Genomic DNA, 136,350 nt, shown 5'->3' on the forward strand with positions numbered 1-136,350 from the left:
ATGGGAAAACCCCCACTGGCCATAGGTTCCTTTATCGCCTTGGCCCTGAAAAGGGACAGCATTTTTTTCCCTTGGGAGCTTGTTCCAGGGGTTAGGACAGTGTCACACTCCACTCTTACAGCCCAACTCCACCGATACGCTCCATCTCCGCCCCGCCTAAAGACCCCTGCCCAGAGAAGGAAAAGCACCCTTTTCCCAAGCCTGAGCATATCCTTCCCACACAGCTTAAGACAGGGACTCCTGCTACAGGAGGCCCCCCTTCTCAGATGCCAGGCTGCATCAGGCCCAGGAAACAGCAGAGCAGGTCGCTGACACTGCCGTACCCTCGGCTCTGAACCAGCCTGGTACACGTCAACCAGCAGTGGATCTCCTCTCGCGGAAGAGCTTACATTCTAATCCATTCAACAAATATCCAAGTGGGAGCGTTTCCATCCTGGTTCAGCAGTAACAAACCCAACTAGTATCCATGAGGATGCGGGTTCAATCCCTGGCCCTGCTCAGTGGGTTAAGGTTCTGGTGTCGCCATGAGCTATGGTATAGGTTGCAGACGTGGCTGAGATCCAGCATTGCTCTGCCTGTGGCTGTGGCATAGGCTGGCAGTTACAGCTCCAACTGGACCTTTAGTCTGGGAACTTCCACATGCCATGGGTACAACCCTAAAAAGACACACACACACACACACACACACACACACACAAAGTCCAAATGGGCCTAAACTTCCCTGAAGGAATTTCAGAAAAATTTACATGAGCAATGCTTTTAATGCCTCCTAAGTCTGTAACACTTAGGAATTTTCAAAGCATTTAACCATTAACACCTCACTTAAATATGACACAGTTCTGGGAGGTGGTAAGGACCAATATTATGATCCCTAAATGAAACTGCGGCTTAGAGACTGTTAATCCCGGGTCTCACAACAAGTCAACTGCAAAACTAGGCCTAGGAGGAAAACTTGATGGGAATGATATAATGTATACACATGAAACACCTGTAAGAAGAGGTTGGGTGAGACTGGGAGGGGGTGACACAGACCAGGAGGGCTCCATCTCACAGACTGACCAGCAGAGGAGGTCAGAGTTTCCTCCTTATTGGGACTCCTAGGGTCTAGGAAGTTGAATCACTGTGCACATACCATTCCGCCTTAGAGAAACATTGTCTATACATGAGTGGAAGCTGGCCATTTATGAGGCCCCTGAGGGCAGGGGAACCTTGGCACCGTATTTGGCACAGTAAGGTGTTCAGTGTTTTTGAATTAAAAGTCTTCCAGCTGTCCTGAAGGTTAAAGCAGGACATGACTGTGCTACAGCTCACTCACGCCATCTAGTGGCCAGTTCTAAGAGGAACCAGATCACTGACGGAGTTGAGCTTCCCAAGCCAATCAGGCAGCACAGCCACACCTAGCTACAGCCCATTCCTCCAGTGAAGAACTCAGAGATTTTCCATGACACTCTTTAAAAATATGTGTACATCTCATGTTAGCACTGTGCCTGGCTCCAAAACAAAAGTTAAATAAATGGCCAACTATTGGGCATCGATTTTGTGGACAAGTACTATGCAGGAGACTGTGAAGATACAAGAAAAGCATATTTCACAGTTTCTGAACTTGAAGAGCCCACAGGTTAATTTGAAGTAACAACACTCCATACCCAGCACACTCACATATTTAGAAAAATGGAAGTGTTTGAACTACACATAACATTTGTCCCTATCAGCAAAGCAGAATTTTTCTGGAGAAAATAAGTTTGAAAAAAACCAATGGGATATTTTTTTTTCACTGTTGCAACTCAGATAAGCAGAAAACCCTCTTGCTATAAAATACTAGTATTTTATACAAAAAAATGTTTTGCTTAATATGTAGTTGAGTACATAAGAAAATATTTTTTTAATGTACAGGGGCCACAAATAGAAGTTGAAAACATAAGGATAAGACACTGTAGAAAATGAACAAGCAGATTTGTAATAATATGAAATCATTTCTCTAAAAGCTAAAAATTTGGCCAATGAAATTAAAACTCAGTGGATAAGTTTTAGACAGCAGGTTGAACATGGCTAAAGAGCCAATAAATGAAATGAAAATAGATTAGATAAATTTTGCAAAAGTATAAATTAAAAAAAGGAAAAATGGGAATTCTCACTGTGGCACAATGGGATTGGCAGCATCTCTGGAGCACTGAGGATGCAGGTTTGATCCTCAGCCCAGCACAGTGGTTTAGGGATCCAGCATCGCCACAGCTGTGGCACAGGTCACAACTGCAGCTCAGATGTGAGCCCTGACCCGGAAACTCCATATACTATGGGGCAGCCAAAAAAAGCGGAAAAATAGAATGAGAGTAAGAGGCTTAGTGGAAAGAATAAAGGGTCTTAATACATGTAACTACAGATCCATAGAGAGAAAAATGAGGCAGCACCCAGGAAAAGATAAGAACTATGAACTTTTCAGGAGTTCCCATTGTGGCTCAGCAGAAATGAATCCAACTAGTATCCATGAGGACACAGGTTCAATCCCTGGCCTCATTCAGTAGGTTTAGGATCTGGCGTTGCCTTGAACTGTTGGCGTAGGCTGGCAGCTGTAGCTCCAATTCAACTCCTGGCCTGGGAACCTCCATATGCCTTGGGTGCGGCCCTAAAAAGACACACAAAAAAAAAAAAAAAGAAAGAAAGAAAAAAGAAAAGAACTACCAACTTTCCAGACTATATGACACATGGAGGTCTTGCCAATCAGGAAGCACAAGTATGAAAAGTAAAAATAGATCCGCATCTCAACACCTCATGGCAAACTGCAGAACATCAAAGACAATGAGAAGGTTTTTTTTAAAAAAAAAGGCAATAGAAAAATGTTCAAAATTTTAAAAGGATATATATGGCTAAATTCACTTCCCAGAGCAAAAGTAAAATAGACATTTTCCAACAAAAAATATACCACTAACACCCTCTGTAAAATATCACTAAAAGGAGTGATTTAGGGAAAAAATTAAATGTAGAACCAAGAAGAACAATGTAAAATGAAATAGTGAACAAAGGCATTAATAAAAGTCTGGGTAAATATAAAACAAGCACTTGCACCATAAACAATTTTTTAAAAACCACAGTGATAATGAACTTAGAGAATATAAAAACAAGGTGGATAAAATAGAAAAAATGTATGTATAGTCTAAGCACTTTGCAGTACATCTGGAAACATTTTAAGTCACCCACTTCAATAAAATAAATCTTTTTTAATTTAAAAATTTTTTAAGAAGCAAAGTGGAAATAAAACTCTTAGCAATGCTAAAATATGCTGGACTGCGTGATCAGAGTTAAATCTTCCTGAAGTTTTTGTATTGTTCAGTAGGAGATTAGAGATATTTTCAAGTCAAGCATGCATGTTAATTTTAAAAGTTAATCACTAACATAAGAAAAATATAATGCATAATTTTCAAACCTGTAGAGAGAATGAAATTCAATGCAGAAATCTTCAAGAACTCTTCATTAAATATGGTATATTGAACCATGGTTTTATCTCTGCTCCCTCCCAAAACTACTCTAAAAATAGTATTAACACTAATAAGTGTGTTTAGCAAGGTTGCAAGATAAGAGACCAGTATACAAAAACCAATTGTTGGAGTTCCCTGGTGGCCTAAAGGTTAAGAACCTGGTGTTATCACTGCTGTGGCACAGAACGAATCCCTCACCCGGGAATGTCCACATGTCAATTGTGGAGTTTCTGTAGTGGCTCAGCTGAAATGAATCTGACTAGGAAATAATGAGGTTGCAGTTTTGATCCCTGGCCTTGCTCAGTGGGTTAAGGATCTGGCGTTGCCGTGAGCTGTGGTATAGGTTGCAGATTCGGCTTGGATCCCTTGTTGCTGTGGCTCTGGTGTAGGCAGGCGGCTGTAGCTCCAATTAGACCCCTAGCCTGGGAACCTCCATATGCCACGGGTGCAGCCCTAAAAAGACCAAAAAAAAAAATTAAAAATCTGTTGTATTTCTTTCTTTTTTTTTTTTTCTCCTCTTTTTTTGGCCACACCCTCAGCATATAGACGTTTCCAGGCCAGGGATCAAATCCAAGCTGCAACTTTGATATATGCCACAGCTGCAGCAACAGTGGATCCTTAACCCACTGTGCTGGGCCAGGTACTGAACTCACGCTCTACAGAGACAATGCTGGATCTTAATCCATTGTGCCATGGCAGGAACTCCATCAACTGTATTTCTATATGCTAGCAACAAACAATAAGAAATTGAAACTTTTAAAAATATCGTTTACAATAGCAGCAAAAATTATGAAATACATAGGAAAAAAATCTGATTAAAAATGTACAAAATATGATTTTAAATGTACAAAATATGATTTAAAATGTAAAAAATCCCTAAAAATGTACAAAATCTGATTTTAAAGAGATACAAAATCTGCAAACATTGCTGAGAGAAATGAAAGATCAAAATAAATGGAGAGATATAATTTATAGGTCATGATGACATATTTAAGATCATTTAAAAATAAAAATGGATGTAAATCAAATTACATCAATTAACAATAAAAGTTAAAAATAAAATAAAAATTAAAAAGGAGTAATGGAGGCTTAGGCATTCAAAATGGAGCCAAGTGGATGTGGTTTCAGACATGTTCCTGCATCACTAAGAACTTGAATTTTCTTAACTGTATCAAATTCAAGGATACCACTATTCCTTTTCAAAACAGTATCTGCTAGCAGTTTCCAGCTGCAACCTTATGGTTCCAAAATCTCCCCTTGTCACTACGTGACAATTTCAGATACCAACCAGTCCTTGCTTAAAAGCACCTTTAGGAGTTCCCGTTGTGGTGCAGCAGAAACAAATCCGACTAGTAACCATGAGATTGCAGGTTCGATCCCTGGCCTCCCTCAGCGGGTTAAGGATCCGGCTTTGCCGTGAGCTCTGGTGTGGGTCACAGAGGCAGCGTACATCCTGCATTGCTGTAACCACGGTGTAGGCCAGCAGCTGTAACTGCAATTCGACTCCTAGCCTGGGAACCTCCATGTGCTGCAGATTCGGCCCTAAAAAGCAAAATAAAAATTAAATTAAAAAATAAAAATAAAAGCACCTTTACTTCTTAGCTTCAATCCTAATTCTTGACAAACAATTCACATTACTTTGTGGTGTTTGCCTAGATAAGCCTCCCACATATTGTAGTCTGCAGAACACAATTCAAGTGCTCCTCGAAACTGTGTAGCCCAGGCTGTAGTCCTCGGCTTAGCACATTACTTTGTGGTGTTTGCCTAGATAAGCCTCCCACATATTGTAGTCTGCAGAACACAATTCAAGTGCTCCTCGAAACTGTGTAGCCCAGGCTGTAGTCCTCGGCTTAGCTCAGGTAAAACTTTTTTCCATTTCTATTCTAGGTTGTTTATTGATTATTTGCGTTGACAGTCAAAAGACACAACCTTGTTAAGGTGTCAGTTCTCCCCAAATTAATATTAGTCTTCAACACCATCCCAGTTAAAGTCCCAGCAGGACATTTGCAGAAGCTGGCAAACTGATTATAAAGTTTATATGGAAATCCAAAGGGCCTAGAATAGCCAAAACTATTTTGAAAAAGAAAAAGTTGGAGGGAACTTCAGGGAATGATGGATATACTTACTGTCCTAATTGTGGTAATGGCTTCATGACTGCATACAGAGGTCAAATTTTATCTAAGTGTAAACTGTAAGTATGTACAGTTTACTATAGGTCAATTATAACTTCATAAACCTTGTTTTAAAAATTATATTAATAGCTATCATTTGTTGAGAACTTGCCATGCTTGTTTTTCAGCTTATATTATCTTTGTACGTGTCTATTTTACTCAGAGTAGGAACGGCAGCTAAGAGACTACATTTCCCAATCTCCCTAGCATATAGATATAAACTTAGACTAAGTTCTGTCCAATGAGATATCAGCAGAAATGGGTACTACTTCTGAAAATCTTTCTTAACAGGAAGAAGCCACGTCCTTCTCTTTCTACCTCTGTATGGAATGCAAACCTATTGTCTGGAGCTTCAGCAGCCTTTTTGGAACACAAATCAATACTGAAAATACAAACCAAATGTTGACAATAGAAACATAGAGTCTCTGGCAACATAATGAAACCACATTTACCCTGGATTTCCTATCCCTAGACTTCATTTTTTTGTTTGTTTGTTTGTTTTTTGATTTTAGGGCCACACCCAAGGCATATGGGGATTCCCAGTCTAGGGGTCCATTCGGAGCTGTAGCTGCCAGCCTACACCACAACCACAGCAAGAGGGGATCCAAGCCACGTCTGCGACCTACACTGCAGCTCACGGCAATGCCAGATCCTTAACCCACTGAACGAGGCCGGGGATCGAACCCACAACTTCATGGTTCCTAGTCGGATTGTTTCTGCTGCGCCATCGCAGGAACTCCTCCCTAGACTTTTTTTATGAGAAAAATTAACTACCTCACTTAAAGTCAGTTATTCAGGGTGTTTTGTAAATTTTATTGCTGTTATATGCAACTGAACCTAGTCCTAACAGATAGAGCCTGTTTAAATGATGCTTGGTGTGGTGGAGTTACTTCTCAGACTTTGAGGTTAAATCCTCTAACAAATTAACACTTTGTTTCGGGGGTTTGTTTGGTTTTTTTTTTTTTTTTTTTTTTTTTTTTGCTTTTTAGGGCCGCACCCTTGGCATATGGAAGTTCCCAGGCTAGGGGTCAAATCAGAGCTGAAGCTGCCAGCCCACACCACAGCCACAGCAATGCTGGATCTGAGCTACATCTGTGACCTACACCACAGCTCACAATGATGCCAGATGCTTAACAGACTGCGCGAGGCCAGGGATCAAACCCACGTCCTCATGGATACCAGTTGGGTTCATTACTGCTGAGCCACAATGGGAACTCCAAACTTAATCATTCTTCATACCACTTTGGCCCAGTTATACTTTCCTCTGAAAATAAATAACACTTTTTATGTTTGGCTGACAGCTTTTACTGTTTCTGATTCATGGCATAGCTATTTTTTCACATGATCTACTAAACCACTGAGTTGAGGAAGGATGTTCTCATTCCTCTGATGGAGAGGCCTGGTGGGAGAAGTGATGTGATCTGCCAACATCCCAAGAAAAGAATGGACACTCAGACCAGACGGGGTTCCCTGACCCTGTGCCCATCCTGCCCTGCACGTGGAGCTCTTCCTCCCTCCTTCCTTTATTCCTCTTTGTTTTTCAAAAGGCTGCTCTGCTCAGTCATGCCAAGAACTGGGGATACTAAGAGGAGCCAGACACACTCTCTGCTCTCAGGGGCTCCTGGTGCAGAAGAGACAACTAATAAAGCATGCCAGCAGGAGTGTGCCATCTCTGCATAGTGATGGAGCTGCAATGAAGATAATTCTGTAGTGTCTTCCCTTAACTGTTTTCAGGAAAGAACCAGAGGATTCTGGGAGGTCCCCCTCATTTCCTTTCCTTACCAGTCATTTCCACCTTCCATTTCATAACCGTCTCCTTTGGACCTCTGTGGGATAAATGGACTTTTAATGGATCCCCATCCATTCAATATCACCTCAAAAGATTTTGCCTTCCCACAATCCTTATCGACATTTCCTTATATCCCCTCCACCCTGAATAGTCATTTCATCCTCACGCATTGCTTAACCAATGTATGTTCTTCCTGCAGTGAGGTGACCCCCTTCTGCCATCGCTGAATCTTCCTTGAGCTCCAGGATTTTCTCTTTAGCTGTTTTCCTGGCATCACTCTTCACTGGACTTTCAGAGCAGACACCCCCAACACTTGGGCTTCTTCTGAAGGACTCAAGGCCTTCAGAAACCAGGGCCGAAAAAATGTGATCTTTTCCTGAAGCTCAGCAGGATGTCAGAAGCCCCACTAGACCAAGGCCTAACTAAGACCTAGCTCTCTAGCTAACTAGCCATGGACTTGGTCAAGTCACGTCCTCTCTGGGCCCCAGTAACCTCTTTGGCAAAAGGAGTATATTTAATGGAGCCCTTGCCTGGCCCAGACACCATATAATGCTTTTTTTTTTTTCTTTTTACCGCCGCACCTGCAGCATATGGGAGGTCCCAGACTAGGGTTTGAATCAGACAGAGATGCAGCTGCAATCCATGCTACCGCTCGCAGCAACACTGGATACTTAACCCACTGAGCAAAGTCTGAAGATTGAACCTGCATCCTCACAGACATTAAGTCAGGTTCCCGCTCAGCTGCAACAGGAACACCCACAATATAATTCTATACTGACCTACGCTGTCCAGTCAGGTAGCCACTAGCCATGTAGCCATTGAACCCTTGAAATGTGTCCAGTTCAAGTCAAGATGTGTGGTGACTTTATAATAGACATCAGATAATAAACACTTTATGCAAAAAAGAAAATACAAAATATCTTCTTAGTAATTTTACACAGATTACATGCTGAAATAATAGTATTTTGGATAGACTGAGTCAAATAAAATATAGTGTGAAAATTAACTTCGCCTTTTTATTCTTGTGAATGTGGATCCAAGAACATTTTCAATGATATTGGGGTTGCTCCTTGTGTGTCCATGGGCCAGCTCCCAGACAGCTGTCACAGAGAAGCCCAGTGCTGTGGCTGGGGCCTGACTCACTCAAGACACGTGGTAAAGGGGGACACTTTTGTCTACCTTAGTCACCGGGTGACCTGGAAGATTTGGATCTAGACCAGGGTTTCTTGATCTGAGAATGAAGGATGGAAGCCTTGGGCTGGTGATCTATGAACCTTAAAATTTGCATCTTTGTTTTCACTAGCCTCTAACTGAAATTTTTGCATTTCCTTCCATTATGAACAGAGACAACAAACCACAGGAATATTAGTTTTACTTATCTTTGTTTGTTGGCCATAGACATCAGAGTTATTTTCATAACATGTGACAGTTGTTGCAGAACTTCAAAACACCGCTTGGCTCATCCCTATGACACAGATGGGGTTATAGACCTGACACTGGATCTTGTTATTTGATGTGTGAATAAAGAACCACATATATTGGAGTTCCCTGGTGGCTCAGTGGGTTAAGGATCCAGCAGTGTCACTGCTGTGGCTCAAGTCACTGCTGTGGCACAGATTCGATCCCTGGCCCCAGGAACTTACAAGTGCCACTGGTGCAGCCAAAAAAAAAGCAGCAGCAGCACAACTATTACTCTGTCTTAGATTTGTTTTTATATTTTGGTAAATGTATTTCAGTATAATTTATTTTCTTAGATTTGGGGGATATTACTTCATACATGTAAAAGCATTCTGAGAAAAGGTTTCTTAGATGGCTAGAGGGATCCATGGAACACACAAAAAAAATTAAAAACTCTAAACAAGAAAGCAAGGCAGAGTTCCCATTATGGCTCAGCAAGTTAAGAACCCAACTTAATGTTTGTGAGAATTCAGGTTCAATCCCTGGCCTTGCTTAGTGGGTCAAGGATCCAGTATTACTGCAAGCTACCGCTCTGATTCGACTCCTAGCCTGGGAAATTCCATAAGCCACAGGTGCAATCCTAAACAAAAAGAGAGAGAGAGAGAGAGAGAGAAAGAGAGAAAGAAGAAAGACAAGGCAGTTTCATCAGCTGGAGTACCAGCACACCCAAACTTAGTGTCAGGGATACCTTCCCTGAAGAGGGTACCAGCCACAATGTAGGTTGTCCCACCGGAGATGCCCACTGCTCCCTTTTTGCCCCACAGACAAGCTCTTCAGCTACAGAACAAGAGAACATAATATCTGACTCCTTTGTTTTGGTGCCAGGACTTTTTTTTTTTTTTTTTTTGGTCTTTTTAGGTCCACAGTCTAGGGGTCGAATCAGAGCTGTAGCTGCCAGCCTACACCACAGCCCAGCAATGCAGGATCCGAGCCATGTCTGCAACCTACACTGCAACTCACAGCAACACCGGATCCTTAACCCACTGAGCGAGACCAGGGATCGAACTTGCAACCTCATGGATACTAATCGGGTTCATTACTGCTGAGCCAGAGCAGCAACTCCAGGACTTTTTGATATTCACCATTTTGAGATCCTAAAAAGCACACCATCAAGTATTTGAAGCCATTTAAAATGACTAAACAGTAAATACAATGTGGGAGTTCTCATCGTGGCTCAGTGGTTAACAAACCTGACTAGTATCCATGAAGATACGGGTTTGATCCCTGGCCTTGCTCAGTGGGTTAAGGATCCAGCGTTGCCGTGAGCTGTGGTGTAGGTCGAAGACTCCACTCAGATCCTGAGCTGCTGTGACTATGGAGTAGGCTGGCAGCTACATCTCTGATTCGACCCCTAGCCTGGGAACCTCAATATGCCACAGGTGCTGCCTTCAAAAGACCAAAAAACAAACAAACAAACAAAAAAAATACATACAATACGTACCCTTCCTTACTCCATCCCTGAATCCAGCTCCCTTCTCAGAGGTGTCAGAGTTGACAAGAGGCCCAGGAAATTGGTCAGTCTCAGCCTGGGAGGCTCCTAGCCCTGCAGGTGGGCTAAAGCTCTGAACATAATTGGGTATGTCTCTGCATCAAAATATTCTATTTTGGTTTTGCTAAACTTTCCTCTGGCAACAGATGAGATTAGCCCTGGGGGCAGCGCTCCATAGTAGCTACAGAGAAATCTAGCCTGTCCCATATGTCCTGAGCTACTAAGAAAAGGCTTTCCAGGAACCCAATCTCACCCATGCAGCCCCATTACTAAGAGCACAAAGACAGCCATCATCCCCTTGGGATCTAACACCCAGGTGGTCCTGCCTCTCTGCCTATAGGCTCTCATTCAACACTCTGGGCAAAGCAGGGGTCCTCATCCTTAGGGTACAGCCTGCCCAAGACCACACAAATTGTTACATGAAAGACCCAGCGTCTGAACTAGGTCTATCATCTTCAGAGAGACCGCCCCCAACAGGCAGCCCATCCCCTTTTAGTTAAAGGCAGACAACACTGAAATCATTGAGCAGAAGGTGGAACCTCTTTTACAGAACTCAGCTGACCCTCAATTGACCAGTTGTGATTTTGTTCCTTTCTCTTTCTTCATTCGCCTGCTTTCCACCAAGTGTGTATTATTACCCCCGGTGCTCCTTCAAATAGCTGCCAAAAAGAATCAAGCCAATGGCAGCAGCCCACCCCAACTTCTGCCACCAATGCCTACCTGGAGAAGCACCGATGGGTGACAGGTGGAGGGACTCTTGTTTTCAACCCCTAATTGAGTCCACTGCAGACATACAACCCAGTAGTAGAATCTTGACCCAGTCGCTCTGCCCCTGGGCCCTAGTTTCCTCATCAATAAAATGAAGGGCTTGGACTTCAATGGCTTCAAAGACAATCCTGAAAATCCTCAAGGGAGAAGCTGCTTTTTGTGCTTTCTACATTGAGACTCCAAGGAAGACTTCATGAAGGGCTCCATGACCAAAACAAGCTGGAAGGCACTGGACTAGGACTTCTAAAAGCTTGCCCTGCTCCCAGGACATTCTAGGAACTTTCCCTGTGTAGACAAGTTTAGTGTCTCCTGGTTGGTGCTGGGTAGGGAGGGGGCCGGGGAGTAGGGAGGAGGGGTCTTACAACCTAAGAAGGCAGTGCCGGAATTAAATGAGCTTATGCACAGCCTTTTTTTTTTTTTTTTTTTTCCTCTTTTCTTTTTAGGGCAGCACCTGTGGCATATGGAAGTTTCCAGGCTAGGGGTTGAATCAGAGCTGCAGCTGCAGGCCTACACCACAGCCATAGGAATGCAGGATCCAAGCCACATCTGTGACTATGCTGCCTTTATGGCAAAGCTGGATCCTCAACCAGTGAGGCCAGGGATCAAACCTGCACCCTCATGGATATTAGCTGGGTTCTTAACTCACTAAGCCACAATGGGAACTCCCTATGAGCAGCTTTTAACCTCCCTTTCCAGTCCCCTTACAGGCAGCAAAAGGCTTTAAAAAGCACAGATGACCTTTTTGGATGAAATGGACGCCCCAGCGCTGTGAACACTACAGGTTTAAGTAGTTTACGTGATTAAGTACACAAGGCCCCTGGTTTTCAACTCTGTATACGCATCTGATTCATCTGTCGTTTGTTAGGCAAGAAAATGCGATTAGTCCAGCAATCCAAGGCAACCCTCCTGTTGAGAAATGAATTCCACCACTAGATGGCAGACATGGACCAGATGTAGCCTCATCCTATAGCTCGTCCTATTTCCCAGTTCCCTCCTGAGGAAAACTGGAGCAGGAACATTCCCTACTTAATTTGCAGGACCCTTTGAAGGCTGGAAAAGTCTGATGTGCGTGTTAATCACAAAAGTTGGGAATTTCAGGAACTGAAAAGAAAGTACATGGCATTCACTGAAAAGAGGAATCTGGAAACACCCACACCTCTAATTCCCTAGATGGGAGCATCCTGGGCTTTTCAGATAAAACCCAAGTGACAGGGGTGTTTGTAAGGCAGAGGCCATGCTGGCTTCCCCTGGCCCAGGGCAGTCAGCTCTCAGCCACTACCCTGAACCCCAGGCCATTTCATCCTGGACAACACCTCATGGGCACCACTATCTAGTCCCAGCAAGTCCTCAGTGTAAAAGGAGATGCCAAGCTTGGATTGGGCTATACGAAAAATGAGCTTGTGGAAGGGACAAGTTCACGTTCACCTGTTCTTTACCTCCATCCATTCATTCAAGAAGGTATGTCTGGATTTAGTCCTAGCTCAAATTGATTCAGCTGGCTAGTTTGTTATTTTAGTTCATGATTTATTAAAAAAATATATAAACATATATGAAGGGATAGCCCAAGATTTAGCAGATGTTAACTTCATTCTGGGTTTTAGCATGATGTGTTCAAACTCTTCTTTCTTTTTTTTTTCTTTTTTCTTTTTTTTTTTTTTTGACTGCCCCACAGCATATGGAGTCCCTGGGCCAGGGATCCAATCCCAGCTGCAGTTGCGATCTAAGCTGCAGCAACACTGATCCTTAATCCACTGTGCCAGGCCAGGGATCAAACCAGAATCCCAGCACTCCCAAGACAACACTGATGCCATTGCACCACAGTGGCAACTCCGAAACTCTGCTTGAGGAGAGAAATTTAGGAGTTTCCTGGTGGCTCAGCAGATTAAGGATCTGCCTTTGTCACTGCTGTGGCTCAGGTTCAATCCCTGGCTTGGGAATTTCTGCAAGCTGCCAGGTGTAGCAAAAAAGGAAATAGGAAAAAAAGAAATCTAAACATGCCCCAGCATCAGATGATGACAGAAATGAACCCCTACGGTCTCATCCTCTCAAAGTGGACTTTCCCACATCCCAGTTCTCCTTCTCCAAAACCTTTAAATCATTTAAGTACGTCCTAACTGGTTGCTTTTCATTTGCGCCTCCAAGTGGTTTGACAGCACTCACTTGTCAAATGGATGCGTTCCAGCTGCAGAGCCAAAGGTGACTCAGAGTCTGCTGTGACAGAGCAGTTGGGAGGCTACACAAATCACTCAAGGGCTTCACTGGCCTGTGCCACTGTCCCTCCAATAACAAGGGAGCAGAACTGAGTTCTGAGAAGTGGGCAGAGTCCCAAGCAGAGCATCCAACTCTTCCACAGATAGGAGAAATGTGAAAACAATGCACAGAGGAAACTGGATCACAGCTAAACCAGCTTGCACAACCACTACCTGTGTGACACCAGGCAAGCCACTTACTCTTACTCACAATGTCTTTTGTCTGCCTGCGGGTAGTGATCAAGCTTGATAACATGCACATAAGTATTATGTAAAGACACAGCAGCCTTTTGAAGGTGGATTCCTCTTAAATCCAAGTTGCTGTCTTTTTGGCCACGCCTGCAGCATGCAGAAGTTCCCAGGCTAGGGACTGAACCCACACCACAGCAGTGACAATGCCAGATCCTTAACCTGTTGAGCCACCAGAGAACTCCTAAATCTAAGTCCTTTTGGATCTGAACTCCTTGATGTGTTTGCATCTGTCCTTCGAACAGGTGGCTGGAAATAGCATGATGGCTCTGCACATCAGCGATGGTCATTTGGTGCCTGGGAGGTAGTGGGTGAAAAGGAGGAAAGGGAAGCTGAGAAAGGGGGTGCGGGTGCTATTAAGAACACATTTTTTGGAGTTCCTATCATGGTGCAGCAGAAACGAATCTGACTGGGAGCCATGAAGGTTGCGGGTTCGATCCCTGGCCTCAATCAGTGGGTTTAGGATCTGGCGTTGCCATGAGTTGTGGTGTAGTTTGCAGACACTGCTCAGACCCCGCATTGCTGTGGCTGTGGTATAGGCCAGTGGCTATGGCTCTGATTAGACCCCTAGCCTGGGAACCTCCATATGCCGTGGGTGCGGCCCTAGAAAAGACAAAAAAAAAAAAAGGAACACAATTTTTTATCTGCTTTTCAGGGCCGCACTGGCGGCATATGGAAGTTCCCATGCTAAGGGTCAAATCAGAGCTACAGCTGCTGGCCTATACTACGGCCACAGCAACAAGAGATCTAAGAAGTATCTCTAACCTACACCACAGCTCAAGGCAAGGCCGAATCCCCAAGCCACTGAGAGAAGCCAGGCATTGAACCAGTATCCTCATGGATACCAATCGGATTTGTTCCTGCTGCACCACAATGGGCACTCCCAGGTTATTTTAACCATTTAAAATCCTCAGTGGAGGGTGACCTTTAACAATGAGGAGGTAGATAGGAGTTCCCCTAGCCTGGGAACTTCCATATGCCACAGGTGTGGCCCTAAAAAAGCCAAAAAAAAAAAAAAAAGCGAGGAGGCAGATGATGCTCTGCATTGATTGATCTGATTCATGTGTGACTATCAATTAAATAGATTCACTCAGGGTAATCACACACATATATGTGTGTGTATTCACCTTAAAATTGTTCACATTGTCATAATGTAAACTTTCCCCCACTCTCCCTCAATCAAGTTTTATTAGAATGTATATATATGTATGACTGGGTCATTTTGCTGTATAGCAGAAATTGTCAGAACATTGTAAATCAACTATACTTTTTTTTTAATTTTTAAATAAGAATCTTAAAAAAAATTTTTTTTCAAGTTCCCATCGTGGCTCGGTGGTAATGAACCTGACTAGGATCCATGAGGATGTGGGTTCAACCCTGGCCTCACTCAGTGGGTTAAGGATCTGGCACTGCCGTGAGCTGTGGTTTAGGTCTCAGACACAGCTCAGATCCCAAGGGGTATAAATAAGCATCTGCAGCTCCAATTTGACCCCTAAGCTGGGAACTTCCAAATGCTGCAGGTGTGACTCTAAAAAGACTTTTTAATTTTTTATTATTATTATTTTTACTTTTTAGGGCCACACCCGAGGCATACAGAGGTTCCCAGGCTAGGGGTCCAATCGGAGCTGCAGCTGCCGACTCACACCACAGCCACAGCAACTCGAGATCCGAGCAGCGTCTAAGACCTACACAACACATTCACAGCAATGCCAGATCCTTAACCCACTAAGCAAGGCCAGGGTTCAAACCCGCATCCTCATGGATCCTAGTTGGGTTCATTACTGCTGAGCCACGAAGGGAACTCCAATAAATAAAAATGTTTTAAATAAAGTTTTCTTTAGAAGATTCTGTTTTGGCTTTCACTGTGAAAGCTGGAGAAGGGATGGAGATGGGAGGGCAGGGGAGAAGGAGCCTGCGCAAACTAGATGACCTAGGCAGGAACAGAGTCAGCTCATCCCAGGGAACAGAAGCCTCCCAGAGACCCTGACGCACATGGAGGCCAGAGGAGCAGCCCAGGATGGGAAGCTTAGCAACAGCAGTCCATGTCCTTGTCCACCCAGCCAAAGCCTGGAGGCGCTACCCTCTCATCAGCCACTCACGGTTCCTCCTACTCAAGCACCACAAAGGCAAGAGTGGGTTCTTTTCCGCTCAGTCTTTATTTACAGCAAAGTACAGAGTATGTGGCCATTTTCATAACTGCTAACAATAAAGAGAGGGCAGTTGAAAATAAACGGGGAAAGCACAAGCATCTGAAAGAAGAAAAAAGCCTACGTGTTCATTTACCTACTCACCCTGTTGCTGAGGCAGGCACGCACAGCCTCTAAGGGTAACTGGGATGCTGATCGCTCACCAGCCACCTGCCCGAGGAGGGCCACAGAAGGCCCAGAGACCCAGATCAAAGAGAACTCGGCTCCAGACAGACCACACCAATGGTTTTCCCAGCCTGCTCGCCCCCTTATACACTGGGATACCAAGACTTTCCCTACCCCACCCCCAGGTGAGGATGAAGAGCAGGAGGGGCCACAAAGTCCAGTCTGCCCTTCCCAAAAGCCCAGCCCTGGGACCCAGAACCTCCCTAGCCTGCCTCACCCATGCAGTCCTTGGCAGGCAGGTGGGAGACTCCAGGGCAGAGGAAAACATCTCCCTGCAAGAGGCTACTACTTCCCTCTAGGGGTCTTGGGCCCTAGCGCAGGTCAAGGTTGCTGAATCAGGGAAGCGCACAAGGTCAGCCAAGGAGGTGATGCACAAACCAGCAGGGCTCCAGCCCCTCCTGCACAAGGCTTCAGCGTGATCTAGCAATTTCATCAGACTGGCAACCCACCCTGGACACAGAGACAAGGAGAGGAGGGATGCCAGCATCCTTGGCCGCTGAGCAGCCAAGACCCCAGGTTGCTGCAGAGACGGCTGGTTCTGAAGAGTGGTGAGACCTTTCCCTCCCATCCTCCCTGGCCTATTCTTCAGAGACCCATTGTCTGACCCCTACCTCTTCGAGGGCCCACTCTACACACGCCAAACCAAAGGACACCTGAGGTCACAACCCTGCCTCTTCCTTATACACACCCTCCCACCTCTCTGCTCCTCCTGATCTCAGGATGCCCAAAGACAAGAAACCCAGGGCCAAAAAAGTTCCATTAGCATGAAGGAATGTGGGACCAGGCCCTCCCAGTGTTTCCTCAACATGTGGCCCACGGACAACACGTGGGCAGCGGGAGAGAAGCAAGTACCCCCAGGTGGCCCTGAAACCTAGGGACTCCCATGCACACACCACGAACACTACCCCACTCTGTTCATCCACATCGCCTCCCTGGACAGCAAAGAGCACCCTGATAACTCATGGCATGATTTCTGGCCTAATGATTCTACCCGATCATCCAGGGGAATCAGAGATCCAGGGGCTCTGAAAATACCAAAGTCTGGGCTTTGCTGCATAGAAAGCTCAAGTTCAGATACTCAGTTGGTTAAATGTTGGGGTGGTCGCCTTTGAGAGGCAGAACTTCCTAACCCTTCCTGGCCCCAGACATAGTGTGTCACAGAACCAGAGGAGTGGGCGGCACAGCCCAGCGAGCTCCCAGCCAGGACACCAAGAATTGGTGACGGTTCTACTGAAAGGCAGGGCAGCCCTGGAGCTGTTTCCCAGCCAGGACTAGGCTGCTCAGAGATGCTGGAGGCTTGGTCCCAACACCACAAGGAAATGAGGAAGCGGCTAAGAAAGTCAAGGCTCAGAGATGAGAAGAATCCATTTCCAAGGCAGTGGGATAGACAGCCAAGGCACTAAACGGTTTGGCACCTGGGAGCTTCAAGTAAGGTTGAGCGTGCTACCCACTGAAGGGCTGAGGCTCTCCCGGACAGGGATGGGCTTCCCCTGAGCACAGACAGGCCCCAACAAGGCAGGGGGCCCTCAGGACCTCAGGATCCTAGCCCAGGCCTGCCATCTACCCTTCATCTCAGAACTGCACAAGGCATGACTAGGAAGATTATCAACACTGCTTCTGAAACACGCACTCCAGGACCTAGCCATTCTGCTGAGTACCAGCCTTCAGAACAGGCACCTCGGATGCCCACGCCTTGTTCCAACCAGGTGGCTGCTGCCGTCAGGTGCTCCCTGAGAGCCTGCAGCACAGTCTCCTGAATGTCTCAGGAGTGGCAAAGCCCTTTTGCGGATGAGGTTTGACTTTTTGACACAGCCCAACACAGGGTCAAATGGAGTGCAGCAAAGGGCAAGCAAACCAGATGGTGCTGAGGGACGATTCGGTGTGACTAGAACTAAAAACGTCGGATTTATCTGAAAGGCTCCAGTGGAAGCTATGGCTCCAACGTTGGCCATGGAAGCAACAGAAGGGGAAGAGTTCCCCAGAAACATTTCAGGCCGTGGCCACCACAAGGGAATAAAGGGCAGAGCCTACAAGCACGGAGATGGTCCCCGCTAAGAAGGTTCTGGCTCTTCTGCAGTAACAAGGTGAGGCTTTAGGACTCTGATCATACCTCCTCCACCTGACTTGTTCTCCCCGCTTCCTCTACTCCTCCACCAGGAATCTTCAGGAATCTGTACTTCTTCTAAAGGAAGCTTCCACCAAGAGGGAGCCCTTGAGGAAGCTGGAATTCTCCACCCCAAATGCTCCCAGTCTAAGACTCCAACTTTGAGTTTAAAATGCAAGGCCTCTTCCCTGCCCCTGGTGCCCGGCAACTGCCATGTGGCAGTATGGTAGGTAAACTACATGGGCACGGCTGAGATGCTGCTAGAGAGGGTCCGTGCTCTCCTCACCTCGCTGCTGACCCCCACGTCTTAGGGTGGGGAGCTACGATGCCCCACAGGGCAGAGCTCTCTCGCCACCCTGTATGGGATGGGCTGGCTGCAAAAGTCCCCATCCCAAGCCCAGGCTGCAAGTCCACTGTGTGCAGTACAAGCTGAGGGGAGGCCTGAGGACTCTCCACCAGTGACTTCCCTGGAGGCACCAGCCCCTCTGGTGACAGGCACAGTTCCATGCCCGCCTTTCCCGTTCTCTCAGGAAGAACCCCATCAAAGCCCTCCCCAGGAAGGAGGGAGAGGCAGCACTGGCTTTCAGAGAGACTGGGAAGCAGGTAAGGAAGGAATCATGGGGCTGCCCAAGCAGCTAGAGGTTGGGGGGGCGGGGGCAAGAAGAAAACGATCCCCTCAGTGGGCCTCTTCCCTGAGTTTGATATTTGAGTTGAGGTCTTGCCTAATTTCGACTTGAAAAAAAAAGGAAGAAAGAAAAAAAGAAGCCAATAAAAAGAAAGAAAAGAGTTTCTCTCGTTGACATATCCTAAAGCTCCAGCTCCAAGAAGGTGGCATTTGTCAGGGGAGGTGACCAGAGGTTCCAAATCCACTTCCAAGGCATCCACAGGCGCTCGAGGCCATGAGCTATGAGCCTCCCTCCAGCATGAGGCCTGAGCCTGCCTTGCCTGGGAAGGGACGGGCAACTCCCCCTCATGAACACTGCAGCCCCAGTCCCCAAAACACTCAAACACAGGCCCCCCCCTGCAGAATACTTACGGCAAACAGCTGTACAGTATTTGTACATTTACACAAAAATAGATCCTTTTATATATATATATATATCATGTATTTATAACTGGTTACACGTTGGAGTCATAATTAGGCATCACCAGTAGTAGTTGGCACAGTTTGTCATTTTTAAGCTTGGGGTCAAGTTCTGCTTCATTTCGCCGCTCCAAAGTACCAAAAAAAAGAAAAAAAAAAGAAAAAAAAAGGCATTTCATCTCCATGGTGTTTTCTTAAATATAGCAATGTCATAGGAAACCATATGTATAGATGAACAGTGCCTCCTGACCCTTCCCCTCCTGTTCCTTGGAGATAGGGCCGGGGGGTCTGCAGGAGACGGGCGGGGGTCAGTGCGGCCGGCTGCTGGACTCCGAGGCCTGCCTCTTGCGCGAAGGGGTATAGCCGTTGAGATAGCCGTTGGTCTGCCGTTTGGAAAGCCCCCCGTTCAGGATGTCCTGGATGTGTTGCACGATGAGGTTGATGGCCACTGTGGGACAGAGACCGGCAGAGCGTCAGGGATGCGGGGAAGGACGGGAGGGCGTGTGCAAGGCTGTGCGTCTGTTTGGGTGGAGGGCCCCCAGAAACCAGGGGTGAAGAACTGTGCCAGGAAGCTGGCCCCGCCCCTTACAGGCAAGTCACTCAACTTCCCCCAGCCCCCGTCGGGACTAACATGACCCCGGCAGGGGGGTTTTCAGAGTGAGATGGTTAAGGACACCATCAGCCCTTCGTGAATGGACATCTTATCAGGACATGATCAGGGGCGTGACTGGATGAAAGCAACTGACCCAAATTCTGTAGCCATGAGGACCAGCCTTCCTTCTGACACCAATGATTAACTGTGAGACCCTTCCCCTGGGGACCTAACCAGTTCCCCATCCCAAGGACAGGGAACCCCACAGAAGGCCCTCTCCTCCAAAGATAAGTTGGGACTCTTTTTCCTTAGCCTTAGAAATAAATCATACACCTCCAGCAAATAAGCGATGTCAACATCACCAAAAACGGGATAAACACCAAGTGCTTTGTGAGGTGATGCTCCAAGAATATGCCTCACCCGTGGTATTCCTCAGGTTGCATAAGCTGAAGCCAATCACGAGGCCACCAAGGCAAAACCCAAACTGTGACACCTGTTCTACAAAACAACAGGCCTGTACTCCTCAAAACTGTTGGTGTCGGGAGTTCCCATCATGGCTCAGCGGAAACGAATCCGACTAGTATCCATGAGGATGTGGGCTTGAACCCTGGCCTCATTTAGTGGGTTGGGGATCTGGCATTGCCATGAGCTGAAGTGTAGGTCTCAGATGTGGCTCAGATCCTGCATTGCTGTGGCTGTGGCTAGCAGCTTCAGCTCTGATTCGACCCCTAGCCTGGGAACCTCCATATGCTGAGGGTTTGGCCCTAAAAAGCAAAAAAAAAATGTTGGTGTCGTTCAAAACAAAGAAAGGCTCCAAGGTTAACGAACCCAACCAGAATCCATGAGGATGCGGGTTCAATCCCTGGCCCCGCTCAGTGAGTTAAGGATCTGGCGTTGCCGTGAGCTGTGATGTAGGTGGCAGATGCTGCTCGGATCCCACATTGCTGTGGCTGTAGTGTAGGCTGGCAGCTGCAGCTCCAATTCGACCCCTAGCCTGAGAATCTCCATATGTTGAGGGTTCGCCCTGCCACACACATACCCTGCCCCCCCACTCGCAAAAAAAGAAAGGCTGTGGAAAATTAAAGGAGATGAAGTCAATAGTAAGTTCCCTTGCGGTGTTGAGTGCGCTATGAATGAAAACAGCCTTGTCTTGAAGAAATACACAGTGCAGTTTTCATTGCTGTGACGAATTCCCAAATGGCTCGGTCAAAAGTCAAAAAAACAAACTTTCTCAACAGAGGAAAATGAAAATAAATTATAAAGAGAACCAGAAGACAGGGTCTTCTTACAAGTTCAATACTGTGCTTCCTGATGCCTAAACCCAGAAATATCCTTACTTCCTAGACAGGTCAAAGCTAAGACATAAATGCACCAGTGGCAACAATGAGCTCCATTTAGGAAGGGCGATCTTGACGGCAGATCACTGTAAATTAGATTAAGAAGGAAACCTTAGATTCGAGGTACCCAAAGGTCAGCACTGGGAACAATGTGAAGGTTGTCTACTGCCCCTTGCTGCTAGAGAAGCACAAGGTCACGTCTGTCCTTTTATAATTGACCAGGGATAGAGGTTACATCCCACAGAAGGACACCGCATGGGGACTCACCTAGATTATCTGCGCCTCTGGGAATTATCACATCAGCGTATTTCTTTGTCTGTGGAGAAAGATATTTACAGTGCATTACAATACATCCAAGAGAGAAGCTGGCCCAAGGCCCTTTTCCAAAGGAACATGGGGCGAGGACTAGCCTTCTCCTATCAGAGGTCAGCAGCTTGGGCTTCACACCTACTACACTTTATCTGCCTTATCTAAATTATAATAAGTAAGCTTTTTCTGGAGTTATCACTTTCACATTTAGCATTGTTTCAGTTTACAATCTGCACAGAGAACATGGTCTTTGAAACCAAATGTAGAACTGCCTGTTCACCACTAGGAAAAGTATCCATTTGTGAAACTCAGAAGGGGAGCAGTTCACCTTGGACTTCTACACACAGCTTATTGAGCACAAGGGTGAACCCAGAAAAAGCAATCCCCACTAATGGATGACCATTTTCACTGGCTCTGTTATGACATTATTCTTTAAAAAAAAAAAAAAAAAAAAGCCCACAGACATTTCTTTTAAATTTCCTGAGATTTTTGTGGATCGTTTTACAAATAAACAATGCCTTACGACATGGGCCTCGAACTCTGTGCAGCAACTGTTGAATTGCAATTGAGTGGGGTTCCAGACCCAACCTGAACTAGGCAGTCAATTTAACAGGTCCAAGCTCCTGGCTTACACAGGAATGAGCTTCTCTTCCCTGAGCAGAGTGGCCAGACAGTGGGAACTGGTAGAAACCACCTACAAAATCCTTATGCAAAATTCTGAGTTCCATTACAGCTCAGTTAACCAGCAGGAAAATGGCAGTCAACCCTACGTCCAATAATAAGTTTCCTTTGTACTCTTATGATTGAATTAAAATGAGCTGGTCCTCAGCTAGACAGACAGACGGATGGATAGAATTTCACAGCTCCATAGCCCCTCTTGCCCTCTTCCCTGAAACCTAATCCCGTAACCCAGTCCCCTCCAGGGGAATGAACAGGGCATCCGGGTTACTCAGGCTGACTCACAAAGTCCACCTGCTCCTGAGCTGAAACAAAAAGGCAAGTCTGGGTTGACGCAAAGCCTACTAACAGGCTTAAAGGAACAAAGACGGTCTGGGATCACGTTTTTCCAGGAGAGGAGAAAGAAAAGAGTTAATTATTCGGAGAAGCGGAGAAGTTCCCACAGCTCGTCAATCGCCACACGGATGCCTGTCTCTCTAAAGCGATCACCGCCTCCCCCCACCTCAGAACTTAATTTCTAAGTCCTTGGGGAGTTAGACTGTGATCCAGCCAACCTGGAGAAGATGTGGCAGAGGGCTAGGGGGTCTCCTGAGTTAAATACTTCTTCCAAAGCTGGGCTCTGTCCCACATCTTCCTCTCCTACACCCCACCACCGCGGCCACACCTCTTGTCCCGGGAGGCCCTCCCTCGGCACTGACCTGTTTTCCTCAGGAAGCTGGGGTGCCTCCTAGGCTAAGGGCTGCTTGGCTCAATCCCGCCCCTCCTTCTCTGAGAGCCACCTCTCTAGAGAGCTCCCCGGTTGCCTCGGGGAGGGCCCAGGCTGGGGCAGAGGAATGGAAGCCTGTGTTCCAACACGGCACACCTCCCATATGGGGACCTCCACGGGGGCCAATGGCAAGCTCGAAACAGGGTGCAGAGATGGTGGCAGAAGGGATTCAGAAGGAACACCCTGTAGCTGCAGACTCCCTGCACTGCCACCCTAACTGCAGACCTTCTGAAGATCCAAATGGCCGAGTCTGTTCTTGAATAAGACACACCCTCCATAAAGGGTCTCACGCCGTGAGCCCACCAAGCAAGACGGGTACAGCTTGTTGGAATCAGACAGCAGGATCCTGAAGGGCTACCCCGAGAAAAAGAGTGGTAGGTCAGTGCTCCTGGAGAACACACCGGCAGGACACCCAAGGCTGCCCTTTCTTGGGATGTGAGGACAGAGGAGCAGTCAGAGCGAGGAGGGAGGGAGATTCCAGCTGGGCAGCTCCACTTATATACCTTTATTTGTATGCTTAAAATTGTAAAGTCTAAATTCAATGAAAAAAAACAGGAACACAACTCACGGGCAAGCAGAATTCCTCAAAGGCAGGCTTGACGAACGTAATGTACTGAGATAAAATCTGCTCAAGGTCCCTCCCTCTTTCGCTGATGTCCCTTAATACTAGAAGAGAAGGAAAAACAAGAATCAAGAAAACAGTGCCTGAGTCAACACATGTCCGCCCTTCACGAGGCTCCACAATGACGCTCCATGATTCACAAGCCAGACTCCTGAGAGACTTGACCAAGAGCCGGTCGGCAGCAGCTTTGGGAAAAACAAGTGGCCTTTCCCCGTCTTGCTACAGTGAGATTCAGCTATGACAAAATGTTCTCCAAAGCAAAAGGTTGTCCAGGCAAGGCCAAGAGTCTTCTGGTTTCAAGCAACATTTGACCCAAATAAAACTTCATGGTGAACAACACCAGCAAAAATAAGTAAATAAAATAAAATAAAACAAAATGAAAGGCAGGACAGTCCTAGAAAGCTCAGAACAGAAAGGAGACTGGGCCCAGAAAGACGGTGGGGCTTCCTGGCAAAGAAGGCGTGTTGTCAGGAGACTCCTTTACCAGGAGATTTCTGCTTTGCCCACCTTGACCCTGTCTCCTTGTACTTAGCTGTGTTCAAGCCAGAGACTTTCTGCTGATGTGCCACCTTTTCCTGCCAGGCTCCCACCCACATTCAAGCCCCTATGGGGGCTGGAAGGTAGACAGAGGGATCCGGCTGTGGTCCATCATTCCTGTCCACCCAAGCACAGAGGTCTGCAAAGAGAACACCACTCAGGGAAAGATGAGAAAACCATGGTTTTATATGGTATAATGGTATAATACAGACACTGGGCCAGAGCTGTGAAGGAGCCCAGATGGACCCAAACTCACCCTCCTCTACAGTCTTCCTCCTGGGGGTTGTTCTTCAGGGACTTACATCAAACACTGCTTGGGGGAGGGGGGGAGACCCACATCTGAGGCATAAAGGAGTTCCTGGGGCCAGAGATCAAATCCAAGCCGCAGCCACGACCTATACCACAGCTCACAGCAGTGCTGGGTCCTGGACCCACCGAGCGAGGCCAGGGATCAAACCCGCATTCTCAGGGATACTAGCTGGATTCGTTTCCACTGCACCACAATAGGAACTCCAACACCAGATCCTTAACTCACTGTGCTGGGCCAGGAATCAAAACTGCGGCCGCTACAAAGACAATGCCAGATCCTTAACCCACTGCACCACAGTGGGAACTCCCATCAAGCACTGCTTTTAATAGGACCTTTTGTCAAAAATGGAAAAGGATCTGGATGTGTGTGTGTGTGTGTGTGTGTGTGTGTGTGTGTGGCCAAACACACAGTGGTTTGGCCACTGTTTACTAACTTTCCTGGGACTGAGTTTCCCCCAAACTCAGCAGTGAGTTTGACTTCTCCAATCAAAACAGCTCCTCCCTACAAATGTTTTTCACTCTTGGCTGTTAAATCTTTCCCTCCCACTCCCAGAGGGTATCAAATCCATCTACAATCACTTATGACGGCCCCTCTGCTCCTGTGTATCATTTCTCAGGTAAAAGTTTCCGTGTGGGATGAAATTTGCTGTAAACAAACATAATGAATACTTATGAGTGATTTCTGGAAAGCCACGTCTAAATAGCCCTGTGTTTGCATACAGGCACGCACAGAGGAACGCATGCACGTGGGCAGGGGCAGGAAAGAGGAAGAGTCTGCAGTTAGGATCCAAGCCAGCGTGAAGCCTGTAAGAGCAGATGGTTGGAAAACTGTCAGGAAGACCCCGCTGCCGAGAGAGAGCTGGCTAATACACTGCCGCCGCCACCAGACTTCTCAACCAGCTCCTCAATTCATAGGGAGTTTTTCCCCCGTGAGCCCTGGCAATAAAGTGGTTGGTTGGTCCCTAATTCGTCAGGATTTGCCTCAAACCCTGCCGGCTGCGCACCCAGGCCAGCGAGGAAATGGTCTTCTCGGGCATTTGGACACGGGGCCCTGTTGCTGCGGCCGCCGCTGTCTGCCAGGGATGCTCGGCCAAGGAGGAGCCCTGAGAGCTGCCACGTGGCTCAACCCAACAAGCCTCGGAGCACGGGCACACGGGCCAACAAGCTCAGCTCGCCAAAACACACAGTCCGTGTAGCCTCCAGCTCTTCACACATTTCCAGATAAAGTCCAAAGAAAAAAGGAAGCCAGACCAAAAGGGTATCAGAGCTGGGGAAAAAGCAAACAAGCGCCTGTGCGCGCAGGCAGCTCTGACTCAAAAGCCCTGCAAAAAAAGCCTGGTGCCAGGTTCGTTTCACATATCTCACACACCTGCTGACAGCTTCAGCATCATGGGACCCTCCGCCCTTCCCCCAGGGGACACACACACACACACACACACACACACACACACATCTTTTGCACAGCTCTGCCACTACCCTCAGCCCAGGCCTGCAGCTCTCCTGTGCCTTGCAGATCCAAGTCACCTGTCACATGTCACATCACAGAAGCGGGGAACAGGCCAGGGAGAAAGCAGGTGGAGCAGGTAAGTCACACCTGCGTCTGCTCTGAAACCCAAAGCCCCTTCTGGCCCCACCATCTAGAGTGACGGGGGTAAAAAGGACCTGATTTGAATCCTGACCCCATTACCTACTACCTCTGTGGCCTGAGACAATTTACTTAACCTCTTTCAATCTCATTTTCCTTAACTGTAAAGCAGAGACCATAAGAGCAAGTTTCTCACAAAGCTGCCACTCAGGAAGAGAGATTTACATAAAACTCTTCAGCACTGTGGCTGGCACAGGGTGTGTTCAATAAAGCCGATTTTTCAGAACAGACCATCAGAAAGGAGGACAGGAAATGTGAACTCAGGTGAGCAGGCTGGACCTAGGTAGTGGGGGGAGGGGAAGAGTCTGACAGGACAGCTGGGAAGGGAGGGGTGGGGCAGGGTGGGGAGGGACAAACAGGGACGACAGGGAGGAGGCATCCTGCAGCTTCTACCCTGGAAAAGGAGCCGGAAGTGAGTCAGAATGTTGCCCAGATATTAGGAACATGCAAAACCAGAAGACATTGCCCGCCTCGGCTCCCAAGAGCCTTCCAGCGAGTTATCACCTTAAACAGATCAGGACCCCTCCCTGAGCCAAGGACAACTCGGGGCCAGCCAGTTCACTGCACTGAAATATCCTCCTGCTCAGTCAGAGTCAGGAAACAGGGCCAGCCAACGGCTGAGTCAGAACAAGGTCTTGGCACAAACCGGAAACTCCAGGGACGCAAAATCGGCTCCCTCATCATCACCCTGACCCCTGGCTGGGCCAGGACAGGCGCTCTCAGAGGGCCTTGCAGGGGTAAAGGTCAGGGGCCTTCAGGTCTACCCTTCCCTGCCCGGCTGCCACTAAGCCCTTCCAACAAAACAGCTAGTGCTGCTTCTGGCAGCCAAAGCCAAGAACCAAATGTAGAAGGACCCAGAATAAATGCAATTCCTCAGCGGTTGGCAATTCACTTTAAAAGTTACTTGAGGAGGGAGTTCCCTTCGTGGTTCAGTGGTTAACGAACTGGACTAGGAACCATGAGGATGCAGGTTCGATCCCTTACCTCGCTCAGTGGGTTAAGGATCCGGCACTGCCGTGAACTGTGGTGTAGGTCTCAGATTTGGCTCAGATTCTGCATTGCTGTGGCTGTGGCGTAGGCCAGTGGCTATAGCTCCAAATCGGTCCCTAGCCTAGGAACCTCCATATGTCGCAAGTACAGCCCTAAAATAGCAAAAAAGAAAAAAAAAATTACTTGAGGAGTTCCTGTTGTGGCTCAGCAGTAATGAACCCAACTAGTATCCATGAGGACACAGGTTCGATTCCTGGTCCGGCTCAGTGGGTTAAGGATCTGGTATTGCCATGAACTGCGGTATAGGTCACAGATGCGGCTTGGATCCCTTGTTGCTGTGGCTGGCAGCTGCATCTCTGATTCGACCCCTAGCCTGGGAACTTCCATATGCTTTTTACAGCCCCAAAAAGTGAAAAATAAAATAAAATAAAAAATAAAGTTACTTGAGGAGATGTGTTACTCTAGTACAAGAGCAGACTGACTATGTCAGGATCCCACTGCAGCCCTAATTCCACATGAACCAGGCACAGAGAGCCATGGTGGGCAAGAGGCCAGGAGTCAGCAGTCCCAGGGCCCCCGTTTCAGATCTTCTCTGTCCCTGAGTTCAAGGGTGGGTTAAATCCACACAGAGGGAAGGCAAAGGCAAGCTCTGCTGGAAGGAAACCAGTTCCCTAGAGATACCCTCTGGGAAGGAGGTAAGTCTTTCCAAGGTTATTCCAAGGCTATGAGACTCGATACAGACCTCCCTCCAACAGGAGGGTCAATTTGGAATGTGAGGGTCACATGCCCAGGCAGGCATGACACACAGTCAAACCATGGCACCCACTCAAGTCTCCAAGAATGCTCTATGGCCCACAGCTCCTGACCAGCCCTCCCTCCCTCTCCTGTGCCATGCCCCCTCCTACCCCACAAAGCACATGCCAGGCATGTTTTTTGTCCCACGTGGACAGAAAATGAATTTGTAGAAACAGCACATGGAAAAGTCCCACAGGTCCACTAGGCGAGTGACTCAGCAGTGGGTGACACATCCTGCCCCAGGGTGGCGGGGGTGGGGGGAACAGTGGGGAAGGTGGGGTGCAGAACTGACCTAGGAAACCCCCCAAGAGGGCCACCATCACCTCATCTCCCCCACCCTACACAAGGATCCCAGTACAAGAAAGGGAAGGAGAATTTTCTGTTTAATCTACCCTATGATGATCTGTTTCAATCAGAGTCCAAGACTCATTTGCTTTCCAAGGATGTCGCCACTACCCGGAATGTGGTTCTGATTTCCTGTGTTCTCCCTCCTCCCTCAAGGATAATTCCACCCTCTGGGGATCTAGTACCAGCTGCTGGACCAATGATGGCATCAGCCCAGGTCATCACCAGCTTCCGAGGACGTGACTGCTCAGAGGTAATGACAAGTCCTGACAAGTTCTGTTAAGGAAGAGAGAACATCCTCCACCACCCTGGGTGAAGCAGGTGTCATTTACACACTGAGGCTACCACCAGGCATTTTACCTGCATCACCTCTAATCATCACAACTAACCCAGCAGTGCTAACTCACCAATGTAAGATGTACCTGCATCACCTCCAATCCACGCAACTATGCCAGGAGTACTAACTAATCGTTAGATGGTCTATCAAGAGGAAAATAAAGTACAAAGAGGTTAAAACACAATCTACTGGGATTTAAACCAGGTGAAACCAGGATTTAAATAAAGTCCAGATCATCTGACTCCAATTTTTTCCCCCAGTGATGCTCCCAAATTTGGTAAGCTAATAGGCCATCCTAGCAGATCAATCATAGTAGGACCTGGCTTTGTGGATTTAGGTGATAAGCCAGGCCCGGAGATGGGAGCAGATGTTTAAGGGAATGTCAAACCCAAGCCTCAAATATTCATCCCAAAAGTCTCCTGCAACTCCAACCTGGCCCATGTCATAACCCTAAAAGTCAGGCCTGTCTCCTTCATGTTACACATTTTTAAAGCCCCAGGCCTAGGAGGTCACAAGAACCACCAAACTCACAAAGCTAGTAGGAGGCTCAGGCTAGGACTTGGGATTCCCCTTTTAAGCATCAGATTACCGCCCCCCCCCAACCAACACCATCTTAAAGGGGATGGACAGCTCTCCTAACTTAACAGATAGAGCATGGATCCTATCACTTCTTGGGAGGGCAAAACCCAGGGGCTCATTTTTGTAGATTTCTGTGGTTCTGCTGACAGCTCTAAGACAAGGGTACTAAATTGGATAAGCCTCAAATTTGTGTCATGCACAGAAAAGAGAAAACTTCATGACTTTGAAGTTGGAAGGCTCAGGTGCTTATGACATTCGGGTCTGGGAATGGTTCCCTGTGTGAGTGGAAGCTCACCCTGTGTCCTGTGAATAGGACAGGACAGGAACTCGAAGCCCACCTTTCATCCCTCTCTTCAGTCACCCCCATCCCACTGCCTTGGCCGGACCCTCTGGGTCCTAGCTCTGCTGGGCCCTCTCCCGTCTGTCCCCAGCTCTCCACTCCTCCCACACCACCCACCGATGACTGCCCTTCCTCTGGTCCAGAACAGTTCCAACAGGCCACAGTGTCTGTATTTGCCAAGGAAACTTTTTGGGGTTGCCTCTGTCATCACCCCACCGCAGCCAAGTCCAGACCTTGCTTCCCCCAGGAGGCCTCCTGATCTCTAGTGATAAGGCAGAATACTAACTCAGGCAGTCAGTGTAGGAGCATGGGCTTTGGTGCATTCTTTGATATGGCCATTGATTAACATTTTTGACTTAAGGGCTCCCGGGAGTCACATCCCCACAAGCCTTGTTTACTACAGGGAGTGTACCTACCCCCAGATGGACATTAATCCCTAATCCCCTGTGACTCAGTTTACATGAAGAAAAGGGCAAAGAAACTATGAGACTTACGGGACATTTCCACCCCTAGGACCTATTGGACAAGGACTGATACAGGTAATTGAACAAGGCCAATGGGAGAAAACCACATCTTTCGGTACCCCCCCATCTTTAAGGAATAAAAACCCCTATAGGACAATAGAAAAATGGAGGCGCTTCTCCACACTCCCAGCAGCCCTGGGAGCTATTTGCTTTCCTTTAATAAAGATTTTGCTTGCTTGCTGCCTGTGTGTTCGCAGAGTTCACTCTTCGACTGCCATGAACAAGAACCCAGATTCTGGTACCACTGTGTCCCACAAAACTGAATTCACAGGCTCAGCTCCCTGACCAGTGAGCAGTTGTGGCACATACGCTGAAGTCAGACCTGCAGAAGGAACAAGTGACTGCTCTCGAGCTCACTGGACAGCGTACCAAAACCTCCAGAGGCTTCTGGAAAGCCAAGGGTGAGAAAAGCAGGCTGGTGGGACCAGCTGCCCAGAGCTGCAGGCACAGGGTGTCCCAGCCCCCAGGGTAGCCTACAGTGACTTCCCACCTTGCCATCTTGATTGGGATGCCTGTGGGAAAATCATAAGCAACTGAGCATTTAACCAAACTTTTCCCTAGCAGCACCAGGACGTAAACTTATTTCATCTCTGTGACCTCACAGGCCTTTCGTTATCCAAAACAGTAAGTGACTAATCCCTTCTCAAATGTCACCAAGTGTCTGGACAGCAGGACATCCTGGGGCTGGACTGACTCAGCTGGGCTAGGCCACAAAGCTGCCTCAGGGAAAGCACGGGCTCCAGACTCAGGGAGGGTTAGGGCACGTCACAGGCCACCACCGGGCCACTGGATGCTTTCAGAACGCACCTCTGCGGGAGAGCCGGGTGTCTGCATCTGTGTCCACGAAGAGCTTCATCTGGAACAGGTCTCGCACCTCCTGGGAGTAGAAGGCCAGGATCCCTTCGAAGAGCACCACGTCTGCGGGGTAGACGGTAACCGTCTCCTCCTTCCTGTAAACCACAGGACAGATGATGGGCCAGGCCAGTGGGGTGGGTGGGAGGAGGGGAAGAGGAACCCTGAGCAGCTGTCTGGAAGTCTGGGGCCCTCAGACTCAAAGCAGGGCTGAAAGTTTAGCTAACACAGCCTACAAGAGCCCCTGGACCACCGCTGAAGGCTCAGGGCCAGGACGGCTGGGGCAAAGATGTCCTGTGACCAGTTCTTCTGAGCTTCTGCTATGAGCAGGAATAGAAGACAGACATCCTTCTCCTTGGAATAAAAAACCTGCTGTTGAATGAAGAATAGACTAGACTGATAAAAGCAGATGTGATCTTTTTTCTTTTTTTTTTCCCTACGAAGGCGTCTCCAGGAATGCGCTCATGCCTGGCATTTACAGAACCTAACACTCTGAGCTCTCAAAAACAGAAGCTCGGTTTTCTTCCAATAACCCCACCCCTCCCCTGAGTGCTGAGGCAAGTGGGAGGAAGGAGGACAGGGCAGAGGGAGGGATGGGGGAAGAAAGCTTCAGATAAGAGGAGGGAAAGGGGATCTAGGTGGAAGGAAAGACTTCCAGTCCTGCCTGGTCTGGCTCTGCCCCACTCCTACAACTGTGGGACACGCATTGCCTCACCCATTACCCACAGGGCTGGGAGTGAAACCAAACAGCCTGCTGGGGCCCAGCTCTTCCCAACCTCAAGCCTCACTGCATTCTTACCCTTTGCTTCAGTCCCCAAGCCACCTTGACCTTCACCTACTGCCTCTTCCACAAAACTCACTGAAAGGGAAGTAATGACATCACTTTGAGATTTACTCCTCAGCCCGAATGGCAGACCAGTAAAGGTGTGCGAATTAAACCAAACCATTCATTGAAAAGTTCCTTAAGTAGTTCCCGCTGTGGCGAGGCAGGTTAAGGATCTGGCGTTGTCTCTGTGGCAGCATGGGTTTGACCCTTGGGTTTAAAGAGCAATCCTGTGTTGCCGCAGCTGTGGCGTAGGTCTCACAGCTGCAGCTCGTATTGGATCCCTAGCCCGGGAACATCCATAAGCTTTGGATATGGCCAAAAAAAAAAAAAAAAAATTCCTTAAGATGATAGGTTTTATCTGTGCAAACACAGGGAAGTCAGCTGCAGCTGCCTACTAAGAAGGAACTTCCTTTCCATAAACATGCTTTGATTCTTTATTAGCTCAGTCCCTTGAAAATTCCTGTCTAAATTCTAAGACAACACTGTTGGAACAACCACCAAGGTGGCAGAATAGGGAGCAATTAGGAGACTCTGGGAGGGCGGTGTAACTCTGGATGCACAGAGAATCATCTGGGGAGCCTTTAAAAAATATTTATACCTGGACCCTACTCCCGGGGGACTCTGATTCCATTAGTCTGGGGTGGAGCTAGAACACTGACATTTTTTTAAAAGCTCCCCAGGTATTCTTTTTTTCTTTTTTCTTTTTAAGTCATGAAATTTGACTTACTTAAGAGCGGAGGTTTGAAAAGAGTGATATAAACATCAGGAGAACCTGCATCCACATTCGCAATGCAGAGACTTCTAACTTCTTTGTTTTAAAAAATGACAGATGGGGGAGTTCCCGTCGTGACGCAGTGGTTAATGAATCCGACTAGGAACCATGAGGTTGCGGGTTCGGTCCCTGCCCTTGCTCAGTGGGTTAATGATCCGGCGTTGCCGTGAGCTGTGGTGTAGGTTGCAGACGCAGCTCGGATCCCGCGTTGCTGTGGCTCTGGTGTAGGCCGGTGGCTACAGCTCCGATTCAACCCCTAGCCTGGGAACCTCCATATGCCGCGGGAGCGGCCCAAGAAATAGCAACAACAACAAAAATAAATAAATAAATAAAAATAAAAAATGACAGATGATGTAGCAATAAAGGACATAGAAAGTCTGAATAACACAATTAGCAAGCAGCTATGTGTTTATGCATGCATACAACTCTGTACAAAACTTTAAAAATACAACTGCAGCGAGCACAAAAAAGAACTGTTATCCCATAATGGAATCTTAACCAATTCCAAGTAAGTAGAACTCACTTGTTTTTTTACTGATCCTACTTGGGATTTGTAGGGCTTTTTGAATCTATGGATGCAGTGAGTTTCATTAATTCTGAAAAAATTGAGCTATTATCTCTTTAGATATTGCCTTTATTCTCTTTCCTTTCCTTCTGATTAGAAAAGTTTCAGGTCTTTTCACTGTCTTTTTTCTGGTTTTCCCTGTCTTTTTCTTTCCTTAACACACTAATGGATGATTTCTTCAGATCAATTCTCTAGTGTTTGAATTGCGTTTTTTAAGGTCCACTTTGCTGCTAAATATGTCTACTGAATCTACTGAGTTTTAAAAGTTTGCCATTGTGTGTTCCATTTTGAGAAGTAATCTTTGTTCTTTTTTTCATACCTGATATGTTCTCATTTTTTTCTTTTTAATTTATATTTTCTTCTTCCAGTTGTATTGAGATATAATTGACATACTGCACTGTATAAATCTAGGATGTACAACATTATTATCTGACTTACATCATAAAATGATCACAATAGGCTTAGTGAATATTCATCATTAATAAAGATAAAATACTTAAAGAAATATTAAAATAGAAAAGAATGTGTGATGAGACGTCTTAGGACTTAGTCTTTTAACTTTCATATGTAATGTACAGCAGTATTAATTTATTACGTTATACATTACATCTCTAGCACTTTTTTTTTGTCTTTTTGCCCTTTCTAGGGCTGCTCCCACAGCATATGGAGGTTCCCAGGCTAGGGGTCTAATAGGAGCTGTAGCCACCAGCCTACGCCACAGCCACAGCAACGCCAGATCTGAGCCGCATCTGTGACCTACAACACATCTCCCGGCAATGCCGGATCCTTAACCCACTGAGCAAGGCCAGGGATCGAACCCATAACCTCATGGTTCCTAGTCGGATTCGTTAACCACTGAGCCACAATGGGAACTCCCACTTATTTATCTTAAAACTAATATGTACCTTTTGACTATCTTCATCTAATTGCCCCTCCTCCCCACTCAACTTCCACCCTCCATGCCCCCACCACCACCAGCACCCCCAGCCCCCACCCCTGAACTAGAAGCTAAAAATTTGATCTCTTTTTCTATGAAGTTATTTGTTTTTTGAGGTATGACCCGACCTACAATACAATGTTACTTGCTGGTACAGAATGTCATGATTTGATGTTTCTGTATGTTTTAAAATCACTACCACGGTGACAGCTGCCGTCTGTCATTATACAAAGATATGATATTATTACTGACTATATTCTCCACACTCTACACTTCCTACGTGGAACTCATTTATTCTGTAGCTGCAAGTTTATACCTCTTAATCCCCCTCTCTATCTCTTCTCCACTTACCCCCTTCCCCTCTAGCAACCACCTGTTCATTCTCTGTATCTCTGACTATTTCTGTTTTGTTTGTTCATTTGCTTTGTTTTTAGATTCCAACACATCTGTGAAATCATACAGTATTTGTCTTTCTCTATCTGCCATATTTCACTTAGCATAATACCCTCTAGGTCCATCCATGTTGTCACACAAATATCTTTCTAAAAAGCTCCTCAGGGACTTCCGTGCAGCCAGGGTAGAGACAGGCCAGTCTAGAAGAATGTCAATCAGGGTGTCCGCTGTGGCTCAGGATAAGGAACCAAACTGGGCAGAGTTCAGAAGCAAGATGGATAGATAAAAGGATCAATGAGTGAAAACAATGAGCCATTCCAGGCAGCTGCCCTGGGCCAAGACAGGGCAGGCAGAAAGGCTCTGCTGGGACACAGAAAGTGTGTGTGCAGGATTCATAAGGTTCCATTTGGAAAACACAGAGTGCAATGACCGTGCTAGTTGACACTACAGACTGACACTCCATCAAGTGCTGATCAGCCTGCCTAACTGACAAGATATGAAAAAGGAGCAGGTGGTTTTCCAAGTCAACAGTCATGCCTCTTCAATCCTGGGACAGCAAGAACAGAACTGCTCTGTGGGTGGTCCCTCCAAGAAGCTGGAATCAATCACTTCCCCAAGTGCACATGTAGGTCTAGGTGGGAAAAGCTATTAAAACAGCTCAGAGCTTAAAACAATATTTATTGAACAACTACTAACCCAGAATGTGCCATGCGCCATATACGGTGCAATATTTCATTTAGGAGTTTAGAGATGGGCTGGGAGGTTCACATAAGAAACCTAGAATAGGGAGTTCCCATCGTGGCTCAGCGGAAATGAATCTGACTAGCATCCATGAGGATGCAGGTTCAATCCCTGCCTTCCTCGGTGGGTTAAGGATCTGCCATTGTCGTGGTTGTGGCATAGGCCAGCAGCTACAGCTCTGATTCAACCCCTGGCCTGGGAACTTCTATATGCTGAGGATGCAGCCTTTTTAAAAAAAGGAAAAAAGAAAAGAAAAGAAAGAAAAGAAAACCAGAGTATTAAAGCATTTAGGATAACTTAGCCCAAACTACTTTTTCTTTTTTTTTCAATTTCTTTTTAGGGCTGCACCTGTAGCATATGAAAGTTCCCAGGCTAGGGGCTGAATTGGAGTTGCAGCTGCCAGCCTACACCACAGCCACAGCAATGCTAGATCCTTAACTCATTAAGGCCAAGGATCAAACCTGCATCTTCATGGATACTAGTTGGGTTTGTAACCCCCTAACCCAATCTTCTAATTTGAGAAATATTCCTCACGATAAAGAAAGGGGAAGACCAGAGAAAGGTATTTGCAGAGAACAGGTGACTTCTCAGTCTTAGCCCATCATTTGTCTGTAGTCACCATGAAAGGCCCATGGGTGGGACAGGATCAGTTAACCCTGAACGTCTGGGTCCCTCACAAGTGGCTCTTGACAGCTGAGGGGATTGCTGTGATCTTCGACAGTCAGAGCTTCACAAGAGAAATGGGCTCTGGGCCACTAAAGAACAAGATTTTAAAACAAAAGGTGTGAGAGAAAAATCTGGAGAAAAAAGAGAGAAATCTGGAGAAAAAAGTGAAATATGTATTGACAGGGAACTCTGCAGGGTTTTGCTGTTGTTGCTAATACATGAACTTGATGGAGCTTGGGCCACACAAGGTACACATCTCTACCTCCCTGCCCCTGACCACCAACCCCCAGATTCTACAGTGATTGGGCCCTGACTCCCACCAACTGCCCTCACTCCCCTCCCTTCCATCAGGCCTTATCCACCTCGCACCCGGGCCTCTCCAAGGGCTCCATAAATAGCACCAGGAATCCTTGTTCCTGCCCCCACAATGATCCTCCACTCCTACATAAGGGCCATCTGTGGCTCCCTATTGCCAAGACACTTGTGCCCTGGTCCTGGGGTTCATGGCCCTTCTGGATCTGAAGGGCCTGCCCACTTCCAAGCCTCCTCCTCCTGCCGCTCTCCCCACACAATGAGCCCCATCCTTCCACACCCAACCAATTGCAACTCCCCACCAAGCTTGCCCCTAAAATGCCTCCCTACCCATCACCTTGGAAATCCCTTTCCCCAACAACTTCTTGGGTTTTCCAATGTACAGCTTAAATACCACTTCCTTTACACAACCTGCTCTAAACACTCTAGCCCTTCCTCTTTTACACTCCTCCACAGGCCTGTACTTTGCTCAAGCTGCATTTTATTTTTTTCTTTTTTGACCACCCCACAGCATATGGACTTCCCAGGCCAGGGTTCAGATCCCAGCCACGGTTGTGACCCAAGGTGCAGCAGTAGAGTGCCAGATCCTTAACCCATTGGGCCAGGTGGGGAATCGAACCTGCATCCCAGGGCTCCCAAGACACCGCCAATACTGTTGTGCCACAGCGGGAACTCCCAGGCTGCATTTTAATTCTGTATAGTGTCCCACCCTGGACTTGAGGTGGTGGGCTAGACTGTCTCTTGTCAACCTGACATCACCAATCATTCCCCCTAAGGCCAGAGAGAATTTGCAGAATCCTTTTCCCTATGTGATCCTAGTTATTCTGCCAATGGGAAACTCAGAAGATGAAAGTGAAATGAATTCCATAATTTTTCAGAAATCATAATAGCCATAAAGAAACTGCAGATATTCCTCGAGTTCCCACTTAGAGGCTCTGGGCCCAGATACAGCAGCTTCTTGGACTTTCCAGGATCTTAGCTTCTTCTCCAGGCTGCCATCAGTAGGGACTAATTTGTCTGATTCTCTGGCTGCAGCCTCCCAGATTTTGGCTCTTCCCCCCCACCCCCATCATTCTTGTTAGCTCCAATTCCTATTCTAAACACCCCTTTATTCATGCACAGTCTATAGAAGTTTGATACAGGAGGCATATCTCGTTCATCAAATCCCCTGCACAAGAGAATGGGGTCCAAGCATTTAAGGAGAAGTTGAGTACCAAAGCAGCCTGGCTTTCCATCACAGGGTGCTCTCTCTTTTCTCCTCCTTCAAACAAATCCTCACCACACCCTCAAGTTCTGAGAAAGTTCATGAGAAGAGCACAGAATGTGTGAGCTACGCTGCATTAAAGGCTGAAGGAAACTACTGAAGGAATACACAGGGAGATAAAGATCGGGCTTTTAATCACTGCAGTAGAAGATGTATGAGATCCAATTTCCCACTAAAAAAATAAAATCAACTCAAGAGCGAATGGAATAAAGGAGCCAGGAAGGGAAATGAAAAGCGGGAAGGAGAAACTTTCACAACAGTCCACAGCTAAAACAACCCTTACTGAGCCATTACTGAGCCAGAAGACAAAGTGAGCAGAGAGCTCTGGGCAACTCTGAAGGAGCTTGGGGATTGGCCAGCAGGACTCCTCCAGGAGCCCCTTTCCACCACTCAGAAGGAAGGAAGCTGTGACGGAGACCAAGCTACCCCTCTTTTCCTAATCAGGAGCATGAAAACCGATAAACAGAAAGGACAGGTCTGATGTGATTGAGAAGCTCTCTGGAGGGTCTAGCCTCTGGTGGTCTCTAGCTCAACCCCAAGGAAACCAGAAGAGCAGAAAGAACAGTTTTCCTTCGTTCTTCCTGGCCTTCCTCTACCCACCGCCCCCTTGCATCTTGTTCCAGGAACAACAACAGCTGGAGGATGTGGATGAGGACCAATGTGCAGTCCCTCACCTGAGTCCAAATTCATGAACCCATCCATCTTTCAGAGTTAATGAAACGTGAGGATCACAATCAGGCTGTTGCAGGAAGCACTGGGACTCCAAGCCCCACGCACACTGCATTCATGGGCACACTGCTGCCACTACCACCCTGTGGGCACCAGGCCGGGTACAGAGGCCTGGAGTTCAAGAAATGGGGACACTCTGGGGAGTAACGGGTAGCCATCCCTGGCCCAGCTCAGCTCACTTACCGGGAATGGGAGACAAAGTCATACACAGGAATCTGGACTGTTTTCCCTTCGGTGATTTCTTTGAGTGTTTTGAAGATGAGTTCATTGTCAAAGGCATCTGAAGGAAATCAAACTGTTAAGATGCTTCTTAACTGTAATAGGATTTCTCCTGTGATGAACGAGGCATCCCTACAAACCTGTATTTCATATATGTTCATGTTAATCACATCCCCTCCCTGTCAAAAAATGCCAGATTTCTACTCAAAGCAGAAGGCAAGCTCCCTATGTCTCAAACCAAAGTGCAGAGATGAGTTCTGAGAAGTGGAGTTCTCTCCTTTTGCCCTAACATACCATTCCTGGCCTCAGGCATCCCTCTCTTCTCTTTAAATCCAGCTGTTGATAACCCAGAAAGCACACTCATGACTAAGGGGATGCAGCAGGCACCACACCCACATGTTTTGACTCCAATGATCCTAAGAACCCCAAACCAGCTAAGGGGCAGTGTGTTGATCTAGGGCTATCAGGGCGAAAATTGTTCAGGCAGCCATACTGGACCATGGAATCCCTTTCTGCCAATCAGTGAATGTAACACACAAGCCATGTGCTGGGTGGTGGCGGAGGGTGTAATACAGGCAGCTCCAGATCAGAGGAGGGGGAGGACCAGCTGTGCGTTTTCTAGCCCATGTCTGGCCCAACCTGAGTATTAGGTCTCTCCACGAGTCACCCTTGTTGAGAAACAATATTTGAGTCACGCACTACAGGATGTGTTGCAAAAGTCCTTCTTTCCTATAAGCCCCACCATAACCCTGCAAAGTACTATTAATCCTGCATTTTAAGGGTGGGAAACAGACTCACAGAAGTTAAGCAACCTCTTCAATTAGCCAACACACACACAACACATGCCCCTTCAACGTCCCAACTCACCCGGGTGATCAAAATTGAATTGGCCTTTCAGGGCTTTGGCCTTCTGCTCTGAAGTGAGGACACGATAGAAGCTGTCCTGGCTCAGGATGACCACCTGCTTCTGGCGATAGTCTACCTCATTCTGTCCCAGGAGCTGCACAATCTTAGCACAAACGGAAGACTGTAAGGAGAGAAGAGAACATGGGATAAAGGGAGGTCCAGTCACTGAAATGGTGCACATGCCCTAAGCAAAGGGCTTTGGAAGGAAAAACCCAAAGGCTACCATCTTGGATGATGGATTAGGGGAAGAGAGGATACACCTGCTGCTGGGAAGGAAATCTGGGGACTCCAAAAGTCTCTCTTCCTCCCCTTTTTAAGACTGCACTCATGGCACATGGAAGTTCCCAGGCTAGGGGTTGAATAGAAGCTGTAGCTGCCAGCCTACACGACAGCCACAGTAACACAGGATCCGAGTCATATCTGGACCTACACCACAGCTCAGGGCAACGCCAGACCCTTAATCCACTGAGCAAGACCAGGGTCAAACCCACGTCCTCATGGATGCTAGTCAAGCTCATTACCACTGAGCCGCAATGGGAACGTCTTTCCTCTCCTTCCTTAATACAACTTACTACGCTCAGGTATCCATGGTGAAGAGAAGGGGAGGAGGGCAGTAATTTCTCCCCCCTCTTCCATAAAGCCCTAAAGTCATCAATTAAAGGTGATACTACTTTATCCATCCCTGCTTGCACCCGGGTATAAGTACACAGAAAAGGCAGCAGAAAGTGGGAAAAGGGCACGTTGATAAAGTACTAATGTTTGGCCAAAGGGCCTCTGGGTCACGAAGTGACTGGCCATTCACAAGACATCTCTCAGCCCCCGCCCATCTCTTCAGTCCATGGAATCTCACAGCAGAGAGCTCAGCTAGTTTAGCATAAGGCCAAGGTGGTGGCTTCCATCCTATTTCTGTTGGTTTCTTTTGCTCTCGTCCATAGCTGTGGACTTTATCATTCTCACAGTACACCAGGCTGCCTTTTCACAGATGTGTGAAAAGCATACTTACGGAGCAGGAGACATAACCATCATCACCAATACCTGAAGCAACGTAAGGCTATCCCAACTAGAGTGGAGATGCCAGTTCCAGATGAACTCAACACTACATGCTTTGCAACATGTTGCTAGTAATACATATCTGCCTCTTCTCTCCAGTAACATATATATATATTATATATATATATATATAATATATATATATATATATATTTTTTTTTTTTTTTGCTTTTTTAGGGCCAAACCCATGGCATATGTATGTTCCCTGGCTAGGGGTTGAGTTGGGGCTACAGCAGCCAGCCTATGCCACAGCCACACAGCAGAGGATCTGAACTGTGTCTATGACCTACACCACAACTCATGACACGATGGATCCTGGACCCACTGAGTGAAGCCAGGGATCAAACCTGCATCATCACAGATACTAGTCGGATTGGTTTCCACTGTGCCACAGCATACAGAAATTCTCGGACCAGGGATTGAACTCGTGCCACAGTAGTGATAATGCCGGCTCCTTAACTTGCTGTGCTACCAGGGAACTCTAACATACACTCTTTAGAAAGGAAAAAGTATAAAAATAAGTGCATTCCAAAGAATGATACAGTGAGGGACTGTACTTAGCAAATATTTTCTTCATTTGACACAAAGATTAATTTAAAAATAAAAATGTCTACCTTACAAAATCTATAGAAGCTCTAACTCAAATCCCCATGTATGAAACTGGTTGACCTAATTTATAATAAATGAAAAAATCAGCACAGTTCAAGGTTTCTTGGGCTCAGACTTAGGAGCCTAACTATTGAACTTATTTTACCAACTGATTTTTTTTTTTTTTGGCTTTTTTTTTTTGGCCTTTTCTAGGGCTGCTCCCTTGGCACGTGGAGGTTCCCAGGCTAGGGGTCCAATCGGAGCTGTAGCCACCAGCCTACACCAGAGCCACAGTGACACAGGATCTGAGCCGCGTCTGCAACCTACACCACAGTTCACGGCAACGCCACTGAGCAAGGCGAGGGATGGAACCCAAAACCTCATGGTTCCTAGTCAGATTCGTTAACCACTGCGCCACGACGGGAACTCCACCAACTGATTTTAATAGAGAAAAACTAGGATGCTTTTCAAAGTTACAATTTTGTTTGTTTGTTTGTTTTGTTGTTGTTGTTCTTCTAGAGCTGCAGCTGTAGCATATGGAAGTTCCCAGGCTAGGGGGTCAAAGTGGAGCTGTAGCTGCCGGCCTACACCACAGTCACAGCAACTCAGGATCCAAGAGGCGTCTGCAACCTACACCACAGCTCATGGCAACACCGGATCGTTAACCCAATGAGCAAGGCCAGGGATCGAACCTGCATCCTCATGGATACTAGTCAGATTCATTTCCGCTGAGCCATGATGGGAACTCCAAAGTTACAATTCTTATAAAGTATCTGATTTGTCTGACATAAGGAAAACTGGCCATTCCTGTTGCCCTAGTCAATGCAAATTAAAACTACTTTGCACAATATGTCCTATTGCACAAGTTGTGAAACATACTACCAAATAAGGATCTGTGGAGGAACAATATTTTGACTCAATTTTTAATTATTGAGTAAAAGTATTTTATTTTTATGATATTTTTGCATATTAACCCAAAAAAAGGCATTTAAACTATTTAAAATTTTTGGAACTACAGAAGTGCCACCAAAAGGAAAAAATAACATAAAAAGCTTGCATGACTTAACTAGATTCAAAAATGAAAATGCTACAACAGAATCAAAGGTTATGTGCAATTGGAAACTCTAAGTTTTTACAGAGCTCCTGTCGTGGTTCAGTGGCTAATGAACCTGAGTAGTATCCACGGGATGTGGGTTCAATCCCTGGTCTTGCTCAGTAGGTTAAGGATGTGGCATTGCCATGAGCTGTGGTGTAGGTCACAGAAGCAGCTCTGATCCCATGTTGCTGTGGTTGTGGAGTAGACTGGCAGTTACAGCCTCGATTTGACACCTAGCCTGGGAACTTCCACATGCTTCTGGTGCGGCCCTCAAAAGACCAAAGACCAAAAAAAAGAAAAAAGAAAGAAAGAAACTCTAAATTTTTCAACATGCATAGGCCCATAATTTCCTTCGCCTAACTTCTTATATCCTAAGGCTATGAGAGCCTTCACCAGTAGACAGAATTCCTTCTAGAAGTCCAAAGAACAAAAATGAAAAGATGGATTTGTGGAGCCAGATACATATAACTTATCAGGTTATTCAACTAATTAAAACTCATTAAATATTTTTAGTAAGAACAGTAATCCTACCCAGCCAAAAAAAAAAAAAAAAAGGCATATAAAGAAGTTACCAAAAAATTTTTTAAAAAAAGAAATAAAATTACTCTAAGAAAAAAAAAAAAAGTTACAGTACTGGAGTTCCTGTCGTGGCACAGGGAAACAAATCCGACTAGGAACCATGAGGTTGTGGGTTCAATCCCTGGCCTTGCTCAGTGGGTTAAGGATCTGGCATTGCCGTGAGCTGTGGTGTAGGTCGCAGACTCAGCTCGGAGCCCACGTTGCTGTGGCTCTGGCATAGCCTGGCAGCTACAGCTCCAATTAGACCCCTAGCCTGGGAACCTCCACATGCCGTGGGAGCGGCCCTAGAAAAAGGCAAAAAGACAAAAAAAAAATAAAAAATAAAAAATAAATAAATAAAATAAATAAGAAATTAAAAAATAAATAAACAACAAGGACCCACTATATAGCTTAGGGAACTATAGTCAATCATCTTGTAATACCTATAAAAAAAGAATATGAGAAATACATTATACATGATATGTATTTCTTTTTCATATACATTACTTATGTATAAAATGTGTGTGTGTATATATCACTTTGCAGTACACCTGAAAAAAACACAACATTGTAAATCAACCATACTTTAAAAAAAAAAAAAAAAAAAAAGGCAGTCAGAAGTTCCAAGGCAAAAGAAATCCTTTATCACTCAGGAGATAAACATCACTGCAAGAACCAGCAAAGAAACTCTTGCCTCTAGGTTAACCTAGATTTTCCTAACATTTTCTTCTTCCTGGAATCAGGAAGACAGATACATGGGGAGAGGGAGGGTTCCTGGTACTATTCGCCCTGCTGGTGCAATTGGGAGGCAGAAGCCCTTCAGAGGTTCCACTCTGCAGTGAGTGGATGGTCTTTTCCTTACTTAAAAATGCCCTCCTTTAAGTCCCTTTCACTTTATTTTTCCTTCTCCATAATCCTGCCCTCTTCTAAAGGATGCTCTGGAGTTGCAAACTGTCCTGTTCCCTTAAAAAAAAAAAGGAAACAATTCATTAATGACAGGGATTGAGACGGCAGGCCATCATAAGCTTGTAGAATGCTCAAAATGGGAGCAGGTACAATGGCTGTGGTGGGCTAAGACACATTAAAATAATGAGTCACAAAAACACAAATACCATATGATCCCACTCACAGGAGGTATCTAGAGCGGTCAAACTCATAGAAACAGAAGGTAGAATGGAGGTGGCCAAGGGCTCAGAGTAATCGATATAGTTTGTGTTACATGATAAAAACGTTCTGGAGATCTGTTGCCCAACAATACACTCAACACTACTGAAGGGTATGCTTAAATATGGTTTAAGATGAGAAATTTTACATTATGTGATATTTTACATTTAAAATAATAATTATGGGAGTTCTCAATGTGACTCAGTGGAAGGATGCAGGTTCACTGGCCTTGCTCAGTGGATTAAGGATCCAGTGTTGCCGTGAGCTGTGGTCAAAGTCGCAGATGCAGGTCGGATCCTTCATTGCTGTGGCTGTGGTATAGGCCGGCAGCTACAGCTCCGATTCAACCCCTAGCCTGGGAACCTCCATATGCCTCAGATGTGGCCCTAAAAAAAAAAAAAAAATGATGATGATGATGATAACAAGAGTTCACATTTAAGAGGCAGTTTCCTACTAATTTAAGAGGCAGTTTCCTCCTATGTGCTAGATACTGGGCTCCACATTTTTAAATTATCTCATTTACTTATTACAACTCTGTATGGTGGCCATTATCATTATACCCACTCTACTGGCAGTGAAGACCAAGGTGAGGTGACTTGCCCAAGGCAAGTGGCTGTGGAGCCAAGATTCCAAGCCAAAGAGTCCAACTCCAGAGCCCACCCTCCTTCCAGTTGTACCTCACAGGCAAACTGGCAGCACCCATGGAGGTGGAGGTAAACTCAGTGTTTCATAAATCTCCACAGGTAGTGCAATGCATCCAGAATATACCCTGTCCCTGCTGCTTCTAGCACATTATTTTTAAAGAGAAGGGGAGGGGACAGCAACAAGTCGGCTAGGACTGCTGTCTGAATACAAAGTTAAGATCAGGAGTTCCCGTTGTGCACAGTGGAAATGAATCCGACTGGTATCCCTGAAGATGCTGGTTCAATCCTTGGCCTCAATCAGTGGGTCGGGGATCCGGCGTTGACATGAGCTGTGGTGTAGGTCACAGACATGGCTTGGATCCTGCGCTGCTGTGGCTGTGGTGCAGGCTGGCGGCTGTAGCTTCCATTTGACCCCTAGCCTGGGAACTTCCATATGCTATGGGTACAGCCCTAAAAAGCAAAAAAAAATCAAACAACAAAAAAAACCCCAACAAAGTTAAGATCAATATGAGATTATCTTTCAAAAAAGAGAAAAAAACATATGCGAGAATCAGTGAAGGTGATTTATCATTTCTTTACTCCTGTGCCATTTTGAAGATATTATCTCACTTAATTCTATGACAACAAGATCATACTTTATCTTTTTTTCTTTTTCCTAATAAGGAAACAAAGCTTAGAAATTTCAGTCAAGTTAAATGACTTGCTCAAGCTTATGGAGCTGAATCTCAAGCCACAGATCTTCTAATTCCAAATGCACAATTCTTTTCACTATTGCAGAAGTGAGGGAGCTTCAGCATCAGCTCCAATATGCTCTGTAAATTTACTCCACTTCCAGAAAACAGGGAGAGAGTGGGTTAGAAATGTAATACTGTTTTGTCCCACTGTGTCATTATAGTCAATATTTATGTTAAATTTCACTGAATTTCAAGGCAGGGAAGTGATTTGTATACCAAAAAGAAGCTAAAAGTACACACGCACACACAATATTTGGAACCTAAATTTGGATTATATCCAAAAGAATTCGGTTGTTAGGAGCCAGTAATTTGAGGGCAGGGGAGGGGATAGAAAATTCTTTTAAGAAAAACCTATGGGGTTAAACCTCACAAGCAGCTAGGGTGATGGAAAACGACTCAGGATGACTTGAAGACTCCTGCCTGTGTTATCATTCTGAGAACATGCCAACCCTGGACTTCATCACTAGGCCAGTCCACCAGCTATGCTGACCAACACGACGGACTCCTTCTTCAGGAACGTAGCCCATTTGGGAAGCCCCAGGAGCAGTCAACGCCCATCACCAGGCCCTTGAAGCTCACAGTTTCCAACAGGGCAGCTGCTGAGTCCAGAGAGGTTCCCATATTGCTAAGAAAGTAGAGAAATTCTCAGAATTGAATCTCACATAGGAGGTGGCTCAGACAGGGGGTTTCTAGGGGGTGTGTCTTCCTGGATCCACTCCCTAAGATCTTCTTGTCCAATTCCAATACTGCTGAATGAAGAAAACCAACACACAAACAGCAAACGAGCTCTGGTAGCCTTTTTGTTGGGTAAACCCCCAACTACCCCAACACATAACCTGATGGAACCCAGGCTGGTCAGCTCAGAGCAGCATAGCTCAGCTTACAGAGGGCCTCAGGCTGGGTGTGTCCCCAGAGGACAGGGCAGGTATTTCTCATGGGCAACCTTACAGATGCACACAGGCTAAGGGCTATGCTGTCAGTGTTTCAGAATCCCATCAAGCTGTCTATTCCACTCTGAGTGAGCATAGCTCTGATGGAGGAAAACCTAGCAACCACACAGCCCAGGGCTTAAAATAGGCAGCCAGCTACAGGTGAGGTACCTGGCTCATCACTTCCTCCCCACTCTTCTGAATGGGTTGTGGACATCTGGTAACACCTGCCCTGAATGAACCACACAGCAGCTAAGAGTGCAAAAAGGCCAGGTGCTTAGACTCTTCAGGTGAACACCTTTACCCTGGGACTGCATACAAGTCACCTCAATAACTCTTGACAGCAGCTCTCCCTGTCACCATCATTAAGTAGGAAACACTCCACCAACTTATATGGTGTGCAGCACGGCCCCCCAGACATTACATTCACTTCTTTGGGGGCAGGGGTTGCTCCCCATGCAGGTCAGAAGCTCTAATTGATGAGAAAACCAGAGGCCCAGTTATCTACCCCGAGACAGAACAAAGCTCAAACCTGCTGACTAGATTGCTGGTCAAACCAACTACATGGCAGCAATAGGGAGGTATCCTCATTGCTTCTCCAGGGAAGATCTATAAGGCCAACCAGCCTAGGGGTCATGGACAACCCCAGAACCCATGTACTAAGTGGATTCTCCTAGCTATAATACAATTATCACCACCACATACACACTCTCTCTCTCTCTCACACACACACACACACACACAAATAAATGAGATCTATACCCACTAAGTTGCTATATTATAAAAAGGATCTTAGACACCAAAAAGCAGCCATGGGTCAATCCAATAACTAAGAGCTTCCAGAGCACAGGGACCGGTTATGACTCAGCTTTCATTCCCAGGGCCTGGCAGGCCTTGGCACCTGGGGAGTCACTCAAATGTGGCTCAGTGGATTACTACCACAGGAAACGTCTGAATTGATGGCCCAGTTTTCTTTCTCCTTCAGATCTGGAATTTCAAAAATACAGTCTGCCCTGCTCATCTTTAGCATCAGTGTTGATATCATCCTAAAGTACATAACATACTCAGAGACAACTAGTCATGTACTCAAATCTCACCCTGAGTTTTAGCTGAGCTCAGGACTACATTTCCTAGCATCCCTTGCAGCTTGTGATTATACTAAGTTCTGACCAATTAGAGGTGTGAAGTGGCAGCTTCCTGTAATCTCCTTAAAGGATCCGAATCCCCTTTTGACTCGCTTCTTCCTATTGACTGGAATGAAGATTGGATGGCTGGAGCTCAAGCAGCCACTCTGTAGCATTGATATCATGCTAACTAAGGGTGGTAGAGCAGCTAAACTAAGGGTAGAATAGCTACATAAAGGAGCCACAGACTCAAATGATCATAAAGCTGAGATAGGAATGATGTAACTTATCTTGCTTAAACACAGTTGCTTGAAGTTTTCTGCCATTTTTCAACTTAATCCTAATGTCAACATTCACATACCCAATATACCTTGGAATAAAGGTCCTCTTGAAAGCTGGGCAATTATCCCATCCTGGGCCAGGAGGCTGCCTTGTTCATCACAGGTGACACAAGCATCTCATCAGCCAAGTAATGTCTTTGTGAGTTTTAAAAGGTGAGGTAAAGAGTATTTGCCTGGACCAATGTCCCCAGGCCACTGGGCACCTCTGTGCCACCTGCCAGCCTCTATTTACCCTGATGTGTCAGGGTGGAATTAAACATCCTCCCCATCTTTCGGCACCTCGTGTGCTACAGGCCAAGTGCTATGAAGCAGTGGCTGGGAGGGGGAAAACCAATATGAGATGAAAAACTCCCCACAACAGAAGCTCTCAGTACCGAGTTCCCATCATGGCTCAGTGGTTAACAAATCTGACTAGCATCCATGAGGACGCAGGTTCCATCCCTGGCCTTGCTCAGTGGGCTAAGGATCCAGCATTGCTGTGAGCTATGGTGGAGACCACAGATCTGGCTTGGAGCCTGTGTTGCTGTGGTGTAGGCAAGCAACTACAGCTTCGATTCAACGCCCAGCCTAGAAAACTCCATATGCCATGGGTGTGGCCCTTAAAATTAAAAAAAAAAAAAAAAAAAAGAAGAAGCTCTCAGTATTAATTCCTGGCCCATGTTGGTACTGCAAAGGCAGTCCATCCTAGAAAAACCCAGCTATTAGCCTGCACCTGAGAAAAATTCTGGTTGAGCAACGATCACCAATTTAAACATAATCCCAGGACTTCTCAGTGAATTGTCAATCTAAATTCTATTCCTAGCAAGGAATTTTAAAAGTTCACTTCTGAGTTTGTAAAACTACAGAGTTAGCTCTGTTCTCTTTGATGTCATGCATGCCTACGGAGAAACCCCCTCAAAGAAGACTTATTCAAGGTAGTTCCCTGGTGGTCTAGTGATTAGGACTCAGTGCTTTCACCACTGCGGCTCGGGTTCAATCCCTGGTCTGAAAACTGAGATCCCACATCAAGCCACTGCGTGTCGTGGCAAAAAAAAAAAAAAAAACTTATGAAATTAAAGTGGAAAATCAACTGAGGAATGATGAACAATAACACCCAAAACAGCTGCATGCCAAGAACTGTCCTCAGGACTTTACATTTACTACAGTATGTAATCCTCGAACCAACTCTGTGAGGTGTGTGTTTTATGGTGCCCCTCTTACCCAAGCAGGAACTGTAAGCAGAGAGAGGTAGATTAAGAGACCTGGCCCAAGATCAGACAGCTCGAGAGCAGCTGAGCTGGTCTTCAAACTCAGGCAAGCTGGCTTCAGGATGCATGCTCTTAACAACCACACACACTGCCTGCCCTGCCACCGCAACAGAAAGGGATGGAAAGTCTTCTCTTCCCAAGAGCCACGGTGACCCTACAAACACAGGTGCCATGCCTGCAACAAATATTTCGGGAGCTGCCAAGAATAGCACATGTTCAGAAAGGCTCTGTATTTCCTCCCTGCAGACTCTGCAGAGCTCAGGCTTGTTGGACTTCCTTAGAAGTTAGTTTTCCTGATAAATATGTTACTAAGAAAGACAAGTCACTTCTGATTCCCTATACACTCCCCGGTAGAAAACAGAATGAATCTATGTATGTGCTAAAGGGCGCCAGGACTGATGCTCCGGGAAACAGGTGCTTGGGAGCAGAAACGAGTCACCTCTTTAAAACTTCAACACATGAATACAGATGCGCTCCCACTGGCAGAACCCTTTTAGAAAGCTATACAGTGTAAGAAGCAAAACAGCATTTCCTGAGAGTACCCTGGTGGTCTTGTGGTTGGGATTCAGTGTTTTCACTGCTGCAGTGCAGGTGCAAGCCCTGGTCTGGGAACTGAGATCCCACATCAAGTCACTGCATGCTACAGTAGCCAAGAATAACAACAATAATAACAATAACAATAATAATAATAACCTTTAAAAACATCCTACCCTCTAAGTAACAAACTTACAATGAGATTGGTGAGGTTTACAGAAATATGAGTGAGTGCTGTAGTTCTTCTGTATCATCTTAAACAAAAAAGGAGTGGGGTGGGTACCCACGCTCCTCATGTGAAGCCAAGTTCCAATTTCACCCACAGCCTCATTAACAGCTACCACCAAACACAAGTTAAACATCAGGATCAGGCAAGACAGGATTGCACTTGTATTCAAGTGGTGACAGAAGCCTCACCACCACTGGGTTACAGTTATTCGGTATAAAATAAGGATTGATTTCAGCCTCCTCCTGCTGATTCTGAGCCTGAACATGGAGTCCAGGAACACTTCTTTGTATTCACCTCAGGACAGACACACAGGCACCACACAAAAAAAATGAATGTATTCAGGCTTCTTGCTGGCTTTGATGAGTTTGCTCTTTACAAAGCCCTCTGCAAAAAGCAGAAGCTCAAGGAGGCATGCCAGAGGGTCAATTCTTACTGCCTTGTGGATGCCAGTGAGGTTGGAGCTCTTTCTTTCCCCTTCTACTTGATGGGCAGGAGGCAAGTGGAGATAGTAAAATCCAGCAAACTGAGCCCCTTGGCTGAGGGAAAGATGAGGGCGTCTTTGGACGAGGTGTACCTAAATCCACCCACTTGCTACAGTCTGGCTTAAGGAGCAAGGAAAATATGCCTATTTCAGAAATTATGGCCTGGGCCTTGAAGTCCTCCTGGAAGAGAGGCACAAAACGAAATGTGACTCCTACCCCTCTGTTTTTAAAAAATGAATGGATAAAGGCGAACACAATGTGCCAGTTGGATCCTGGGCTGAATCGCTGCAAACTGAAGGCCACACATGGGTAAACATTTAACAGCAACTTAAAAGCATAAGGATGCTTTGTTGTACAAAGTATATTTGAGTTAACTCTTTCTTTCCAGCAGTCCTCATCCAAATTGAGGAAAACCAGAAGTTAGAGGTTCCTAGGCTAGGGGTCTAATCAGAGCTGTAGTTGCCGGCCTACGCCAGAACCACAGCAACGCCAAATCCAAGCCTCATCTGGGACCTACACCACAGCTCATGACAACGACAACCCCAGAGCCACAGCGAGGCCAGGGATCAAACCGGAAACCTTACGGTTCCTAGTAGGATTCGTTAACCACTGAGCCACGACGGGAACCCCAAAACATTTTTTTTTTTAATTTCCTCTTTAGGTCTCCTCCAGGACTAGCATCTAACTGTAGCCCAGCAGGGAGGAAACGAAAAGCCTGTGCCAAGCACCCACTTCCCCTTTTCGGAAAGCCTCTTTCACTGTCCTTGACAACCCAAATTCCTGTTCAATAATCACAGCATCTGAAGAAAGGGGTTCAAAACCTCTATTAACAGACTCAACTCCATCAAGTTGCCCCTTCCAGATTTTGATGGATTCATCTTTCATCAACCACCTGCATGGTCCCCATACTCCTCTGGAATCAAAAAACAAAGAAAAGGGAGTTCCCATTATGGCTCATTGGGTTAAGAACCAGACTCGTATCCATGAGGATATGGGTTTGATCCCTGGCCTTACTCAACAGGTTCTAGGATCTGGTGTTGCCGTGAGCTGCAGTGTAGGTCGCAGACACAGCTAGGTTCCTGCAATGCTGTGGCTGTGATCTAGACAGGCAGCTGAGGCTCCAATTCGACGCATAGCCCAGAAATGTCCACATGTCGCAGGTGCAACCCTAAATTTAAAAAAACAACAAAACAAAGAACTCCCAAAGCTACACAGACCATGTTACTCTATAAAAGATGGTGAGTTTACCACAATGCAAGTTATCATAAATCATGAAGGCTCATCTACTGTCGGCAGATAAGAAGGGTTAAAGCAACTATCCTTTGAAGAGAATAATTTTTTTTTTACTAATTGATGAATATGAAGCAACTCTCAGTAGACATAAGCCAAGCTTTTGTTTTAGACACACAAATAAGTCCACCTGCTTTGATAAAGCAAAAACAGCCCTTTTCAGAAATAGTGCTGGAGCAAGTAGACATTCATATGCCAAAAACAAAAAACAAACAAACAAAAACCAACCTTGACCTAAACCTCACATTGTATATATAAATTAACTCAAAATGGATCACAGATTAATCCCTAAATAAAAAAAATACTTACTAGGAGAAAAAAAACAAGAGAAAGTCTTCAGGATCTAGAACTTGGCAAAGATTTCTTAGACTTGACACCATAAAGCATAAGCCATAAAATTGATAAACTGCTTCAAAAATAAACCCTGTTCTGTAAATCCTCTCTTAAAAGGATGAAAAGACAAGCTGCAGACTAGGAAAAGATACAAAGTTCATATAAAACAAAGGACTAATACATACAAGAAATTCTCAAAACTCAACAGTAAAAGACCAATACTCATTAGAACATGGGCAAACAACACAAAGAAGCAACTCACCCAAGAAGGTGTACAGGTAGCAAATAACACATGAAAAGATGCTCAATATCATAAGCTGTTAGGGAAATGTAAATTAAAATCAGGATGACAGTTCACTACCTACCAATCTACCAATCAGAACAGTTAAAATTAAAAAATGGTGACCTGGAGTACCCATTGTGGCTCAGCAACAACGAATCCAACTAGCATCCATGAGGACGCAGGTCCAATCCCTGGCCTTGCTCAGTGGGTTAAGGATCCGGTGTTGGCATGAGCTGTGGTGTAGGTCACAGACTCCGGCTCAGACCTGGTGCTGCTATGGCTCTGGCGTAGGCCGGCAGCTGCAGCTCCGATTCAACCCCAGGCCTGGGAACCTCCATATGCCACAGGTGCGACCCTAAAAAGAGCAAAAAAAAAAAAAAATAGTGACAGCACCAAATGCTGGTGACGATAGGGAGAGAAAGCCATCGCTCATACACTACTGGCAGAAATATAAATGTTCACCTCCTCAGGAAAACAATTAGACACTTTTTTTTTATTTAAGATTTTTATATTTTCTATCATAGTTGATTGGCACTTTCTTTAAAAACAAAACACACAACCGCCATGATCTTAAGAGAGTACTCCCCTTCCGGGACATTTATCCCAGAGAAATGAAAACACGTGCACACAGAGACATGCACACCCATGTTCACAGATGCTAAAAATGAGAAACCACCCAGATGCTCTCCAGTGAATGAATGTTGACAAACTGGTACACCCACACCTCGGAGCACCACAGGGCAATGAAAAGGAGCAAACCACTATCTGTAGGAATCTCCAGAGAATTATTGCTAAGGGGGAAAAAGGCAATCTCAAAAGGTTACAGACTGCATGATTCCATTTATATAACATTCTGGAAATGACAAAATTATGGAAATGGAGAACAGGTTAGGGGCTGACAGGGATGAGGGGATGAAGGAGCAGGGAGGATGGCAGTGGGGGAAGAAGGCATGGGTGACTAATAAAGGACAACTTGAAGGAGGGATCTTGTGATGATGAAATGTTCTGTATCTTCCCTTTTATCAACATCAATGCCCTGTAACATATTATCATCAGGGAAACTCGGTAAAAGGTACAGGGGAATCTCTTTATTTCTTTTTTTTTTTGCTTTTTTTTTTTTTTGCTTTTTAGGGCTGCACCCACAACATATGGAGGTTCCCACGCTAAGGGTCTGATTGGAGCTGTAGCCGCTGGCCTACACACAGCCACAGCAATGCCAGATCCAAGCCGCATCTTTGACCTACACCACAGCTCATGGCAACGCCAGGTCCTTAACCCACTGAGCGAGGCCAGGAATCGAACCCACAGCCTCATGGTTACTAATCGATTCGTTTCTGCTGCACCACAGTGGGAACTCCTGTTTTATTTCTTAAAACTGTGTGAATCTACAATTATTTCCCCCCAAAAAAATTTATCTACAAAAAAGATCAATGACCATTCATCTTTTACAACTTGGCTCTTTGTGTATGTGTGTCTTTTTAGGGCTGCACCCATGACACATGGAGGTTCCCAGCCTAGGAGTTGAATCAGAGCTGTAGCTGCCGGCCTATACCACAGCCACAGCAATGCAAGATCTGAGCCGCGTCTGTGACCTACACCACAGTTCACAGAAAGGCAGATCCTTAACCGACTGAGCGAGGCCAAGGATCGAACCTGTGTCCTCTGGATGCTAGTCAGATTTGTTTCAGCTGAGCCACAACAGGAACTCCACAATTTGGCTTTTTTAATACCAGAAGTACAACTTCTGTTGTGGGATAAATTGTGGCCCCCTAAAAAGATATGACCCTGTTCTAACCCTGGGAACCTCGGAATGTGACCTTATTTGGAATAAAGGTCTCTGCAGATGTAACTAAGGTTGAAGATCTTGAAATGAGATCATCCTTGGGATGGATGAGCCCTAAACCCAATGTCAGGTGTCTTGTAAGAAACAGAAAAGGAGGGGGAGTTCTCTCACGGCACAGTGGGTTAAAGATCCAGAGCTGTCACTGCAGTGGCTTGGGTATCTGCTGTGGCACGGGTTTGATCCCTGGCTCAGGAACTCCCACATTTTGTGGTCATGCACCAAAATTTAAATAAACAAATAAATAAATAAAACAGAAAAGGAGGAAACACAGATACATGAGGGAATGCCACTGAAGATGAAGGTAGCATGGAGTGACATAGCTATAAGCCTGGGAAGTCCACCAGAAGCTGGGAGAAAAACAGGGAACAGCTTCTCCTTCAGAGCCTCCAGGAAGAACCAATGTTACCAACACCTCCGTTTTGGACTCTGGCCCCCAGAAATGTCAGAGAATAAATTTCTGTTGTTTTAAGCCACCGAATTGGTGATAGTTTGTTACTGCAGCCCTAGAAAACTAACACATCCGCCATTTTTCAATCAGTGGGTTCAATTTCTCTTTTTTTAAACCACAGAGAATACAAGCATATTCTTCAACTTCTATTTATGTATATTCCTGTACACATTTTTTTCTTCCAGAGGACATATGCCCTAAGGATATATATCATTTCCTTCTATAATTGTCTCCTGTAAAATTTTTCCTGGTGTTTTCTATTTGCTCTAAGTATAAACTATTACTAGCTGGCATATAGAAGTGTCTACTTTATCAAATATCCTGGTTAATAATTATCAGACATGCTAAACAGACCCAACCAATCTTTAAAGATTTCAACTATACTTAAAAGAAACTATACTGAGCACTGGGCTAAATCTACTGTCTCCTTGGTAACTAAGAAGTTGCTGTTAGATCTGGCAATGTGCTTTTCAGGGTCTTCCAAACGAGTAGCAATTATTGGGCTGCAGATGTATAAAAATGTGTCTTGATAGAAACGCCCTAAACTTCTGAGCAAGATAGATTTAAAAAAAAAAAAAAAGCCCCAAATGGACAAAAACTACTCACTTACTACAAAGTTTTAAAAAGCAAAAAAAAAAAAAAAAAAGAGTCCCTTAGAATCAGACTAGGCACACAGGACCTGGCTTAATTCCTGACTTGCCAAACCCATGTCTGGCAACCCAACCTCTCAGACCATTAGTGTCCTTGTTGTAATATTAGGAATGATAGCCACTCCCCAAATGGGCGCTAAGGGTTAACAGGTTAATATTCATCAGACAGTAGCTGACATGAAACAGAAGCTCAATAAAAATTATTCTCATCTCTAAAACTCCTTAAATTTTCATTTCTAGAAATATTCCTGGAAATAATCCATTGGGAAGCTTTTTATTTTGTAACTCAGTTGAAGAGTTCGTCGTGATTTCTGCCCATTTTATTTTCTTCCTATCTATGAAGGGAACTACGTCCCCTCTTTAGCTTAGAATTCTGGAATTTGTCCCTGCTTCGCTGTTAAATCTTGGTGATCGAAAACCTGAGCGGAAATTCTGCGTTTTGTGTGTGTGTGTGCAGCCATAAATAAATAAGTAAATAAAACAAGCATTATGTATATATACCTGTCAGGTAAATTTCTAGTAGTGGATTTGCTAGGGCAAAGATTTTAAATTTTCCATACATAAACCCAGATGGCCCTCCAACCATCAATGATTTACATACACCTATTTCCTATACTCTTATTATCTAACTTTAATGATATCCCTCTTTTTAATTTACCTTTCTATTTTAAGTGAGGATAAACATCTTTTATATGCCTAAAAGCCTTCTGGTTTTCTTTTTATGAAACCAGTCAGTTGATAGCCTTTCTCTTCTCTGTTGAATTACCTTGTTTTGTCTTATTGAATAGATTTTTTTTTTGGGGGGGGGGGCTCTTTAGGGCCACACCCACGGCATATGGAAGTTCCCAGACAGAGTAGGGTGGAATCGGAGTTGCAGCTGCCAGCCTACAACAAAGCCACAGCAATGTTGGATCCGAGCTGTGACTGCGATCCACGCCATAGACACAGCAACACTGTATCCTTAATCCACTAAGGGAGGGCCAGGAATTGAACCCACATCCTCATGGATTCTAGTCGGATTTGTTACCAGCGAGCCATGACGGGAGCTCCCTGAACAGCTCTTTATTAAGAAAAAAACTGACCATTTCTCATTTGTATTACAAATTCTCTTTCCAGTTAACTGTCTTTTTACTTTAAAAACGTGATGGTTTCTAAAGAAAATTCTGATTTATGTAAAGTAATTAACACTGTAATGTTTTGGATTATGTTATATTTCAAAAAGACTTCCTCATGCAGTAATTTATAATAAATTCCCCTGAGTTTTCTTCTCTTCAGTGACTCTTTCTTTGCCTTCAGCTCCCAAGATCCCAACCAGATCAAAGGAGGACCACAAGGGGGCACCAATCCAGCCGCTCTCTGAACTCTGAACCCACAAGACAGACACCCAGGGAGCACAGAGGGCAAACAACTGAAAGGAAATGAGATCTAACAGAGGGGGTTGTAAGGAACTTCCTGTGCACACACAAAGAGTTACAGAAAAACCTGCAGCTGTATCCCTCTGGAATTTGTCTGGAAGGAGACACCGGATCTGCTTTCAACCCTCTGGCCCACAGCTGCACACACGCTAAGGGATCAGACCTGTGGTACCACTTTGAGGGCAGAAATCCACAGCAAGTTTAGAGTACAGAGTTCAAGGCCATTTGCAAAGTTACTGTCTTTGAAACACAACGTATATTTTCCAGCCTCACGTACGGTATTCTGTTAAAGAGTGTGAAATCCTGTTTCTCCCCTACCGGGGACAAATCTAAAGTAAGCACACACATTCTCACCAAAACAAAACAAAAACCCTGCACAAGCTAAAGACGAATGGAGAATTTCAGTCCAAACAAGTCTCCTACAAAGAATACATATATAAATAAAGATAGTCGATTAAGAAGCACTTTAAGGAGTTTCCATCGTGGCGCAGTGGAAACGAATCTGACTAGGAACCATGAGGTTGTGGGTTCGCTCCCCGGCTTTGCTCAGCGGGTTAAGGATCCAGCGTTGCTGTGAGCTGTGGTGTAGGTCGCAGACGTGGCTTGGATCTGGTGTTGCTGTAGCGTAGGCCAGCAGCTGTAGCTCTGATTGGACCCCTAGCCTGGGAACCTTCATATGCTGTGGGTGCAGCCCTAAAAAAACAAAAAGACCAAAAAATCAAAATAATAAAAATAATAATAAAAGCACTTTAAGTACCATGTGTTTCTCCTCTTACCCTGATAATCTTCTCTTCCCCCCTCTCATTTGACAGGGTTCCTGCAGATTCCTAGGCAACAGTACACACAAGAAGTTGCCTCAGGGAAGCTTCCTGTAGGGTGCTGTTTCTCCAGAGTGGAGAGCCTTGACTCTCTTTCTCCTCCTCTATCATTCAAGCAGAATCCTCTTGCCAGGGACCTCGGCTCCGTAACTCCTGGGAGTTGCAGCTAAGCATTTTCTTTCATTCAATAAAATGACGTTCAACAAATTCTTTTTGGGAAACCAAAAAGGAAAGAAGGGAGGGAGGGAAGGAGAGAGGGAGCAGGAAGGGAAGGAGTGTCTGGAAAGCTCCCTTACACAATGCACAAAAATTAACTCTATGTGGACCAAAGGCCTAAATGTAACATGTGAAACCACAAAACTCTTAGAAGAAAATACAGGAGGAAAAGCATCATGACCTCTGATTTGGCAATGATTTATTGGATATGATACCAAAAACACAGGCAACAAAAGAAAAAATAAGATGAACTTCACCAGCAGTTCCCATCATGGCGCAGTGGAAATGAATCCAACTAGGAACCATGAGGTTGAAGGTTCGATCCCTGGCCTCATTCAGTGGGTTAAGGATCTGGGGTTGCCTGTGAGCTGTGGTGTAGGCCAGAAACTACAGCTCTGATTGACTCCTAGCCTGGGAAACTCCATATGCCACTGGTGCGCCCCTACAAAACAAAACAAAAGATGAACTTCACCAAAAGTAAAACCTTTTGGTGTCTCAGAGGATGCTATCAACATAGTAAAAAAGCAAACTGAGGAATGGGAGAAAATATTTGTAAATCACAGCTGATAAGGGATCGGTACCCAGAATACATGAAGAACTCTGACAAAACAACAAAAACTGATCAAGAAAAGATCGAAGCTTGAACAGACAGTTCTCCTAAGATTATATGAAAAGCCAATAAGTACATGAAAAGATGCTCAACATCACTAATCATTAGGGAAATGCAAACCAAAACCACAATAAGATAGCTCTTCAGGAGCTCCTATGGCTCAGCGGTAATGAACCCAACTAGCATCCCTAAGGAGATGGGGTCAATTCCTGGTCTCGCTCAGTGGGTTAAGGATCCGACGTTGCCATGAGCTGTGGTGTAGGTGGCAGACATGGCTCAGATCTTGCGTTGCTGTGGCTGTGGCATAGGCCGTAGCTTTGATTCAACCCCTAGCCTGGGAACTTCCATGTGGCGCAGGTGTGGCCAAAAAAAAAAAAAAAGAAAAAGAAAAAGATGGCTCTTCATACCCTTTAGGATGACTATTATCAGAAGAAAATAGCACATGTTGGCAAGCATGTGGAGAAAATGGAACCCTGTGCACTGTACATGGGACTGTAAAAGGGTACAAACACTGTGGAACAAGATACAGTGATTCCTCAAAAAACAAAATATAGAATTACCATACAATCCAGCAATCCCAGTTCTAGATAAACCCTAAAGAAATGAAAGCAAGGGAACAGATATTTGTACACCCATGTTCAAAGCAACATTATTCACAGCAGCCAAAAGGTAGATGAAACCCAAATGTCTATTGATGGATGAATGGCTAAACAAAATTTGGTGTAACCCATCCAAGAGAATATCTAGTCACCCTTAAAAAGGAAGGAAACTCTAACACAGGCTGCAACATCAATCAACCTGAATTCCTTCAGGAAAAGACAAATGAAATAAGCCAATCAAAAAAGGACTAATACTGCATGATTTGCTTGTGAAGTGCCTAGAGTAATCAAATTCATAGAGACAGAAAAAAGAATCAAATTCATGGAGACAGGGGCTGAGGGGGAAGGAGAAATGAAGAGTTATCGTTAAGAAATGCAGAGTTGTAAATTGCAGAAGATGGAAATGTTCTGGAGATGAATGGCGCTAATGGCTGAAACAACATAAATGTGTTTAATGCCACAGAACTGTACACTTTTATTTTTTAAGGGCCACACCCATGGCACATAGAGGTTCCCAGGCTAGGGGTCAAATTGGAGCTGCAGCTGCTGGCCTGCACCACAGCCACAGTAACACGGGATCCTTAACCCACTGAGCAAGACCAGGGATCGAACCCACATCCTCATGGATACTAGTTGGGCTGGTTACTGCTGAGTCACCACAGGAACTCCAGAACTGTACACTTCACAAGGGTTCAAGGAGGAAGAGGGAAAGACTGGGAGTTTGGGGTTAGTAGATGCAAACTATTACATTTAGAATGGATAAGCAATGAGGTCCTACTGTACAGCAGGGAACTATATCCAATCTCTTGGGATAAACCATGATGGAAGATAATAGAAGAAAAGGAATGTGTGTGTATATATATATATATATATATACACATACATACATATGACTGGGTGGGTCACTTTGCTGTACAGCATAAATTGGCACAACATTGTAAATCATATTTTAATAAAAAACTAAAATAAAGGATTCAAATAGTCAATTTTGTATTATATACATTTTGCCACAATAGAAACTTATTCACTTATATTACTAATCTCTATCACTAAACTACAGAAATCTTGGGCAAGGGTCCTCTCTCACTCATCTTTGTATACCGATCCCAGTGCCAAGTTTCAACAAAAGTATACTGAGCCAAAGTCACATTTCTCATGTAGAGTCTAAAACCAAGGTGTCAGGAGATCCAGTTGTGGCGCAGCGAAAACGAAACCGACTAGAAACCATGACGTTTCCGGTTCAATCCCTGGCCTCGCTCAGTGGGTTAAGGATTTGGCGTTGCCATGAGCTGTGGTGTAGGTGGCAGACACAGCTCAGATCTGGCGTTGCTGTGGCTGTGGTGTAGGCGGGCAGCTACAGCTCCAATTCGACCTCTAGCCTAGGAACTTCCATATGCCATGGGTGTAGCCCTAAAATGCAAAAAAAAGAAGAAGAAGAAGAAGAAGAGGAAGACTATATAATATAGGCCTCTCGTTTTACATGAAAAAACAAGGAATATATAAATAGGGCTGAGTTTTTTTTGAGAAGGAACTCACTCCACCATCACAAAAAAATGCTATAGGAACAACAGTTCTACTTTTTTCTACTGTGGTTCTCACTGCTGCACTCACCGTACCTACAGGGGGTGGCGGGGGGGGGGCACTTACTACACTGCAGCCTGAACAACACACTGCATCTGGGAACCAGCTGTCCTGGGAAACCACTGATAGTGCAGCCAACAGCAAGCACTGAGGATTTCATTCCCAGTTTGGCAAAAGTATGAGAAAATGTTCATCCTTTTAACTTATAATTCAACTTCTAGGAATTTATTCTAAGGAAATAATTAAGGAGGAACAAAACATTTGTGAAGATGTTCATCACTGCAAAGAAGTAGATGACAATCTACTTAATCAACAATGAGGGGGGTGAGATTTTTGAAACAAATCTTGGTACATTGCATATAAAATGTAATATACTTACCAAGCCACGTTTACAAAAAAAAATACAGTTGGCAATATGGAAAATGCTTGGGATACATTAAGTTTTGAAAAACTACATTTTTCTCCATTTTGTCTAAAAACAAAATAAGTTCCATGGACATATATAAGTGCAAAAAGAAATTAATAGTTTATACTGTAGTTTGGTGTGGGTAAAGCAAGTATAAACCAGTTTTCTTCCTCCTTATACTATTTTCATTATTTTTTAGATACCAAAATAAGTGTCAAGCAGAAAGAGTTCCAATCTTGGAGTTCCCTGGTAGCTCAGCAGGTTCAGAATTCAGAATTGTCACCACTGTGGCATGGGTTCAGTCCCTGGCCCAGGAACTTCTGCATGCTGTGGGCACAGCCAAAAAAAAAGAGGTCCAATCCAAAACCCTATACAGGAGGCACTGGTAACCATAAAAATAATAAAATGACATTTGTTTCTTTAATCTTTTTTTTTTTTTTTTTTTACTGATTTAGTCTTTTTCAGACTGCACATGTGGCATATGGAAGTTCCCAGGCTAGGGGTCAAATCAGAGCTGCAGCCTCCAGCCTACACCACAGCTCATAGCAACATCAGGTCCTTAACCCACTGAGCAAGGGCAGGGATCAAACATGCATCCTCATGGATACTAGTCAGATTTCTGCTGAGCCACGACAGTAGCTCCCTGAAATGTTATTTTTAAAAATCAGTCTATATGCTTTAAAAAGACTGCTAAGAGGAAAAGCTGTGCTCTCTGGTAAGGCTTACAATCCATTATCACTAGGACAGGTAGAGAAACAATTCTGTAGTTTCCTATTCTCATTTGGCACCCTGAGCTCGACCATTACAAAAGCCAAAGAATGAGCAAACCGGGCAGCACATCCAGGACCCTGATATGAGGGGTCACTTACCTGACTGCTGGAAAAATAAGGGAGGAACTGTTAAAAAATAAATGGCCTCGGAGTTCTTGTCGTGGTGCAGCAGTTAATGAAACTGACAAGGAACCATGAGGTTCCAGGTTCAATCCTTGGCCTTGCTCAGTGCGTTAGGGATCTGGCGTTGCTATGAGCTATGGTGTAGGTCACAGATGCAGCTCGGATCCCGAATTGCTATGGCTGTGGCGTAGGCTAGCAGTTGTAGCTCCAATTGGACCCCTAGCCTGGGAACCTCCATATGCCGGGGGTGTGGCCCTAAAAAGCAAAAAATAAATTAATTAAAATAAATAAATAAATGGCCTGATTTTTTATAATACATGGAATGTGATCGCTGTATTTCACAAATACATAATGTAATCAATATACACACCATTTATGATTTCCTATAGACATTGCAGAGAACTTAATCTTTATCACAGACCAAACCAGTTTGCAAACCAGCAAGGAAACACCAGATGATCCCTATGACTCCACTACTAATATTCTGCATGTCTACACACCCTGTTGGAGGTTATTCAGGCTCAACTAAACTAATTTTGAACATGCTTTTTTAGCATCTGGTTCCAATGACTCCCCTTTAACCCAGAAGGTCCTGGCTTGAAAAGAATGTCCTATAAGCAGTCCCCAACTTACAAACACATTGCCATCCAAAAGTTCACTGGCTGTGCACAAGTGGAATGCATGTTTCCATCAAATGAGTGAGGATTAGGTTCCAAGCATAGCTTCTGAAGTCATTTAACCCATCTATACTGACAATTTTTTTTTTGTCTTTTTGCCATTTCTTGGCAAACTCGGGATCTGAGCCGCGTCTGCAACATACACCACAGCTCACGGCAACACTGGATCCTTAACCCACTGAGCAAGGCCAGGGATCAAACCCGCAACCTCGTGGTTCCTAGTTGGATTCGTTAACCACTGAGCCACGACGGGAACTCCTATACTGACATTTAACCCATCCAGACCGATGCTCCGTCTACAAAATAAGAGAAAGCAATATGGCTGTAATTCTAAGATTTAAGTAAAAAAAAGAACCACCAGAATAACAGTAAATGCTGCTGCTCAAGGACACAGAAAGACCTATGCTTCTGAAGCTCTTTTCTTCATGCCACTCACAGAAAATGGCCAGCATGGCTGATTCAACACACAACCTGTCTACTTCCCTCCAGAGGACTTAATACAAACCTCTCGGGCTCACTGGTTCTCTGTGCATCCCCACAGATGAGCCCTCAAGTGCATAAATCCCTCTAGGGTCAACTTGCAAAGCACACCTCTAGCATAGCTGGGAACTAGGCACGGGAGAGACAGTGCCCTCTAAATGGGCACCACAATGGCTGTGCACTTCTTTTCTCTGGGCCCATAGGCTCACACGTAATTACATGTTTCCTGTGTTCCAGATCCGGCTAGGGGCAGTTGAGAACCAGACAGTAAAATTATCTCTAAGTAGGCAAATGCCTAGCGAGGTCCCTGATTTAAATAAAGCTCTGCTTTTTCTACACAGGGAGATCCCCAATTATAGGTTATTTACCCTTTATTTTTACCCACAAATCTAATAAGCTTCCCTTCCAGATTTCAAGTCCACGGAATGGTAACTAACAGCTATTGAGTGCCTCCGTATGGCACTGTTTAATTCTCATTTAAGGGTTTAAGTGTCTTGTCAAGGCCATTCAGCAATGACATAGGAGCTGGGAGCTAAAACTAGACCCCACCTGGGGGCTCTGCCTCCTCCACTCTCTGTGGAGGCAGAGTCAGTGCCAGGAGCCAGAAACTAGCACCTAGCTGGGGGTTATGAGGGTAGTTTCTTTGGTTGGTTGGTTGGTTTTTTAAAACGGACATAGGGAGTTCCCGCTGTGGTGCAGCGGAAATGAATGTGACTTGGTATTCACCAGGATGCAGGTTCGATTCCTAGCCTAGCTCACTGAGTCGGGGAATCCAGCATTGCCATGAGCTATGGCCTAGATCACAGACATGGCTCAGATCTCGAGTTGCTGTGGCTGTGGTGTAGGCTGGCAGACGAAGCTCCAATTCGACCCCTAGCCTGAGAACTTCCATATGCCACCGGTACAGCCCTAAAAACAAAAGTAAAAAAACAAAAGCTGACACAAGTCTCAACCTGCAGCAGCTCCATTCACTAACTGCTCCTTATGGAAACAAAGGGGTGCTTGGGATATTTTTTGATCATTTCTCTTTAAAACTGTCTTCCCAGGAATTCCTGTCATGGCGCAGCAGAAGCCAATCTGACTAGGAACCATGAGGTTATGGGTTCGATCCCTGGCTTCGCTCAGTGGGTTAAGGATCCGGCCTTGCTGTGAGCTGTAGTGTAGGTCATAGACACAGCTCAGATCTGGCGTTGTTGTGGCTCTGGCATAGGCCGGCAGCTACAGCTCTGATTAGACCCCTAGCCTGGGAACCTCCATATGCCATGGGTGCGGCCCTTAAAAGACAAAAACAAAACAAAAAAAATTTGCCTTCCCAAGTGCTGGAACTTAAATGGGACTCTCTGAAACACACTAACCTCAAGGGGGGGTTGGGGGGGGGGGGGGAAACAGTGCTAGTGTTTTGACTCCAAGGGGCCTCATGTTTCCAGGCATCTCAAGTCACTATTCCCTGAGCAGGGCTCATGGGACCAGACTCCAGCCCGAAGGATGCTTTCTGATGTGTCTGCAGCCCCATCCTAGCCCTGGCTGCCTTAGCAAGGGTAACATTACTTTTTCACAAGTGTTTATGAAGCAGCAGGAAGAGACACTCCAGAGCACAGGTGACAGGATTAGCTTCCGAGAAGCTACTACTGTAGGATGAGACAACTCAAAAGGAAGAGGAAACAGAGCTTAAGAGACTGTGCATATGAATAAAGAGCCAGAAGAGGGCAAACCAGGGGACCAGAATGTTTTCAGTCAAGTAGTCAGTAAGGATTTCTCCTGAGGCTGATGAGAGGACTTCCGGCTTTCTTTTCAGTACACAAGGACTTTTAAGTGGGAATTATTAAAAAATAAGATAAAAAAAAATGATGGGGGGGGTCCCATTAGAACACCTATCTTCCAAGGGCCACCCAATAATTATCAGTTTATTGACAATGATAACATAATTGACTGACATTTTTTTACATTGTCTGTGATTTTTTAAATTATTTTTAAAAGTATTTTTTCTATTGTATTGGTATACAGTGTTCTGTCAATTTTCTACAGTGCAGCAAAGTGACCCAGAATTGACTGAAATTTAAAAGTGACTTCATGGGGAGTTCCTGTCCTGGCTCTGGTTAAACGAACCCAACTAGCATTCATGAGGATGCGGGTTCTATCCCTGGCCTCGCTCAGTGGGTTATGGATCTGGCATTGCTGTGAGCTGTGGTGTAGGTCGAAAATGTGGCTCAGATCCCGAGTTGCTGTGGTTCTGGTGTAGGCAGGAGGCTACAGCTCCTAGCCTGAGAACCTCCATATGCCCTAAAAGACCAAAAAAAAAAGGTGACTTTATGAAATTGATATGTAGTTTCCTGGAGGCAAGAGAGCATGGTGAAGAGAAAACAGGCTTGAGTCACCCTGTTTTCTGTGTTTGAATCTGGATGTAGCTGGATGACCTGGAACCAGTGGGGTAGGGTCACCTCCTTTAGCCTCAGTTTCTCCATCCACTAGCTGTATGGCTGGGTAGGGGACATGTGTCTTACAGGAATGTATAAGCATTTAATAAACCAGAGCCAATTCGTTCTACTGGTGCAAAGACGTGAATTATATTTGACAAGTTGCTTCCTTTTTAAAAAGGCAAAAAGTAGTTTCAAGCACCTACTTCTGCCGCGTCAAGTACTGCGCAGGTAAAGCAAATCACGCAAACTTAATCCCTACTCTCTTGGAGTTTATCAGTACAATCCTGAGAATACTAACAAGGGAATGAAGGAATACAGATATTAGATAAGGTGAAGAATTTACTCTTATATCTGGAATCTAACATACGGCGCAAATGAACCTTTCCATAGAAAAGAAAATCACGGACCTAGAGAACAGACTTGTGGTGGCCAAGGGGGAGGAGGAAGGAGTGGGATGGACTGGGAATTTGGGGTTAACAGATGCAAACTATTACCACTGGAGTGGATAAGCTATGAAATTCTGCTGTAGAGCACTGGGAACTATATCTGGTTACTTGTGAGGGAGCATGATAATGTGAGAAAAAAGAATGTATACAAGTATGTGTGACTGGGTCACCTTGCTGTACAGTAGAAAATTGACAGACACTGTTAAACCAGCTATAATGGAAAAAAATTAAAATCATTAAAAGAAAAAAGAAGAATTTACTCTGTATAAACAGTGCAATGATTGCAGGGAAGTGCTAGAGTCCTTTGGTCACAGTTCTCTGTCCTTTTAGTGATAGTGAAAACAACAGTAATAACAACAACAAAAATGGCAGCTCAACAGCAGTGTTTTTTGTTTTTTTTTTTAAATTACGCAAATGAATTTATCACATCTGTAGTTGTATAATGATCATAACAATCCAATTTCACAGGATTTCCATCCCACAGCTGAAGCACATCCCCCACCCCCCAAGCTGTCTCCTCCAGAGACCCTAAGTTTTTCAATGTCTCTTCTGTTCTGCAAAGAAGTTCAGTCTGTCCTTTTTTCAGATTCCACATGTCAGTGAAAGCATTTGATGTTGGTGTCTCATTGTATGGCTGACCTCACTTAGCATGATTAACTTCTAGGTCCATTCGTGTTGCTAAAAATGCCGGTATTTCATTCCTTTTAATGGCTGAGTAATATTCCATTGTGTATATGTACCGCATATGACTCGCAAAGACACATGTACTCCAATGTTCACTGCAGCACTATTTGCAATAGCCAAGACATGGAAAAAACCTAAATGTCCACCGACAGAGGAGTGGATCAACAGCAGTGTTGTTATAGCCTTAGGGACAACTTTGAGGAAGGAGGGGGACGAGAAAAGAACTAAGGAGTTCCCGCTGTGGCACAGAGGAAACGAATCTGACTAGTATCCATGAAGATGCGGGTTCAATCCCTGACCTAGTTCATTGGTGAGCCAGCAATCCGGTGATGCTGTGGCTGTGATGTAGGCCAGTAGCTGCAGCTCTGCCCTGGACCCCTAGCCTAGAATTTCTATATGCTGCAAGTGCAGCCCTAAAATTAAATAAATAAATAAATAAATTTTAAAAATAAAAGGCTGGAGTTCCCATCGTGGCGCAGCAGAAACGAATCCAACTAGAAACACCATGAGGTTGCGGGTTCGATCCCTGGCCTCGATCAGTGGGTTAAGGATCCAATGTTGCCATAAGCTGTGGTGTGGGTTGCAGATTCGGCTCAGATCTAGCATTGCTATGGCTGTAGCATAGGATGGCAGCTACAGCTCCTATTAGACCCCTAGCCTGGGAACATCCATATGCCGCAGGTGTGGCCCTAAAAGGACAAAAAGAGAAAAAAATTTTTTTAAATAAAAATAAAAAAATAAAAGGCAGAGTTCCTCTGGGACAGAAGGGGTCTCTTCTACTGCAACTGTGGTGGTAATATGAGCCGATTCAAAGCTGGGACCAATGAATGCAGACAGCCCTGGCCCCACACAGCGACCTACATACAAGGAGGCTGGGGAGAGCCCTGCGGTGGGATAGGAGGTCTACTGTCAAAGGCAAGGCAAGGTGGGCAGGGAGGGCAAGGTGTTCACAAGAGAGGGTGAGAGACCCTCCCCCCATATGAGTTTGGAAAACTTTCACTTTCACTCCAGCTGAGCTTGCTGACAGGGGGAAATGGAGAAGGTTTATATACATAAATTGACATAGATTTCATTACAGCCCTCCATTCCCTGTGTCATTAATATCACAACTCAATGAACTCTTATCTTTTTCAGTCATCAAACCAAACCACAGGTGGGCCTCTCCCGGGCTAAGGGGTGAACACCAAGCAGGGAGGCAGCTCCAGCATCACCTGTAAACCTGCAGAATGGGCCTGGAAATGGACCCTGCTAGCTCAGCAGACTCTGTGACACATCTAGACACTTCTGCTGCAAGGCCTGGTATAACCTTCCTGGACACAGCCGTTCCCTCTAGGGACAAGTTCTCAGGACTATCGGACAAGCTGCTGCTGGCTTGTTCATCTGTCAGCAAAATCGAGCTAATGTAGGCAAGGCTGCCAAGGGAGCGGATTGGGAACCACAGCCACTTTCTGCATGACACCCAGGGCAGGGCTGCCAGACCCACGGACACAGGCAACAGGCACAGGGCAATGCAGGAAGAGTTGGACAGACCCAGGGGTGAATCCTTGGGTCCATCCCTTATTGGCTGAGCAACCTGGGGCAGGTTACTTAACTTCTCTGAGTGTGTGCTCAGAAACGGAGGACCAGAACCTCACACCTCAGGAGACAAATGAAACGCAACTTTTTATCTTCAGGTGCACTCTGTGGAGTGGCTAGAATGCTCAGGAATGCTAGTGGTGCCCTTGCATGCCTACTTCATGCACATACCTCAGAGACCCCAACTTGAGATTTGTTTTTCGTTTTGGGTTGTTTTTTTTTTTCCCCTCTTTTTTGGCCGCCCTGTGGTATATAGAGTTCCTGGGCCAGGGATCAGATCCAAGCCATTGCTGCAACCTAAGCCACAGGTACGGCAACGCCAGATCCCTAACCCACTGTGTCAGGCCAGGGATTGAACCCGTGTCCCAGCGCTCCCAAGACGCCACCATCAAGCCCATTGCACAACAGCTGGACCGCCAAGATTTGCTGAAATGGTCTGGAAGAGCAGATCTTTCTCCAGTCCTCCTACTGTGCTCACCCCACCTCACTTTGTCAGAGTGCTGATTCTAGAGGCCAACATCCTCTGAACGCCTCTGTACCATTCTCTCCATCCCTCCAGCAGACACAGACATGGGGAGATCTCTCCAAGAGCACAGAGCTGGACTAGTGATGGCCTGGAACCCTTTAATATGCGTGGCTGACACTGACAGCCTAAGGCAAAAGCTGGGAGGGGTAAAAAAGGAGAAAGGCAGACAATGGGGAGGGGTGGCCAGAATGACAATCAGATGACAGCCGGAGCAGGAGGTGAAGGACATGGGACAGGGGCATGGGATGTCATTCAAATGCCTCCACTTGGCACACAGGGCTGTCAAGCTGGCCTCCAAGGGCTGCTCCTGCTTCTTACTCCTGCCACGTATCCAGTGTGAGCACACACTGCTGTGGCCAGCCCTTCTGTTCTGTCTGGAATGCCACCCTGCAAGTGTCCCCACCCACCTTTCCAATCTGGCAAACTCATCTCCCCTGCTCTGGCTCAGTCTGCCTCTCCCGTCTCCGCCTTCTCCAACTCCCCACCCCGTGCAATGACAGCTCCCTCTGGCTGTTCCCACCGTGCTCCACACTCCACATCATGTCACTTACCCACCTGCACCATCATCGCTTCTATCAGTTATCTGTCTGCTTCTCTTGCCTTCCTCCTCTTCATACGCCAGGTACCAGGAATTCAACTGGCACTCACCGTTGGCTGAATAAATTAATGACTCAGTGGTACTCGGTACCACAGCTTGCCCACTGTTTTGATGGAGCTGCATCAGTTCGTAGAAACCAGGATTCAGTGAACAGAGAGTTCACATACTGGCTCTGCCATCTGCTAGCTGTATGCGCCGGGGGGAAAACACGTGGGAGACACTTTCATTTCTGAGCCTCCATTTTTCATCACGAGAAGAAGGGATGAATAATACCGTCTGCCTTACGTGACTATGTCTGACCTCAGGATCTTGAGAAGAGCAGGTGTGAGAAGAACAACTCTGGCACTCATGTCCCAGTGCTTTCCCAAGCCCCTGAAACCATTCTCTCCGTGGAGAATGAAACCACAGCAAATGTATGAAGCCTTCTCAGTCTCAACTCTGTCAACACATTATCAAATGTTAAAATGAAAGTCCCACAGAGTTCCTGCTGTGGTTTATCAGGTTAAGAACCCAACATAGTGTCCATGAGGACACAGGATTGATCCCTGGCCTCGCTCAGTGGGTTAAGGACCCAGTGTTGCAGCAAGCTGAAGTGTAGGTTGCAGATGCAGCTCAGATCCGGTGTTGCTGTGGCTGTGGTGCAGGTCAACAGCTGCAGCTTCAATTCAACCCCTAGTCTGGGAACGAGCCACAGGTACGATTACAAAAAGAATAAAAAGAAAGTCCCAGAGCCCCTGAGAGTTGCCATTTATACATATCCTTAATTCTAAGGCTCTACATGCTGGTCCCAGATGACATCTGCTGCCACCCAAGGAGTGACATCTGACTCTGAAAGTGTGTTCCAATTAATTTATCCATTTAAGCTTTCCAGCCCCCCTAGCTGAGCCCAAAGTTGAACAGTTAGGAAAGTTAACAGTTAAATCTCCACTGGCCAACTAAACACAAGCAAGTTGACATAATCAAATCACAACTCCTAGTTCACATACTCAAGTCACTTCTAAGAGACATGTCTCTGGCCAGCTGCAGGATAAATACATGCAAGAATGTCAACTAAGAAATTAAGATCAATAATCAAGAGTAGAGTAGCTGAAAAGGGGAAACAAATGTTTCAGCCCAATGCCTTTATCAATGTGGCTTTTGGTTTTGGTTCTTTGGCCACAGTGAGAAGCAGCCTGATGGGGATCTCAGTTCCCAGGCCAGGGACTGAACCTGGGCTGTAGCAGAGAAAGTGCCAAATCCTAACTACTAGGCCACAGGAAGGTCCCTAAACCCAAAGCTTTTAAATATCATTCTAAGTTAAGGGAAAAAATTCAAAAGACAACGAAGAGACTTCACCTAACACCTATAATGCTAGGTATTAGGGATACAACAGGCGCTTAATGTTTACTGAAAAACTTAACATATCAGATGTTACCTAGTAATGTTAAGTTGCCTACTGCTTTGATGGACCCTGATTAGCTTAGTGGAAACCAGATTCCCAAGAGAATACACAAGTGCTGGTTGTGCCATTTATTAGTTGTGTGAGCTTGAGGGAGACACTTTTATTTCTCAGCCTTAGTTCTATCATCTGTGTTAAGTGGGACTGGATATCTATTTCATGCAAAATGTAACATATTGTTTAGAATACATAATGCATGATACCCCTTACACTGGAAGACATATCACTTTATCATGGAGAGTTCTTTAGGGTTTAAAAACATTTTTATACCTTTTTTTTTTCTTTTTCTTTTTAGGGCCACACTTGTGGCATATGAAAGTTCTCAGCTTAGGGGCTGAATAGGAGCTACAGCTGCTGGCCTACACCACAGCCACAGCAACGCAGGATCCAAGCCATGTCTTCGACCTATACCACAGCTCAGGGCAACGCCAGATCCTTAATCCACTGAGCGAGGCCAGGGATCGAAACTGCATCCTCATGGATAGAAACAGGATTCATTCCCGCTGCGCCACGAAAGGAACCCCTTTCATACCTATTTTCACATCTAATTCTATAACACCTGGATGCCATGGGCAGGATAGATTCCTTTCCACTTTACAGAGGTAATCAAGCACCGTAGAGGTTAGTCAGCCTGCACCACGGCACACTCAGCAGTTGAGCGGGGAGCAGATTCAGAGGATTTTGATTTCTCTCTTCTGTGACTCTGCCTAGGGTGCCATGCAGGCCAGGACAGGGAAACAGCATTCCAGGTTTCTCCCCGGCAGGCTGGCTCTGGGAGGCTGCACCAGCTCCCTCTCCTCACCTCTGTTCCTGCCCTCACTCTCGGAACCTCCCCATTCTACAGCACAGGTGGCCTCGGCTTCCACATGCCACAGTCTCAGACCCAGAGATTGCAGCATGTGGCCCAAAGCAAGGTTCAAACAGCAGAGTCCATCAACCACCCCTCACGGGTGTTCTGACATCTGTGGAAATGCTGGGACATGCAATTCGGCTGACAGAGGTTATGGGGGGTCCCAGTGAGACAGGACAGAAGGAGCTTGGGAGAGAAAATGCAAAAACTGGGAAGTGACTGAACACATATGTGAAAACAGTTTTACTTCCTACCACAGTGGATTCTGTGCCCGATGAAATGTGTGAAAGTGTGAGCTGTTCTGAAACAAGATGCAAGGAAGTAGGATCTGTTGCTATATATAAGTGCTTTATTTGGGGACATCTTTGCCACGAAATAAATGGAGAGATTTAGAGAGAGGAGGAATAGGCGTTTATAGAATGAATTCAGAAAGCCTGACTCACTGTAACTAACCTCCACACACTAAGGCAAGAAAAGGGCTGGTTGGACCCTCCAACTACCATCTGCATCCTTCCAGAGGTAAACTACATCCTTTTGGGAGGTCTCTTGCAGCACAAGGTTAAGGACCCCAGCATTGTCATTGCAGCAGCTTGGGTTGCTGTTGTGACATGGGTTTGATCCCTGGCCCAGGAACTTCCGTATGCCACGAGTACAGCCAAAAAATAAAAAAAGGTCTTTTTCATTTATTTTACAAGTATCTACCTATCTGAGGTAGAATAATTCAAAAAAGGCAGAAAAATACAAAGGCTGGCAAACATCTTACTACCTGCTATTTAAGGCTGAAAAAGCAGCAATCTCATTTTTTCCAGCGAGATACTTTATGGATTCTGTCCCTTCTCTCTTCAGTGTCCTTGTGTACAAGGGACATAGCAAACTGTTCATTACACCTGCAGAAGAGGCTTATGTAACTTTACAAATCCAATTAAAGTCCTCACAAACATGTTCTTCTAAAGTAGGGTCCAATAAGTGTTGGGGATCTGCAGGAATAACAGAAGCACAAAGGAAAGAGTTTGGGGACTGGAATAAAGAAAGTAAGGCACTATGGAAATAAGAGCTAAGTGGAGAGCACCGGAAACTGCTTTAGAGTGAAGCACTGAACAAAAATCAGGACATCAATGGAGGAAAATACAGATTTTTTTTTTAAAAAAAAAACTAAAGACATTCAAAAGATACATTTTTTTAAAAAAAAAAAAGGGCAGCTGAGGAGTTCCCTGGTGGCTCCGTGGGTTAAGGACCCAGCATTGTCACTGAAGCATCTCAGGTTGCTGTTGCGGCATGCGTTCAATCTCTGGTCTGGGAACTTCCATATGCCATGGACACAGCCTAATTAATCAATTTTTTTTTTTTTCAGAGCTATACCGACAGCATATGGCCAGGTGTCGAGTCAGAGCTATAGCTGCCAGCCTGCATCACAGCCACTGAAACATCGGAACCAAGCCACATCTGCGACCTACGCCTCACCTTGTAGCAATGCTGGATTCTTAACCCACTGAGCCACAATGGGAACTCCTAACTAATTAGTTTTAAAAGGAGGCTGAGTTAGCCATGTACAGTCTATCTCAAAGAGGTGGGGTTGGAGCTGGGGGAGGGGGCACAGGTCACTAAAAATTCCCCTGACACAGTTACACTGACTGGTTTGGTCCTGAGGCCTTACACTACCCTTCAGTTCTTTGCATTATTCAGATGATCAAATCCTACAGGGACACCAGAGAAACCAAAGTTTACTTTCCTATAGAATGCATGGGAATCAATTGAATAAAGTTACTAATATTCTAGGACCAGACCCCCTCTGTTCCCCACCCCTGCCTGTGGTGGGGGCCAGGGGTGTGGGGTTCAGAAGCCAAGCCCCTTCTTTATGTGTGGGATGGGGGATGCTACGTGCATTTTTATCACGCCTGCCATCACACTCCCATGTGCCTGGGGGAAAGCCATTCCAGAATCCACTGCTTGACTGCTTCCTACCTCCCCTTGGGGCATTCTGCCTCACGGCTCAAACTCCCAAATGAAGGAAGATGAAGGGGACCCTAATCTTGACACTTCCCAGAAAGCTGGGGATTCTGACAGTTCCACTGTAGTTGAGAAGGCTGGTGAAAGTGCAGTACCAGAAGGTTCTAGAACTGCTGAGGAAGAAACTGTGAAAGATGAGGTCTTTACATTCAAGGGACTACATATTTACTACTACATACATGAACGGACATTCCAAACGCTCTGATTGTTTATCTACAGCCTTGTGCTTGTGCAAGGTTAAAGGCTTCCAAGAAGATAACTTGCTTACCCCCAGTTGTGAAATACTCCTAGTCAAAAAGGGAGATTAAAAAGAGGGCGTGGAGATGGGAATGAAGAAGTTCCAGGATATCATTAGTCCCTTAACTTTGTAACACCACGGGCCCCAAATAAATACCTTCCATTATCTTCACAGGTTATAAGCACCAAACAGAGGAGGGAGTGGAGAAGAAAAGCCCTCTATGAAGTGCACTCTGCCTGAGGATGATATTCAGAGAGGGAAGCAATTCCTTTTTGGATAAAGACCCTTCTGCAAAGGCTGGCCTGGAGAGGGGAGAGAGTGAAACAGAATCCACTGGATTTAGCAGGCAGCCATAATAGTTGGCCTTACTTTCAAAAACATAACTGGAGTTTCTGTCATGGCTCAGAGGAAACGAATCTCACTAGCATCCATGAGGACGCAGGTTCGATCCCTGGTCTTGCTCAGTGGGTTAAGGATCTGGCGTTGCCAAAAGCTGTGGCATAGGTCACAGATATGGCTCGGATCCTGCGGTGCTGTGGCTGTGGCATAGGCCGGCGGCTACAGGTCTGATTGGACCGCTAGCCTGGGAACCTCCATGTGCCATGGGTGTGGTCCTAAAAAGACAAAAAATAAATAAAAAATAAGCAAAATTTTAAAAATAAAAACATAAATATTGGGTATATTTGGCATGCGTTATTTTTCATAAAAACAAACCAAAAAAATCATAAATATGCCTGACAAGTTCAGGGCTGGAGATGCAACAGGGGAATATCTTTCTTTTTTGACTTTGCAAATACAAGTGGACATTAAAATCGCTGCAATGATCTGCTCTACACTGAGTTACTCCCCAGCACCTGAATTTCCTCACCCGTCCCCCGACCAGATCCAGGAGAAAGAAATTGTCAGCAGGTTCAGCTCTTCCTGGGGGCCTCCAGGCACTAGTCTGAAAACCTGACGGCAATCTGTAGCTTTAAAGTCTGTTCTCTATGATCCATGAGGTTCTGCAAAACTTCGGGAAGGTGGCGCCTCGGAGCTCACAGAGGCAAGACTGGGACCCTGATATTCACAAAGGTGTGACTTACAAGGAAGGGACGACTTGGAAGAAAAGAAACCAGAGCCAGGGCCCTAGGAGGGGGAGAGCCTAGGGACAAAAGCCTCCAAGAGAAAGACTTCACTTTGATATTTGAGAGATGTTTCACTCAAAGCCACACTGTACTGATGAGCTTGATTCTCATCACTCTGTAGGAGGACCTTTCAGAAGGTCCCAGTTAAGCCAGACTGTACCAGGTATCCAGGCTGGTCACTGAGATGACCCCAGAAGAAAGCTCCTTCCTCTTTTTTTTTTGCTTTTTAGGGCTGCACGTGAGGCATATGTAAGTTCCCATGCCAGGGGTTGAATCGGAGCTACAGCTGCCAACCTGCACCACAGCCACAGTGACGGGGGATCTGAGTCTCATCTGCAACTTACACCACAGCTCACGGCAACACCGGATCTCCGACCCACTGAGCAAGACCAGGGATCGAACCCACATCCTCATGGATACTAGCTGGATTTGTTCCCCTGCGCCACCATGGGCACTCCCGAAGCTTCCTTCCAAATGCTCAAAAAGAAACTAAGATAAAGCAAAGAGCCTGAGAATCTGTGTGCTTGTGGGTGAAGCCAGGAGACAAAAGAATAAACCAGAGAGAAGAACCATTCTCCCAATGCGCCTTTCACAACGCTTTCCCCTCCACCCAGCTTTCCCCTCCACCCACCGCCACCGCCACCCCCCACCCCCGCACACCCTGGGAGAAGAAGGGGTGGTGAGGGGGATAGCCTGATCGCAGAGATACCCAGGTGCACTGGGTCAGCACCAAAGATGAGACACAGACCACAGAGGGAACAGAATCCTGGGCCTGCCTCCCACAAGATTCAGACTCTGGGTCCTGGAATGTCTTTTAAGGGCTGTCTAATCCATGTCCCTTCAGCTTGTCCTTAAGGAAGGGGACCGCTCTGGGACACGGCAATCCCGGGTCCTCTTTCTGGCTAGTCCATACCACTTCTGGGTCACCCCGGTCCAACCTCTTACCTGCTAATCCTGTCCATCTCTCTGACTAATGGGCATTATGAATGATACCTACTTTCTATAGGGGATGACCAAATTACTGAGGCTTATGACTTGCTAGTAATGATTTAGCAAAACTTGGTCAAGGCTGGAAGGAGAATGTGGAGGTACGTACCACACCCAGAACAAAAAGGGAGGAAGAATCACTGTGAGTAAGAGAACCCTCTGCTACTCACTCCAAGAGACATGCTTTTCCAGCTAAAACTAGCCTTTTTCCAGTGTTCACAAATGCTCACTATAATCACCCTACAAAACTGGTCACTAAGCCCCAACCCCAAAAGATTAGAGCCAAAGATAAGAAAAGGAACTCTATTTTAAGCAGACATTAACTTATGTTTCTCTCTCAAGGCTGGATCTGATCACTCAGTCAGACGAGGTTGAGTCCCCAGGCACTGGCTTCCTCCCCTCTCCATCCTCCCACCCCAACGCCCTGCCCTGCTCTTTCCCTCTCAAACTCAGATGCCAGGAAGTCCCAGACCTTCAGGAGCCCTTCAGGACTGTTTCATTAACTGCAGCTCCAGAGAGAAATTCTGCTTAGGTGCTGGGTATCCCCTACCCGCTCCTGGACCCAGAACCCACAATTTCACCACGAAGACAATGTTTTGTCTCCAGCTCGGAATCTCAGAGCCAAGGCACTGCACTCCCTGACCTCTACCTGCTTTGTCATGGTAAACACTTGAGATCCATAAAACCACAGCTCCCCCATGTCCTTACCTTCTGCCCCTCCCCGCACCCCGGGTAACCAGTACCAAGCAGAAGTAAATCAACACTGGAGTTCGAGTTGTGGCTCAGCAGTAATGAACCCGACTATCCGTGAGGATGCAGGTTCAATCCCTGGCCTCACTCAGTGGGTTAAGGATCTGGCATTGCCATGAGCTGTGGTGTAAGTCGCAGATACGACTCAGATCTGGTGTTACTGTGGCTGTGATGCAGGCCAGCATCTGCAGCTCCGATTCGACCCCTAGCCTGGGAACTTCCACATGGCATGGGTGCAGCCCTAAAAAGAAAGTTTTTTTTAAAAAGTGTGCCTCCTGCGAGTACACTTCCTATCAACACCAGTCTAATGTTCAGCTCTGCGGAGAGCAGTTACCATGAAGATTTGTGCCATCCATTATCAACCAAGAACTACTTGTGAGATTAACTTTTCAGATCTCAAATTCCAATGTTTGAATAAAAAAAAATTTACCCAGATGAACTGATACAAACTTAATCCCACACTCATGGCAGGGAAAAAAGGCCCTCATTACATTCACTCAAGTATTCTGAGCACTCATGATATTCTAGGCATAGTAGAGTGAGATGAAAGACAGTATTCTTTTTTTCCTTTGGGGGGCTGCACCCACCAGATCCTTAACCCAGTGAGCAGGAGGCCAGGGGTCAAACCTGCATCCTCATGGAGACAACATTGGGTCCTTAACCCTGTGAGCCACAATAGGAACTCTAAAAGACATTGCTCTTAAAGCTCAGTCTGCTGGGAAGACAACAACGTACAGTGTGCCACAGGGAGAACACAGGATGGGGACCTCAATTCAGAGCCAGTGGACTGACAGGAGGTCCTAGGGCTTTGAAGTGACCGGACAAAAGGGGAGGGGACAATGTATAAAGCAGAGGCAGTGACGTGTCCAGAGGCATGGAGGCGAGCTCTCCAAGATCTGGGAATTGGAAGCAGTTGGAAAGGACAGGCAGGTGGGAGGTAAAGCTGACAGCAAGAAAGAAGGTGAAGAAGAGCCACTGAAGAATTTCAGGGGCATGATCCTTCCAGCAACAAGGTGGAGAATGTTTTGAAGGAGGTCCGATGGGCAGCTAGGAGATCAGTCACCGGAGAGTTATCCAGGCAAGAAATGATGGATGCAGAGGGCAGGGAGGGAGAAGGTAATTCCATGAGAAATTCAGCAAGTAGAACTGAAGAGCCCCCAGGAGCCTGGATGGATGGAGGGGAGCTGGAGAGGAGCAGAGATGACACCAGTTTCTGTCAACTGCATGGGTGTGCAGAGAAAAAACAGGTAGTGCAGCATCTGCAGGTGGGAGGTCAGGCATGAGGGGTTCTGAGCAAACTTAGTTCAAGAACATCAAGAGGCAATGCCCAGGAGGCAGCTGGATAAATGATAAAGGAACCCAGGAACTCAGGGCAGGAAATCACCAGGGAGTCACCAAGAAACGGAAGATACAGAGTATGCAAAGGGTGAAAACCAGGAGCCAACGAGGGGGTTCTGAGGCATAACACACTCACAGGAAGGAAAGAACCCTCAGAGGTGACTGAGGAAGAACCTTGGGACAGGGAGAAAGTAAGCCAGACGAGAGTGATGACATCAAAAAACTTTCCCAGAGGAAAAGTAAACCAACTATACTGGAAAAAATAAAAATCATTTAAAAAAAAAAAAAAAGGAACATGGAGTTCCCATCGTGGCTCATCAGTTAACGAACCCAACTAGCATCCATGAGGACTCAGGTTCGATCCCGGGCCTTGCTTAGTCTGTTAAGGATCCAGCATTGCCGTGAGCTGTGGTGTAGGTTGCAGATGCGGCTCGGATCTGTGTTGCTGCGTCTGTGGTGTAGGCCGGCAGCTACAGCTCCAATTAGACCCCTAACCCGGGAACCTCCATATGCCACAGGTGCAGCCCTAAAAAGACCGAAGAAAAAAAAAAAAGAACAAATTGTAAAATGAGTCAGGCCCTCTTTTTAACCTGAGCACACGTGAGTTCTCTCTCTCTCTCTGAAACGTACTTTCACTTTAGCAGATTTATAAAAGGTCTACCATTCCAGTGCTTTGCTACAGCAAGACAAGGACTGAGGAAACTGTGACCCTATCAATACAAGTTAGAGGAAACACATAATAGCAGATAATGGGACACAACTGAAGACAGAATAAATGATCACATGCCATCAGCGTAACAATAAAAAAATAATGTGAAACTGTCAGCATAAGTGAATATGTGACTACATAAAACTATTGAAAATCTGGCTGGAAAAACTGTCCTCATACTTTCCTTTATTACTTGGGCTTCTGACTGCTCATAAAAAAAAAAACAAAGCTATTTAATAATCATTTAAATAAATAAATAAAACCATGAAAACGGAAAAAAAAACTTTCCACAGAGGAAATGGTCGTTGTCAAATGTAACTGAAAAGTAGGCTAAGGAATCAGTAGCTTTCACGAGCCTTAGGGACTAGGTGATCATTGGTGACTTGAGCAAGAAAAGCTTTACCATAGCCATTAACACCCTCCAACTCCCCTTAACCTCAACAGGACTTACTGACTTCACCACTTACTTGGCACACCTTCAACAATCAGACTGAAGCCCTTTCTCTGCCAGACACTAGGAATACAAAGATGGATAACCTGCATTCCAGAATCTTGGAATCCAGACGTCCTCATAGGTCTTAGACAGACCTGGGGGGTATGCCACTTAGTGAAACTCTTCCGACAGAAACAGACAAATACCGTAGGTTATCACTTATATGTGGAATCTAAAAAAAGAAAACAGGAGTTCTTTATGTGGCTCAGCGGAAATGAATCTGACTAGCATCCATGAGGACGCAGAATTGATCCCTGGCCTCACTCAGTGGGTTAAGGATCTGGCATTGCCGTGAGCTGTGGTGTAGGTCCCAGACGCGGCTCAGATCTGGCATTGCTGTGGCTGTGGCGTAGGCCAGCGGCAACAGCTCCAATTGGACCCCTAGCCTGGGAACCTCCATGTGCCACGAGTGTGGCCCTTAAAAAAAAAAAGACAAAATAAAAAAGAAAACAACCAGTGAATTTAGCAAAAAGAAACAGACTCACAGATATAGAGAACTAGTGGATACCAGTGGAAAGAGGAAAGGGAGGAGGGGAAAGATAGGTGTAGGGATTAAGAGGTACAAACTACCATGTATAAAATAAACAAGCTACAAGGTATATTGTACAGCACAGTAAATATAGCCAATATTTTATGATAACTATAAATGGAGGATAATCTACAAAAATTTTTAATCACTATGTTGTACACCTGAAACTAGTATATTACAACAAATGAACTATGTCTCAATGAAAATAAATATATAAAAATTATAAAATATGGGGGGAAAAGGCACAGATCTAACAGCTAACAATACCAGAGGGTGAATGCCAGAGGAGAACAGTAAATGGGGTATATTTAGTTGGGTTTGGAAGACATTTATTAAATACCTACCATGTGGTTAGGCACTGGGTTAGCAGGGGTGAGTCAGACCTAGACATGTGTGCACCATGAGGTCAAGGGCTTTATCTAATCACTGTTGTATTCCTGGTACTTGACAGTGGGCCTGGCACTATGTCAAAAGTCAATAAATATTTATGAAATGGGAGCTCCCTTTATGGCTCAATGGTAATGAAACCAGACTAGTATCCCTGAGGACATGGGTGTGATCTTTGGCCTCACTCAGTGGGTTAAGGATCTGGTGTTGCCGTGAACTGTGGTGTAGGTCGAAGACGTGGCTCAGATCCCGAGTTGCTGTGGCTGTGGCGTAGGCTGGCAGCTACAGTTCCAATTAGACCCCTAGCCTGGGAACTTCCATATGTCACAGGTGTGGCCCTAAGAAGATGAAAAAAAAAAATTTATGAAATGAACCAGTGAATGGAAGACATGACCTTTTCTCTCAGGGGCAGACAAGGGTGAAAGCTTCAGTGGCTTTATTTTCATATGTACACATCTCCTACACAAGACCAAGCTCCTAGAGTCCCACAAGTCATGCATGGTAACCCTACAGCTATCGAACATGGCCTTGCCTCTACTAGTCAAGCAAGAAACAGTTGAGAGGAGGGGTGGTGATGGCAAGGGGTTTTCCATTGTGCTGGTCACAACTTACTTCTTGACTTGGCAGCTACCTATATAGTTCCAGCCACTTTGGGGTAATTCACTGAACCATACTTGTAATGTATACACATACCTATCTGTTCTATTTTTAATTAAAAGGGCATCTTTTTTTTTGCTTTTTTTTTGGGGGGGGGGCACATCAGCAGCATATGGAGGTTCCTAGGCTAGGAGTCAAATTGGAGCTACAGCTGCCGGCTTACACCACAGTCACAGCAACGCGGGATCCAAGCCACATCTACAACCTAAACCACACCTCCCAGCAACACTGGATCCTTAACCCACTGAGTGAGGCCATGGATCGAACCCTCGTCCTCAAGGATACTAGTTGGATTTATTTCCACTGCACCACAACAGGAACTCCCCGAAGGGTAGTTTTTAGAAAGTAATGTTAAGAAACTGCTTTTCCTTCTCCTAACTACCCCTTATAAAGACAAGTCCACTTAACTCTTTTAAAGAAAATGTCCAACTTAGTAACTACAGAACAGGACCACTAAGGCCTCCAGCAAGCTGGGTACAAGAAAGTGAACACTGAAAGGCCAACTTCTGACTAGTCATGGCCTTATCAGCAAAGAAGGCCAAGGCCTTGAGGAGACAGCATCACGTTAGTAAGTGGGTCCCCAGTGCTATCAATGCCACCATGCCTGGACAGCAGCCAGGCTCTCATGTGTGGGGAGCCATGCTGGTTAGAAGTGGCAGCAAGACAGCCAAAGAGCCTGCAGTGACAGCACAACTGCCACAGAGGACAAACCACATGTCTACCCACTGCAGAACCCCCGTGATATGTGTACTTCTGCACCTTCTCATGGAATCCTGGCAACTCTCCAAGCTAGACCTTATCGCCTCTTGAAGGACGTAGAAAGGGGTTGAGAAGAAACAGATGAAGAGTGATAGAGCTGGGATGTTACCGCAAGTGCAGCTGGTCTGAAGCCCATGGGGCCATCTGAACCTAGAGGAGTTCTATTTTAATCCCTGCTTGAGAGACTTCATAGAGCTTTGATGCCAGCGCACCAAGACCTGAAAAAGGAGCCTTGTGGCAGGCTGGGGACTCAGCTCTTCTCAGCAGTACAAAACCCAAGCTTTCTACTTCAAGCATGAGGTCCCCTGATCATGTCCTTCCAGAACCCAAACGGTCCATCCAGCACAGCCTCTGGCTTGCGTCCTCCAGAGTCAGACAGGGACGGCTCCGCCTGTACCGCCTTGCAGAAGAATACTCACTGCCTCTTATTTGATGACTCCGTGTCATTCAACAGTCTGCTCCTTAGGCTTTCAAAGGTTTACTTTCTCTACAAAGGGGGGGGTGGAAAATGTAGCCACTGACTAATTAAAATAGCATGTTTTACCTAGATAGAAAAATCAACAGATCCCCAAGAGACACACCCCACCTGAAATAGCAGGGCTCTTAGCCAATCTCCTCACCAAACTGGACTTCTAGAAAAATTCTGGAGAAAGTTCCTGCAGAAAACCAATATACCATATGACAGAAACCCTCCACTGAGGAGTTCCTGTTGTGGCTCAGCAGGTTACAAACCCGACTAGTATCCTTAACCTTGCTCAGCGGGTTAAGGATCCGGTGTTGCCGTGGGCTGTGGTGTAGGCTGCAAACATGGCTTGGATCCCGAGTTGCTGTGGCTGGGCATAGGGTGGCAGTTCCAATTTGCCCCCTAGCCTAGGAACTTCCATATGCTGCAGGTGCAGCCAAAACAAACAAACAAAAAAAAAACAAAAAAACCTTCCACTGAGACAAAGGGCAGGCACACCACAGGTGCTCTGACAAATGCCAGGCTAATTCCAATGCACCTATTGGCAGAGGTGCCAACCCCTCGGCCACACAGATAGGGCAGGGCAGGTTACCCCTGGCCCCTGGGCATCTGCCCTGGGTTCCAAGTTCTATTCCTGCTCAGAGCTACTTTTTATTATCAGTCCTCTCACAAATTTACTAGCACAGTAAAGACCATACTGCTTCAGTTTACAGAGTATCTGCATTTCTTTTGTCAGAAAAAGAATTTTAAATAGCAGCATGTCAGATCTTAATAGTGCTGTTTTACAGCAGAAACTAAAGTTATAATACATGTAATTATATATCATCTGTGCTGATAAAAGGAAGAATACTTATACTTCCAAAAGACAACACAAAATTACACATAAAGCTTGGGAAAAGTGTCTTTGTCATGTTGAGTCTCTAATTCAGTAAAGACATACTTTATTCCCTCAAAGCCACTACATTTAGAAAAGCCAAAAAGCAGAAATCCTGCTATGGCTCAGTGGATTAAGAATCCAACTGCAACGACTCGGGCCACTGCAGAGGTGCAGGTTCCTTCCCCAGCTCAGTGCAGTAGGTTAAAGGATCTGGCATTGCTGCAGCTGCAGCATAGATCGCAGCTGCATCTCATATGCAATCCTTGGCCTAGGAATTTCCATATGCCTCAGGTGCAGTGATAAAAATTAAAAAGTTTTAAAAAAAGAAGAACCTAAAAAGCTACATGTCTTCCCACCCTATGACTCCTTTCAGCACTCCCCCAGCTCCCATCCATGCTATGAAAGGTCTATATTCAGACTAATGCAAGCTGCCCAAAACAGAGATAGCTTTTCTCTAAAAATGATCTACCCTCCTTTAAGAAAGGGAAGATAACCACTGTGGTTTAAAAGAGCTACTTTTTTTTTTTTCTTTTTAGGTCCACACCTGTGGCATAAGGAGGTTCCCGAGCAGGGGTGGAACTGGAGCTGTAGCCACTAGCCTACGCCACAGCTACAGCAACACCAGATCTGAGCCGCATCTGCGACCTACACCACAGCTCACGCTAACACCAGATCCTTAACTCACTGAGCAAGGCCAGGGACTGAACCTGTGTTCTCATGGATACTAGTCAGATGCCTTTCCATTGAGCCAAAACAGGAACTCCAAGACCTTGTGGATCTTTGTAAGGACTTTGGCTTTTATGGGGAGTAAAATGGGAAGCTACTGCAGTTTTGAGCAGAAGCTGGGAAATTACTATCCAATCTTCATTTTAACAGAATCGCTCTGGCTGCTACGATAAGAACAGAGTTTATAATGACAAGGGTAGATCGGGGAGATGAGTTAGAATTTTACTGCAATAACCCAAGTGAGAGATGCTGGTAGCTTGGACCAGAGTGGAAGCAGTGGGCGTGGAAAGCGGTCAGATGGTGGACAAGCAGATAAGAAGGTGGGGCCAACAAGATTTCTTAATGGAACATCCATTCATGATCAAGACCCTCGCCAAAGTGGGTATAGAGGGAACATTCCTGAATATAATCAAAGCCATTATGAGAAACCCACAGCAAATATAATACTCAATGGGGAAAAACTGAAAGCCTTCTCACTCAAATCTGGAACAAGACAGGGATGCCCACTCTCACCACTGCTCTTCAACATAGTTTTGGAAGTCCTAGCCACAGCAATTAGACAAACAAAAGAAATAAAAGGCATCCATATAGGAAGAGAAGAGATAAACCTGTCACTGTATGCATATGACATGATACTATACACATAAAATCCTAAAGACTCAACCCCAAAACTACTTGAACTGATTCATAAATTCAGCAAAGTAGCAGGCTATAAGATTAACATTCAGAAGTCAGCTGCATTTCTGTATACCAGCAATGAAATATTAGAAAAGGAATACAAAAATACGATACCTTTTAAAATTGCACCTCACAAAATCAAATACCTCAGAATACACCTGACCAAGGAGGTAAAGGACCTATATGCTGAGAACTATAAAACTTTCATCAAAGAAATCAAAGAAGATGTAAAGAAATGGAAAGATAGTCCATGTTCCTGGATTGGGAAAATCAATATTGTAAAAGTGGCCATACTACCCAAAGCAATCTACAGATTCAATGCAATCCCTATCAAATTACCCATGACATTTTTCACAGAACTAGAACAAACAATCCAAACATTTATATGGAACCACAAAAGACCCAGAATCGCCAAAGCAATCCTGAGAAACAAAAACCAAGCAGGAGGCATAACTCTCCCAGACTTCAAGAAATACTCCAAAGCCACAGTCATCAAAACAGTGTGGTACTGGTACCAAAACAGACAGACAGACCAATGGAACAGAATAGAGAATCCGGAAATAAACCCTGACACCTATGGTCAATTCATCTTTGACAAGGGAGGCAAGAACATCAAATGGGAAAAAGAAAGTCTATTCAGCAAGCATTGCTGGGAAACCTGGACAGCTGCATGCAAAGCAATGAAACTAGAACACACCCTCACACCATGCACAATAATAAACTCCAAATGGCTGAAAGACTTAAATATAAGACAGGACACCATCAAACTCTAGAAGAAGACGTAGGCAAAACACTCTCTGACATCAACATCATGAATATTTTCTCAGGTCAGTCTCCCAAAGCAATAGAAATTAGAGCAAAAATAAACCCATGGGATCCAATCAAACTGAAAAGCTTTTGCACAGCAAAGGAAACCAAAAAGAAAACAAAAAGACAACTTACAGAATGGGAGAAAATAGTTTCAAATGATGCAACTGACAAGTGCTTAATCTCTAGAATATATAAACAACTTATACAACCCAACAGCAAAAAAAACAATCAATCAATGGAAAAATGGGCAAAAGACCTGAATAGACTGTTCTCCAAAGAAGATATACAGATGGCCAACAAACACATGAAAAAATGCTCAACATCGCTGGTTATAAGAGAAATGCAAATCAAAACTACCATGAGATACCACCTCACACCAGTCAGAATGGCCATCATTAATAAATCCACAAATAACAAGTGCTGGAGGGGGTGTGGAGAAAAGGGAACCCTCCTGCACTGTTGGTGGGAATGTAAACTGGTACAGCCACTATGGAGAACAGTCTGGAGATACCTTAGAAATCTATACATAGAACTTCCATATGACCCCGCAATCCCACTCTTGGGCATCTATCCGGACAAAACTCTCCTTAAAAGAGACACGTGCACCCGCATGTTCATTGCGGCACTATTCACAATAGCCAGAACATGGAAACAACCCAAATGTCCATCGACAGATGATTGGATTCTGAAGATGTGGTATATATACACAATGGAAGACTACTCAGCCATAAAAAAGAATGACATAATGCCATTTGCAGCAACATGGATGGAGCTAGAGACTCTCATACTGAGTGAAATGAGCCAGAAAGACAAAGACAAATACCATATGATATCACTTATAACTGGAATCTAATATCCAGCACAAATGAACATCTCCTCAGAAAAGAAACTCATGGACTTGGAGAAGAGACTTGTGGCTGCCTGATGGGAGGGGGAGGGAGTGGGAGGGATCGGGAGCTTGGGCTTATCAGACACAACTTAGAATAGATTTACAGGGAGTTCCCGTCGTGGCGCAGTGGTTAACGAATCTGACTAGGAACCATGAGGTTGCGGGTTCGGTCCCTGCCCTTGCTCAGTGGGCTAACGATCCGGCGTTGCAGTGAGCTGTGGTGTAGGTTGCAGACATGGCTCGGATCTTGCGTTGCTGTGGCTCTGGCGTAGGCCGGTGGCTACAGCTCCGATTCGACCCCTAGCCTGGGAACCTCCATATGCCGCGGGAGCGGCCCAAGAAATAGCAACAACAAACAACAAAAAGACAAAAGGCAAAAAAAAAAAAAAAAGAATAGATTTACAAGGAGATCCTGCTGAATAGCATTGAGAACTTTGTCTAGATACTCATGTTGGAACAGAAGAAAGGGTGGGGGAAAAATGTAATTGTAATGTATACATGTAATGATAACCTGACCCCCTTGCTGTACAGTGGGAAAATAAAAAAAAATATTTTAAAAAAATAAATAAATAAAAAATAAAAAAGGAAAAAAAAAATTTCTTAATGGACTAGATATACATGAAGCAAAGCAGTCAGTGGCTCCAAGTTCTTAGATGTGAGCAACAAGAAGGATGAAAATGTCATTGGTTGGGTTGGGAAGGGCTGCAGGTTAAGCATGTTTGAGGGAGAATCAGGAGTTAAATATTGGACAGTGTGATTAGTGTTATATGTCCCAGTGAAGATGTCAAGGAGTTTGATGAAAAGGTCCTGAAAATTTGGTCATTTAACAAACATTTATTGACAACCTACCTAGACTAGTTTTAGCCCATGTGCGATCTTCAGGCAACAGTGAGGAAAACCGAGTCCCTGATCCAGAGAGCTCAGTCTAGAGAGGAAGCCAGACGAAACCAGCAAGGACCACAGCAAATGGGGAGAATTTTATGACTGAGGTCTGATGGGATGCTTTAGCAACACTCAATTGCACCAGGGAGGACTGGTTGGTAGAGAGAGAATGCAGATGGAAAGATGAGCCAGGGTTACCTGGACAAGGAAAAGGAAGGAGGGTGGATGGAGCGGGTGACTCTAGGGAAAAGAAGCAACATGTGTGAGAGAAACTGCACAAGAGTTCCAGGACCTAGAGAAATCGAGCTCAGGGGGATGCTGGCAGGTGGCAAGAGATGTCAGTCTTTCAGAACCCCACCAGAAGATTATAAATGCCGACCACAGAGTTTCCATTGTGGCTCAGCAGATTAAGAACCCGACTAGTATCCATGAGGACACAGGTTCAATTCATGGCCTCACTCAATGGGTTAAGGATCCAGCATTGCCGCAAGCTGTGGAGGAAGTCACAGATGCCGCATGAATCCCGTGTTGCTATGGCTGTGGCATAGGCTGGCAGCTGCAGTTCTGATTCAACTCCTAGCCTGGGAATTTCCAGATGCCATGGGTGCAGCCCTACAAATAAAAAATTTTTAAAAAGTGCCAACCACATGATCAGCGTTGATTCCAGTAGTACTTGATCTGTATGACTGGGGGGTAAGGAAATTATCAGATACTCAAGGCAAGTTACAAAACTGGGAAATGTTAAAGACCGAAAGAACCTCTACTATAGATGAATATCCCTAAAAAGGAACCGGCAAAGCCAGACTGGAACACAAGTTTCCTAAATCATTGGCCATACAGGGGTGATGTGAAATACTAGTGCTGAGACTAAGAAGTAACCTAATGTGTGGTTAACAAATCCTTTTACAAGTCTAGAGGTGTTTAGTTTTCCGCTTTCAACAAAATTAAAAGGTTGAACGGCAATCCAGCTGATTCATAAAGATACATCAGGGCCTGACATAAAATTTAAAAGATAAAAACTAGAGTTCCCATTGTGGCTCAGTGATACAAACTGGACTAGAATCCACAAGGATACGGGTTCCATCCCTGGCCCTGCTCAGTGGATTAAGGATCCGGCATTGCCATGAGCTGCAGTGTAGGTTGCAAACTCGGCTTGGATCCTACATTGCTGTAGCTATGGTGTAGGCCAGCAGCTGCGGGTCCGATCCAGCCACTAACCTGGGAAATTCCACGTACCACAGGTGAGGCCCTAAAAAGACAAAAAGGAAAAAAAGATAAAAACTGAGTAACCTTGACATACCAAAATTTCTCCCTTCCCATCTACGTATATCAACAAGGTTTCTCAAAGTTTACATCTATACAAGTGAAAAATCTTATTCTAGCATTAAAGAGTAATTATCCACCAATACATGAAATAATTGGGTGGGGGAGCCTCATCTGTCTCGTCACGTTGCTTTCCGACAAAATTCTACATTTTGTGTTTAATTACTTATCAAAATGCATATACTTGTTCAGATTAACTTATGCTAATAACTGTACTGATGCAATCCAAAGAAAGGAACACTGAAGAGATTTATGAGAACAGGAAAGAAAAGTCATTCCAATGTACATACACATCTTTGTGGCAGAAGGATGACAGGATATCAGTAAAAGTTTCTCAAGCATCAAAATAAATTAACATTTTGTGCAGGAAGTGGCACTGACATATGATGTCAAGGAGAAAAAAAATGGAAAATGAACATTTCTGATTCAAATAAGAGCTTATTCATGTATTTTTCAAATGGATGATAATAGGTCAAAATATTGTGGTACTCAGAGCCCGCTAGATACATTTAAAAGAATGAAACAATTATTACTTTAAAATGTCAACATTTACAATATATCAGAAATTCTATGCTTTGCTACTCTTTACTCACAGAATGAAAACAATTGATGTCAAAACCATGTAAGAGGGATAAAGAATTCTCCGAGATTTTTTTTTTTTTTGGTCTTTTGTCCCTTTTTTTTTAGGGCCACACCTTCAGCATATAGAGGTTCCCAGGCTAGAGGTCTAATCAGAGCTGTAGCCACTCACCTACGCCAGAGCCACAGCAATGCCAGATCCAAGCCGCATCTTCGAACCACACCATGGCTCACCGTAACGCTGGATCCTTAACCCACTGAGCAAGGCCAGGGATCAAAGCCACAACCTTATGGATCCTAGTCAGATTCGTTTCCACTGTGCCACGATGGGAACTCCCGAAATTCTCTTAATAGAAATGGATGTACATGCGTTGATAGACCACAGTCCAAAATCACAGGACAGTACTCTGAGCATCACACTCTACTACAAGCCTCTCTGTACAGCCTGAGAGAGACTACCTGTGTGCAAGGGCAGAGGCAGAGGTCTCCCTCCTCTAAACAGGAGGAGGGGATCCCAGAGACACCTGCAGAGCCTTGAACTTCCTACAGGACAGGCAAACAAACAGAGGATGTTTGCTGAGATATGACAAAACTGTTCTTCAGCCAAGGGGAGAGGAGGTAGGGAACAGCCAGACTATTAGACTGGAAAGAATACTTACAGACTGATTAAAGCAATAAAGGAATGTAACTCAATTTCAACGACATTCAAAATTATTATGCTTCCATAACGTATGCACCAGGCAAAATTCTTTTTTTTTTTTTTGTCGTCTTTTTAGGGCCACACCTGAGGCATACAAAGGTTCCCAGGCTAGGAGTTGAATTGGAGCTGTAGCCACCGGCCTACACCACAGGCACAGGAATGCCAGATCTGAGCTGAGACTGCGACCTACACCACAGCTCAAGGAAACACCAGATAGATCCCCAACGGCAACACCAGATAGATCCCCAACCCAATGAGCAAGGCCAGGGATCAAACCTACATCCTCATGCATACTAGTCAGATTCACTTCCACTGGGCCACAATGGGAACTCCCCAGGCAAAATTCTTACAGAAACTCATCAGTAACGTGCCACAAGTCATACAAGAGGTAAGTGATATAATCTTCTGTCCCTGTTATTGTAAAAACAATGCTCTACCAAAATGAAGTGTGGGACCACAGGGGATGGGAAGAAAGGCATTGCTAGACACCAGAGGATGCTCCAGGTTACTATGTAGGGCACTCAAGTTTAATAAGTAGGGTACTCAAGGTTAAGAGGTAGGGTACTCAAGGTTACTATAGGAAGTGTGAAAAGTTCAGAAATACTCCTGACACTTTCCCTGCATTTTCCTTTTTTTTTTTTTTTTTCTGCCCGTGCAGCATATGGAAGTTCCCAGGCCAGGGATCAAATCCCAGCCGAAGCTGCAACCTAAGCCACAGTTGCAGCAACACCAGACCCTTAACCCACAGCAGGAACTCCTTCCTACACTTTCACAGGGAGTAACCATGTGAAAAGAATTATTTTTAAAAGAAGCCCATGCTATTAAAAAAGATCGTTTTTAATAGCCAGGTTGACAGTGCAAATTGGTCTTTTTTAGAATTATCACCATCTTACCATCATTCAAAACTCTCAAAGCATATATAATTCATTATAAAACCAATGCCCCCATATCTAATCAAATGACTGCTTATAATATTATTTTTTTAATTTTTCTTAATGGGCATACCCACAGTATATGTAAGTTTCCAGGCAGGGAATCGAACCTACACCTCTGCAGTGACCTGAGCCACAGCAGTTGGATTCTTAACTCACTGAGCCACAGGAGAAACTCCTAAAAGTCCAATGTTTTATATGATTATACTTTTCAGGTTAAGTAGTCTATCGATGGTACCTTCATGATTGTAAATACTTGGCTTTTTGAGTAAACTCTCCTTTTAGATTTTAACTCTTTCATGCATGTGAACTGAATGCTGATGAGTTTTTTGTCCACAACTGACTTTTTACACCTTTTAGTTTATCTTTTGGAAAAGTATGTCTTTTCCTTCTTATATTCATGTAAATTTTGTAGTTATTTGTTCATTTGGAAACACCTCACATTAAAGGTTTTGAGTTGTTTTATATAGGGTCGAAAGAAAATTAATACACATATTAAAATCAAATTATCAAATTAAATGTTAAATATTTTGGAAATGTTTCCATCATTAGGCATCTTAGTTGCCAAAAACTATGCACCTATAAAACACAAAGAGAAACTTGTAAAAACTTGTAAATAATTCCAAATGAGGTTTTCAGTAGGTTTTGAATCCACTAGTTAAAAAACATTACATGAAGCGCCTTAGTTTACAAAAACAACTGATGTACAAAAAAGATGATGAAAAAAAAATGTTTGGCTTTTTTTGGCTTTTTAGGGCCACACCTGAGGCATATGGAGGTTCCCAGGCTAGGGGATGAATCAGAGCTATAGCCACCAGCCTACACCACAGTCACAGCAATGCCAGATCAGAGCCACGTCTGTGACCTACACCACAGCTCACGGCAACGCCAGATCCTTAACCCACTGAGCGAGGCCAGGGATTGAACCCACAAACTCATGGCTCCTGGTCGGATTCGTTTCTACTGTGCCACGACAGGAACTCCTTGATGAAAATTTTATAGCTGGTTTTTAACAAAAGCTACTGCATAATTGGGGGATGGGACCATCATGATTTAGTAAATACTACAAATGATGAGACTCTAACACTTGGATCATTTTAGGAAACAACTTTTTCAAATATGATCATTAAATCAATATTCATGAGGCTTAGAACCAAACTTTCACCCTTGTAGTTATCACTAAGAGTAATATCACCAAGATCATCCAAGATCCATGAATCACCACATTTGAAATAAGATTGTTAAAAATAAAAATTCAGTAAGAACCTAAACGTTTTTTGGGGGGGGTTGGTTTTTTGGGGTTTTTTTTGCTTTTAGGGCCACACCTGTGGCATATGGAAGTTCCCAGGCTAGGGGTTGAATCAGAGCTGCAGCTGCCGGCCTACACCACAGCCACAGCAATGCCAGATCCGAGCCAAGTCTGTGACCTACACCACAGCTCATGGCAACGCCAGATCCTTAACCCACTGAGCGAGGCCAGGGATCAAACCTGCAACCTCATGGATACTAGTCAGATTCATTTCAGCTGTACCACAACAGGAACTTCAAGAACCTAAAGGTTTTATATACCATTAAAGAAACCACAATTTTTAAGTATTTCATTTTTTTATCCTTTCATAATTCCTATTTTTGTTTTTAATTATATATTGATTATACTTATACAGATATACAGATACATGGTACAGTAAAACAAGATAATCAATGCTTTAATGATAAATTGGTTTAATGATTTTAAAAAGTTTAATGGACAAGAAGGCATATAAACATACACACACATGAAATATACCCTCAAATCTTAGAGATCTTAAGCAGCTCCAGCATCACCATCTCAAATCTCACTAGGAACAAAGGTCATGTCTTCAGCTGTGAAATTTCCAAATATAATCCATCTCCATCACAGAACCTCATGAGAGCAAGACTCAACAAAGAAATAATATCAGGAGTTCCCTCTGTGGCACAGTAGGTTACGAATCCAACTGCAGTGGCTCTGGCCACTGTAGAGAAACAGGTTCCACCCCCCGCCCCACATAATGCATTAAGGGATCCAGCATTGCTGCAGATGTGGCTCAGATTCAATCCCTGGCCACGACTTTCATATCCCACAGGAATGGCCATTTTACAAAGAAAAAAAAAAAAAGAGTTCCTATTGTGGCTCAGTGGGTTAAGAACCTGACAGAGCATCTATGAGGATGCAGGTTCAATCCCTGGCCTCACTCAGTGGGTTAAGGATCCAGCGTTGCTGTAGCTGCAGCATAGGTTGCAGACATGGCTTGGATCTGAGATGCATTGCTGTGGCATAGGCCTGCAGTTGCAATTCCAATTCAAACCCTAGCCTGGGAACTTCCATATGCTGCAGGTGTGGCCCTAACATAAAATAAAAAATTAAAAGAAGAGAGGGAGAGAGGGAAGGTGGATAGAAGGAAAGAAGGGAGAAAATCAAGGAAAAGACAACCTATGGAATGGGAGAAAATATCTGCAAAGGATGTGACTGACCAGGGATTAATTTCCAAAATATACAAACAGGAGTTCTGGTCGTGGCTCAGTGGTTAACAAATCTGACTAGGAACCATGAGGCTGCTGGTTCAATCCCTGGCCTCGCTCAGTGGGTTAAGGATCTGGCGTTGCCGTGAGCTGTGGTGTAGGTCACAGACGTGGCTTGGATCCCAAGTTGCTGTGGCTGTGGTGTAGGCTGGCAGCAAAAGCTCCGATTTGACCCCTAGCCTGAGAACCTCCATACGCTGCGGGTGTGGCCATAGAAAAGACAAAAAATAAATAAATAAATAAATATATATATATATATATATATATATGTATGTATACACACACACACACAGCTCAAACGGCTCAATATTTAAAAACAAACACACACACACACACAAACAGCCAACTCATATTAAACTCACACTGGTCAGAATGGGCAACATTAAAGTCTACACATAATATGTGCTGGGAGGAGGTGGAGAAGGAAAAGAGAACCCTTCTACACTGTTGGTAGGAAAGAAGGAAGGGAGGGAGGGAGGCAGGGAGGAGGGAATAACATCAGGCAGAAGACCTGAGTAAATGCTCCAGGTGACCTCAGACACAAGAGTGGGCCTTAGAAACTACACTTCAAAGCCTTTTTTTTTTTCTTTTTAGTGCCACACCCAGGGCATATGGAAGTTCCCTAGCTAGGGGTTAAATTGGAGCTGCAGATGCCAGCCTATGCCACAGCCACAGCAATGCAGGATCCCTAACATCAAACCCGCATCCTCATGGATACTAGTTGGGTTCTTAAATCACTGAGCCACAACAGGAACTCCAAAGACTTTCCAACAAGAAATAAAGGAGGTGGCAATTGAGGAAAGGCTCAGGAAAGGAACAACTGGAGGCTTGCAACACCTGCTGTCGGGCATCACTCCAGCAAGCACCGTGCTAGGCACTGGTGCAATGAACAAGAGGGGAATTTCAGGCAGAGCAAACAGCAAGTGAGAAGAGCCCTGGGCAGTGGCTGGGGGTATGGCTTGCATTGAGAGCAAAGGCGAGGGTGGCAGGAGCTCAGCAGGGCTGGATGGAGCCAGACTGCAGCTCAGGGACAATGCAGACAATGTCAGCTCTGAGAAAAACAGCAGAAGGACCAAAGCAGTCCCGTGGTTCTGGGAGCACCTGATGGAAGGATGATGGGGAATGAGTGATCTGGCCAGATGGGGGTGGCTGCTGAGGTTCCAGGAACAGGGCAATGGGAGCTGAGGAGCTGCAGGTCCAGGGAGCATTCCAGAGCGCTCCCAAAGCAGATGCTGACTCATGGTCAAGCTGAGGTGACAGCCCCCACCTCCAAGGAGATTGCAATTTCCTCTCTTGGTCTGTGTTATTCATATAGTGTCAGACCGACCTCCTTCAAAATACCTCTGAGGATTGGTCACTACTGATGAAGAAGTTCAAAACAGGCAGATTTAGAAAAAGAAAAACCTGGATCCCAATCCAAGTTCTATCATTTATCAGCTACACGACATCAGGCAAGGCAAAAACTCTCCTAACATCATCCATTGTTATCCATCCAGGAGGAAGACACCTGCCCAACTTCAAAGGGAAAAGATAGTCAGAAGCTTTAATGATAAACTGGCTTGATGGCAGAGGCCGTTTAAGCAGCTTGTAATTCTAAAATACTTTGGAGACTCTCTCTCATATTTCCTTATATCCTGACTTCCTCTCAACCCCCAGCACTTACCACACTATTCTGCACAATGACATTCAACAAATATTCCTTTACATACTAAATAAATGCTAGGCTCTGAATAAGCAATTCCAACACATTAGGATGGGAAGTGGGGGCAAGCAGCCCTTTTTACTGTCAGGTCATCGCAACACAAAGAGCACAGTTAAATATGCTTTCAAGTGTGGCTTCAAAGCCCAATTCAAATAGTCTTATGAATTAAAAGAATAAAAGGGTCATTATAAATTACGGTCTGCCTAACTCAGTTCACCAATGCCATATCAGCCATATCAAACACCAAAATGGGCATTAAGGGAGAAACAAGTGACACAATCTTATAGAACTTTTATTACAGCGGAGGAAGCAGTCAACGAATAACCCCAGCATGAGGCAATATGAGGTAAAACTCTGGAAGCACGAGAGAGAGAAAAAAATAATTCTGATTAAAGAAATGGATAACAAAGTTCCCTGGGGGGGCGGGGAAGTATTAACAGAACTGAAGCCTTAAAAGGTGTAAAGGGGAGTTCCTGTCGTGGCTCAGTGGTTAACGAATCCTACTAGGAACCATGAAGTTTTGGGTTCCATTCCTGGCCTTGCTCAGTGGGTTAAGGATCCAGCATTGCCATGAGCTGTGGTGTAGGTTGCAGACGCAGCTCAGATCCCGTGTTGTGTATGCTGGCGGCTGCAGCTCTGATTCGCCCCCTAGCCTGGTAACCTCCATGTGCCGCAGGATCGGCCCAAGAAATGGCAAAAAGAAAAAAAAAAGTAAAGGCCATTCCAAAGAAAAGACCAGGAGCAAAAGCATAAGTGAAAGCAGTTCTACAAATGTGTCGTCATACATTTGGGTGTTGTGGGTTGGGGGGGGGAGGCCAAAGCTGGGAAAATAAACAAGTCTGGGACCACACTTGGGGCCGGGGGATGTGCACTGTGCTGAAATATCTGACCTGTAGTCTTGGCAATGGAGAGACATCCAGTTTCCCAAAACAAGAGTGACACTGAGCTAAACTAAGGAAGACCACTCTCAGAGGGCAGCGCAGATCAAGGAGCTATTTTCATTGCCCAAGGAACAAGTCACAAGGACAGTAACAGCCAAAATACAGAGAGGGAATGGCACCTAAAGTCATGGATATATATGCAGGTAGAGAAGTTTAAACTGTTTCTTTTTCCCTTCCAGGGTTACTTCTTGCTTCCTCTAGACCTGTCCTAGGAGGAAATTGGAGAATCTGGTTTTTGTTTGTGTTTTTTGTTTGCCTTTTTAGAGCCTCGCCCGCGGCATATGGAGATTCCCAGCTGTGTGTCGAATGGGAGCTACAGCTGCTGGCCTGCACCACAGCCACAGCAATGCCAGACCCGAGCCACATCTTCGACCTACACCACAGATCATGGCAACACCGGATCCTTAACCCACTGAGCAAGGCCAGAGATCAAACCCTTGTCCTCATGGATATTAGTCGGGTTACTTACCACTGAGCCACTATGGGAATTCCCTGAAGATGAGTTTTTAACAATGACTTGTCATGTCAGTTTAGCAGAAGCTTACTCATAGAGTTTTATTTCATCTTCCTTTTAAAACAAAATTTAAAAACGTGATATGTGGACCAGCAGTCATTATTTTTGCCTTCTACCACCAAAATAATTTAGTCTAAGATAAAATACTTGCAACTCAGGGCAGCCACCACACTGAGACAAATCAGAGCTCTCAAGAGCTGAACAGGGAGTTGTTTTTTCTTATAAAGGAAGGGAGGAAGTAATCAAGGTCTATACCGAGTGGCCACTGGGTACAAAGCAATCTGCATTTCCATTTCCTTTCAGTCAAGTACCTCTGAAATCATTGTGAAGCCATTTTCAAGTAGCCCCTTTCCAGGTTTAATGTGTAAATTTATGTTCTCCAGGCATGCCTTAGTCAATTCGTCTTAAGAGCAGCAGAGCAGCACTGGTCTAGCCCTGGCTCCACCGCTAATAAATATATGATTTGAATTCATTATTTTTCCCATCTATGACTGAAGAGATTAGTGTTGAACTCCAGGGCCTATGAGTTTCCTTCTAGCTCTAAAGTTGTCATTATGGTTGATGCCTTAGGCCCTTGCCTTCTCCCAAATTCCTTTAACAAGCACAGAGCAAATACCCAGGGGGTAGAGTATCAACCTTGCTTCCAGACCCTCCTGTACTACAATGTTTAGGCTTGAAGCTTCCAAAGGAGGTCCAGTGTATTGATGCTGACCATCCTTAGAGAAAAAAAAAAAAACCTTCAAATTCCTTGGAGGAAAGGCTCTAAGGACTGGAATAGGGAATCAAGACATAATTGGAGCAAACTGACTGCAGTATAGAATTTCAGAAGCTCAATGCTCCTTTGGACTTTTTTTAGCAACCAAAAAAAAATTATAAAATAACCTTAAACAATGACAAAGTATTTGTAAATGCCCAAAATATATAACATGCTCTCAAAATATATGACAACAGACCCTTTCTTGGGAGTCTCTTCCTCCTTGATGAGAAGTAGGGATAGCAGAGTTAGTAGCAGGGCCCTTCATGGCTCACTACTAGCTCCTACCTGACACCCTACTGAAATAACACTTAAATTTCTACTTATTATCAACTGAGAACAGGTGATGATCGAGGCGCACAAGAAAAAGGGGGTTATTTCATCTTTCAGGATCTCAGCTTCCACCTCTGTAATGACTACATTATTTAGATGATTGCCAAGGTCATTTTGTTTCTAAAAGCTACACTCATCTGCCAATTTCAGTCTCCTTCACCCTAGGAAGGCTGGATCTCAGGATAATACTTGGGCCCAACTACGTGTCAGGCATCGTGCTAGAAGCACTGGGAATACAGTCATCAACAACAAAAAGGGTCCCACACAATAGGAATATGCGGGGGGGGGGGGGGGGGAGGGGAGGGCTCGGTGAATTCCAGTCGAACAGGTACACTTCCTTAAAAAGCTGGCATCCTGGTTTGGTTTTGCCTTACTAGTAATAGGACCAGCAAAGAACATGTTTTAAAAAATTAAAAATTAAAAAATGCACTCAACCAGGGGTTTCGTAAACTTCTGGGATCTAAAGCTGGCCGATTCCCAGCCCTGGGAGCTACAGACGAGATTAACTAATCAATAAAGAAGTTCCACAGCGCCAGCTGCCGTGTCTGGGCCCCACGCGCCAAAGTAATCCAGACCTGGAGGGAAAAATGTAAAACGAAAATGGGGGAGGGGCCACGGAAGAGTCGGATCCGGAGCGAAATACCTCGTGGCTGGCTTCTCATGGCGCCAACCAGCCTTCCTGCTCTGCTCTCCCCGGCCCTAGGAGGCATCATCCCGCCTCCCCATACCCAGTGCGCAGCGCCCATCTCTCGCAGGCTCCCCTTGAGCCTGTGCACCAAATGAACTGGGAGATTGTTAAACAGTAGAGGAAACAAGTAGCCACATCTTAAAGGCAGGGGAGCAAAGAAAGAAACATCTGGGAGGACTCCACCCTTCACCTGCAGAAAAAGCCGGGGGTAATTTAAAAGCGTTTCCCTAGTCTCTTCTTTGCCTAGCTGAAAAAACAAAGAAAGCAGGCTTCTCGACAAGTCAGACACCCAGAGGACGACCTCTTTCCGTGGATCCAAGACGCGTACGCCCCACATATCGAAGAGCACGTAGCCAGCACAACTTTCTCATTCAAGCCGACAGCGTTTCCTCTCATAACCAAAAAAAAAAAAAGAGAGAGAGAGAGAAGCCCCGACTATTATCATTTCATTGATGTCACCTCGCCTATTTGTCTTTCAGGATTGTGTCTGGAAACCCCTGCAATCCCCAGCCCCGTGTCCAGCCCAAGTGGGGCTCCCCTTCCCTGGGACGCCGCCTCGCGGGCTCCCGCAGCCCTCCCGGTCGGGCTACCCGGCTCGCTCCGCCCTTGGCACCGGGGCGACACATCAAAGTCAGGCCAAGGGAAGATGTGTGTCTCGGGGTTCTTAGAGAACCCTGCTTTTAAGGGTCTCCCATGTCGTACTCGCAAAACAATAAGATCCGCTTTCTCTGCCCCTCCCCCATTAGGACCCTGGCCACGAGTTACCACCGCAGGGTAAAAGAACAAGAGGTTGCGCGCCAGCCCCGTGCTCGGTGGCAAGGGTACCCCTGGAACCTCGGATGGCCCGAGTCCCCACCCGCCCGTCCCCCGACGCGGCGCCTGGAATCCGCGCGGTTAAGACCCAGCGCTGGAGTGCCGCCAGGAGCGGAGGCGCGCGGGCCACGCGGTGGCTGCAGCAACTGACACGGCCGGCCACATGCGCCGCCGCCGCCGGGCCCAGGCCTGGGACGGGGAGGGGGAAGGGAAGAGAGCACCGGGGCCTCGCCATACCTTGCCGCTGGCCGTGCCTCCGCTGACGCCGATCAGGAAGGGTTCGCCGCCGTTGGGCTGCTGGTGGTTCTGCAGGGTCTGCTCGCTGTCCCCGGCCATGGCTCGCGCCGCCCCTCCTCCCGCTGCCTGTGCGAACGGACGCACGCTCCCCGCCCGCGCCCGCGCAGGGCTCCCTCCGCTTCCCGCAGCAGCCGCTGGGCGCTGCCCAGGTCTAGGCTGCCGCTGCTCCTTGCACGCTGGTCGGAGCCGGCTGCTGAGGCTTGGGTCTGGCTTTCCCGAAGGAGTCGAGAGTCTTCCTCTGCCCGCAGCGGCCGGCTGGGTTTACATCCCAGGCAGAGGTCAGCGTGATGCTGCTGCTCCAATCCGGGCGGGCAGCGCACTGCTATTCGCCGAGCAAAGGCAGCGAGGCGTCTGGCCCCAGCCTCCGCCCCTCTCGGGCCCCGCCGCAGCCCGAGGTCTCTGGGAAAGGTGTGAGCCCGACCCTCCTCCCCACCCTCCGGGTTAACCCTTTCCCCGACGACGACCGGCGGTAGATCAAGGGAAAAGAAAGGAACCTGCGTTTTGAGTATGCTACCACCACCTACTTCAAAAGGGATGCGAAGCTAAGAGGGCAGATGAAATAATGGAGGGAATGCCCCAGGTTTGAGAAGCAAAATTAGAGCAAGCTTGGGCGATTAAGATGAAAGAAAGTGTTAACGTCGTTTACTCTTTATCCAGGCTAGAAACTTGTGTTCCGAAAATGAGTTTTTACCCCTCCAAAACAGTATGTCAGCCGTTGGCTTTAAATATTTCCTCTCTTGAAAACCCCCAAACACCATCCCCCTTAACCGGCGAATTCTTTGGAGTCCTTCTTCCTAGGGAAGGGTAATTTGAAGGGCTCATCTGAGGGGCACCCTTGCCTCCTGCCATCAACGCCTTTTCTAAACATAGTTTGAAATCCCAAACACTGAAGTTCCTCTGTAGGTAGAGCTTGTGGAATCATTAAAATAATACTTAATGCCATGTGGACTTATTAATACCTTTAATTGAACTGGTTTTTTCGGAGATGGGCAATTAGGCACTTGGTTACAAAGGCAGCAGCAGCTGATGACTCAAGAGGAGCGCTGCCTCTGGAGCCAGATTTCTGCATTTCACAGGCAGTTCCCTGAGCAAGTTGCTTAATCTCCTTTGGTCAGTATTCTCATCTGTTAAATGGGAATAACAATAGCAATTACGTGCTAGGATTGTTGTTTTAAGTCAATTATCACATTTAAAGTACTTAAAATAGGAGTTCCCTTATGGCTCAATGGGTTAAGGATCCATCCTTGTCACTGCTGTGGCTTGGATAGCTGCTGTGACGGGGTTAGATCCCTGGCTCAGGAATTTCAGCCAAAAAAATTAAAAGTGAAGTACTTAAGCTAGCACCTGGCAAAGGTACAAGACCCTGTGTAAGTGTTCTCTGAGAAGAGGCTCCTAAAGGGCTGAAATTGGAAAGGGAATCTATGTTGGGACACAGGGTAGAGAGGGAGAACCAGACTAGTAACTTCCAGTCTCTGCCCTTGTGAACCTAGGACTGGTATCAGTCCGCATGGAGGGGGGGGAGGCGGTGACCCTACAGTCTAAAGAAGAACTTCAGTCTGTCACATTCTCTCTCAAAACTTGATAAATTACCCTAAATTCAGCATTATTTCAAAAAAAAAAACTAAAGAAAATTAAGAGTATTAGAAAAAAACAAGTGTTCTTTTCACCTTTGAAGTATTTCAAGTTACCATCCGAAGCCAAACTCTACAGAAGCTCAGACAGGAAACTAGGATGAAGAGAGCCACTACCTGGTACCCAGAGGATAGAGGGTGCCTTACCAAATGGCTGTGGGGTGGGTGGGTCTTATCTGATTCCCAAGTCTGCTTCCGCTCCTCCAAGTCTTCTCCCCACTAAAAAGATAATAGTCTTCCAGGACTTTTGAGAGCTCTTTAGAGCCCAGGACAAGGCCTATTGGAATTTGGAACTTGAGGGACTCATAGCTAAGGGAATATTAGGTAGCTGAGAGCAAAGAAGAGGATGGAAGAATGCCATATCCTCCATGGACTTTTCCCAAATCCCCACCTTCTTTATCATTCCTATAACATTTTTCTACAGTATTTCATCATAAAAACTTTCTAACATAAAGCTGAAAGATTTTACAGTGAACACTGATAATAGCCACTACCTAGATTCTGCCCTTGACATTGTACTATGCTTGCTTTATCCTAGTTCCCTACCCAGCCTCTATCACATTTTTATTATAAAATTTATTTCCCTTTGTTTTTTGCGTTTTTTTGTTTGTTTGTTTGGTTTTTTATTTTATTTATTTTTTTATTTTTATTTATTTATTTTATTATTTTTTTTTTATTTTTTTGTCTTTTTGCCTTTTCTAGGGTCGCATCCACGGCATATGGAGGTTCCCAGGCTAGGAGTCCAATCGGAGCTGTAGCTGCCGGGCTACACCACAGCCACAGCAATGTGGGATTTGAGCTATATCTGTGACCTACACCACAGCTCATGGCAACTCAGGATCCTTAACCCACTGAGCAAGGCCAGGGATCGAACCTGCATCCTCATGGTGGATTTGTTAACCACTGAGCCACGATGGGGGAACTCCTCGTTTCCCTTTGTTAAAGGGATTTTTTCCGAACTGTTTTATAGATTTATTGCTTCGTTTATTTGTTTCTAACTACTGTATCCCTAGCACCTAAAACTGTTTCTGACACATAGTAGAGCCTAAATAAATATTTATTGAGGAATTCTCTTGTGGCACAGCAAGTTAAGGATCCAGCATTGTTACTGCAGCGTCTGGGGTCTCTGCTGTGGTGCGGGTTCGATCCCTGACCCAAGAAGTTACATGTGCCACGGATGCAGCCAAAATAAGTAAATAAATAAGTATTCATTAAATGAATAAAGAGACACCATGTCTCGCTTCCACATTCCCAAGGTCCACAGTAGAGAATAATTGGAAGTAGGAAGCATTCAATACATGTTTGCTGAATGAATCGATGAATAAAGGAATGAATGCACAAATGTGGAAGAGGTAAGACAATACCAACCAGTAAACTTCACTTTCACCATTTTAGGAAGGAAATGTGGTTTTCCCTGGATTGCGTTTATGTGGTTACTACTCCTCTTTCTGAATGCTTTGTTTTCCTGGCATTCCAAGTAACTGTCTACAATATAATCCCACTAGGTGCATCTGTTGAACTAACCGATTAACTGAGCTAACTCGTTACACCAATTGACACCCTGTTCATGAATAATAATAATAATATTTTGCCTCTGCACATGAGTTAATGTATGTAAAAGTGATCTGGGAAAAAAGAAAAGCCGTCTACATAGAAGTAAGTCCTAACCTAGCTGTGCTCTGCACTCCCTGTTTTCTTTTTTTTTTTTTTTTTGTCTTTTTGCTATTTCTTGGGCCGCCCCTGCGGCATATGGAGGTTCCCAGGCTAGAGGTCCAATCGGAGCTGTAGCCACCGGCCTACGCCAGAGCCACAGCAACGCGGGATCCGAGCTGCGTCTGCAACCTACACCACAGCTCACGGCAAAGCCGGATCGTTAACCTACTGAGCAAGGGCAGGGACCGAGCCCGCAACCTCATGGTTCCTAGTCGGATTCGTTAACCACTGCGCCACGCCGGGAACTCTCTGCACGCCCTGTTTTCACTTTGCTTTCTTTTCTCGTCTGTCCCTAGGGCAGGCTTACCTACACATAAGGAAGTTCCCCTTGTCCATTTAAATTATTAGGAATTTTCTCAGCACTGGTGATATCAACAAGGACTTTTGCCTTTTTGCTCTCTATAAAGCAAAGCAGGCTGTCTGTGCTATTCCCTGTGCTGTGTCATCCTCTCCTGGGAGCCTGGTCACCAAATCCCATAGCTAGGGATGTTCAAATCATATTTGAGCCCTACTGTAGCAATTACACTGCAGATTCTGGATTAAGTGATTTCCAGCCGCCCTCTTGCCCCTCCCACTAAGAAAACATCAACCATTTTCAGTAAAATGCAGAGCTAGAACAGAGTCAAGGAAATACATTTTTCCAGTATCTGTGAGAATTTTTTTTTATCCATTCATACAGATTTCAGTCTGATCAAGTTCTGGCCTAGTTAACATTTGGGAATGGAGTCAGCATGAGTGTGCAGCTGTACGCTGTAGCCAAAGAAGAAGAGACCTTGCTATTGACAGATCTCTGCCTGGTTTCTCTCCCTAAAGCAGCTGTAGTTGCGAACTAGACAAGCAGCCTTGTGTTTTGCCTCCAACTGACAAATGCTTCCTGTAGGTGCTTAATGCACCAGAGCTAATTCTCTAATTGCTTATCACATTTCCCAACCAGAAAAAAAAAAATGTTATCACACTTTAGTATGTCTTCTGAAGTGTTAGTTTGCTGTATTGTCTTTCTAACTACCTTCCGCCTTTTATCAATCAGCAATTGCTTTGACAGATCATAACTGTTCTGAAAAGAACTACTTCAGGCTACTTCAACACCCGGCTCTGTGATCTTTTTTTTTTTTTTTTTTTTTTTTGCTTTTTAGGGCCACATAAGCCACCATATGCCATACCCACCAACTCCTCTGGCTGTAGGCAGCCACAACTTTCTGTCTCTATAGAGTTACCTATTCTGGACATTTTCTTTTCATGTATAGTTTAAAGTGCCTTTAGGGATTAGGAGTTCTTATCTTTGAAACTCCTAATCCCTAAATGATGTGACTCTTGGGATAAATCAGACTTGTGACAGAAAGAGGAGGGGAAGAGAAATGATCTTTAATAACCGCTATGTGTATATATATATTCATTATTTTCGCAAGTATCCTATGAGCCAGGTACCATTTAACAGTTGGAAAAACTGAAGTTTATAGAAAGTATGTTACCTTGCCAAAGGTTACAAAGTAACAAAGCAAGGATGTAAAGCTTGCTTTTCTGACTAGAGGTCACTGTCTTCTTTCCATTAAATCAGTATTTCTCAGACTTTGGTGGGCACTAGAGTCATGTGGAGGGCTTACAAAAAATAGATTGCTGGGCTCCACCCATAGAATTTGGGGCTCACTAGTTCTGGGGTGAACCTTGGATTTGCCTTCACAGAGGCTGCTGATGCTACTGTGCTATGTCCAGCAGCCTAACAGTGTCTGAGAATGTGATTGATTAGGATTAGAGAGCCAGGAGTTCCTGTCGTTGCGCAGCAGAAAAGAATCCGCCTAAGAACCATGAGATCAAGGGTTCGATCCCTGGCCTCGCTCAGTGGGTTAAGGATCTGGCATTGCCGTGAGCTGTGGTGTAGGTCACAGATGCAGCTTGGATCTGGCATTGCTGTGCCTGTGGCATAGGCTGGCAGCTGTAGCTCCTATTTGACCCCTAGCCTGGGAACTTCCGTATGTTACTTTGGCATACCCTTTTTAGGGTAATGGAAATATGTTGAAATTGATTGGTATGATTGTTGCTCAACTTCTGTATGAGAACCATTGAATATAAATTGATGAATTGTATAAATTATATCTCAATAGAGCAGTTTTAAAAAATAGGTCTTGGGGAGTTCTAATCATGGCTCAGTGGAAAGGAACCTGACTAGTGTGCGTGAGGATATGGGTTCATTCCCTGGCCTGGCTCAGTGGGTTTAAGGATCCAGCATTGCCACAAGCTGCAGTGTAGGTCGCAAGCAAGGCTCACATCTGGGGTTGCTGTGGCCGTGGTATAGGCCCACAGCAACAGCTCCAATTGGACCTCTAGCCCAGGACTTCCATATGCCAGGGTGAGGGCCCAAAATGATAAAACATAAAATAAAATGTAAATAAATAAATGATAGGCCCTGACCCAGGAACTTCCACATGATAAATAAATAAATAAATAAATAAATAAATAAATAAATAAATAAAAATTAAAAATGGGTCTCGGGAGTTCCTGTCATGGCGCAGCAGAAACAAATCCAACTAGTATCCATGAGGATGCAGGTTCCATCCCTGGCCTCGCTCAATGGGTTAAGGATCCAGCGTTGCTGTGAGCTGTGGTGCAGGTTGAAGACTTGGCTTGGATCTGGTGTTGCTGTGGCTGTGGCATAAGCTGGTAGCTGTAGCTCCAATTTGACCCCTAGCCTGAGAACTTCCATATGCTGCAGGTATGGCCCTAAAAAGCAAAAAATAAAAGATTTTTTTAAAAAATAAATGAAAAGGAGTCTTTCTTACTTGTTTGCACTGAACAACTTCCTTGCCTTACTCCAGTCCCAGCCCTGGTAATTGTCAACAGGACAAGGAGAGGATTGGTACACCTGGTGGTATCAATCTCAAAGGACATTTAGTCTGGTGGCTTGGCTTGTATTTAGACTGGTGGCCATGAATTCCTGCTATGGTGCAGTGGGTTAAGAATTCATCTGTAGTGGCTTGGGTCACTGCAGAGGCTCAGGATCGATCCCCAGCCTGGTATACTAGGTTAAAGGATAGGTGTTGCCACAGTAGCATAGATTGCAGCTATGGCTCAGATTTAGTCCCTGGTCTGGGAAATCCATATGCCAGGAGGAAGGCCACTAAATAAATAAATAAAGATTAGAGTGGTGGCCAAGGATGGCAGCTCTGACTGTTCTGGAAGTGATAGACCGAGGTACCAATTAGTGTTAGAGGCCAAATGAGACTACATATTTGGCAGATTCATTTTTGCTCAAACTTCAAATGGTATGTTGCTGAAAAGTTACTTTGGCATCTCAAAGCGAACTCTCCTCAGGTCATTCACAGAGAAAATTAGTTCACTTCTGCTTTGTAATGAAATTACAGCTAGCTCTTCCTGGTGGCAAAGAGGCCTAAGGCTTTGAGTGATGGAATCCAGTGTTTCAGAAATATTTTTAGTCAGAGACTAAGAAAACTAAAAAAAGCAGCAGCTTCCCCAGGAAATCACACACACACACACACACACAGAGTTTTTTTTTTTTTTTTTGTCTTTTCTGTTCTTTTCTGGGCCTCACCTGCAGCATATGGAGGTCCCAGGCTAGGGGTCAAATCAGAGTTATAGCTGCCAGCCTATGCCAGAGCCACAGCAACGCCAGATCTGAGCCATGTCTGTGACCTACACCACAGCTCACGGCAACACTGGATCCTTAACCCACTGAGTGAGGCCAGGGATCGAACCCTCAACCTCATGATTCCTAGTTGGATTTGTTTCCACTGCACCACGATGGAAGCTCCACATAGAATTTTTAATGTAATTTACTCAGGCCTGACGTAGCCCCAGCTTTCAGCCTGGTGGCCAGGGGAAGTGGTGGAGGGGGTGGGTGAGGGCACCTTCAAGGAGAACACCTATTTTCAGCACAGCAGAAGTGTTAGCTCTTTTTAGGAAACATGGATCACTCTGCAAGCACAGAGGCCCCCGGGATGTGATGGTTGCAGGGGTAATATCCTCAAATGTACCCATCCAGATGTCCCCACCCAAGTGTTGGGATCCTAGGTTTTTGTCACCAAGGCCATGACATTTTCCTAACTCTCCTGCCTTGGATGACTAATGCAAACATTTATTGAGCTCTGAGCCTCTAAAAATTAGATCTTCAGCCTGCTGCTCAAATGTGTCTGCCCTTTTACTGCAAGGGCCTCTTTGTAAGCTGCCAGAGGTTCTCTAACTCACACCTAACCATTAATGCTTACTAACAGTATCAAATCAGTACAACTTAGCAGTAAGCAGCTGCTCCATTCTTTGTAAGTTTGATCCCTATTTTTTTTTCTTTTTCTTTTTCTTTTTTTAATTGTCTGCACCTGTAGCATATGGAAGTTTCTGGGCTAGCAGTTGAATTGGAGCTGCAGCTGCCGGCCTATGCCACAGCCACGGCAATGCCAGAACCAAGTTGTGTCTGTGACCTGCACCAAAGTTCATGGCAACGCTGAATCTTTTAACCCACTGAGTGAGGCCAGGGATCAAAACCGCATCCTCATAGATACTAGTCAGGTTCTTAACTCCCTGAGCCACAACGGGAACTCCCTGGTACCCAGTATTCCTTTTTTTTTTTTTTTTTGGCTTTTTTTTAGGGCCACACCTGTGGCATATGGAAGTTCCCAGGCTAGGGGTCCAATTGGAGCTGCAGCTGCCAGCCTACATCACAGTCACAGCAACGCAGGATCAGGGCCATGTCTGGAACCTATGCCACAGCTCACGGCAATGCCAGATGCTTAACCCGCTGAACAAAGCCAGGCATCAAACTTGCATTCTCATGGATACTAGTCAGGTTCATCACTGCTGAGCCATAACAGGAACTCTCAGGTCCCCAATAAATTGGAAAGGCCCAAAGCAGTGCCTCTGCCAAGGTCTTCCCCTCCACTATGACATTTTCCCAGGCCACCATGAGTGAAATCTTTAGCAACTGAGCTGCCACTTTATGCCACATCCCATGCCCCAACCAGGACAGAATCTTCTGCTGGGCAGTAGGTGAGCTAGTTCCAAATGCCTATCTGACCACCTATTTTCTTAGCCCAGTCTCGGTACCATTTGTGCTAATCTGGTTCCTCTAAGAAGCAGATACCAAATGGGATTAAACACACAAAGGTTAGAAGAAATGAGTGACAAAAAAGAGGGAGTGGAAAAACCTGGAAGAAAGAGACTTCCGACTGCAATACAGGCCTGAACTTCAGTGAAAGAGAGAAGTAAGGAAGGTTGGGCTAAAGCATCCTAGACCACTGTGCAGAGGAAGAAAGATTCAGCCAAGATGGTGGGAGTCCTCAAATTGAAGATAACAATCAGAGGACCCTTATCTCTCTAGGAGTGGACCCGCCTTTTCCAGAGGCATGCAATATTCTAAGCAGCTGGTAGCAGCTTATGAGAAGCAAGGTCAGGGAGGAAATTTATTTCAGAGCACATTAGCTGGGGCTCTTGGTCAGGTATGTTCCTTGCAGGTGGAGTTCTTTGAGGCATTTCTCCTGGCCACCGTTTAGGGAGAGTGAAGTCTTGAAATCTCCAACTAAAATTGTTGAATTATCAGAGTTCCCGTCGTGGCTCAATGGTTAGCAAATCCGACAAGGAACCATGAAGTTGTGGGTTCAATCCCTGGCCTTGTTCAGTGGGTTAAGGATCTGGCATTGCTGTGAGCTGTGGTGTAGGTCACAGATGAGGCTCGGATCTGGCATTGCTGTGGCTGTGGCGTTGGCTAATTAGACCTCTAGCCTCGGAACCTCAATATGCCGAGAATTCGGCTCTAGAAAATACAAAAAGACCAAAAAAAAAAATTGAATTATCTATTTTTCCTTTCAGTTGTGTCACTTTTCGCTGCATGTATTTTGGGGCTCTTTTGTTAAATATGTATACATTTATGAGCTATTATATGAGTTTTATATGTGTGTATCCTTTTTCATTATGAAATAACCCTGTTTATCTCTAGGAATATTCTATGTCCTGAGTCTATTTTGTCTGATATTAATAAGCCAGGCCAGCTCTCTTATGATTACCCTTTTCATGATATATCAGATTTTAAATTTTAAATGTTTTTGTCTGTGAATCTAAAGTGCGTGTCTTGGGAGTTCCTGTCATGGCGCAGCAGAAACAAATCTGACTAGGAACCATGAGGTTGTGGGTTCCATCCCTGGCCTTGCTCAGTGGGTTAAGGATCTGGCGTTGCCACAAGCTGTGGTGTAGGTCGCAGACGCGGCTCAGATCTGGCATTGCTATGGCTGTGGCGTAAGGTTGGCAGCTGTAGCTCCGATTTGATCCCTAACCTGGGAACCTCCATATACCACAAATGTAGCCCTAAAAAGCAAAAAAAAAAAAAAAAAAAAAGGACTAAAGCCTGTGTCTTGGAGTTCCCACTGCGGCATAATGAGATCAGTGGTATCTCTGCAGTGCCAGGACACAGGTTCAATCCCTAGCCCACCACAGTGGGGAAAAGGACTTGGCAGGTCACAACTGTGGCTGGGATCGGATCCCTGGCCTGGGAACTCCATGTGACACAGGTGGCAAACAAACAAACAAATAAATAATGAGTTCCCATTGTGACACAGTGGAAAGGAACCCAACTAGTATCCCTGAGAATGCGCGTTCAGTCCCTAGCCCTGCTCAGTAGGTTAGAGATCCAGCATTGCTGAGAACTGTGGTGTAGGTCACAGACATTGTTTGGATCTGGTGTTGCTGTGGCTATAGTGTAGGTCAGCAGCTGTGCTACAATTCAACCCCTATCCCAGGAACTTCCATATGCTGCACCTGCAGCATAAAAGAATAAAGTGTGTGTCTTGCGGGCAGTATATAGGTAGATCTTGCTTTTTTATACAGCCTGACAATCTATATTAGATCTAGCAGTATAGTATAATAAGTCTGCTAGTAACATGTTTTCTCAGTTTTTCCTTATCTGGTAATGCCTTTATTTTAATTTCCTTTTTAGAGAATGGTTTTACTGGGTGTAGAATTCTTGGTTAAGAATTTAGATGCCATCATTTCATGCTTTTTTACGGCTGAGTAATATTCCATTGTATATATGTACCCCATCTTTATCCATTCCTTTTCTGATGGATATTTAGTTTGCTTCCATGTCTTGGCTATTGCAAATAGTCCTGCAATAAACGTTAGGGTGAATATATCTTTTCAAATTATGGTTTTCTTTGAATATATGGTAGTTTGGGATTGCTAGATCATATGGTAGTTCCATTTTTCATTTTTAAAGGAACCTCCATATTATTCTCCATAGTGATTGTACCAATTTACATTCCCACCAACAGTGGGTTGGAGAGTTCTTTGTCTCCACACCGTCTCCAGAATTTATTTTTTGTAGACTTTTCTTTCTTTTTTTTTTTTTTTTGGCTGTGCACACAACATGCAGAAGTTCCAGGACCAGGATTTGAATTTGCACCACAGTGGTGACCAGAGCCTCAGCAGTGACAATGCTGGGTCCTTAACTCACTGAGCCATCAAGGAACACCTGTTTGTAGACTTTGAGGATGGCCATTCTGATTGGTGTGAGGTGATACCTTGTTGTAGTTTTCATTTGAATTTCTTTAAAAATTAGTGATGTTGTGGAGTTCCTGTCATGGCTCAGTGGTTAACGAATCTGACTAGGAACCATGAGGTTGCAGGTTCGATCCCTGGCCTTGCTCAGTGGGTTAAGGATCCAGCGTTGCCATGAGCTGTGGTGTAGGTTGCAGACACAGCTCCGATCCTGCGTTGCTGTGGCTCTGGCGTAGGCTGGCGGCTACAACTCCGATTAGACCCCTATCCTGGGAACCTCCATATGCCAAAGGAGCAGCTCCAGAAAAGGCAAAAAAAAAATTAGTGATATTGGGCATCTTTCCATGTGCCTTTTGGCCATCTGTATGTCTTCTTTGGAGAAATGTTTACTTAGATCTTCTTTTTGTTTGGGTTATTTGGTTTTATGATATTGATCTACATGAGCTGTTTGTATATTTTGGAGATTAGTCTCTTGTTTGTCACTTTGGTTGCAAAGGATTTCTCCCATTCTGTGGGTTATCTTTTGGGTTTGTTTTTTTGTTTTTGCTTTTTAGGGCCACACCTGTGGCACATGGAAGTTCCCAGGCTAGAGGATGAACTGAAGCTGCAGCTGCCAGTCTACGCCACAGCCATAGCCACGTGGGATCTGAGCAGCATTTCACAACAACGGCAGATCCTAACCCACTGAGCAAGACTAGAGATAGAACCCGCTTCCTCATGGATCCTAGCCAGGTTCGTTAACCGCTGAGTCCTGAAGGGAACTCCCTGTCTTTTTGTTTTATTTATGGTTTCCTTTGCTGTACAAAAGCTTTTTTTGTTTGTTTGTTTTTTGTTTTTTTCAGGGCCACTCCCACGGCATATGAAGAGTCCCGGGCAAGGGGTCAAATTAGAACTATTGCTCCTGGCCTATGTCAGAGCCACAGCAACGCCAGATCCAAGCCTCATCTGCAAACTACACCACCACTCACAGCAACGCTGGATCCTTAACCCACTGAGCAAGGCCAGGGATCGAACCTGCAACCTCATGGTTCCTAGTCGGATTCATTAACCACTGAGCCACGAAGGGAACTCCAGCTGTACAAAAGCTTTTAAGTTTAATTAGGTCCCATTTGTTTATTTTTGTTTTTATTTTCATTACTCTAGGAGCTGGATCCAGAAAGACATTGCAGCAATTTATGTCAAAGAGTGTTCTGCCTATGTTTTCCTATGAGAGTTTTACAGTATCTGGTCTTACATTTGGGTCTTTAATCCATTTTCAGTTTATTTTTGTGTGTGGTATTAGAGAATTTTCTAATTTCATTATTTTACATGTAGTTGTCCAGTTTTCCCAGCACCACTTTTGAAGAGACTGTCTTTCTCTACTCTTGCCTCCTTTGTCATAGATTTTTTTTTTTTTTTTCCTATTTAGGGCTGTACATGCAGCATATGGAAGTTCCCAGGCTAGGGGTCACATCGGAGCTATAGCTTCTGGCCTACATCACAGCCACAGCAATGCCAAATCCCAGCTGTGTCTTTGACCAACACCATAGCTCAGGGCAGCACCATATCCTTTAACCCATTGAGCAGAGCCAAGGATTGCACCCATGTCTTCATACATACTAGTTCGGTTCATTTCCACTGAGCCACAATGTGAACTATCAAGGATTAATTGACCATAGGCGTGTGAGTTTCTTTCTGGGCTTTCTAATCTGTTCCATTGATCTATAGTTCTGTTTTTGTGTCAGTACTGTTTTGACTACTTTAGCTTTGTAGTACAGTCTGAAGTTAGAGCTTGATTCCTCTAGCTCTGTTTTTCTTTCTCAGGATTGCTTTGGCTTTTTCTTTGTTCTGTTCTTTAGAGTGAATAATTTCTTTTTTTTTTGTCTTTTTTTTGCTATTTCTTTGGGCTGCTCTTGCGGCATATGGAGGTTCCCAGGCTAGGGGTCCAATCGGAGCTGTAGCCCCCAGCCTACGCCAGAGCCACAGCAACTCGGGATCTGAGCCGCATCTGCAACCTACACCACAGCTCACGGCAACGCCGGATCGTTAACCCACTGAGCAAGGGCAGGGACCGAACCCGCAACCTCATGGTTCTTAGTCGGATTCGTTAACCACAGCGCCACGACAGGAACTCCTAGAGTGAATAATTTCTTATTTTGTTTTTTTTATTAGTTTTTTTTAATTTATTTTTTTCTTTTTAGGGCCACACCTGAGGCATATGGATGTTCCCAGGGTAGGAGTCAAATTAGAGCTATAGCTGCCAGCCTACAACACAGCCACAGCAATGCTGGATCTGAGATGCTTCTGCAACCTACTCTACAGCTCATGGCAACACCAGATCCTTAACCCATTGAGTGGGGCCAGGGATCGAACCAGCATCCTCATGGATCCTAGTCACGTTTGTTAACTGCCGAGCCACAACAGGAACTCCGAGGAGTGAATAATTTCTATTAGTCAATCTTCAGATTCCCTGATATTTCTTCTATCATCCCAGCTCTGCTCTTGAGATCATCTAGCGAATTTTTCATTTGAGTTATTATACTTCTTAAATCTAGAATTTCATTTTGATTGTTTTTTATACTATTTCCCTATTTAGGTTCCCTTTTTGTTGATCTTTAGTTTTCTTTGTTAGTTTGTCATGTTTGCTTAATCTGGCTCCCTAGGTATTGCTCTTGTGACTACACAGCTTAGTGGTTAGTCAATGATTTGTACAGAGGTTGTGTTCAAACATTTTGAACCAATTAGGTTCCCAGTCTCTGCTAATTGATGTGTGTGTGGATTTCGGAGTACATTCAACGTTTCAACAGGTGCTCAAGTCTCTCTCAACTTTTACTTTTTTTTTTAATGGCTGCACCTGTGGCATATGCAAGTTCCTAGGATAGGAACTGGAGCTGCAGCTTCAGGTCTATGCCACAACCACAGCAACACCGGATCCCAACTGTACCTGCAACCTACACTGAAGCTCATAGCAACACCAGATCCTTAACCCACCAAGCCAGGCCAGGGATTGAACCCATATCCTTATGGATAAAGGTCTGGTTCTTAACCCACTGAGTCACAACAGTAACTCCCTTGTCTTTTACTCTTTGCCATGCTCTCTGAGTTCTCTGAGGTCTCCTCTACCCATGTTTAGTGTTCCATTCAGCCAAAGATGTGTGAGGAGCTTATCTCAGCTATTCTATGCTGTCTCATTTCCAGGATTACCCCGTTAAATTTCTAGCTGCTTCACCACTTTTTCTGAACCAGAACCTCAGCTCAAGCTGGCAGAGCTTCTTGAATTATTTTCCCTGTTTGTGCCCACCTAAGTCCACTACTTCTTGCTGATGAGGCTATGCGGCTGTGCTCCCTGCACTGAATGGGGTCTGACTCCTCTTACAGAAGTGAGATCCTCTTGCAAAATTGAAAACTGTTTGATGAAATAAAACACAACAAAATAAAATTCCAGTCTCTAATACTTCCATCATTGAATTCTACCAACATTCCAAGGAGAGTTAATACCAAGATTTCACAAACTCTACCAGAGAGAGGAAAAAACATGGAACGGTTCACAACTCATTTTATGAGACCAGCAGTTCTTTTTTTTTTTGTCTTTTTTTGTTGTTGTTATTGTTGTTGTTGTTGCTATTTCTTGGGCCGATCCCGCGTCATATGGAGGTTCCCAGGCTAGGGGTCCAATCGGAGCTGTAGCCACCGGCCTACGCCAGAGCCACAGCAACTCGGAATCCGAGCCGCGTCTGCAACCTTCACCACAGCTCACGGCAACGCCGGATCGTTAACCCACTGAGCAAGGCCAGGGACCGAACCCGCAACCTCATGGTTCCTAGTCGGATTCGTTAACCACTGCGCCACGACGGGAACTCCAAGACCAGCAGTTCTTTAACACCAAAATCTGATAACATAAGAATGGAAAATTAAAATTAGTCTCTTTTGTAAGCATAATATGTAAAGAGTATGAACACATCACAATTTTAATAAACCAAATCCATCAATACATAAAAAGGATAGTCCACTACAAACCAGTTTTGTTTACCTTAAAAATGTAAGGTTGGGAGTCCCCTAATGGGTTAGCAGTTAAGGATCCTATGTAGCCACTGCTGCGGCTTTGGTCATTACTGTGGCACAGGTTCCATCCCTGCCCAGGGAACTTCCACATGTCCCTGGATAGCAAAAAAAAAAAAAAAGAAAAAAAGAAAAAAGAAAGAAAGAAAAAATCAAGTTAGTTTAACATTTGAAAAAAAAAAAAAAGTTAGTTTATGGGAGTTCCTGTAGTGGCTCAGTGGTTAACGAATCTGACTAGGAACCATGAGGTTGTGGGTTCGGTCCCTGGCCTTGCTCAGTGGGTTAAGGATCTGGTGTTGCCATGATCTGCGGTGTAGGTTGCAGATGCAGCTCAGATCCCGCATTGCTATGGCTCTGGTATAGGCCGGTGGCTACAGCTCTGACTGGACCCCTAGCCAAGGAACCTCCATATGCTGCAAGTTCGGCCTTAACAAGGCAAAAAGACAAAAAATAAATAAATCAAGACATACTTACAGGAAAATATTAACAAGCATGAAACTATTGTTTATGCCAACCATAGAAAATGAGTAAAAGACATCAGTAGTTGACAGTTATGAATGAAGGGGAGGGGTGTCTCTCATTCATAGCAATACAGGATTTGAGACGAAGGTCAACAGAGGAGGGATTCCAAATAAATGTCAGCCTTTGACACCCAAAACACCACCTTCACCAGAGGAAAAAACAAGGCGTTCATTTTTCCCTCTCCATTGGCAGCATTTCTAGGGATCAAGTGGGAGTTGAAACGAAAAGAAAAGGGGTTTTGGGAGTTCCCATCGTGGCGCAGGGGAAACAAATCTGACTAGCATTCATGAGGATGCAGGTTTGATCCCTGGCCTCCCTTAGTGGGTTAAGGACCCAGTGTTGCCATGAGCTGTGGTGTAGGTCACAGCCACAGCTCGGATCTGGTGGTGTAGGACAGTGGCTGCAGCTCCAATTCAACCCCTAGCCTGGAAACTTCTGTATGCCGTGGGTGCAGCCCTAAAAAGACAAGAAAGAAAGACAAGAAAGCAAGAAAGCAAGAAAGAAAGGAGAAAGGAAGAAAGGAAAAGAAGAAGGGTTTTGTAAATAAGGCCATAGGAATTATCATACTGGATTGGTCTTACAGGTGATGTAATTCATGACAGAATGTCTGACAATGGTGTCCAGGACTATTTTGTGGAAGGGTCTCATTTTCCTCTTTGCTGAGAACTTCAAAAGTTTCAGGTCCAGTGTCAAGGATTCTTTTCTTTTAACAGTTCAGAGTAAAACATCAAATGTTTGTATCTTATCCTTCCAGCTCTCCCGTCAGTTTCATTTCCTCTGTGGCTCTTCTCTAGTTTTAGTGCATCTTTCCTTCCCTTTCTGTTCCCCTTACAGTATCACTCAGTAACCCCACATTTGCTGCTCTTTGTGGCTGAAGAAGCAGTCTAGACCACATGTTAAAAAAACAAGATGATTGTCTCTGACCGCTTTCCTTGGCTTAAGTGACAGTCAATCCTTATTTAAATTTAACCAAAAGAGGACTAGACTAGCAAGTCAGGAGACCGAGTCCACAGTCTGGAATCAATAATGAGCTCTGTGACCTTCCAAGTTATTTAAATGTATTGGCTTTGGAGCTGCCACTCTATGCATGGGTTGAGAATCTGACTGCAGCGGCTCCAATTTCTGTGCAGCGGCTCCAGTTTCTGCAGAGGTGCGTGTTTGAGTCCTGGCCTGGGAACTTCCATATGTTGTGGGTGTGGCCATAAAAAAATAATTGTAGGAGTTCCCACTGTGGCTCAGTGGTAACAAACCCGACTAGTATCCGTGTGGACACAGGTTTGATCCCTGGCCTTGCTCAGTGGGTTAAGGATCTGGCATTGCCATGAGCCCTGGTGTAGGCCACAGACGTGGCTTGGATCCCAAGTTGCTGTGGCTGTGGTGTAGACTGGCAGCTGCAGCTTCGGTTCAACCCCTAGCCTGGGATCTTCTATATGCTGCAGGTGTGGCCCTAAAAAGCAAAATAAGAAAAAAAAAATTGTACTGGCTTTAATTTATTCATCTATTAAATGAAGGTATTGATTTTTAGATGTTCTAAGTTGTGAATTTATGTAATTATGACATTGTAGCTTATCTACCATTTTCCTCTACATGCTCATGCCTCATAGGAACATTTGGTAGTATATTTCTATTTGTTATTTCATCTACTGCAATTGGTTAGAATCAACTACAAATGTAAATATTTCACCTTAAAATCTCAAATCTTTTTTCGCCCCTAGGCCCACACTCACAGCATATGGAAGTTCCTGAGCCAGGGATTGACACACCCCCTGCAGCTGCTACCTAGACTGCCGGGTCCTTCAACCACTGCACTAGGCTTGGGATCGAACCTGAGCTGCCAGAGACCACACCGGCTCCTTACCTGGCTGCACCACAGTGGGAATCCTAAAATCCCAAATCTTATTGTGACATACACTTCTCCATCAATGCATAAGGAACCATCTCCATTGTGCTTTTTAAAACCCCAACCGTTTATTTCCTAGCTCTAAGTCACAACTCTATCCATTCATTCATTTATACATTCTTTCATTAAGAATTAACTTCCTATTATGTGCTGGTAAGACAAACGTCATTCCTATTCTTTTTCTTTTTACGGTGGCACCTGAAGCACATGGAAATTCCCAGGCTAGGGGTCGAATCAGAGCTGCAGCTGCTGGCCCACACCACAGCCACAGCAATGCTGGATTGCAGCTGCATCTGTGACATACACTACAGCTTGCAGCAATGCAGGATCCTTAACCCACTGAGCGAGGCCAGGGATTGAACCTGCATCCTCACAGACACTAATCGGGTTCTTAACCTGCTGAGCACAGCAGGGACTCTAGATGTTCCCATTTTTACTGAGCTCACAACCAGGAAAGACAGGTACTTGGACAAGCAATGACAATAAAATGTGATCCTAGAGAAAGTACTAGGGAATATATTGCAGAGATATCTAACCAAGTCAGAGAGCAACCCCAATTTTATAAAATAACTTTGAGTTCATTATTTGAAACTTTGAGGGTTTAAATAAGTTCCATTTGCTGTTCTCCTTTATTTAAGATAAGGTAATTCAAGTGATAGCATTTAGAAATTCTCCTTTCCCTAACAAGGTAGTTACATTTAGGCACCTCCATGTCAATAAATTTATACCCCAGGGGAATATTTTCCAAATGGCCTTATTTTTCTGAGTAGCTTCCTTTCTTTCATATGTTAGTTGGTAAACAACCCTGCCTTTTCTCCAAGTATTATACCAAAGTGGACCAACATAGGTGAAGGGAATCAAATCCAATATAATTTATCTATTGTTTACAGATATGTTTCAGCTGTATTCTAGGCAGAATGCCTCACAAATCAGTGTAATGCGTTTGCTACAAAGGAACATAATTGGCCAACACAGACAACGTTTTTTTGTGTACTTAAGAGAGTAAAGCTTCACTGTTGTTTTTATTGTTGAATATTTTTATTCTTGAATTTAATGGCTTGGACTTTTATTATTTCTCCATTATACAGGTAATACAGAATTATAGACATATTAGAAACTCCTAAGTGAGTAAAAAAGAAAAAAATCTCCCATAATGTCCCAGTCAGAAATACCTGCTATTAACAGTTTAGTGTATAACTTCCTAGATGTTTTTTCCTCATTCCTTTTACTTTTTTTTCAACTGCACAAATTTGAAATAATCATAACTGTTTTGTAGCACATTCTCATCATTGGCCCTCTTTGCTATTTATTTCATAAGCTCATAAACATCTGCCACCTTATGCAAGATCTAGAATATTGACAATAAATGACAAGTTATTGTCAATATTCTTGATCTTTTTTCCTTTGGCCATACCTGTGGCATAAGGACGTTCCTGGGCTGAGGGTCAAATTGGAATTGCAGCTACTGGCCTGCATCACAGCCACAGCAACACTGGATCCAAACCACATTTTCTTTTTTTTTTTTTGTCTTTCTACCTTTTCCAGGGCCGCTTCCGCGGCATATGGAATACCCAGGCTAGGGGTCTAATCAGAGCTGTAACTGCCGGTCTACACCAGAGCCACAGAAACGCAGGATCCCAGCCGCGTCTGCGACCTACACCACAGCTCACGGCAATCCCAGATCGTTAACGTACTGAGCAAGGCCCGGGATCAAACCCACAACCTCGTGGTTCCTATTTGGATTCATCAACCACTGCGCCACAACAGGAACTCCCCAAGCCACATTTTCAACCTATGCTGCAGTTTGCAGCAACACCAGATCCTTAACCCACTGAGCGAGGCTAGGGATCAAACCCGCATCTTCAAGGACACTATGTCGTGTTCGTAACCCTCTGAGCCACAACAGGAACTGCTCTAGATGTTTCTATGCTATATATGTAACTTAAAAAAAAAAAAAAAAGAGGTCCTACTGTGGCATAGTGGGTTAAGAATCTGACTGAAGCAGCTCGTGCCGATTTGGAGGTGCAAGTTCAATCCCGGCCTGGCCACAGTGGGTTAAAGGATCCAGTGTTGCCAAGCTGTGGCTCAGATTCCATCCCTGGCCCAGGAACTTCCATATGCTACAAGTGTGGCCATTAAAAAAAAAAAAAAAAAAAAAAAGAGGTCCTTTCTAGTCAAGATCTAACTAGCCCAGTACCCACAGTTAATAGATTGTACTAAGAAGCAAAGATTGCCCTAATACGTATTTACCAATGAACCAATATAGTCACATGATATATTGTGAACTTTCAATGCAATCAGTATACATTGATATTTTAAGTACTGAACAGTATTCCATTGCATAAATGTGTTATAATTAATTTAACATTCTCTTTTTTAACATTTAGATTTTCCGATTTTTTAATTAGGTAAGGATGTGAAAATTTCCTAAAATATGCTTCTTGATCCATCTGTCTGATTTTCCTTCTTGTTGGATGAAAGGATATGCACATTTTTAAGGACTTTGATACATCTGGCTAATTTTTTTTTCTTCTATTTTTAGGACTGCACCCACGGCCCGTGTTCCCAGGCTAGGGGTCTAATCAGAGCTGTGGCCGCTGGCCTACACCACAGTTACAGCAAGGAGGGATCCTAGCCACATCTGCAACCTACACCACAGCTCATGGCAATGCCAGATCCTTAACCCACCGAGAAAGGCCAGGGGTTGAACCCGAATCCTCATGGATCCTAGTCAGGTTGATGAATGGCTGAGCCATGAAGGGAACTCCCCTGGCTAAACTGTTTTTAAGGTTTAAACTTATTAGGCTCCAGTGACCTCACTAGAGGAGCAGAGGCTCCTGATGCCTGAAGACTTCAGGCAGCTGGAAGCTGGTGGAGTAAATACAATAGTCAGAGCTGAGTGAGGGCAGTCTGCCATGCTTTAGGAAGAACTCATCAATGGAACATTTAATTTGGGATATTTTAGCATATTTTTACTGTACATGTGCAAGGGTACAGTAAAGGCCACAGTGGAATTAAAAAAAGAGAGAACCAAAACTTAGTGTGGCCAGATATGCAAGGTTCTATCAGAAAAACCAAATTATATGATGAAGAGTGTGGAAATCATTTAAATAAATAAAACATATAACTTAAATCCTAGCCAGTTTTTGTGTATCTGAAACCTTTATAACTTGATATGTGCAATACGTAAGCCTTCAGGTAGATGAAGACATAGAAAAAAATATTTTTAAACGCTTATGTGCTTCTACATATACATGTAACAAATCTATATTTAAATACTTTTCCAGGACTTCCCTCTGTGGCTCAGCAGAAACAAATCTGACTAGCATTTATGAGGACACAGGCTTGATCCCTGGCCTTGCTCAGTGGGTTAAGGATCCAGCATTGCCATGAGCTGTGGTGTAGGTTACAGACACGACTCGGATCTCTTGTTGCTGTGGTTGTGGTGTGCAGACTGGCAGCTGTAGCTCCAATTTGACCCCTGGCCTGGGAACCTCCATATGTCATGGGTGCAGCACTAAAAAGACTAAAGAAATAAGTAAATAAATACTTTTCCAATCTGAATTTAGTAATATACCAACATAATTCCAGGTCTCTTTGTTCCTATTTATTTTCAGTTTTAGAAATCATTAAAAAATTGTTAAATTTATATACATATTAAATATATCGCTATTTAATACATATAAATATATATCAGTTAATATACCCACAAGATAAAAAAATTAAGCAACACTAAAGAGTATACACTAAAAAGTAAATCTTTTTTACCATGTGTATTTCCAATGTTACTACCCAAAGGCCATTACTCTTAATGGTTTCTCGTGTATTCTTAAGATAGTCTGTGCAAACTTAAAAGTTTCTGCACAGCAAAGGAAACCCTAAACAACACGAAAAGACAACCCACAGAATGGGAGAAAATCTTTGCAAGTGAATCAACTGACAAGGGATTCATCTCCAAAATTTATAAACACCTTCTGCAGCTCCATAACAAAAAAACAAACAACCCCATCAAAAAATGGGCAGACGATCTAAACAGAAAGTTCTCCAAAGAAGACATACAGATGGCCAAAAAACATACGAAAAGATGTTCAACATCACTCATTATTAGAGAAATGCAAATCAAAACCATTACGAGGTACCACCTTACACCAGCCAGAATGGCCCTCACAAAAAAGTCTACAAACAATAAGTGCTGCAGAGGGGGTGGAGAAAAAGGAACCCTAGTACACTGTTGGTGGGATTGTAAACTGATGCAACCACTGTGGAAAACAGTATGGAGATTCCTCAGAAAACTAAACACAGAACTACCATTTGACCCAGCAATCCCACTCCTGGGCATCTATCCAGAGAAAACCACGACTCACAAAGATACATGTACTCCGATGTTCATTGCAGCACTATTTTCAATAGCCAAGACATGGAAACAACCTAAATGTCCACTGACAGAGGAGTGGATCAAGAGGTTGTGGTACATACACACAATGGAATATTACTCAGCCATTAAAAGGAACGAAATACTGGCATTTTTAGCAACATGGATGGACCTAGAAATTATCAGTCAGACAATGAGACACCAACATCAAATGCTGTCACTGACATGTGGAATCTGAGAAAAAGACAGACTGAACTTCTTTGCAGAACAGATACTGACTCATAGACTTTGAAAAATTTATGGTCTCCAGAGGAGATAGTTTCCGGGGATGGGGGGATGTGCTGGGGTTGTGGGATGGAAATCCTATAAAATTGGATTGTGATGATCATTGTACAACTACAAATGTAATAAATTCATTGAGTAATAAAAAAAAAAAGATAGTCTGTGCATATAACAAAAACACACACAAATATTTTGTGTGTGTGTGTTCTCCCTACAATTAAAAAAAAAAGCATGGAGTTCCCGTCGTGGCGCAGTGGTTAACGAATCCGACTAGGAACCATGAGGTTGCGGGTTCGGTCCCTGCCCTTGCTCAGTGGGTTAACGATCCGGCTTTGCCGTGAGCTGTGGTGTAGGTCGAAGACCTGGCTCGGATCCCGAGTTGCTGTGGCTCTGGCGTAGGCCAGTGGCTACAGCTCCGATTCCACCCCTAGCCTGGGAACCTCCATATGCCGTGGGAGCGGCCCAAAGAAATAGCAAAAAGACAAAAAAAAAAAAAAAAAAAAGTAGGAGTTGCTGTCATGGCGCAGTGGAAACTAATCCAACTAGGAACAATGAGTTTGCAGGTTTGATCCTTGGTCTCGCTCAGTGGGTTAAGGATCTGGGTTGCTGTGGCTATGGTGTAGGCCAGCAGCTACATCTCCTATTTGACCCCTAGCCTGGGAACTTCCATATGCTGCAGAAGCAGCCTAAAAAAAGCAAAACCGAAAAAAAAGTAGCATGTGCTAACAAACTGTTCTGCATTTTGTTTTTATCACTGTATCTTGGAGACTATTTCATATCAGTACAGAAGTATTTGCCTCATTGAATTTTTTTTAATTAAAGGCACAAAACAAAATAGTTTCATGGCCTAGCAGAAATTACTTCTTTTTTAAAGAGAAATAATATTTTATTATACCTTCACTTATTTCTTTTTTAATATTCTTCCTTTCTTTATGTAGATTCATATGATCTATGTCATTTCCCTTCTCTCTAAGGAAATATTCTTTTAAAAAATTGTAGTTGATTTACAATATTCTGCCAGTTTCTTCTGTACAGTTATACATACATATATATATATATATATATATATATTCTTTTTCTCACATTATTCTCCATCCTGATTCATCACAAGTAATTAGAATGTGCAATATGTAAGCTGTGGTATGCAGCAGGATCCCATTGCCAATCCATTCCAAATGCAACAGTGTTCATCTGCTAACCCCAGACTCCCAATCCATCCCACTCCCTCCCCCTCGGGCAAATGCACGTCTGTCCTCCATGTCTGTGATCTGTTTCTGTTTTGTAGATAGATCATTTGTGCCATATTTTAGACTCCACATATAAGCGATACCATATGGTGACTGTCTTTCTCTTTCCAACTTACTTCACTCAACACGAGGGTCTCTAGTTCCATCCATGTTGCTGCAAATGGCATTCTTGTGTCCTTTTTTATAGCTGAGTAGTATTCCATTGTATATGTGTACCATGTCTTCTTAATCTATTTATCTGTCAATGGGCATTTAGGTTGTTTCCATGTCTTGGCTATTGTGAATAGTGCTGTGATAAACATACAGGTGTATGTATCTTTTTCAAAAAAAAGTTTTGTCTGGATATATGCCCAGCAGTAGGATTGCTGGGTCGTATGGTAGATCTACATTTAGTTTTCTGAGGCAAGAAATTACTTTTGAAGAAGGCTAAGTATATACTCTGAGATGTGTTATTGTAACAAGAGAAAGATAAGGGAGACATGCATTAATTTATTCCTTCACTCATTCAGCATGTTTTAAATCTCTGCCATGTATGTGGAACTTACTGGGTATTAGGAGTATAAAGATGAATTGGAAATCATTTCTACCTTCTAGGAGTCACAGGCTATTAGGAAATACACTCACATCAACAATTAAGCAATTTTAATAACCATACAATATGATATTATGCTATATAGTAGCCAACATAAAGGATTAACTAGTCAACCTTACCTGACCAGAAAAAAATGCTAAGCACTCCATGGGCATTATCTCATATAAGACACACCACAACCCTAATACATGCCTGTAGAGGGTCTTTATTAGTCAAGGTTTTATTGGAAATCCCCACAGTTAAAAGATTGCACTTAAGAAGCAAAAATTAGAAGTTCCCATCCTGGCTCAGTAGCAATGAATCTGACTATCATCCATGAGGATGCAGGTTCGATCCCTGGCCTTGTTCAGTGGGTTAAGGATCTGGAGTTGCTGTAATATATGGTGTAGATCTCAGACACGGCTGGGATCCAGTGTTGCTACAGCTGTAGTGTAGGCCAGCAGCTATAGCTCTGATTTGACCCCTAGCCTGGGAACCTCCATTGCAGTGGGTGTGGCCCTAAAAAGACAAAAGACAAAAAAAAAAGAAGAAGAAGAAGCAGCAAAATTACCCTGCTATGTAGTTAACAATAAACCATCACTTATAAAATGAACCATCAAATATCCCTCCTCAAGTAACATCTTTCTATTCCCATTAGCGTGTTTGCAAATTCATTCCAAACTATTTGCAAAATGAAATTGCAAAACTCTTGCAAAAGATGACATCCATAAAGTCATGGCAAGTAATATGGGAAAATTGCTCAAATTTGCAAGCAAAGATGTGGATGAAGTTAAGAATGTTGTGGTGGGAGTTCCCTCTGTGGCAGAGTAGGTAAGAACCTGACTGCAGCAGCTCAGATCACTGTTGAGTTGAGGTTTCAATCCCCAATCTGGCACAGTGGATTAAAGGATCTGGCATTGCTGCAGCTACAACATATGTTGCAGCTGAAGCTCAAATTCAATCCCTGGCCTAGGAAATTCTATATGCAGGGAGTGTAGCCATAAGAATACTCTTTTAATTAAAAAAATGTTGTGGTAGTTCCTGTCGTGGCGCAGTGCTTAACTAATCCGACTAGGAACCATGAGGTTTCGGGTTCAGTCCCTGCCCTTGCTCAGTGGGTTAACGATCCGGCGTTGCCATGAGCTGTGGTGTAGGTCACAGACACGGCTCGGATCCCGCGTTGCTGTGGCTCTGGTGTAGGCTGGCTGCTACAGCTCCGATTGGACCCCTAGCCTGGGAATCTCCATATGCCGCGGGAGCGGCCAAGAAATGGCAAAAAGACAAAAAAAAAATGTTGTGGAAGTATACTAGTTAATTTTTTTTCAAAAAAGAATAACTGGGCCATATGTACAGCATATGAAAGTTCCCAGGCTAGGGGTAGAATTGGAGCTGTAGCCACCATAGCCACAGCAATGCCATATCCAAGCTGCATCTGTGACCTACATCACAGCTCACAGCAACGCCTGATCCTTAACCCATTGAGCAAGGTCAAGGATTAAACCCGCATCCTCATGGATGCTAGTCAAATTTGTTTCTGCTGAGCCATGATGGGAACTCCACTAGTCGATTTTTGAAGAAGAGAAAATCAATTAAGGTAGTGATATAAACTGGCATTTCACAAGAAAATGATTTGAATGGATAAGAATCAGCCAATCATAATAACCAAAGGCAAAAGCTATAGTAGATACACGAGCAGTAGAAAAAAAGTGGTAACAGAAAGTATACCACTATAGAAAATCATCAAATCACAAAGCAAGAGAGCAAGAGAAGAAAGGAATAAAGACATTATAAAACAGCCAATTAATAAAATGGCAACAAGTCCATACCTGCCAATAATTATTTTAAATGTAAAAAACTAAATTCTGTAATCAAAAGAAATAAAGTGTCTAGATGGATTAAAAAAACAAGACCTGGGAGTTCCCGTTGTGACTCAGCGTGTTATGAACCTGACTAGTATCCAGAAGGCTGCAGGTTTGATCCTTGGCCTTGCTTAGAGGGTTAAGGATCCTGTGTTGCTGTGACTATGGTGTAGGCTGGCAGCTGTAACTCCGATTTGACCCTTAGCCTGGGAACTTCCATATACCACAGGTGTGGCCCTAAAAAGAAAAACAAAAACAAAAACAAAAAAGCTTTATGCTGCCTATAAGAGATTTACATGCAGCATATAGTTGCAGGTTACCAAAGGGCAAAGTTCACAGAGAGGGATGACTTGGGGGTTTGGATTGGCATATACACACTATGGTATATGAAATGCATGGTGAGTTGGGATCTGCTGTATAGCACAGGGAACGCTACTCAATATTCTATGATAACCTAGGGGAGTTCCCATAATGGCTCAGTGGTTAACAAACCCAACTAGTATCCATGAGGACACAGGTTTGATCCCTGGCCTCACTCAGTGGATTAAGGATCAGGCTTTGCTGTAAGCTGTGGTGTAGGTCACAGACACAGCTAGGATCCAGCATTGCTGTAGCTCTGGTATAGGCTGTTGACTGCAACTCCGATTCGACCCCTAGCCTGGGAACCTCCATATGCCTCGGGTGCAGCCCTAAAAAGACACACACACACATACACAAAAATTCTGTGATAACCTATATGGAAAAAGAATCTGGAAAATAATGGATATGTGTATATGTATAAATGAACCACTTGTTGTACAGCAGAAATTGTGCAACATTGTAAATCAATCATACTTAAAACTTTAAAAACGAAAAAAAAAAGACACATGAATGAGAAAAATTCAAATTTAATACAATCCCTATCAAAATTCCAATGGCGTCTTTCATAGAAATAGAATAGGCAAATAGCCAAAGAAATCTTGAGAACAAAGAAAGCTGGAAGTATCACATGCCCTGATTTTAAATTATACTACAAAAGTGTAGTAATCAAAACAGTTTGGTATTGGCATAAAAACAGACCCATTAATCAATGCGACAGAATAGAGACCAGAAATAAACCCATACTAATTTGGTCAATTATTTATAGCAAAGAAGCCAAGAATATACAATGGGGAAAAGAATAGTCTCTTCAATAAATAGTGTTGGGAAAGCTGGACAGCCACAAGAATGAAACTGGACCTCTCTCTGACACCATACACAAAAATTAATTCAGAATAAAGAGTTGAATGTAAGACCAGAAACCATAAAACTTAAAGAAAAAAAGCATAGGGAGAAGCTCTTTGACATTAGTCTTGATGATAATTTTTTAGATTTGTCACCAAAAGCAGAGGCAACAAAAGCAAATATTGAACAAGTAAGGGAGTTCCTGTTGAGGCTCAACAGTAACAAACTTGACTAGTATCCATGAGGGTGCAGATTCGATCCCTGGCCTTGCTCAGTGGGTTAATTATCTGGCATAGTGGTGTAGGGAGAAGACAGGACTCAGATATGACATGTTGCGACTGCAATGTATGCTGGCAGCTGCAGCTCCAGTTCCACCCCTACCCTGGGAACTTCCATATGCTGCATGTGCAGTTCTAAATAAATAAATAAACAAGTTAAGACTACATCAAACTAAAATCATCTGCACAGCAAAGGAAACCAGCAACAAAATGAAATGGCCACCTATGAAGTGTGAGAAAATATTTGCAAATCTTATATTTGATAAGGGATTAATATCCAAAATATATAAAGAACACGTACAGTTCAATATCAAAGCCCAAAATAATTCGATTAAAAAATGGGCAGAGGAAATGAATATGTATTTTTCCAAAGGTATACAAAATGTCAACAGGTACATGAAGACGTGTTCAGGATCACTAATTATGAGGGAAATGCAAATCAAAACCACAATGAAATATTACCTCACACCTGTTAGGATGGCTGTCATCAAACAGACATTTGTTGCTGAGGATGTGGAGAAAAGAGAACTTTGTACACTTTTGGTGGGAATGTATATTGGTGCAGCTACTGTGGAAAACAGTGTGGAGATTCCTCAAAAAATTAAAAATAGAACTACTACTGGGAGTTCTCGTTGTGGCACAGTGGAAATGAATCTGGCTAGCAACCATGAGGTTGCAAGTTTGAACCCTGGCCTCGCTCAGTGGGTTAAGGAGCAGGCATTGCCATGAGATATGGTATAGGTTGCAGATGAAGCTTGGATCCTGCATTGCTGTGGCTGTGGGTAGGCCAGCAGCTGTAGCTCTGATTTGACTCCTAGCCTGGGAACCTCCATATGCTAAGGGTTCAGCCCTAAAAAGCATTAAAAAAAAAAAAAAAAAAGCACTACTAGATGACCTAGCCATTTCACTTCTAGTTATATATCCAAAGGAAATTAAAACGGGATATCAAGGATATATCTGCATTCCCAGGTCATTGCAGCATTATTCACAATAGCCAAGATGTGGAAACAACCTAAATGCCCATCAATGGACAAATGGAGAATGAAGAGGTAAAATATGGGTACACGTACACACACACACACACACACACACACACACACACACACACACACACACACACACACACAGCTTCTCAGTAGCTCTGAGAGCACTGCTCCAAAGATGTAGGGGAGGAACCAGTATATATATTATGTGTGTGTGTGTGTGTACACAACACACACAATACAATATTATTCAGCTGTGGGAAAGATGAAAATCCTTTCATTTGTGACAATATGGATGGACCTTGAAGACTTCATGCTAAATGAAATCCGTGAGATAGAAAAGACAAATACTATATGGCAAAAGGGAAACAAACCGAGTATACAAAAATTGTTGTCAGGGACTGGTGGGAGGATGGATAGGGAGAGAGGCTAGTAAAAGTATACAGATTTCAGCTACAAGATGAGTAAGTTCTGAAGATCTAAGGTAAAACATGGCGACTATAGCTGACAACTGTTAAAAACCAAAATTCAACCAAGTAAATGTTATGGTCTAATTGACGTTATTAGGCATTTCATGAATTAAGCAGCATTCCTCCTGGCAACTAAAATGGTGCTCTGAGGAGTTATAGGAAATGAAGGTTTTAAATAGGTAGAAGATGGGTGGGGCAAAGAAGGTATTTGCAACAGAAAAGACCATTTCAGGACAGGCCATCTTCTTTTGGGAGGAAAGGAAACAGCAGGTGTCTTTAGTGTGTACTTTCAGACCGATTGTTTTAAATGTCACATTTCTGTGAAATGTTGAAACTGTAGATTACAGACATACCTCAGAGATATTGTGGGTTCAGTTCCAGGCTGCCACAATAAAGCAAATATTGCAATAAAGTGAGTCACTAGAATTTTTGGTTTCCCAGTGCATATAAAAGCTATGTTTCCACTATATCATAATTTATTAAGTGTCCAAAGCAACATGTCTAAAAAAATTAATGTGAATACCTTAATTTAAAAATGCCTTATTGGCTAAAAAAAACACTAACCACCACTGAACCTTCAGTGAGTCATCATACGTCAAAGATCACCAATCATAGACCACTATAACAAATATAATAATAATTAAAATTTTTGAAAAATTATGAGAATTACCAAAATGTGATATAGAGACATGGGGTGAGCAAATGCTGGAAAATGGCACTCAAAGACTTACTTGACACACAAGTTTGCCCCAAACATTTAATTTATAAAAGTTAAAACACACACACACAAAGCACAATAAAATAAGGTATGCCTGTTTCAACTTAGAGAAAAACATCAATGTAAAGGTTTTGAGTTGAGTTTTATTTGAGGAACTTACTGAGGACTATAGCCTGGGAGACAGCCTCTCAGTAGCTCTGAGGCACTGCTCCAAAGAAGTAGGGGAGGAACAAGTATGTATACGATTTGGGGGGGCTGGGAAATACACATAGTCAAGGATATATCATTACTTGATTACTAGTAACCACTAATTACTAGATTACTACTAATGACAAAGAACAGATATCTCAAGTTAATGATTTTAATGCTTTTCTGGGTCTGGGATGATTCAAGAATCCAGGGTCATCAAAGTCCTTCCTTAGATACATATCTTAAAAATCTAGGGGCCCAAAGCATACAATGTTTCATACTGTTCCCCCAATCCATCCTGATTTCCCCTTAAGGTACAAGGGTGGTGGTTGATGGCCTCAGCAGGGTGTGACTTAACCCTTTTATAAACAGGGTGATATTCTTTTTGTTTAGACTTTAGGTCTTGGTTTGCTGCTAAGGGGCAAATGACTCTATTTGGGATCTTTCTTTCTTTTTTTAATGCTTTATTGTATAATTGGAATTTGCTATGAGAGTAGAACTTAAAGGTTTTCACCAAACACATGCACGCAAAAGACCTGAGGTGATGGAGGAGGGAATCATTCACAATGTGTGTATGTATCAAATCACTACAATGTATACTTTTTTTTTTTTAGAGCTGTACCTGTGGCATATAGACGTTCCCAGGCTAGGGGTCGAATCAGAGTTGCAGCTGAGGGCCTACACCACAGCCACAGCAATGCCAGATGTGGGCCTCATCTGTGACCTACACCACAACTCACAGCAACACCAGAACTTTAACCCACTGAGCAAGGCCAGGGATCGAACCTGAACCTCATGGATACTAGTCGGGTTCCTTACCACTGTGCCACAATGGGAACTTGAAGTTGTCAAATTTTTGGATTTCTGGTAGAGATGAAATGAGAGTTGAGAAATGGTGTTTCTGCACTGTTACTATGAGTGAGCTCAACTATCTTTTCATTTGTTTAAAAGATATTTTTCTGTCTTATTTTGTGAAGTGCTTATTCATGACTTTTGTCCATTGTCCTATTATGTTTTGGATCTCATTTTCTCATTTTTTTACATAAATCAGCCTTTCATCTGTGGTAGAAATGGCAACTAATTTTCTCTCAGTTTTTCACCTGTCTTTCACTATGTTTGTAGTGCTTTTTGCCATGCAAAAAAATTTTTTAATCCTTAAGTACTTAAATATATTAGCCTTTACTATCATTTCTTCTGATTTGGGGTAATAGTTAAGAAAATATTTCCCCTTTCCCAGTTCTTTTTTTTTTTTTTTTGTCTTTTCTGTCCTTTTTTTTAAGGGCCGTGCCCAGGGTATATGAGTAACAGTAATCCTCACAGATGCTACTTGGGTTTGTTTCCGCTGAGCCACAATGGGAACTCCAGAATATTTTTGTTGCATAAAGAATCAGATAGTTTTGGAGTTCCCGTCATGGCTCAATGGAAACAAATCTGACTAGCATCCACGAGGACACAGGTTCAATCCCTGGCATCGCTCAGGATGCAGCATTGCCGTGAGCTGCGGTGCAGGTCGCAGATGTGGCTTAGAACTGGCATTGCTGTTGCTATGGCTCTGGTGTAGGACTGTAGCTACAACTTTGATTCGATCCCTAGCCTGGGAACCTCCATATGCCGAAGATGTGGCCCTAAAAAGACAAAAAATAAAAAATAAAAAAAGAATCAGACAGTTTTGTTTTCTTTCAGCATATTCAAAATATTCTATCTTCTGACCTGCCTAGGTTCTAATAGAAAGACACTCTCATTTTAATCTTTGTTTCTCTGTACATAATGTGTGCTTTTGCTCCTCCTATTGCTTTTCAATTTTCTCTTTACTAATGTTTTTCAGCAATGAGATTATAATTTGCCTTGATGTGCTTTTCTTTATTTCTTCTTTTTATGGCTATACCTACAGCATATGGAAGTTTCCAGGCTAGAGGTCAAATCGGAACTGTGGCTGCAGGCCTATGCCACAGCCATGGCCATACCAGATCCAAGCCACATCTGTGATCTACAGCTTGCAGCACCACCAGATCCTTAATCTACTGAGTGAGGCCAGGGATCAAACCCGCATCCTCGCAGACACTGTGTCAGGGTCTTAATCTACTAAGCCACAACAGGAACTCAATGTGTTTTCTTTTTATATTTCTTTTTCAAATATTCTGTTTGAGGTTAATTGAGATTCTTGAATCTGGGGCAGGGGTAGTTAAAACAGTATAAAACAGTGTTATGTTGTATTCCATATGGTAAAGAAGCTAGAGAAAAGAGTGAACATACTAAGTAAGGATACGGAAGACATTAAAAAAAAAATCACAAATTGAACTCTAGAAATGAAAACCATAACGCCTTAGGCAAAAAAAAAGAAAAAAAAAGAAAAACCCTATACTGTATAGAAGTAACAGAATATTAGGTATTGCAGATGAATGATTAGTAAATTTGAAAGTATAGCACTAGAAACCATTCAGAATAAATCAGAGAGAAGAGGGGAAATTTGCCACAGATTACTTTAAATTTCTAAGAAGAAAATGATGAGTTTATTCAATAAATATGAGATGAGCTCCAATGCAGTAAAAGTGCGAGAGGTGGAAAAGATCCTAAAAAGGGAATGGGATGGGGTTTAGCAAAAGGGATAGATAAAAGGATTGCAAAGAGCATAGAAACCAAGCTGAATTGCGTAACATGATTTTTGTTAAGGATCCATTTCCTCATTGGCCACACTATAAATACCAGAATAATTTTTGCCCTTCTCTATTCCCCAAGCCATGCTAAATTAGTCCCACTAATTATTTTCCTGGTTTCTCTAGTATGCATCTTTCTTTTCACTGACACCCTAGTTCTGGCTCTTTTTTTCTGTTTGTCTAGATGTAAATATGGCCTTCCAATTAATCTGCTATCCATTCTGGATTGTGTTGCCAATTTTGTTTTCCTAAGGCACCACTTTGATCATGTCACTTTTTTTTGCTCTAAAATCTTCAAAGGCTCTGCTGTCTTCTGAATAAAAATTTGACTGTTTCACCTGCATTTCAAAGTCCTACCTATTTTTCCAACCTTTTAAAAGTCTTATGATATACCTGTACTAAATTATCTATTTCCAACAAACCTTCAATTTATTGCTTCTTACTTAGTCATTATTGTAAACACTGAACACCTACAATATGGCATTAGTCTAAATGCCGGGATAAAGTCACTTTCTTCAATTTAGTTTCATGGAAATCTGATCACATTCATATGAATCCATGTAATGAAGTTTCTGAACTTTCGAAGTTGAAGATTAGATCTCAGATAGAGGTAAAATCACCATGGAAATGATTTGGTAAGTTTTACCTAAAATAGCCAACTGGGAGTTCCCATTGTGGCTCAGTGGTTAACGAATCTGACTAAGAACCATGAGGTTGCAGGTTCGATCCCTGGCCTTGCTCAACGGGTTAACGATCTGGTGTTGCGGTGAGCTGTGGTGTAGGTTGCAGATGCGGCTCGGATCCTGCGTTGCTGTGGTTCTGGCGTAGGCTGGTGGCTACAGCTCCGATTAGACCCCTAGCCTGGGAACCTCCATATGCTGCGGGAGCGGCCCAAAAAGACAAAAAATAAAATAAAATAGCCACCTGGCCCCTACATTTAGAATGTTAAGGAACAAATTTTTTTTTTTTTTTTGGTCTTTTCTCGGGCTGCACCGATGGCATATGGAGGTTCCCAGGCTAGGGGTCTAATCGGAGCTATAGCTGCTGGCCTACACCACAGCCACAGCAACACCAGATCTGAGCCACGTCTGTGACCTACACCACAGCTCACGGCAGTGCGGATCATAAACCCACTAAGGGAGGCCAGGGATCGAACCTGCAACCTCATAGTTCCTAGCTGGATTTGTTAACCACTGAGCCACGACAGGAACACCTGGAACAAATTATTTGCATGAGGTTCATGAGAGAACACTGAGAACAGACTACAGAAAAATGCATGAGCATCATGCTGAAATGAATGAAAAAGATCTAAGTTGACCTGTGGAAAAGAGTTTCTCTCTGCCTGGGAAAGGATAAGTGATCTATACCACAAGAATGGAAAGTTAAAATTTTCCTGTGCTTTGTGGAATGTTTTTGGATGTAGAACATGTATTTCATCCCTTTGACAAATATTTTTGAGTATCTACTAACATTCTCTTTGCTACATGTATAGGTCAGTTTGAGACTGAGCTACTGAAAAGGCCTAGAGTCAGAAGTGAAGCTGTGAACATCTAAGAGCATTGTTTATGGTATTTATGTTTCTCCATGAGTAAAATCAATGCCTTTTTGGCAGCAAGTTGAAATTTTTTTTTTGTCTTTTTGCCTTTTCTAGGGCCACTCCCTCGGCATATGGAGGTTCCCAGGCTTGGGGTCTAATCGGAGCTGTAGCCACCAGTCTATGCCACAACCACAGCAACACAGGATCTGAGACTCATCTGCAACCTACACCACAGCTCATGGCAACACCGGATCCTTAACCCATTGAGCAAGGCCAGGGATCGAACCCGAAACCTCACGGTTCCTAGTCAGATTCATTAACCACTGCGCCAAGGTGGGAACTCCAGCAAGTTGAATTATTAAGGTAAAGGGTAAGTCTAAGTAGTGAGTACAAGTGGATTATTGGCCAAAAATACATAATAGGTACGATAATGTGCATTTGTAATGGGAAACGTCACCTCAGATTTTAGGCTTCTATTAAGAGGCCAAGACCTGGATATAAGAAAAGGAATATGAATTTGTTTAGGTATTTAAGCATTTTAAGAGGCTCCTTCTAACTCTTAATATTACAGAAACTGATTGTAAGAACTAATTTTTTTTTTTTTTTTTTTGGCTGTACCCGCAGCATGTGGAATTCCAGGGCCAGGGATTGAACTTGCACCAGAGCAGTGACCTGAGCCAGAGCAGTGACCATACCGGACTTTTAACCTGCTGAGCTACCAGGGAACTCCTAAAACTGAACTTTTTATATTTTCCTCTCTTAAAAGGCTTCCTTTCCCAGATACTCTATGTTAGGTTTGTCAAAATAACAAGGTTAAAATTTGAGACAGATTTACCAGGAAACTGATGAAAGAAACAAGCTTTTGGGACCCTCACTTGCACTGGCCCCTTTTTAATAAATAAGTATTCATTTTTGTACTTAATTTCAGCTAGTAATTCCATATTCTTTTCTGTAAGGAAAGCCCAAGAGTTGTAATAGGTTTTATTTTAGGTCACATGAAACCTAGAAATGCTTCTGTAGAAACCTCAGAATTCCTGAAGTATTCTTTTTTGTTTGTTTGTTTTTTGCTTATTTTTAGGGCTGCATAGGAGATTCCCAGGCCAGGGGTAGAATCAGAGCTACAGCTGTCAGCCTACACCTTAGCCACAACATCAGATCTGAGTCGAGTCTGCGACCTACACCACAGCTCATGGCAGCAACGGATCCTTAACCCACTGATCGAGGCCAGGGATTGAACCCGAATCCTCACGGATACTAGTCAGATTCATCTCTGCTGTGCCACAACAGGAACTCCTACTGAAGTATTTTTATTCACCATATTTAATTCTAAGAATTACTATTTTATCCTTCAAAACTCTCTTGGATTTTCTCTTTTTTCTCAATTTCTGCTGATACTACTTATTTCTTTCAGGGCTTCCTCACTTGAAAACTTCATCATGATGAGAGTCTGATAGTTGGTTTTCCTGACTGCAATCTCTCTCCAAAATGAATCTATATAAATCTGCCAGACTAATTTTTTAAAAAAAGAAACACTGCTTATTTTACAAAATTCTGATCCAAACTCAATATATTTTGGTGTCTTTCTACTATCACTGTAGATCTTCTAAACATGGGATGCTTAAATGCCCAGGTGAAAGTGGCAGTAAATCAGAGGGTACTTGAAACCACAAAAGAAATGTGAGATACTTTTCTATAATATCATTTTTAGTTGATGGCAAGTAATTTAAAAGATTACTTTTCTGCTCTTCTCTTTATATACATATGTCAAAGTGATATAGAATTGAATATAAAAAGAAAAAATACTTTTGAGCTCGTATGCAGAGAATTAGATTCACTATTATTCTTGGCTCATGACACATGCTCACTGGTTCTTTCAAGGCCCTCAAGCATTCATTCTTTCATTTTGGGGTTGATTCATGAGTTGGAGCTACAGCCACAGCAATGGGGTCTGAGCCTCGACTGTGATCTATAGCACAGCTAAGGCAATGCCAGATCCTTAACCCATTGATTGAGACCAGGTATCAAACCTGCATCCTCATGAATTCTGGTTGGGTTCATGACCACCGAGCCATGATGGGAACTCCCATGAATTTACATTTATATTCACTCTTAGACCCTCCCCTGCAGCCCCCAGCCTCTCCCCATTCAAAGTAACACTATCTAAATCATCATTTTCTTGCTTTTCTTTTTTTTTTTTTTTTCCTTAGGGTTACATGTGTGGCATATGGAAATTCCTGGATTAGGGGTTGAATCAGAGCTGCAGCTGCAGGCTCATCCCACAGCCATGGCAACACTCCAAGCCACATCTGCAACATATGTCATAGCTCGAGGCAAGGCCAGATCCTTAACCTACTGAGCGAGGCCAGGGATTGAACCTGCATTCTCACAGACACTGTGCTGGGTTTTTAACCTGTTGAGCCACAATGGTAATTCCATTCTTGCTTTTCCTTTTAATAACACAGATAAATATGTTCCTAAATAGAATTGGGGAGGCTTAGAAATTATTAACTTTATAAAAAGTCTACCACGTGCTATATGTAATTTTTACGAACATACTTTTTCTATTTTATTTTTATTATTATTATTTTTTGCTCGTTAGGGCTGCACCACGGCATATGGAGGCTCCTAGGCTAAGGGTCCAATTAGCACCAGCTGCTGGCCTACACCACAGCTATAGCAACATGGGATATGGGCCGCCTCTTCAACCTACACCACAGCTCACGTCAACTCCAGATCCCCGACCCACTGATCGAGGCCAGGGATCAAATCTGCATCCTCATGGATACTAGTGAGATTCCTTTCTGCTATGCCACAGAGGGAACTCCTCTATTTTATAAATTAGTTCTTTTGTATAATTTTTATTATATTCCATATATAGGTGATATGGTATTTGCCATTTTTTTTTTTACTAACTTCACTTACTATGATAATCTCTAGATTCATCCACCTTGCTGCAAATGGCATTATTTTGTTCTTTTTTAAGGCTGAGTAATATTCCATTGTGTGTGTGAGTGTGTGAGTGTGAGTGTGTGTGTGTGTGATATATCACATCTTTATTCATTCCTCTGTCAGTGGACAGACTATTTTTACTCAGTATGGTATTGCTAGGATTAATCTATATTATGGCATATAATTGTAGGAAATTCACTTGGAGTACTGTGTAAACATAAAAATTAATATATTTTTTGTCTTTTTAGGGCCGCACCTGCAGCATATGGAGGTTCCCAGGCTAGGGGTCTAATCGGAGCTGTTGCTGTCAGCCTGCGCCAGCGCCACAACACCACCAGATCTGGGCGTCATCTGTGACCCACACCACAGCTCACGGCAATGTGGATCCTTAACCCACTGAGTGAGGCCAGGGATCAAACCTGCAACCTCATGGTTCCTCGTCGGATTTGTTTCTGCTGAGCCATGACAAGAACTCAAAAATTAATATTTGGATTGCTAATTTATTTATCTGTTCCTACCTATAGATGGACATTTGGGTTGTTTTTAGTTTTTGGTGTTAAAGAGAATGCTCACATGAATAATCTCGTATATGTCCTGGTACTCACTCAAGTTTCTTTTGGGTATATAGCTAGGAGCAAAATGGTAGGTCAAGGGGTATGCAATTGTTTATCTTTGTAGGATAATGACAAACTTTCCAAGAGGGCTGTATCAATTTATACTCTCACCTGGAATGAGTAATAGATTCTGCTAGTCCATAGCCTCCAGATATGGTCCAACGTAATTTTTTTTTTAATTTTGATATGTATAATTTCAAGCCTACCATTTTAACTATGTCTAAGGTACAATTCAGTGGTATTTAGTACATTTATATTGTTGTACAATAGTCACCCACCACATCCATCTCCAGAACTTTTCATCTTCTCAAACAGGAAATCTGTACCCATTAAATGCTAACTCTCCTTTCCTTCCTCTCCCCAGTCCTTAGCATCCACAATTCTATTTTCTGTCTCCGTGGATTTGACTATTCTAATAAGTACCTCATAGTGTGGAATCATACAGTATTCATCATTTTGTGACTGGCTTATTTCATGTAGCACAGCGTCTTCGAGCCTCATCAATGTTGTAGAATGTGTTAGAATTTACTTCTTTTTTAAGGCTGAATCACACACACACACACACATTTTGGTTATCCATTCACCCATCTATAGACACTCAGTTTGCTTCCACCTTTTGGCTAATGTAAACAATGCTACTAGAAAATATGAATATTGTTCAAGTCCCTGCTTTCAGTTCTTTTGGATATATACCCAGAAGTGGAATTGCTGGATCATATAGTAATTCTATGTTTAATTTTTTGAAAAACCATGGTACTATTTTCTTTTTTATTTATTTATTTATTTTTTATTTCTAAGACATTGTCTTCCTTTATTTTCC

General features: G+C 44.3%; 1 protein-coding gene across 1 annotated transcript; it reads right to left on the reverse strand.

Moving 5' to 3' along the window:
* Nucleotides 1–15,783: 15,783 nt before the first annotated feature.
* Nucleotides 15,784–98,660, reverse strand: UCK2 (uridine-cytidine kinase 2). Its single transcript, XM_047784023.1, has 7 exons — nucleotides 98,250–98,660; nucleotides 39,055–39,214; nucleotides 38,152–38,248; nucleotides 30,719–30,861; nucleotides 23,457–23,554; nucleotides 21,403–21,451; nucleotides 15,784–19,654 (listed from the first exon to the last, which is right to left on the reverse strand). The coding sequence occupies exons 1-7, from the start codon at nucleotides 98,346–98,348 to the stop codon at nucleotides 19,515–19,517; spliced, it is 786 nt and encodes a 261-aa protein (XP_047639979.1). The 5' UTR covers nucleotides 98,349–98,660; the 3' UTR covers nucleotides 15,784–19,514.
* Between the last annotated feature and the right edge of the window lie 37,690 nt (nucleotides 98,661–136,350).

This window comes from Phacochoerus africanus, chromosome 6, assembly GCF_016906955.1.
Source record: "Phacochoerus africanus isolate WHEZ1 chromosome 6, ROS_Pafr_v1, whole genome shotgun sequence".
NCBI lineage: Eukaryota > Metazoa > Chordata > Mammalia > Artiodactyla > Suidae > Phacochoerus > Phacochoerus africanus.

Excerpts from the sequence above, each read along its gene's own strand:
- UCK2 (XM_047784023.1), bottom strand. The coding sequence starts at position 98,348 with ATGGCCGGGGACAGCGAGCAGACCCTGCAGAACCACCAGCAGCCCAAC. Across the intron at positions 38,249-39,054 it reads ATTCAATTTTGATCACCCGG|ATGCCTTTGACAATGAACTC; the intron begins GTGAGTTGGGAC and ends GATTTCCTTCAG. Across the intron at positions 23,555-30,718 it reads CACCCGGCTCTCCCGCAGAG|TATTAAGGGACATCAGCGAA; the intron begins GTGCGTTCTGAA and ends CTTCTCTTCTAG.